This window comes from Pezoporus wallicus, unplaced genomic scaffold, assembly GCF_028554395.1.
Source record: "Pezoporus wallicus isolate ANWC-B61680 ecotype Strahan unplaced genomic scaffold, APGP_CSIRO_Pwel_v1 scaffold_6446, whole genome shotgun sequence".
Taxonomy (NCBI): domain Eukaryota; kingdom Metazoa; phylum Chordata; class Aves; order Psittaciformes; family Psittacidae; genus Pezoporus; species Pezoporus wallicus.
In genome coordinates, this window is record NW_026636264.1 from 9,469,220 (window position 1) to 9,612,664 (window position 143,445).

Consider the following 143,445-nt stretch of genomic DNA (forward strand, 5'->3'; position numbering starts at 1 on the left):
TGAGTACAGGAGAGGGGTCTCAGCAGAGCCTCTAGCAACCCAACGGGGATCCTTCAGCGAGACCTTGCTCTTACTAATTACCACCGTGCCCCACGGAGGGAACCCGGGGGCTGCCGCCTTCCCTTGGTTTCTAAGAGGCCAGAAAAGGAGATGCCGTCCCATTCTGTACCCGCATGAGCAAACACCTCCACCCGCTCGCTGGCTCCCTCTTACTTCACGCTCAACTCGCCCCTTAGGCTGGAGGAAATGAGGACCCCGCGGGCGACGCCTCGGCTCACACTGAAGGAGGCCGGACACAATCCCAACCCCTTCCCCTCAGCCAGGAGAGGAGACACGGCTGCGCAGCGACGGGAGCACCCTCACCGCCCGCCGAGCTCAGGAGAAGAGCCCCTGGGCCCAATGCCGCCCCGCAGCTCGGCCCCCTCCGCCGCCCCGCCCTCCCCGCGCGGCACGCCGGGCCAACATGGCCGCTTCCCGCCCCGCCGGGCGCCCTCCGCTCGGCTGACAGCGCGCTGCCCGCCCCGGGGCCGCCCCGCCGCCCGGCATGGAGGAGAGCTCCAGCTGCGAGAGCCTGGGCGCCGGGCGGGCGGCGGCGCGGCTGCCCAGCGGTGACTCCCTCTCCAGGTAACGGCCGGGGCCGGGTCGCTGCTGCCGCAGCACCGCTGCGGGGCTCGGCGGCTGTGGCGGCCCCTCCTCAGTCAAGAGCCATCGCGGGGTGTGGGGGGAGAGGAAGAGGGCGAGGTGGGGCCGGCAGAGGAAAGGAAGCCGGGGGGAGGGAGCTGGTGCCATTTTCTCCCTTCGTGGGCAGGAGGCTCTGGCGTGTCCTCACCGCCGGGGTATCCCGGTGGGGTGTCCCCGAAGGGTGTCCCTGTGATCGGGTATCCCGGTGGGGTGTCCCCGCAGGGTGTCACTGTGCTCGGTTCGACGTTCCTGTGTCATCGGGGCGATGGTGCACACAGGCAGGCGTGGGCACTGCTCCACTGCGGCCAAGCCGGTTCCTTCTGCAGGCGTTTAATCGGAGCAGGAGGTACCACCCCGCCAGCCTGTCTGTCGATGACCGCTCCCTCAGTGACCGGAGCTGTGCGGTGTGTGCAGGGGCAGGATTTAGTAGATCAGCCGTCCAAGTGAGCTCTTGGTGGAGGGGCAGGGTAGGATGCCAGGCTCTGCAGCTGCCTTTCTGCTGTTCTCAAGCCAGGCCTTACCCTGTGCTTTCACAGTAATGAACTGAGGTACATTGAGCATCTGTGGATTTGTCCTCATGGCTTTTTTTGAGAGCTTGATTTCATGATCTGAATGGCTTTTAATGCCATGCATGTAATTACCAAGGTCTGTAATCCACAGAAGATGAAGCACTTTCCTATTGCACCCTCCACGAGCTGTCGGTGAAGTTGGAACTTTATGAAAGCACATCTTGCTTGGGCTGTGTGTTTGATGCAGGAGAGCGCAGTAGAGTAGCAAGGGAGGATGTTGTCTGATGGACAAGGAAGGATGTTGGCTGGTGGACAAGGAAGCCCTGGGTTTCACTGCAGGGCCTGGAAGCAGGACAGCCTCGTGGCTGAAGATCATCCTGTCCCGTTCTGGCTGCCTCACCATGCCCAGTCTGTAGGGTCACAGCAGCCCTCAGTCCAACCTCCTGCTCACGCCAGGGACAGCTCTGAGGTCAGATCTAGCTACTCATGGCTTTTACCCAGTCTGGGCTTGAAAACTTACAGAGGTGGTTGACTCCAATGATGGAGAGATTGCCCAGCCTCCCTAGGCAGCCCACTGTCATCTGCTGGAGTCTTTCCACATAGACACTGGTGCTGTTTTTCAGGCCCCTGAAGCAGTCTGTGCTCCAGGCTCCTCCAGCGTCTCTTACATGTAGATGTTCCAGCCCCACCATCCTGGTAGCTCTTCCCTGAATTCCTTCCAGCTCATCAGCATCTTTCTTGCACTGGAGGGACATCTAAAACCTGGATGCAGTATTCCAGAAGCACTCTAATGAGTGCCAAGCAGATGGGGGTTCTTCTGTGGATTTCCTGATTCTGCCTCTGTCCTTACAGCCCAGGGTGCTGATGGTCACTTTTCAGCCAGCATCTCTGCACTACCAAGCTGGGGTTTGCTTCAGCAGGACCCCTTTCCCACAGAGCTGCTGCCCAGATAGGCACTGCCCAGTTTGCTCTTGGGTTTCTTCATTCCTGAGTCCTTCATGACTCATCCTAATTTCACCCTCCATTAAATTGTTGCCTGCTCTCAGTTTCCTAGTGCAATTTTACCTGTGCCATGTCAGGTGCTTATAGGCCTCTTTTGCCCTTACCTAATTGACTCCATATATTCTTCTTTTCCCCTCTGCGTCAGTTCAGGCTACTTGGACCCATCTGGAGGTCGGACACTGTAGGAGACAGGCCTGTGGACACAAAAGAGAGCTTAACTCGGAAGAGCCAGTGGCTACAAGGAAACTCCGGTTCAGCCTCTCAGCAGCACGCTCTGCACAGATGGAGCTGTTGGGAAATTGAGATGATAAATGTGTTGCTATTGAGCATGCACAAGGCTATGTCGCCCAAGCCCTCGGAAGGCCCAGACTTGAACAGATTTCTTGGGGTATAAAAAAGCTGATGTAAAAGCTTTCAGAATCTCAAGTCTCTGTTCCAGCACCTAGAACTCATAGAGAATTTTTCAGGTCAATTTTTTATGCATTCCAGTTAGATACCTTTTTCTCTAACTAGGTGTTGGAAATAACTGCAGATATAAAACATTTATCTATTAATACCCCCCCCCCCCATCTTGAGTTGGTGTATGCTGTGAAACATTTTAGTTGAAATGGTCACGATTAGGGCAAAATTATAAGAAGGGAAATTAAGGTTCTTTAAATGAGAGATGCCTGGTGACCATCTGAATGTTTATTATCAACTTCCCCTGCAAATCTGGTGGTATTTATGCACAAATAATTTTCTTATGACTTGGGCTGTGTTTTTTTAAGATTTTTTGGTTGATTTTTTCCCATTAGAGGGCCTTGCAATCTGATTTTATGCATCAGAACGACCTCTGAAGCTAATGGAACTATTTGTATGCATCGAAACATACTTATTTTCATCTCTGTGATTGTAGTCTAATAGCTAGACCAACTTTGAATTGTTAACCTATGCCTACAGAGATGTGACACATTTTCAGTGAGTTTGTTTCAAAAGAAGAAGTTAGCTTTGGGGATGATGTGAGGAGAGCAACAGATCACGAGTGTGCTATCATTAGTCTTTATAATCTGTTTTATTTAAAAGAAACATCAACAAAAAGATGAGTAGGTCACTCATCCCAGATTCACAGTTAGTGAGCAATGTGAAGCCTTACTGAGCTGTAGTTGTCTGTATTGTTTTATGTGAATTTAGAAGACTTGGAAAGCTGCTGGTGTTAGATGTCTACAGGAATGCATTATTTGGATTCAGCTCCAGCTTGAAAGTTAAGTAGTTGTGTTTCTAGACATACTTAAGATCTACCTCTTCAGTAAGACATTCTCACTTATATGTAAGGTTGCTCACATGAATAAGTGCCTTAAAGAACATGCATACATTTGTCTGCCTTTTAATGACATATGAAATCTGGCAGTAATGGCATTTGACAGTGAAAGGTGCTTTGATATTTTAATAGACACTAGTGATGTGCAGTCTCGGTGGTGCCCAAGTAAGATAGGGGAGTAACTAAACAAATGTTACCTACTTTCTGTCCCAACTAGAAAAATGTTAGAAAAATTCCTCATCAGACTCATAGCATAACTGTTGTCCACTATAAAACCCCCAGCTCTGTGGAAATTCTGAGTTAGTTTCAGATGAGCAGCTCACAGCTGATTGACTCAGCTGTCCTCCTAGTTGTGCTGAAGCAGCTGTTCTGCTTTTCCAAGCGTAAGCTGTCTCACCCAGTGCTGGGTTTGGGTGGCATAGCATTGAGTTCTGCAGCTCTCTGTGGTTTCTAAAGGTCAAGATTTAGGATGGACTTTCCCATTGCATCATGCACTCATGGAAGACAGGTGACCATGAGACAACTACTCATAAACAGCTGTGGTGGTATTTAACTAGCAGCTTGCAAGGAGTGTTTTGTGTGCCTGCAGTGTCAGGCCAGGAACAACCTGTGAGGTAGTACGAGGAGTGGGATGAGACAGTGATTCCAATGCTTGATGAGCTACAGTGTGGTTATGTCCAGAAGAGCAAGCTTTACTCAGAGTTATGGACTACTTTTATATCTATAAAATGACCTGGGGATCCTGGGTGAGCAAGTGATATACATCTCAGCTGTGCTAGTTAATCAGATTTCTTCAAAGAGCACTCTTAAAATTAATTTGTAGGTAGAGTTGTGGGTGGGGTTTTTGCTTGGTTTTGTAAATCTGAAGTTGCATATGGACCCTCTGACCTTTGGAATTCAAAGGAATGGCCAACAGAAGTCTGCATAATCTTTCCTTTTGCGAAAGGGAAGCCAGATAGAGCCATGTGTCACTTTTCCTAAAGTCATATGTTCTGCTAAAAGGTGATGTCAAACTTCAGATATTTACTTATCATTAAAAGTGATGAGGCATTTTGTTGATGCAGTGATTTGTTGATTATGTGCCATAGTTTGTGAAGGTATATCTGACATGTGAAGGTATTCCTCTGAAATGTTATGTGAAAAAGCATATTACAGTCCAGTCTGAGTGACAGTCTAATAAGATATTGAAGTGGCTTCCTGTTAGATCTGCAGAAGGTAAATTTGTATTGCCTGTGCAGAAGTGTGGAGGTGATTGTACTGCAGAGAAGTTGCCATAGAAGACGTCAGTGATATTTCACCCTCAGTATAAAATGAGAGAAAGAGATAAGGCAGGGGGCAGATGTTTCCTGCCAGCATGACTGTAGCAGTGTTTGATGTTACCACTTTCTGGTTGCTTGTTACCACCTCTGCATGGGTGGTTATCATCCACAGAGGTCTGCAGGCACAGTGGATTCTGTGCATTGCACTTTTGCTGAAGCATATGAGAATAATCATGCTCCTTGTCTTTGTTTGCAGGCATAACTCTGAAAACATAAACTCTGTGTAAATCAGTGCAGCAAGGTCTGTTGAAGCGATAGCTCCATGAGGTATGAACTCCCCCCTTTGTCTCAAATAAGGTCCTGTCAATACCTGGTCTGATTTAAGGCTACATTGAAGGAATTCTTTCCCCACGAGTGAGAGTGACGCTGGAAGGAGCTGGGTCTGTAAGCTGTTGGCTGGGAAGGGCTTGCTAACACCACATTGCTACCAGATGTATGAGCTTTGCTGATTGAGTTGTTTTGTGATGAGTCATTGGAGTTTGAGTTTGAAAGGGAAGATTTTTGCCAGTTCTGGTGAAATGTGAGTAGCTGTCATTTTCCCCATGGGCTTTGAGAGAACTTCGTGCATTTGATTTCTTATATGTGTGAAGCAGGAGTTCTCAAAAGTTGTTACCATTAAAGACAAGTATGTTGCTGGCTGAGTGTTGATAATGAACAGAGTTTTGCATCTGAAAAACTTAACACTGTGCCTAGAACCAATTAGCAACTCCAGATGGGCTCATTATCATTAATTTTAATATGTGAGTGATAATTTATAACACTTATTTGCAACTGAAGTCCATTCTGAGATTGTTTTTTCTTGTACTGTATATTGTGCAGATAAAGAGCAGGTTTACCTGCTGTATTTGGCTCTGCATATACATTTGCAAAGTGAAGAGAATCTTAGGGTCGAAGATTTGGGGCAGAAAATAACAGTCAGTCAAAAAGAATTCAGAGCTTTTAATTTACATACCAAACTTGTGAAGAGACCTTTGAAGAACTCAGGAATTGTTTTTAGTAGCAATCCTTGGCATGCATGTTTCTCCTCTGGCATTCATCAGAAACCATTCCTACTTCTCTCGGAGGAAAAGTACTTCAGTCTTGGAAGTTTTCCTCTGTCAGGCACGCACGCAGGCTCTGACCATTCAATAGAAGTGTGTGTGTGTTTTAAGTATATTTTCCATTTAAGAATATGAAATACAATTGACAGTCACCTGTTCTTGTATTGTAATTAATGTTATATTGCTGTTTAAAGGCCTCACAGGAATTTGAGGTGCTATGGTCCTAGCTGCTCTACAGACACAGAAGGCAGTAATTTCTGTTGAAGAACCAGTGACACCAGCTATTTAAATGGGCCTAAGCCAGGACTACTCTATTTTCACTAATGCCTTGCGGGTAATTTTACTAAGTTTTTGGATGTGCAGTTGTGCTGAGACTCCTTGCTGAGAGATTGGGCAAAGAGTGAGAAAGCCTATGGATGAGATTAAAAACTGCTGTGGAGAGATGAGGCAAGATCAGACAGCTGGTGAGGAGTAAAGCTAGGCTCAGAACACGACTCTCTTGGGTCCCATCAAGTATGCCTTTTCAGAAGAGAGATGATAATGTTATGTTGACTAAGTCTATTTGCTAGACAGTTTGGGGTTGTATGCATAGTTCCTTAACTACAGGCTATTTACAATAGAGACACAATTAGGGAACCTGAATTTTAAGGTTGAGGATGACCTCACAATGTCAAATTACACAATTCCTCTCTGTTAGCTGATTATACTCCTGCTGTGGCTTCACTTATAGGTTAACACCTGTCTCAAACATATTTTCATATCTATTTCTGATGTTTTATCATCTCCCTTCCCCTTCTAATTGTCTTGTAGCTCACGTACAAAGGCAAGAACTGCATTTGGAAATGTCCTAACACCTCCTGAATGGCTCAGCAGAATCAATTGTCCACAGTTGCTTTTTCATGAATCTTTTCCTGATGACCTGCTTCACTGTTAGTGGTTTTTCAGTGCTGAGGGTATTGACTAGTGTAAAAAGAGACCTAATCCATAGACTGAAAGGCTTATGTTACCAGAAAGCTTAGTTGAGGAAAGAAACGGCAAGTATACAACAGAAATGCATTGAAAACCTTCCAGAGGTCGCTCTGATAAGGTGTAGCATATATAACTGCATAGCGTGTATATAAGATGTAGTTGTAAAACAGGACATGAAAAAAAGTGATCTTGTTATTTGTCTGTGGGAAGCCCATTGCACCGTGAAGAAGAAGATGACAGGAAGGTAAGGTAATGTAGTACTTGGCTTGCAGAGGTGTTTGAGATAACCCGAGGAAGTGAGAATACAGAAGAGACACTGTCACGGTAATTACCCCTGTCTTAATTTTTAACTAAAACACATCTGGCTCTTTTATAGCCCTAGCAACTGGGAATTAATTGAAGAAACAATTGGTGAAAGACAGCAACAAAAAAATCAGTGGAACTTTTCAAGTATTTGTTTTTCCTTTTCCTACCATCTGCAGTTTCTTTTGCCAGGCAATGTTCACACTCGGTAATTTTCCAGTGATTTCAAGGTAGCTCTTTTCCTTGCTTCTCTCTTCTTGCCTCTCTGCTCCGTGAATTCTTTTCCATTGCTTTCTAAACCCTGATAATATTTCATGAAGAGAAGGTGTTCAGAGTTTTCCAGTCCATAACCCTTTCAAGGTGATGTTCTAGTTATTTTGTGGGAGCAGTTGCACAGAGCTAACTTTACAGTTCTGGACCTTTTGTAGTCTTTTGGCCATGGCTCCAGAGTCATTAGTGTTAGGTCACCCAATGGTATGAATTTGATCTGGGGCAGGTGTGGGTATATGATCATATTTCTGCTGAACTAGTTAGCAAAACATGACTTTATGGTTTGGGCTTTTTTTCCTCTTTGTTCTGGGGATACAGGCAACACCTGTTAGGAATAAACCAACATTTTTATCTGGATTTATTTACTGTGATGTTAAGAGGCTACATGCCTGTACAAAATGTTACAATTGAAATCTTGTTCACAGGCAAAAAGGCAGCAACATCTTTATATAGCAAAGAATTTGTTAGTGTAACTGGAATTTTGAATGTCTAGTCCTATTAGTTGAGATGCAGTTGTTACAGTGAAAGAATAATGCTGCAGTTAAGGCTGTCACACATGCAGTTCTTTGTTTCTACCCTCTTCCTAGTGTTATGCTCGCCCCTCCCCTATTCCTCTGGGTCCCAGGGTTGCTGGTTTTATTCTGGTGGTGGTGATGGTAGGTGTTACAGTGAGTTGTCAGCATCTGGAGTCCCGTGCTGGGAGAAGTATGAGGTTCGTGTTGATGGTTTCTCCTTTCCTTACTGTTGGATCCACCTGGGATCATTTTAGTATGTTTGGTAAAACAACTTTACACCTGTCTCTTTCTTCATTGGTCTGCAATTCCGCATTATATTTGTTTTTTGCTATTTATAGTTGCTTTTATGAGTGTTAGATACTATTTCTTTGTTCTCTTTGTTAGCCCTTTGTTGTCCAGCTCCAGATCTGCATTTCTTATAATTGGTGAGTTGTTTATAGCCATTATCTCCAGTGCCAAGCCTATGCCCTATCTCTTCTCATTCTGTGCCTGTACGCCTCTGTGCCACATCCTGTGTCTCCACTTCTTCAGGCCTCTGCTATCATACCAGGCTGTTGTATTTCTCTGTGCAGTTATTATGTTCATGGTAAGTAGCTCATTCTATATAGAATAGTTTCTTGTTACTGCTACCTGTGCAAAACTGGTTGTACTGCACGAACAAAACATACACATGAACAAAACAGGTACAGACACCTGGCCAATTACAGAAGTGCAGTCACAACTAAACCAAATAAGGATGACTGCCAAAATCAGTCATCAGAAGTTGGCTTAACCAGCAAACTGGATACCTTTAACAAATCAAAACTGGTCGGTATCTCATTTGTAAGTGTAACACCTCTGATAAAGAAACGAAAACTGTGGGATCTTCTGCTCCCATTTTACCCAAGTTACTTTTGGAGTAGGATGTTCTTGAAAATTCAGGCTGTGTCCTCCAGTCTAAATGGGCATCATACTTCTACACTGAAAGTGAGCCCCCACACTTTGTGAGAGAGTGTTTCCCAAGATTTTTTTTCTTCAAAGGTGAGGAAGCATGCTACCAGAATGGTCATTAAATGCTGGAGTGTGAGAAGAAGAATATGGAGGGACTGTTTGTGGGTGTGCTTAGGACAGAGCAGTCTTGGCCGTTGGCTTGTTACCTTCAAATTCTGCTGATCAGTGTTGCCTCCAGCACCACGGAGGGACATCTTTATCTTTTTTTGCTAAAGCATATTCTGTTTCTAGATTCCACCTTCTGCTTCTGCTTCCTGCTTCCACTATGCATAAAGAAAAATAGAGGTACCCCAGATGAGATTAGTCTCATCTCACTGGGCTGATACACATCTCTGCTAGTCTATTGGGATTTCTTTTTGTAGACAGTGGGGAAGAGTGAGTCATCTCAGTTTCTCCAGGTGACTGTAAGGAGACCTTACAGTGAGTAATTCAGGTGTGACCTACACAGAACTCCCCATCTTTGTGCCAGGGACAAAAACTGCATTGATGTTGGGTTGTCCTCTACTCTAAAAAAGGAAAGAGCTGTTTCTGAACTCATGTCATTCCTCTTTTTTACATATTAACTAAATCTGTATGCAGCCAAGGAGAGAGCAGAGATTAGTAGTCTGGTTTCCTAAGCCCTGTTTCTTCATGTGTATGTGTAATCTGTCTGGTTTGTCCACTAACAGTTTTTGTAACATTTAGACAACTTTAACCATGTTTGACAGAGTGAAAGTAGTAACTTAAGTTTTGCATTTAAACAAAGATGGAGATGGGAGGGAGGCCATGTCAGCTTTTTCATTACAGAAAAAACTTGTTCCTTTTTCAACGTAGGGGAATACCTAAATGAGAAAGATGTCCAAAAGACTCTGCACATGTTAACAAGGCTTCTCTCACTTCTTCTGTTGGAAAAATACATTATATTCTCTCATTTTTGCATTTCCTTCTTTCCTTGTGCTTTCTCTGGTGTCTGTTCAAATGAAAACAAAAGCAAATACAAACTTCTCTGCCACAAGACACTCATCATTTGGAAACCAGGGTAGGATCTAGTTCAGATTGATGTATCTCCACATGCAGCAGGTATCTAAAACTTCCCTACCCTCAGAGGAGTCAATATATTCCAGAAGTAATTCAGCTGAATTACTGTGGGAGAGCTAAATTGACATTTAGACTACATTGCCTGGGTTCCCACTGACTAGGTGGGAGCATAGACGTCTGTAGTATTTATCATCAGGAGTTAAACCATTCAGACCATGTTGATCCTACTCCTCTTTGAGTTACTTTTTCTTTCTCATATACTGATTTCTGCTTGGGGAGGTTGCAATGTCAGGAGGAAGCATCTGTGGGTGACCTAAGAAGGGTAGATTTCGGTTCTTGCAGGCAGATTCAATTTCATGCAGGGGCTGGGCTGCCAACAGAATGTAGCTGTTCCCAGTCCTTTCTTGATCTGAGTGTGGTAGAGCATGCAGCTGCACAGTGTCTGTGAATGCTTATCAAGGTTTAACACCACGTCAGTTTTGCTAGGTGATAAAAGACTCTCCAGATTGGCTGTATTTAGATATTCTTCCCTCCTCCTTTTGATTTTTCCGCAGGATGGAACAAGTAATGTCACTGATGAGTAAATTGCTGGTATTTTTAAGTCCTGTGGGTGTTTGGTTTATTGGGTTGTGTGGTGTATGTTTGAAAGAAGACCAGAACATTTAACAGTGTGTGTTACGTTCTAACTGAGGTGTTTTTTTAAATAGGGGAATAGGTAGGAATCTTACAAAAGATTGAGACAACACATGCACTGTGGGAAGTAAGCATATATTTGGTAAAACTGTGTAGAACTGGTTCGTAGCATGTAACTAGAAATTACGGCACTAACAGAATACAGATAATAATAGAGGAGTTTTATCTGTCTTTTTATGCAGTTCTTTCTGTCCTAAGGTGATTACTTACTAATGTAGGTATTATTTCTGTTTCTTTCCTTGATCAAGTTAATAGTTATTTTCTAAAACAACAACAAATAAATTAACAAGCAAACAAAAGAATTGATATACTGTGTTAGTTTCCGTTTTTCCTGCTTCTCCTTGCTGTCAGACTCTGGAGTTGTTATTGCAATTTATCATGGGACTGTCTGACTTTTCATTGAAATCCTGAAATAGATTTTTGATTCTGTGTTTTTTTCCTGGCTTAATATGTTTGAAAGAAAGGGGGTGTAAATTTATATGGTAAATATAAACATTGGTAAACTGCAAGAGTGGTTCTGAATTGTATGTAGGGTTTCCATCATCACTTTTGAATGCATTAAGAATAGCCATGGAGACGGGTAGATGTTGCCAGCCCTCTTTCTCCTCTGGGGTGCAGTGATAAATCCAAGGTTGCTCCTGGTGTAGGAGATAGCAGCAGCATCACCCAGGTCTCTTACTTCTCTTTCACAAAATATCCTGAGACCTGGAATCGGCTTCTTCCACAGAAAAGGCTAAGAGAAATGAGTAGTCTTCAAGCATCAGGGAACACTTGGATTTGTCTTCTTGAGTTGCCTTTTTGCTAGAGGCAGTCATGCTGCATGGTGAGCCCCTTGGCTGTGGTCTGTCCAGGCTGCTGCCTGGGCTGTCTTGGGGAGAAGGCTGCAGGTCAGGGCATGTGCCGATTTGACACGGCCCAAGTGGTCGTTTGCCAGGCTTCCTGTCCATCAGTGATCTCCCTAATGGCTTTCTGTGACTTTGCAGCACTTCGGCAAACATCTGAAGCCTGAGGTGATGGAACTTCTCTCCCTCAGCTGTTTTTTTAACCTGTTGTTCTTGGGAGTGTGTGTGTGGAATCTTCTTCATTTCTCATTCAGTCCTGCCCTCTGCAGCATCCTCTATTTGAAAACAGAGTCTCTAGCTCCTTCTGAACAACACCAAATGTTCCCCAAAAGCATCCATAACGTGTAGAGAGGCACAGAGGCGAGCGGGGGGAGCACTGTTCTAGCAACATTGTGTCGACAGTAAGCAGGGTTGCGTTTGGAACACCTCTTTACCTTAGAACCCATGCTAAGGGTCTGTCCTATTGTCCTCCTTGTAGCTGAGCACCATCTCATACCAGCCTGGACCTTGTCAGAAACCAACCTCCCCTTTTGTTCTTGTGAATACAGATTAATTTCATAGTTCTCTCCCATGTGCTGATGGGAGGGTATTGGTTCAGGCCTCTGATAGGTGCTGTTCTTCCTGTTATTTACCTTCTGGATTGTTTGACTCATGAAAGCATGATAATGTGGGCTGCTCGCTGTTATTAATTACGTGCTGCATATTGGTTTGTCTTTGGGTGTTGGCCTTCTATTCTCGGAATCTTGCAAATATTTGAAACAATCAGGCTATTGTTTAGCAAGTGCTTTACACACACTGTAGGCCTTTTGTGGATTTCTGTTGGAAAAAAAAGAATAGAAGAATGACTAATGGAGCACGAACAGTGCTTGTGACACTGCAGTCCATTGTGCAACTATTGAGAGCAAAATTTGCATTCCTAGAAAAGCTTGTTCACGGTCAAAATATAGGACATTCTCTTTATGGCTCATGGGAAAACGTGTACTATATATTCAGCTCAGGATGCTGCTTAGAAGGATCAACTTTTAAAAAATGACATTTTCCTCTCTTGGAACATTGAAGTCGGATTGAGACCCAGCTTTGCTTGGCAACAGAAGTGAATCTTTCTCATTCAGGCAAGTAGCATGGGGGCTATTTTAGGTCTGTCACACACAGGCACAGTGATTTGTTTGCTGAAATGGCTTCTTTTTAAGATACTGTTAAGCTCTGACATTTCTGGCCCTTTTGAATGGAGAGGGTGCATTATTATATTACTGTCTGCCTCCACTGAATGCCAGAGGAAGCCCTGGCAGATGGTGCTTTTCTGTCCTTCAGAAACATCGTGGTTTATGGCTTTGGTTTTCTCCCCCTATGAGACTGTTACAGGTTGCTCAAGTGATGAAGTGGGATATTCAAATGTTTAGAAAAGTTGTGAGTTCCATGCACTTCTGGAGTACAACAACTGTCTGTCCTATGTGTCCTATGTTCCCTGTGTCCCATGGCACAGGGGTTGGAACTAGATGATCTTAAGGTCCTTTCCAACCCTAACTATTCTATGTGTGCCTAAAAAGAGGGTAGTGGGTGTTCGGAAGGGGGAGAAAGCATCTCGTCTATGCTAGGAGTAGTTTGCTTTGGTACTTGTCTAAGTAGCGTAGTCTGTTTCAATTTTCTATTTCACTGTGAGGAACTAAGATTGAGTCACTGCTTGCTGGAGATACTACTGCTTTGTCTGCTCACTTAAGCTCTTTTGGGAGAGGGGTTGCCTGATTACAGACATGCGCAGTGCTGAGCACTGTGGGATTCCTGTCCTGGGACAGATGGTGTTAAGATGCCAGAACTTAATTTACAGCAACAGAGCCTGTTCTGGCCCCATCCATGTGGAGTGGAAGCCAGCACTTAGTGCCCAGCTCCTGCTGCAAGGCTCTGATTTGGTCAGATGCCAGCATGCTTTCAAGTGCTTGCCTGAAGAGGGGAAAACGAGGGACTTCTGAGGACCCTTGGGTGTATGTATACCCAGATAAGGACCATGGGGACCGCTTACCCTTAGCAGTTATCCGCAGAGAACTGCTGTAAATGGGAGAGCCTTATGTGGGCAGCAGCTGGATTTCCCAGGCCAGTTTAGCCAGTACTAGCTAGGACAAAGTCATATTCATGGGGAACAAGCACTGGTTTGTCTCCCTCTGCTTTGATGTGATCCAGAAGATTTTGTAGTATTTCTTTTTCCTTCTCTGGAAGCAACAGGAGCGTTGAAAGTGTTGGGTTGGGAGAACTGTCAGCTTGAGTTTGGGAAGCGAGCAGGCAATGCTTAGTACCTCTGTGTCATTATACTTTTAAGAGACATGCCCAAGTGCTGCAGGTGCTCCTTTCTATCCATGGCCCTGCTGTAAGTCTGAACCAATTGGATCCTGGTCTCTTGGCATCTGAAGCTTCCAAATTAAATTGTATTTGCCACAAGTCATTGTTAATTTGCAGTTTTCACCTTGATTAAGTTTTAGGAATGTGCATAATGAGAAACTTTTCAGAAAAACAGGAAGAGAGGAAATGGAAATTTGCTCTCTGCAGTGTTTTTCTCATTTATGACCTCTGTGTCTGAAACTGTATCGCTCAGTGGTGCATTTTATCACCTGTTTTCCGTGTCAGTTCAGTGCCTATTGAAACAAAACATTCAGTTTGATACAGAGGAGATGGTGTGAACAGCTCATGCCAATTAGCATCTGGGTAATTGGCTCACCTTTGCAAGCAATGAAGCAGCTACTTGTTCTGGCAGGGAAGGAATACTCATAAAGAAGGTGCTGGAGAGGTGACTTTATCATCAGTGACTGCATTTTAGTTGTGTTATTTATAGGAGAGAGCCAGGTTAGTATTTTAAGACATTATTACCAAAAAAGAGGTGTCCTCAAGCCCTATGGATATGCTGTAAATGAAAATGGCATATTTTCCAGAGGAGTATGTCTCTCTTGTCCCATCAGTTTTTCAGATTTCTGGTTGTTGAAGTCGTATGCAGGTTCCTACTTACAGCTTTAGGAGGGAAAGTCATTTTTGTTTGTTTTGTTGGGTATTTTTTTCAGCCAGTATCTTCTTCTGAAGCAAGCAGAGATTTCTTCCTTAGTTTTCACAGTCTGAACAAGTGTCTTCATAGATTGCTACATATAGAATCACAGAATATTTTAGGTTGGAAGGGACCTCAAAGTTCATCCAGTTCCAACCCCTGCCATGGGCAGGGACACCTCACACTAGAGCAGATTCCTCCAAGCCCTGTCCAACCTGGCCTTGAACACTGCCAGGGGTGGGGCAGCCACAGCTTCTCTGGGCCCCCTGTGCCAGCTCCTCACCACTGTCATCATACTCAACCCCTTTTTGCATAGGATTGTTTCGTTTCTTTGAGAACGTGTATATGTGTATATGTTCTCTCTTAACAGAAATGTAGTAGAAGGGATAATATGTGTGTTATATTTTTGATGTTCCTGCTGAACAGGAAGATGGAAATCTCTAAGAAAAATTGCTTGCTAGGAAATAACCAGAAGTCACAAGCTGGGATGAGCCAGATCAGCCCTCATACTAATGGCATGACCTTTGTCTCAGATTTTGCCAGAAGTTGTGAAATTTTATGTGATACATGAAATTGGTTGTCATCACTTTCTTCTAGGGTCACACGGCCTAAGGGAAAAGGTTGTATAGCATGGTCATCCTTAGACCTGATGTTACAGAAAGCTCTTCATAGAGATCTCCTAGGAGTTTTCTTTCTTATGGAGGGTGGACACAGGGAAGTAAAATATCCTGGGTTTGAAGTACAAAGAATGTTGTATTAAGTTCCCTACAATAGGGGTAAGGATACAGGGAGGAGAACTTAGTCCTGCATAATCAGTGCATTTATCTGCATCAGGTTAAAGCTGTGGGGTTTCACAGTTCGGCTCTGGCACTTCTCTTGCATCTTCCTGCTTATCTTCTACCTGACCTGAGTTGACTGTGTCGTGCTCAGACCCTCTTGAGATCAAATCACCCTCTTCAGAAGCTGTACTTGTGCTTTCTTCTTCCAGGGAAAACTGTTGCTTCTCTACACTGGGAAAGCAATAACTTCATTGTCAAACTTTTTCTGTAACAGTTGGCAAAACAAATGGCAACTACAAGTTTTTACTTCTTTTTCTTTGCTTTCTTACACATCGTACTTTTTATATTGCAGGGGTCTGATGGTAGAGATGACAGGCGCATGCCATTTAATGATACTTTTTTAAATGTCTTAAGGCTTTATGACTGCTTTCTCCCAAAATATTTGCCCTGTACCTTCATAATTTAACAGGATAAGTTTGCATGTCTCAGACTTTTGTTTGCAGCTTCTTTACACCTTTGCTGACAGTTTAAGCCAAGCATACTGGCATACTTTCAATGCTGCTACCGACACAGTAATACCTTTCAATTGCCTGAACAAGAATCACCGGAGGGCATCTGTCTGAGTCTACCTTATGTTGGAAAACCATCTGGCATGTTGTGGGATAGTCCTAATAATAACAATGATCTCTTTATCAGGAGTTGAGTCATGGTGCTTGGTTTCCAGTCTAATTCTCTTCTTAGATACGTATATGTATTCCGTATAGCCAAGGGGTTAATACTGCGTGCAGGTACTGTACAAGACCATTGTGCTGACAGCTCTCATTTGGACTCATTTATCATTCAAAATATGGCCATAAGAAATGCATTTAAATAAAAAAAATAATTACTAAGATGAAAGACATAGATCAGTGTTAATTGCATCCTAAACCTGTTTCCTGCTTCTGCCTGGGGAGGGAAAGTGGGAAGAGAGGAGTAAACGGGGATGGCAGTCACAGGAGTAAGGTACGTTCCCGGAAGGTGCTTTCGAACTGTTAGAGGGTCTCTTTTTGCACTTGACACAGACATCCATCAGCAGTGATGATGTGGAGCTGCCTGGACCTGAAACATGGAAAGAGAAATGCTCCAGGAGTTACTTGGTCTTCACTGGTTCCTCACAGGAACATCTGCACTCGGTTTCTTTCCTGTAGGGAGAGCCCAGAGTATTTTGTGAACCTGAGTGTATGTTATTTCCTAGAATCTCAATGAGGTTCAGAGATCACGTCGTTAATTTGTATGTTTATTAAGTTGTATTGAACCAGACCTTCAGCTAGCAGTGATTGGTGCAGCTCTAGTAATTTCCAACCTTTGCTGAAATCTGGCTGAACTTCCCTCAGATGTTCACCAAGTGCCTGAACCCAGCAGTTACATCTGACCATCGTGCCGTTGCCATGCCTCAGAATTGCTCTGTGTTGCCTTATGGTGAACCACAGCTGTTGGGAGTGTGTCCCTGTGAGAACAGAGCGGCCTTGGTGGGATCCTCAGCATTTTAGACCAATACTAGAAGTACCCCAGTCATGCTGCCAAAAGTATAAGACAGCTTTAACTTTACATTGGGAAGAGCTGGGATAATGTGCAGAAGCTGCGACAGAAGCAGGAATAAATGATTTGATGAAGATGATGCAGGAGTGCCGGTGGTGAAGTGTGAAGGCAGCTCTGGTCTCGTCATTCGGAGTTGTGCGTCAGGCCCAGGATGCTCTTCTGCACATGAAGCTGCATGGTTTGGGGATCTTTTGCATTGATAGCAGAGGAGAGAGGTTGACTAAACCACTGAAGCTAATGAACTTCTCATGTGCAAGCAGGGATGTCAGGTTAATTAGTTTGCTAAGCAGCAGAGCTGGAGCTGTGCAACTGCCTGACAACGATAAGAGAAGGGAGCCGCAAGCCAGCGCCCTTTCGGTTGTCTGCTCCTTCATTCCATCTCAGCTCCCTATAAATGATGGATGAGGAGAACAGAGGCAGCAAGCCAAACATGTGCAACCTATGCACACTATGCAGAGCTGCATAATCCAAGCAGTATTGTTCCATGTATATGCAGGCGGCACTTCCCAGAAGCTTGCGCTGCTGTTGCTGGAGGGAGCCTCACCAGTGCTTTCTGCTGGAGCTGGTGTGGGGAGCTTTTGAAAATCCACTTCTCAAATGCAAATGCTTTCCTTCATTAAAACCCACTTGAAGCCAAGTGTGATCAACAAACACAAAACACTGTCACAGCTCGGACATGCTTTGGATTATGGTTCTCTTTTTTTTTTATTTCCCTTGCATAAAGCAGTTTGCCCCTTTGCCTGCCAAAGTGAAATTAATTACCAATTTCATAAAAAATCTTTGGTCAGCAGTGATTAGATAATCACTGCTTGTGTGTTAGGTAGGCACTGGCAATGTACAGGGGCAGAGGAGTTGTGTAAGCAGAAAAACTGGTGAGATTTTTGATCCTTTTGTTAGCATTCTTCCTCCCTAGGAGCCGTTAAGAGCAGGTTCGACAGGCAGGTCTCAGGAGTTGTTTGTTTGGGTGTAGTGTGTCCTAACCTGGGGGCTAGAGAGACTAGCATTCTCCATTAAAACTTTCCCACCTTTCCAGCTCCCTTTTCCGTGACTACAGGATGTGAAATACTTGATGCAAATGCTTCTACTAATAGGTTGCTGTGCTCAGTGATGTAGGGATGGTCGCTGGGTGAGTAAGCTGTCCTGCATGATGCACAGGGGCCAGGTTAGCTGCTGGTGTGCCCCTTGTGTATTTACACCTGTGGTAAATGGCTTGTAAACTCTGTGGAATTACTGACCTGTAAAATGCATTTAAATACACAAAACTCTGGGCTCTGTAAAGGAAGGGAGCTGGAAGGCATCGTGGCTTCTGGAGGCTTAGTCTGAGCCTCTGGCTCCCCCGACTGGAGCTGGCGCTGGAGAAGGCTCGGTGGGGACCTGGGGATAGGAGTCAGAGTTGTCACCCAGTGACAAAGGCATCCACACTACCTGCTTGCTCTTCATTGAAAGCTTTAAGTACCATCTCCTTCTGGGTTGCTGTACTGTAAACTGGTGCTGCTTGATGGAATGATTTAATTAAGTGTGATTCTTCTTTTTTTACATGCTTTTAAAAACCAAATTCAGTAAACACTTGCAAACATGAGGGTGGAGTCTTGGAAGATGAAGGCTGGCCGTACAGAAACCAGGCTGAAAGGAGTTTCAGAGGAGCACATCCAGGGATCTGAGCTCGTTTAAGTAATGTAAAAATGTGGTTTAGTGCTAAGCCCAATTTAGCGTGCCTGCAGACTGCTGTGTGCTGAAGTGCTCTCAGCCTTCCTCATCATCTCCAGATTCTCTCCCTCTCCCTGTGCTGCATCTGATGATTTATGCAGCCATGTAATGAATCCAAACAGCCCTGTTAGCCAACAGAAGCCTCTCTTCATGTTTATTAATAGTTTACTGCCCTAGCAGATCAGTGAATTGAACCCCGCATCCTGTGATGCTCGTCCAGTGCAGTGGAGATGGCAGTGGGTGCACAGCCTGGTTAGGAGGAGGAGGAGAGGAAAACATGAGCAGACTGTTCAGCAGCAGTGTGAACTTTATAGCAATTTTGTTATAAAGTGAAACTGTACACAGATTCAGTGTATGTGTGAGGCCCTTTGATCCATAAGGATGGGAGGCTTTGCAGATTCAGTTCTTATTTTAGTGTAGGATTATTTTCTGCCTGGGATGAAGACCCTGGGACTGCTGCACGGTGAGCAGTGTTGTGTGCACCAGTGCCACAGTCCATCCAAAGTTCTGTGAGATTACCTGGCAGCATCACAAGAGCTGAGCAAGCTGGAAAGCTGAGTGATTAGCTGTTGAACCTCATACAGCAAATCCGTTCAGTGGAATGGTGCTGTTCAATTGGCACATCAGTATTATTTATTTAAAATGATGGTGTACTGTTCCCAGAGGTTCTAAGTTTTTACTTTGTAGGATGAAAGAGTTGCCAATACTCCTTAATCCTTGGAGAGAAAAGACTATTCCCAGCAAGAGTCCTCTTTTGCTGTAGTCCTTCATGTTTTTAGAGCTGCCTGTGCAATACTTTGCCAAACTCCAAAGAATAGAAGTAAAAATGGAACATTTTGGCCTTTTAGTGGCTGTTTATGAGCAGCAAAACAACTTTCAGACAATTAACAGATCTCCTTTGGAGATCAGGCCTTTAGGAAGCTGTTTCTAGGTTGTCACATGTCTAATTAAAACAAATAGTAATGGTAATACTCCTGCTGGTGTTCAGCTTTGTCCAAGGCGAGGCTTGCAAGCCTGCTGGTTGATCCTTAAGAGTATCTTTACACCTAAGTGAAAACCTTTCTGGGGCCTAAGAGTGTGGGAATAACTTGGTACAGGTAGCGTTTGTGCTGTGCTGTGGCTTCAGGCAGTAACATTGTACCATGGAGGATCTTTCCTTACCAGACATCTGGGATTTTAAGAGCGTTATTATTGAATGCTAATTTTAAGCAATTATGGTTCTAGGAGAGGTCACAGCATAAAAATGCTGTAAAATAAGCTTATTTTAATTGCTTACAGCTACACTAGGAAAACTGTATAGAAAAAGAAAATCACTGTTTTGCTTTGCTATTTAGCAAATTGCTAAAGCAATCACCAGAGAGGTGTGCTTGGAGAGCCTTTTTAATTCTCCTAAGGACTGCACTTATACCTGAAGGAGGAAAGTTGTGTGTGATGGAAAGAGTTTTTATCCTGAATTTCTTCCACCGCTGTGAAGCTGTGGTTGGAGTTGTGCTGGCGTGCGTTCAGGAGCCTGTCTGCTTGCATCCCCCAGCAGCGCGCTAATATCTCCCATCTGAAAGCCTGAAATGGAGGCTCTTAGTTTCTGTGATTTAGGATTTGATCAAGCTTGTGATCGTGATAATGTTGGCTCAGTCTGAGCTGAGATTTGTTAGTGAATTGTGTATGCTTTGGTAATCCATAGCAGTGGTGAATAAAACAGGTTCTCCTTAACCACTGCTGAGGGCTGAATGACTGAGACTAGAAGGGGTGGATATAGTGAAAAATGGCTGATGTGACTGAGTGGCAGTTCTTGATGGCTTTTGAGCATTCTTTGATACACTGTGGTGTTTCTCTTTATAGCGCTTCCACTTCTCAGTCGGACCATTCTACTCACACCAAATCTGCTTCTGCGCTATCATCCGACTCGATCTCCACCTCAGCAGACAACTTCTCTCCAGATTTAAGGGTATGTATGTCTTGTCTCAAAAAATCAAAATACATATGTGTTGTGGCCTGCTTGAGAGGACATTTCTTGCTTCTTGCATTTTGGATATGGTGAAATGATGTCAGCTTTCAGGTTAATGCCAAATTTTATGTAGCTGAAACATGAAAGGACCCAAAGTCAAACAGGTGAAATTGAAGTTTAATTTTACCGTATTATTTGCATCTTTATAAAGTTGTTTAATCTTCAAAAAGCTGACTCTGCAACCCACACTTGGAGATGAGTTTTCAAAGGAACTCTATTTTCTTTTAAGTGCTTTAAGTAAGTGAAACCCTCCACCTGCCAGTTATATATCCTTTTCTGTTGTGTGTATAGAAGAGATGTTCCCTCTTGAGAGCTCCCGCTTGTTTGTAAACACTGAGTCCTTGGAAGTAGCTTCTTTCAGAGAAAGATTGCTATCTCCAAGCAGATAAAAATAATCTTCTGTCACAATAAAGTGCTCTGACATAAAAAGGTCCAAACAAGGCTCTTTTAAGACTGTTATTTGATTAGTTAATTATAAATTCAAAGTTCTATTTCAGTGTCACAGGAGTTTTGGAGCTATCTGTGTGTTCCTCTTATGAAACCAAGGGGGGTACTGGTGCAACTTTGCTTGTAAAAAACATCCCTGAGTATAAACCTGTTGGTGTTGGTACATTCTAGTAACAACTTTCAGCATTTTTCAGCTGTGGTTGAGCATCTTTGTGAAATCTAAAGACAGTAAAATTACATGCAATCCTCTGAAAACCTCTCTGCAAAACTAATCCCTTTGACAGCCATGATAATTATTTTGTCCTGTGAGTGTTGTGTCTATAGTCCATAATTAATACCAGGATGTCCACCTGTTTGTAAGTGGCAAGAATATAAATGTTTCTTTCTACAGGAGGTTATTAGCAAAATATTAAACTAAGATTTGTAAATTAGTCAGTAGTTTGTGTTATCTAATGATAATTTACACCTTTTTCTATGGATACAAAAAGTAATCTTCAGAACATGGCTGCATAAAGAAGTTTGTAGTATGTCTGAAGCTGGGGTGTTCAGTTACTCCAGCATACAGAAAACATGATTTTTAGATTAAGGTTAAGCGATTCATTGATATGAATATACATGAGACTGCAAATACTGCAACAGCTGTAACTGTATAATAATATTTTTAAAAAAATTACACAAGCATTTTCCTATTTACTTTTAATTTTTTAACTGAGGTTTGCATAAGTGATTTCTTTTTCCATTTTTTATGCACAGTTCATAGAATAATAAAATCATGGAATGGTTTGGGTTGGAAGGAACCTTAAAGCTCATCCAGTTCCAACCCCTGCCATGGACAGGGACACCTTCCACTAGACCAGGTTGCTCCAAGCCCCTGTGATCAACCTGGCCCTGAACACTGCCAGGGATGGGTCAGCCACAGCTTCTCTGGGCACCCTGTGCCAGCACCTTACCACACTCACAGTAGAGAATTTCTTCCTAATGTCTAATTTTAATCTCCCCTCTTTCAGTTTAAAGCCATTCCCCCTTGTCCTGTCACTACATGCTTTTGTAAAAACTCAGCTGCCTTTTCACAGTTTTTATGACACATGGGGATTACCTTTAGAAGTAGAGAATGAAACAACATTTATTTTCTAGAATCAAGGCTGTCTTTCCTCCCTGGTGGTTAAATTGGTTCAACTTGTTTTCCTTATAACCCTCATTGTGTCTTGTGAGTCTTTCCCTGCTTTTGTCACCTTATCTGTATGAATTGTAAGCTGTCTCGTGGGGATTTCAGCTCTCCTGGACTCGTCTGGTTCCCTGTCCAACAGGGCCTCTTTACCCACAAGCAGTCAAAAGTAATGTCTACAGAGGAATGTTCTCTTAGCTGCTTGATAGATTATTCAGGCAGGAGATGCATATGCATTGTTTACTGGAGGCCATTAGAAGCCCATACTTCCTTGCTGTGCTGCAGTTCCTGTAATTTGCAAAGTGATTTCTTCACAGCCTGCCTTCTTATTTATTTGTTATTTATCTATTTCTAAGCAAACTAAAGTTCTGCCATGGTTGGAACACGTGCTGCTCCCCTTTAGTGTTTAAGAAGGGATGGTGAAGCAGAGATTTACTTATTTAGTATAAAGGCACTTCAGGCCAAGTGTGAGCGTGTGCCTCTGCTGGCAAAATGCTGCTTGCTGTTAACCTGCATCAGCTTTGTGGGGCCTGAATTCATCTTAAGCCTGCCAGGCTTCACCTAAAGCGTGCTCTTGCAGAGGTGCTGCAAGTGGCTGCGATGCAGTTGTGTGTAGGCATAGTGCTGGTTCTCGCCTTTACACTTGAGTAATTGCTTGGCAATGGTAAGCAGACCTAGAGAACAAGCATTCCCGTAGTACTACTTGTAGGATGTAGCAAGGACGGGGCAGTTTATACTAGCACTACTAATAGTCAACTACTAGGTTGACTATCTCTCCTAGAGGAATTGGTGCATTAATTATTTCTCTTTCTGTTCCTAAGAGTGTTTGATTCTGGACATCATGCCTGGGAGGTGGGATGAAGATCTGTCCTCTGCCTGTGGACAGCCTCAGGTGTTGGTATTGCCAGTGCAACTACAGTCCCACAACCTGTCCTCAAACCAGTCACTCTCAGTGCTAGTGCATTACTGTTTTTTCCCTGGGCTAGCTGTTGGAGCCTCGTGCTAGCTCCTAAATGATCTATTGCATGTGGTGATCAAGTAACTGATTTCTTTCAGGTCTGGAGTCAAGGAGAACAGGCATCCTCTCTCTGTGGCAGTTCTGCAAGTTGTTTTTTAATAAAGTCAGTTCTGTAAGGGATTTTTCAGGGTCCTGATTGTTCTTCCTATTTTCTCTGATCTTTCTGAGATGTGGCCCTGCCTTTGATACTGCAGATGAGGCCATACCATTAATGCATACAGTGGCATGCGCATGGTCTCTGATTTAGCCTTCTCTTTATTTGCTTGAGCATCTTGTGCAGCTTTGACTGGCACAAGAAAGCATTAACTCCCAAGTCGTCACAAGTACTGAGATTTGAGCTTAGCACATTATTACTTCTGAGGATAAAAGGAAGTCTCACATCATTCCTGGAAAAGTGTAAGCCCTGAAGTGGGAACTAATGCATTTTGTGGTAATTTGGTGGTATGGGATACAAGAGCCTGGGCTACATGGTGTTCTCATGGGAAGGTGTTGCATCAGTTAGCTTAAAGAGGCTGAAAATAAGCTTTTCAGCATTTTGACGTGGATCTGCCAATTATGGGATTATGCTCTTGATGTGTATTTAATTTTTCCCTGCTAGAATGAATTGCTACACGGATCCATCACCACTCCTACCTCTGCTTGGTCTATGTTTCTATGTGTGCGTTGCCTGAAATTTAGGCATTAAATGTCGGTGATGATGGAAAACCACTCTGTGATAGCTACAATTAGCACTCTCTTTTCTGTGGGGAATTTTTAGAAGAATGGGCATCCATTGGGAGGAAACAACCAGGGGAAGGACCCACATCATTTCTTGCAGTCTGTGCCTGCAGTTTTCTTTCGGAGTGCAATTAACACTCTGTGTGTGTGCGCACATGAGTGTAATGAGGTAAATGAGACAACTGCTGGGGATTCCTACCAAATGCATGTGCAGTATTTTTCCTAAATCTTTCTCCAAAGTGTTTAATAATAACCCTTATGAAGGTTTTTTTTTAAATGTATATTGAGCATTTCGATATCGGGAACTAAGGTTCAATTCCCTTTCCACTACAAAACGTATAGAGTTTTCACTTCATAAACTAACTCTAAATAACTTTTGGCTGCTTCAGTTAGCTTCGGGGGGGGGGGGGGGGGAAGAAGAAAAAAGCCTCAAACCCCAACAGAAAAACAACAAAGCGCTATTAGGTTCTCCCTTCAACCCCCTTCCTGATCTCAAATCTGAAACTGTTTAGAATTGATTTAGGGAATGCACTTTTTGAGGCAATTTTTAGCAAATACACTGCCATATGTTTTAGCATAAGTTATAGATCAGGCAAGAACAGAATTCAGTAGAAATAATTGGAAGTGAAAATGGGCTGGAAATTCATAGATACTTTGTAATTTGGGATGAGATTTTGAAACTGCCTTAGAGGCAACATTGCCAAAGGGGTTGAGGTGGATAAATATCTCTTACAGATCTGGGAACTTGGTGGGTTTTAAAGTACAATTAGGTTCTTACTCCTAAGTCCTATAGATGCTGTTTTCTCCTGTGCCTACGGGCAGATATGTCTGTGCATTTTATAGTACTTTTCTTAAGGCTACTTGCTAGTGCTGTAGCTTTTATCAGTTGGGACTTTTCATTTTGAGTCACCTGTTGATTTATAGGATAATGCTGGAAGTTTGCTGTGTTGAAAGCTTTGGAGTGGCTTTATTGAAAGGGATGGATCCTTCCCCATTGGAAGCAGTGGATGTGGCCAGCAGAGCCTGCTGCCACTTCCCTTAAAAACACTACATTTGTCTGAAAGCTTGTGAAGTTCCATTGGGTTTGGTTTTGGACTGTGTACAGTGAAAGCCTGAACCAGAGGATGGAAATTCATATCCTGGTTTTCTTATGTTGCTTCTTGCTTCTAGTCCATCCCGTGGATGGAGGAAACCAGTACAGCAAACCCATATGTCACTTGCTTAGTTGTGCAGCCTTCAGAAAAGTGGTTCAAATCTTTGTTCTTGGCATTGCTGCTCATGACCATGAAACCATTCTCTCCTTTGAGGGCAACAGCAAGATCCGCAATTTCTCATATTCCTCTGATGTCCAGCAAAAAAATTGTACAAGCATACGTCCCATCCTCCGTGGTTGTTTGCTCCCTCCATAATAATTTTCTCTTTTAATATATGGGGAATCAGTGGATTTGCAATGGGTTTATATGAAATCCAAGAACATTATTGTAGCATGCCCAGGACCTGAAGGTTAGAAAGGGGAAGAAACAGTTGCTTGCGTAACCTTAATTTGTTATCCATTGTGTGTATGGTTGGAAACTGCAGACAAGCCTATGTGGTTTATTTTGTAAGAGACATAACTGATGCATGACAAAAGGTATTGAAGGAGTCTTCTCTTTCCAAGACAAGTTAGTGGATGCCGTAGCTGTCTCCTTAGGTTTCCTGGCTGAAATCTGTTTGAGCAAGTCTGCGTTCAAGCTAGCCAGCCACAGTTCCTTTGTAGTAGATGGAAAGAAATAGGATGTTTATGATCTGATTTATCTCAGCTTCACGGAAATGCCCACGGTAGGTGAGAATGTCATACAGCTGAGCTAGGGAAGTCCTTGCTGCAGGGTGTTACGAGCATCCTTTGAGGAGCAGCGACTTATTTCTTAGTGGGATCCCAGCTTTAGCTGTGTACCAGTAGAGGTGCAGTTTTGTCTCACTAAAAACCTACCATGTTTCTCCTCTATGAAAATTGTTCAGGCTAATTTCTCCAGATGTAGACCTCTAAAATTGAGGTAAATCCTGTCCCTCAGGTGATGTTGGGCGGGATTAACCTAAATGCCAGTCACTGACTTTGCCACCTTTGTGTTACGCTATTCTAGCTTTAGTGCAAAGTGGCTTAGACTAGTTTTATGTAGAACATGTATATTGTTAGTAGAAAAACATATTGAAGAAAGATGTGATCCCTCCTCCCCCAGTCCATTGCAGTAAATTACTAAAACTAGCCTCACTGAGCTTTTCCATTGCTATCTCCGTGCCAAAGCAGGAAGTGTGTCAGGCTTTGGTTATGTGTAACACATGTTCGACAAGAGCTGGGTTCAGAGAACGGCATAACTTTTTAAACTTTAAGCACTCATTTAAGCAATGGTTTTTAGTTTTGCTTTTAAGGGATGTTGCAGTTGGTGAATGATGCTAACTTGGAAGCATTAAATCATGGAAAAACCTCTGCCTAAGCACCTTCAAGGTAGTTGAAGACTGCCTTGCCAGTCGGCTCCATCTCTTGCTTAATGATATATGGGGTAAGTATTCCTGGTTTGGATTGGCCCTTGACTCTTTGCGTGGGACTGCCTGTAAGAAAACCTGTTCATAGCAAATGCAAAGATGTCTTCTGTGGTGTGAGCTTTCCTTCTAGTGCACTGGAGTGTGACTGCTGTTATCAAGGTATCAAGTCGAAGGGCTTAAAGAGCGGCTGATGAGAAGCAGGAAAATACTGTGAAGAAAAAGTATTTTAATATCTCAAAACTCTGATTTTGGCCATACAAGTTGCGCGTGTGTGTCTGTGGGAAACAGGCTTCCTTTGGAGCATGAAGCTGTTGGTTGAACAAAGGCACAAAGGACTGGTTCTGCAGAATGAATGGTGCTCTTGTCCACAGGCATGGTCATTCCAGGGCAGCCCTATGAGTGACGGGAATTTACCCCTGCTGTTGCCATGTTTTCTAGGACTCCAGTTTCCGTGACTCAAAATGCATTATATTTCATGAGAATTCCAATCTTTTTCTTTTTAAACTGTCCTAGGGGATGGAAAATCTTGGTCCCCTCCCTGCACCTCTCCCCAGTAAGTCCTTTTCTGCACCTCACCCTTGCAAGGAAACAAAAACACAGAGTAGCCAACCTCTGGGTTGCAAAATATTGATTTCATGCAAATTAGATGGGGGAGAAGCCAGATGCAGTCAGTTTTCTGTCTCCTTTACATGGCAGTAATACTCCCTAAGTGCTCATCTCGTTAGAAGAGAGCAAAGACAGCAAGCGTTGCTAATTTTTCATATATAGAGGTACCTGAATGTTTGAATTTGAAGTAATGCACAGTGAAAGAAATCTCTGGAAGCATTTATGATCACCATCTATTAGGAATGGAAAACTAAGGATAATAAGCAAATGGCCTTCATATGTTCAAATATTTTCAACTCTTCCTAATCGACTGCCGTATTTCTCCTAGTTACAAAGTGCAAGAATTCTCATTTTGCTGACTAAAACTGGGTAAGAGGTGGATTTTTTTTTTCTCCCCCTTTTTTCCCTCCCTATATTTGTAGTTTTGTAGATTGAAGCACAAATCAGGCAGGAATGAACAAGCATGGTATTTAAAAGGAGCATGCAGATTTGTGACTGCACACAGTACCTGCCAAGATTTGGTTTTCTGTAGATGTTTTTGCACGTAATGGAACATCTTCATTCCCCTCTGTATGATTGTTTACCCATTGTAAATAGCTATTTACTTGTATCTTGAATCCTTATATGTATATCACTTAAGTCCAAAGTGAAAATCTTGGTAACAGATTCTGTGACTTATTTTAGTTGGTAGAATTTATAATGCACTTTTTGGAAGGAGTGTTTTCTGTTACTTAAGACTGAGAATATGATATTTACTGAACCAGTTTAATGCTTTCCTTGAAAATATTATTTTGTTTTTCTGTGTAAGTTGTTTGCTAGGCAAAATTCAGTAAAACTAAAGCAAGGATAGAGTCAGGCTAATGTGCTAATGAGCAGCCAGTGGAGGAGAGAGCTGTTGTCATTCCAGACATATGTGGGACCCTTGGCACTGAAGAAGGTTCTGTATTAAAAAATGTTGGATTTGCCTGAATAGATACTATCTGCAACCTTCTGTGCCAGGAAGTGTTGCTGTGTTGAGTCAATGATGACTTTCTGTCAGAGCCTAATGAGAGGATTGTCTTGAGGCACCAAGCCATGCAAACTTGAAGAGACAAGCCAGCTGTGGTTGAACGAGTGGCTCTCAACAATGTGTTCCTTTGAGCTTCTAAGCCTTGCCTTGCACTTTTGTAGCAAGGGCCCAAGAGATTCAACAGCCCAGAGAGGTTTTTCTTCATCGTTGGACACTCGGGTCTGAGGGGAGAAGTACATAGCAGAAAAAACAAAGCAGAAAACCCCAGGGAAGCACTGCATGGTGTCTACTTCCTCCTGCACAGGAGTCCCTTTATATTACCCTGGTGACTATTATTTCTTTTAGATATACTAATCTTCAGCTTCTTCCTGAAGATTTTTCAAGACAGTGGTAAGTAAGCAAGTGATTTCTCCAGCCTTTCTGTACTTACTCAAAATATCTATGATAGGTACAGATCATACTTGTGATTTTTGGTTTTAGTTGTATCAGGGCAGGATAGACAAAAGACAATTGCAGTGGCCATTGTATGTGATTATCGTCTTCAGAGTAGTATAATAAGTGATCTATTGTCAGAACATTTTACTGATAACTTAAATGCCTTTTGTGTTGTTTTTCAACCAAGGTAGGTTAGCCTTGTTTGCTGAAGGCTCTCTCAGGAGCTGCATGGGCTTGATGTGGTCTTTGGACAGTATATATGATCCTCTGTGTACTATTCTGAAATGATCCATGTGTCCACAGTGTTTTGCCTTTTCCTCTTTGAATTTCTAATATCCCAAAAGAATAAGACACAAAGCATTTCCCTGCAATTAATATCTTGCTGGTCTGAATGTCTAACATAGTTATCCACCCATCTGGTCATAATCCTCAGAAGAGTCCCTATGCCTCAGTCATGCAGAGATACTGCTGTTCTTTCCTATAGCCATTCTGCTGTGATATTCTTATTGATTCAGAAATAATGACCAGAGTCCATTTACTTACTCAATTTAGGTTTTATTGCATTTCCAGTAGGATACATAGCACATAAATCTTCTCCAAGTAAGCTTGAAATAGCGGTAAATGGTGGCTGAAAATCTCTCTGAAGTAGCACAGTGTTTGCAGGCTACAGGAGGCTTTGTCAGGTACATGTGGCTATTGTTTTATGGTCCTTCTAATTGAGTATTGAGAAGACAGAGCCATCTTAGCATCAAAATGCTAGAAAAAATGTGTCCTAAATGTTTCATTGAGAGAAGAAACCTATGAAAAATTACCCTAACAAAGCATAGGGGTCTTTGATTCTGCACATATTCATGTCAGTTCTGCAGCTTCTGTCAACTTTGGCTGGAGAGAAAACCTCATGGGTTTGTTTGTTTTTTTCCTGAGGTGGATGGAAAGAGCTTCTCTATCAATTTTGTTTCAGAGGTTTTTGCATTGTTGTAGGGGTAATGATAAGTCCTGATACACCTGCCATAGTGGCACTGTCCTTTGTTGATTGACTTTTATGCCAACAGCAGTGAAAGAGGAAAGGGATGGAATGGGAGGGCAGTTCAGGGGAAGAAATAGGTGAACATGGGTCTGAGACCACAAAAAGGCATTTGAAAGGAGAAAAACATTGGTTGCATAAGTGTCTGTGGGGTTTTTTGCTCTTAATTTACAAAGGAAAGAAATAAAAAAGCGTAAGTATGTAAAAATAATCCTATGGCTAAGCCTTTGCAGAAAGGCTGACTTCCCTCATATGGTTCTCTGAGACAGCAGAGAGGAGCCAGCTCTGACCCAAAAGCTGTCTCTGGTAACTCAGCTAAGACGACCTATCCTACAAGCTTTGGAGTCATGCCTGTTTTAATGCAGTTCATGCAACTTTTGGATGCGGTCTAGCTCATCTCCTGCTGCCTCTCAGCACAGAGAAGGTTTGGAAAGTGCAGGTTGTGACTACTTGGTTGTATTGAGATGTCCAGGAGACTGGGCATTGCTACACTGGCCACAGTGGAGCACCAGAGATGGGATTCACCCTACCAGATCTGCACTGGAGTTACTTACCCTTGTTCTCAGCCTTGGGTGGGAAGAAAGGCACTTATCCTAAGGGTGAATCTCCTGGTCTCCTGCTTTCCACTGACTGTACAGCGTACCAGGAGTGACTAGATCAGATGTAGATCTAGAGTTTTAAATGAAATGGATATTCCTGCAGTTTACTGACTACCCTGCCTGCAGAGTGGCACGAGTGCTGATTCAGGAGGGCATTTAATGAAGTGACAGTCCTTGAGAGAAAGACATTAACAAAGGAAAAAAAAAAAGGAGAGTTTAGCTATATTAACTACAAGCAGAATCTTCCCAGGTAGTTCATTAAAATTACAAGTATCAGACAAATGTTTTCCTGTAGGAGATAAAGGCTTTCACTTGGCTGGTGAGTTCAAACCCATATTTCACCCATAATTTGAAAAGCTACATATTTTTACAATCTACTAGTTCTATATGTACATTCCTGCACAAGTACAACACACACATTCTTGTCCCCACAGCCTATATCCTGCCTGTTGCTGCTGACCAGTGTGTGCTCACAAGGTAGACGTGCCAAACCTGTGAGTTCAGGGGCTGTGGATGCAAAGGGATTTTGTGTTTGTCTGTACAGACAGGTTATATGTGTTTACATCAAGGGACCAGTTAAGAGTCTGGCTTCCTGCTGTAGGAAACACAGAACAGGACTGTGTGTAGCTGGAACAAAAACAGCTCCAAGCTTGGAGAGCTTGTTTTTTCAATAGATGGGGCAGACGTGTTTTTGGTGAAAGGAATAATGCTGAGCAAGTGGTCATGGTGTTGGGTTGGACATGTTGCACCAGTGCTATGGCTTTATGTATAACAAATCCGTTCAAAATGTGCAGAATGATTTGGAGTGTGTAGGGTGTTACCAGGGAGAGGGGGAAAACATCACAAAAGAGCTACGTTTTATTTTTTTTCTAACCCAATGATTCTTTTTGATCATTCTGATTGTGATTCAGGCCAGAAGAATCTGTGCAGACTTGGGAAAACTGTAACACAGCAATTCGGTAACACAAAGCCAAAAAGCCTGACCTTTGTGGGTTTCTGGACTCAAGTATTCAGGAGAAAGTAGGAAAGAATGAAGAGAAAATTTCTGGGAGGGACCTCGGGTGTTCTGTTCATCCATCTGTGTTATCTGGAGGTTTGTGCTGCAGACATCAGTGTGCAAGGGCAAAGCTGCTGTCCCTAGTCAGTCCCTGCTGCCCTCCCTCTGTTGCCCTGGGTTTACATCTCTGCTCATGTAGTCATACCCTGAGCCAGTCCGGGCAAACTGATCCAATTTATGGAAAATCATCCATTAAAAAAGCCATTAAGCAAACTGAGGCATCCTGACTGAACTAGATAGGGGAGCTATTACAGCCCTGGCAGGCTGGGGAGGAGGAGGCAGTCCTGGCTCAGCCTCAGCCAGCATTGATGTGTGTTGTCATCCTGGCTGTGCAGCTCTGCTGGTAGGCAAACACCTCACAAGCAGCACAAGAAGAAAATAGATCAGTTGGTTTCTACCCAGGCAAAAGCAAACCCTGAATTCAGAGTTCCATGCACCCTCCCAGGTCCTTCTGGAACAGTGTTCAGCGTTGTACAGACCTCTGAGACCCTGTGCTTAGAGTTAGAGTGCAGTATTACTTTGTACCACTCTGAGTTGGCTGTCACTGCTTGAGATGAGCTATGTGTATGAGTTGTGCGGGGACGTCAATCAGGAGAAGGGTTTTTGAGCAGCATGCTGGCTGCTGCTTTAGGAGGCAGTGTGAACACGCCTTGGAACTGGAGGGGCTTGGAACTGCAGTACCCTTTCAGGCTTACCTTTTCAGCAGGATCGAAACCTCTTCCTCTGACCCCATACATGCAAGCAAAGGAGATTGTTTTGTTGCTGAGATCTGCATGTTGTGCCAACAATGCAGCATAAGGGTTTCCCTGCCTTGGGTGCTGTGGGTGGGAGGGCATAAGAGCTCTGCACCTTCAGCATGGGTAAGTGGGCTGAGCTAACACAGGTGGGATCCTGGAGTAAGAGAAGCGATTGTTAAATGTGGCAAGTGTGGGTTTGTTCTGCCAAGTCACTGCTTGAGGGGAGAACAAAGGTAGGTGTTTGGCATGAAGTCCTCACACCCTCTCTGAGCTGAGGCAGGACTTGTGTTAGGTGCTAAGGTACTTCCATGCTCAGCATCCCAGAGGGCTGTTTTATGTAGAGGGAGAGCTGCTGATGGGTGGAATGGGTAGGTGATGTCATTTGGTAAAAGAAGACAGAAATAAAGGTTATTCTGGTGTGTAAATAAACTCTCTGTTCCCCCAGAGATTCAGTTACCAAGCATAACGTTTCTGTGGGGGAAATAAAACAAAGATCTTTAGCTTAGAAGCAGTGTAGTCTGCTGATTTTTTGGTGGTTGTATTTGTTTTTTTACAGAAACCATCTTAGTGATGGTTGTGACAGATACGGCCAGTGCGTGGCTCTATGTCAGCGTGGTCCTATTCCGAAGTAATGCTGTTTCTGCCCAGCTGTGGCTGTAACCTTCATTACAGTGTAAGCACTCTTTAGTTTTGTTCCCAGGAAACAGCTGAGACGCCTGAGGCACACAGAGGTGGAGCATTCAGTTGCAGAGGTGTATGGCACCTGCCTCAATAGCGATAGTACATAAATAGCCAGCTGTCACTCTCCTGCAGCAGAGCTGCTGCAGTCGTGTCTCTGGCTCCCCTACTTGCTTCCTTGCGTCACTGGAGCTCTTAATTCCACTTTGCAGGACTTGCAGAGTGCTAAATCTGGGCCCAAGAGTGTTATTTTTAGAGTCTTCAAAATAGGCTAATGTACCAAAATAGATTCTTCTCGCAGTTTAATAAACCATTTATTGATCTGCAGAGAAAGGGGAGGATGGCAGTAAGATGGAAGGGCTTTTTATGTCATCTCCTTGGTCATATAAGGAGCAGACGGTCCATCTATGGTGTTAGCATCCTCCCAGAGCTCCATGTACATTGTCTCATCCCATTCTTTCCTTTTGATCTATTTCCAAAACTTATCTTTCCTTACCCACCCACTTTTCCTCCATCCTACCACCTGCTGCCCTTTAGCACTGCCCCAGATGTCTTCTCCTTTGCCTGTTGCCTGCACTGTCAGCTGCACGCAGATTGTGTTTCCCCAAATCAATTTGAAGGAGCCGGATTTCAGGAAAATGCCTACTGTTCATGTCTCGGATTCTGCCAAGGTTGGTTTCAAGAGTTCACATTCCAGCTAGGAGGCTTGTTCAAGGTCTAGAGCTGGGCAGATGCTGCAGACTGGCACTCCAGGAAAGTGTTTATCCTGCGCTTTCTGACCATGCCTGTCTCGTCCTGTTGGGAAGGATGACTTATCCAGGGCTGAAGTACTTGCACTGACTTTGAAATCATCATGGAGGCAGTCAGTGCTGTGTTACCTGAGGTAGGTCGTGGGGCTGAGGTCAGCTGAGAGGTGATGAAAATGAGTTTAGTCCTCAACTCTGTACCAGAAAGGGAAAGAGAAGGAAAAGGAAAGAAAAGAGAAAGGAAAGGAAAGAGAGAAAGGAAAGGAAAAGAAAAAGGGAAAGAGAAGGGAAAAGAAAGGAAAAAGAAGTGGGTTTTGAGGCAAGGGGACAGAAGCTGTCTACCTTGAAGTGCTGTGCTTGCAGGATGCCCTGTGTTGAAGTGAGTGGAGGTTTGGGTTGCTAACCCTTTCCTCTGACCCTGGGGACTCCACGTTTCAGAGAGTGTGAGTGAGCAGATGGATTTTGTTAGACTTGGAAGAGCCAGTTTTTAAACTGAGAAAGCTTTCAACCTTGTCTTTACAGAGTGGTGTTGACATGGAGCTCTTTGTCTTTTATACTGCTTGTCTCTTCCCTCCTTCTCTCCTCCACATGCAGTACAGTGTTTAAAGCCCATCTGAGCACTGACCACCTAGTTTGTCATACTGAATGCTTTCTATGTATCTTACCTCATATTTGTTTTGGCTTAAGATGTAACCCAGCCCCCCAAATGTTTACCGCTGGCTGAGCTCCCGCTGACATCTGCAAGAGAGCAGTGGGTCCAGCTGCTGACCGCAGTGATCCTAGCAGCAGCTGCTGCCCACTTGGCGTATGGACCTTCTCAAAGACATCCTGATCCTGTCCTGAGTGTGGAGTGCGTTGTTACTAATGTCCTTCCAAGATAAAAGACCACAAAGATGACCACCACTTACAGACTAATTAGCCAGTGAGACCCCATCTCATTTGGCATAATCCAGATGTTATCCTGTTAATTTCAAGGCTGTTACTCAAGCGCAGAGTTGACACACAGGAGTTGAGAGCAGGTCTGCGTCCCAGGCTTTTGTCAGGGAGGCTGTCAGTCAGGGCTTTGATGGGGTCTGTGATCTTCGGCCAATACAGCTGTGCTAAGAAGACCTCAGCATAGACTTTTGCTCGTTGCACCAGCAAAACCTTGTTTTTATTGGTATTGCTGATGGGGGCAGAAGCTTTCCTGCAAGTTGCTGCTAGTGTGAGCTCTGTCAACAGTGACCCCCCTTTACCCATGCTGCAGACCCCAAGCGTCCCTGGTAAGAGCTGGCCTAAGTGGGTGCAGTGGTGAAGTTCCTGTTGAGAAGCCAGGGCTGTATTTGCTTTTATTATCTTTTTTAAGAGTCTTTTGAATGTGTTTTCTAAAATGCACATCTTGTTCCCAAGAAGACTTTGATCTTGTTAATCTTTTCATCTATATGTCAGTCTGTTGTGTGAAAATGCTGGAACATGCTCTGCTGTGGCGTGGTGTTTCTTTGGGGTTTGTTTTCATTCTTTTACATAGTTTAGAGAATTTTTTTCCCTGAGGCTCTCCTTCTTGCTTGAGTCTACATGAAAGCTGACCACAGACGTGGCAGGTTTTGGAGTGCCACTTTAGGCCATGTCTTTGAATTTTCTTTGCAGGGGTTTCCTGTTAGAAAATTAAAACAATTCTTTCTCTTTCCTCACATTAAGATAGAGAAAGCATCTTGGGTGAGTCTGCACATCAAGTTCTGAGCAGACATGAGCTCTCTCTGCCTATCTCCACCAGGTGGGATGCATGCCAGCTTTCAACCCAAAGTCTTGTGGTTGCTGCATGATGAGGCAGAGTCTGGACTAACTAACCTGTTCTCTTTGTTACTAGGTTGTGCAACTGGTGTGCTGCTGTGGTTGTGGTCATTTGGCAACTTCAGGGCATGGGCAATATGATTAAATCTGTCTGCATTTGGCCACACAGACTTAGCCTTAATCATGGTCACTTACATACGCTCTTCTCCCCTAGTTCTTACCATAGGTTTAGACCTCAGGCTGTGCTTTCATAGTTATAACTGTGCTTTCCTAAAATGTCTATAAGATTGTGATAACCCTTGTGTAAATGCAGCCATATCTGTGAAATGTAATGTTCTGTGGTATAATCTCAATCCAAGAGAAAGAGGAGGAGTCAGTTGGGCACTCAAAACGGTACCTCCTATTCATGCCTGTCAAAAGCCAGCCTTTGTAACAAGTCACTCCTACAGAGCCAAATCAGGATTTTTGCAGTAGTTGGACCCTCATTGAAGACAGTGATGTGATCTTTCCTCAGTGTAAACTAGAAATTATGTAACAGTTGATAGCACAACGGTAATAGTTGATCACTGGGGAAAGGAACTGATCCCTTTGGTTCCGTATGTAACTGTGAGAGAGTTTGACTTGTTGTGACGGACTGGTGAGGAAAAGGTTAGGGCATGGAAAGCAGCCATGTGGGGAAGTGTGCCACCAAAGCACTGAGCCTGCTTTGAGCAGCATCTCCGACACAGACATCCTTGCTTTAAACGCTTGTGCATGGCCCAGTGCTGTGCTTGAGGACTGCATTGAGGTCTCTCACAAAGCAGGCTTTGTGTTGGCCTTTCAGAGGCTGAGACACCAGGTAGTACCTCAAGATCTTTGAATATTTGTTTTCCTTGGTATTGTTGACCCATTGCAGGTAAGTGCAAACTTCTTGGTTTATGAAAATGTAATTAATTTCTTTTTCTACTTCTATGCTTTGTCTAGGTCCTGAGGGAGACAAATAAATTGGCTGAAATGGAAGAGCCACCTTTGCTACCAGGGGAGACCATTAAAGATATGGGTACGTGAAGAGGAAATTTCTTGTTTGCTAACCAAATAGAATATCCATAGAACAAAATATATTGGCAGTCATTGACATCAGTGTCAGCGAATTGCTGATGTTCTGAGAACGACAATCAGGTTGCTTCATTCATAAGTTAATGCACATGGCATGAGCCAAGGTAACTGTCTTCCCTTACCATGTAGCAATTACAAGGCAATTCAATGTATCTTAGCATGAGGAATGAGGTGGGTTGTACAGCTTTGCATTTGCTGCCTCCTGAGAAGACATGGATTGACTGTTTCAAGTTGTTTTGCCACAGGGTAACTTCTTATGTTGACACAACACAATTGTGTACCCAGTCTCTGTCACAGACTGAAGGAGAGGATACAGTGCTGTGGCAGGGAACTTCCTGTGATACAGGGATGGGTTTTTGTTGTTGCTATTTTTCATCCAGCCACTCTGACATGTGCCATGTTTGCTGAAGCATTCCATTCCGAAAGTTTGAGTAAGGCCTCTAGATTAATTTTCTGTGGAGGATTTTGCATTCACTAGTTTACTGTATTACCTTGCTCTTAAAATGATACGGAAGAGTGCAATATCAGTCCTAAAAATAAAAAAATATAAAAATACCTCACCAAAAAAATGCACCCAACAACAACAACGGGGAAAAAAGGCAAAAGCCTGTCAACTCAATGCTCAGTCCCGTTCTCCACTCCTTTCCTAGGGACACTGAACTCGTACTTCAACCATGCACTCCAGACCAACACCTAACTCTGTCCATGGGCGCAACTAGCTCTGACAGCAACACTAGATTTTGGTTCCTGGGGAATAGTGTAAGAGATCAGAGTTACCAGTGCTTTATCTGTTGACAAATGATGTGACGAGCCATGCAAGTCTGAGACTGAGTGGCTTTTGGAGTTTCCCAGACAGCAGCTGCCCGGTCCAGCAAAAAGTCAAAGGCAGCAAAAGAGAACGATTTGTTATTCATCAGCAGTAATTATTTCCTGTTAAAAGTGTCAAGAAAGGCAAATGAAATTGTCTTTGTATTTTACAGGGAAAGGAAAAAATATTGTTTCAGCCAACCCAGTAACCTAGAGAAAGATTGGCTCTGAAAAGACAGGAATTTCATAAGCAGGGGAATTAGTAAATCCCAGTTTCTAGTATCTTTCTCCCACATGAATTCTCTTGTATCTACCAAAGACTGAGCTTATTAGGCTTTCCCTTGGTGGTAGCACTAATACAACCTCTCTATTATACCTTGCATCCATTCTCACAAACAGTGAAGCGCTTCAGTGCCTTGGAGATCCCTGTTTATCAGAGAATGCTGAAATCATACAGTATGGCCGGGTTAAGGTCAGACAAGCCATGTAGGTACATATGTACATGTGCAGTGTAATTAAGTAAAATTGTTTCCTTAGGAAACCAAGCTAATAAAATGCAAATGTGAAAGGTGCACTGGCTTACAGGCTGGCAAGGCTGGTGTTTGGGATCGTGCCTGGGATTTCCTACCTGGAAAACATTTTTTCTAGCACCTTTTCTCAGAAATCCTGCTCTCTTTTGGATATAAATGCACACTTTTATCAGTAGATTTTGTTGTGGGGTTTTTAAAAACATTTTGAACTTTTATTTTGAGCAATGGGAACTCCAGGGGAAAAACCAGGCAGGCTGCCCTCACCCTTGTTATGCTTTGTGAGTCTGCTTTCAAACCTCTGCAAACCAGTCTTTGAAAAGAAGTGATTAATAATCAGCCAATAACGAAACCCTTGGTTTAATTAGAACTGGCTAGAAGCATTTTGTGTTTCATTGTCCTTTGAACAAATGCATGTGAATTGAAATAAATGATGAATTGCTCACATATGTATAGTGATTTATTTTTAATAAAAATATCTGTGCTCTGTATTTTGCTCTGAATTAGTCACTCCTGATGTTTTAAAGATCTTTCTCCATATCCAAATCTCGAGGCTCAGAAAAGACTATGCAAAAGCAGAGCTGATATTAGGATGATTTAGTTATATGAGTTGCCAGTGCCCTGGAACAGGGCAGTCTCTCTTCCTCCCTCCCTTCCAGCTAAATCTCATGGGAGAATGGTAGAAGAAATACAGGTCCCCATCCTGACACCCCAGTGTGCTTCCTGTGCGTGGTGGCTGCCACCTGGATGGGAGGCAAGTTGTCTTCCTGACTGTACACAGCTCTTGCAAATTGGATCCTGTAGGGTTTGGAGGCTTGAGGGTAAGATGGTCCAGGGAGTTCTTTCATGGGTCTGGCATCTCTGGACAATGGGTCTTCTCCTGAAAGGAATTTTGTGTGTTTGAGAGGATGTTGTTACTTGTTGGTCATAGCATAAACCATTGCCACAGCACAGCCAGGCAACAGCTTCAGTGGCAGAAAACATGATGGGCAGTGAGGAGGGGGAGGAGAACAACTTAAATGTTGGTGTTTTTAATTGATATAAACCAGAAGGGCAGTTAGGGGAGGTGTTTGCTGTGGAAAACCAGCAGCACCTCTTGCCTTTTGCTGGAACAAGTGAGAAACGTTTGAGGCCTTTTAAGAAGGGGACTGCTTTGAGTCACCATCACTCAGGCTCAGAAATAATTGGATCGTTGCAGAGTAACTTGATCGCTGACTTCAGACATAAAATCACCAGCAGTTGGGTGTTACACAGATTCGTGGCTGCTGTAGCTCTTCTGGCTTTTAGCACAAAGGCCTTCATCCCAGGGCTGACTGTGTGCAGGGGTCTGCAGAAGGACCTAAACATCCTGAAAGCCAGTGTAGGAGAACCTCCTTCTCCTGTCCTTGGTGGCACAAACTAGCTTGTGGATGATCCTCAGCTTTTATGCACATGATTGTCAGCTTCAAATGCCTGCATCTAGGCAAGGAATCATCTCCTCTTCTTGTGTATGATATTCTCAGGTACTGGCAAAGCATTGCTCAGTAAGAGCAAACAGTTTGGAGCCAAATACCGGCTTTTTCCAGGGGTAGAGGTAGGATTCTAGGTGATGATACTTGCCTGAAGCTCAGTTCATACCCAAACTCTTACCTTCTCCACAGAACTGAAACTTGAATGTTAGCTCTAGCCTAGAAGCCCAGGTTAAGCTTTGTTTCATTTAATGCTTTGAAAAGTAGAGCCTCCAAATATTGTTGCTATCATAATTATGTTCTCATAAATTAACCATGAAATTAACTTCTTTTTTCCCCTTTTCTTAAAGCGAAGGATGTTACTTACATCTGCCCCTTCACTGGAGCAATCAGAGGAACCCTTACTGTTACCAATTATAGACTGTATTTTAAAAGCATGGAACGGGTAAGCTTTTGAAACCATCTCCTTTTGTTGGCTATTCAATATTTAGACCTAGGTGTTCTTTGAGAGTAATTCTGTGGAAATCATAGCTATAAATTTGGGAATATAGGCATAAGGGAGCAGGAGCTGGGGACTTTCCCCCCTCCCCTTTTTAAACTCACAAATTTCAACTGTCTACAGGACCCTCCTTTTGTCCTAGATGCATCTTTAGGTGTAATCAACAGAGTGGAGAAAATTGGAGGTGCTTCCAGTCGTGGTGAGAATTCCTACGGGCTGGAGATTGTATGCAAGGTAAACTTCTATCTGTGTTTTACAAGAGGGGAAGGGGAACATATATTTTAAGAGGTTTTCTCTGTAGGAAGTTCTGCAAAGCATTTCAGTCAGTAAAATTTCACACACTTCAAAACCCATCTGATTTTGAAAGTAGTTTTCAAGGTTCTTCAGCTGCACTCATTGTAGACAATATATGCCAGCCTGCTTGGCCTAGGATATGCAAAGCAGTTCAGTGCAATAGCCAAATGGTACAGATGCAGCTTATGCAGCCTGAAATGTTCTCTGTCTGAGCCCAATTACCTAATCTCAGTTTTGTGAGAAAGCTAAGTCTTTAGCTGTTTATCTTACTCTCTGACTTGCTGTACCATCATCGTGTGCTTGAACTTGAGAGCTCCTTTCCTGATGGTGGCTTTTAAGCTGTTTACTACAAGAGTTTGAGGTGTAGGCTTGGCTGGAAAATCTTGGCATCTCAGAGATGCTTTATTTAGCTTCCGAATTAGATTTTGTAGATGATTGTGAAAGGAGGTCCTGGGTTACCGCTCTTGGTAGAAATTGCTGCTGTGCAAAGTGGAGGAGTTCTCAGTTTCTGAACATTCTCTTGAGTGCTCAGAAATGGAAGCTTTAAAGGAAGATGGTATTGGTTGTTTTTCACCAAACTGGCTCCCTACATGCAGTAGGTGTGGAGTACTTCGTGACACAGTCCCTTCCAGCTGCCTACTGGCACAGCTCAGCATGAGAGCCCAGTAAGAGTTAGGTCTGTCTCACAGAGTCCTGTCAATCAGAGATAGCTTGTCCCTGGGCTCTCTCCTAGGCTTTCAGCAGGTAGAGAACGCCATGTGAAGGCAAGATACTGTGATCAGGTGCCTGTGCACTCCCTCTGCTCCTCTGCAGTTGTGTCAGGCTTTGTTGGAGTCTGCAGACAACCACTGAACCAAGCCCAGAGTTGCAGTACAGCAGCGTTCAAAGTGCCATATTAAATCAGTACCAGAAGGAGCATTGTGGTGTGACCCTATTTTGAATGCTGGCTTTTGGATTTTCCTTTAAGTGGTTCAGAAACCTGCAATTTGATTTCCCTCTTTTTTCCCTAGGATATTCGAAACTTGCGATTTGCTCACAAGCCTGAAGGGAGAACAAGGCGGTCCATATTTGAGAACCTCATGAAATATGCTTTCCCAGTTTCAAATAATCTGGTAAGTATTTTCGTCTCAGTTTTTACCAAAAGACACAGATGTTCAGTGCCATCTATTTGGTACAGTGTTCACGTGGGTGCATTTTGTTGAAGGAGGAGAAATGCTGGGTTTAAAATCTGGTTTAGAATTGATTCTGTAGGAGTTTAGAACGTATATAAAACAGGAAAAAAAGCTACTGTGGGGCTGGATTCCTTCATGCGCAGTGAATGACTTACTGGTACACCCTCGTAACACAGGGAAAATACTTAAAGCTCAGTGATATCCATCAAAGGTTTACAGCTAATAGTGTTTTCACTGCCCCGAATCTGGAATGCAGTTAGTCTGCTCTGTCACATTATAACATTGCAATTGCTGCTTTAAGTACTGGTTGAAAGGATCTAGTTTATAATATGTAAAAGTGTTCTTGCCCAAGTAGTCTTTTCTTTCTCTAATAATAAAGTCCTTTTGTCCATGAAGTTCTAGGTAATAGAAAAGCAAGATCAGGTGTATAGAGGAAAGTATATTGTTTTACTAATTGCCTGCTACAGGAAGTGTGTCAGTCTTTTTCACAGAGCCCTAAAAGCGGTGAGTTACTACTTGAGATACCAGACATCCTGAAAATGGGCTCTGAGTGGGCTCTTAACAGTAAATTTTCTTTCTTTCAGCCACTTTTTGCATTTGAGTACAAGGAAGTTTTCCCAGAAAATGGGTGGAAGGTGTATGACCCCACGTGGGAGTACAGACGACAGGTGGGTATTGTGCCTTGTCCTTCCTCATCTCTGCTCTTCAGAAATGAGAGTCTGTGCAGTAATACAATTACAGGTCGCATGGAGCAGCCAATGGTCCTGCTGACAAATGTCACGCAGGCTGGGTTAGGACACTGTTCCCCACACTGCAGTGATTGATGGCAGCAGAACAGCTTTAGAGACGGTCACATCCACTGATGGAGATTACTCAGGCTGCAGAGAGCTGACTTTAGGCTTTGGTAGAAAAAACTATTGCTCTGGCTTAGTCATGAGCCGCTGCTCATGACACACCGAAGATGTGTTTTGTAGGTACAGGCATCCCATTGGTAGAATTTCACACCTCAGCTCTTGCTTTATGAGTTTTATTTCTCTCCAGTTTTTCCTGTCTCAAACAGGAAACTGGAAGGAAAAAAAACCTATATACAGAATGTCTTCATTTTCTTGGGGAATCAGCATAGAGATCAACCTAGAGAGTGTTCTCATGTACAGTAGCTTAGAAGAGACAGTTGCAGTGCGTCCAGGGTAGATTGGTCAAAGGTATTAATGAAGTGGCAGGCTGTCAATTAGGAGTCCTGCCTCCCTGGTGGAAAAGATGGGAGAATTATTTTATTTATAGTGAGATCACTCTTGTAAAATTCTCAAGTGGCAGAAACAGCACGATTTGCCCAGGACACAAACTTTTATCTCATCCAGACCTACCAGGATAAAATCAATTTTCCCTTGTAAAAGGAAGATATTTTAAGCCTTGTAATTTAAAGATTTATTTGGGCCTTTCCCACAAACAGAACAAAACCAGATCTTTGTCCTAGCCTAGTTGTTCATCTGTTTCCTGGCATCCAAAACCAAAGGAAAGGATTTATTTTAATAGCTCTTGTCTTCTAAAAGCTGGGCATGCCTTCTAAATTGGTTATCTAGGCCTGTCATTAGCAGATGGGGAGAGAGTGCTTCACTGTTGGGGGTGATTTGTTCCCTCCTGAAATAGCTGCCTAAGATAAGTCCCTGGTTCTAGACTTCTAATTGCAAGTGAGATGTATTCATTGCAAAGTGTATGTTTTGCAGTGAGATACCACAACCTAAAATCCTCGTAGAGACAAACTCTGATCATTTGTAATCAGTGACACACCTTGTATCTAAGGTCGACTTTGACTAATAAGACCAGATAATGCAGCAATTGCTGCTCTGTTTATAATTCACCTCTTTCTTGGTAGTTTTTTTTAAAGAAAGATCTGTTTATAGAGAAGGATCTGCAGCCCAAGCTGTATGGGTGAGATTCTTCTGTATAGGTCTGATAACTTTGGAGTAAAGACTAAAGAATACCCGTGCTATCAAAATAATCTTCATTGTAAAGCCCAGCATTCACTCAGTCAAGCCTCAGTTAAAACAGATCATGTACAAAAGACGTTCTTACAATACCTGGAACGAAGGAAAGATGACCCTTGAGAATTTGGAGGTAAATTAGTCCAATTTCTTAATCTTGGTGTGTCTGTTTTTAGAATACAAGCTTTTCTGTCCATATTAGTTTTTATATTGGGATTTGCTGCACCTTAAATTTGGCAGGAGTTTGAAAAGATATATAAATTTACATGCATGTGATTTACAGCTCTTCGTGGCCTTTCTGTAAAGAAAAATGAGACTCAAGGTAGCACTGTTGTGTGTGAAGCGTGTTTCAGTTGAGACACTGCTGCAGTGTGTGCTTTTGTTATGACCTGCTTCTGTATCGTTTTTGTGTGGACAGAAAAAACTGCCTGACTGCCTTTATGTCAAGAAACCAAACTAACGTTCATCTGCTGAAGCCCCACCCTCATTTGCTTGCATTGGTAACTGCAAAAATGAATCCAAACCAGGATTTTTTTCAGCCATGGCCTATCTGAATTATACCCGTGATGGGCCACAGCCATTACCATTCCAGATCACACAATCCATCTGTTCCAGTAGCTTATCTCCAAAAGTGACCAACACCAGCTGCTGAGGAAGAGGCAGACGATACTGCAGTAGATGTTTATGTTGTGATCTGGCCAGGAGGAGAATTTCATCCCTTTTGTTAGATTGATTTAGGTCCTGCAGCATGAGGCTTTATGTCATCTCCTAAACTTTTAGGTATTTCAGGCTGTTTGTTTAATTTCAGCATTTATAACTACGGATGTTCAACTTATCTCTGTGAATGTCTTAGCCTTTTTTCTTAATCCAGCCAGGTTCTGTTAAAGCAATAACAAATACTAAAGTAAATCAGGATTATGTCCTGAAATGGCAGCAGAGATTCGTTAAGAGTAAAGCACCACTGGCATCATCAGATCAGATAAAGGGATTACCTGCCTCTGACTGTATGAATTGTGACCAGAAACAGAGAAGCAAGACGTATGTACTATCTGCAGGACCTTTTGGAATTGGTTTAAAAGCCATTAGAGAAGAGCTGGCCTAGGGCATAAACAGCCCAGCAGTATGGCCAGGCATTAGCTTGGTGTATCTTAGACTGGGTTGGTTGTTTCCCTGTGGGAGCAGGAGCAGAGAGGGGAGCAGAGCAAAAGTAGAAGCCAAGCATGCTACCAGGCATCCAGAAAGGACTTTCAGGGCAGGATCCGTGGTAGGCTCTATGTCTGCAGTTATAGACATGGCAAGTTTGTGCGTGGCATGATTTATTTGTTATAATTTCTATTTTCAGATTAACATAAGTGTGTTGAGATGGCAGAGATTATGGCAATTAGGAAGGATACTCAGTAAACCCCTGACTTCTCTGTTGGCATTCTTGGGAAGGTGGAAATATGTAACTTATTAAAACTCTGTGATTGTATAAAACCACGGGGAGTAATAAACAACCTGTGGAGAACAAAAGGAACTCAGAGAGGTTTGGGATTTGTTCGGTAACTGGAATCGCATGTGGCAAATGAAATTTAAAACTGAAATTGCTCCCTGATTTTTATTACACGTGGGCTGGCAGAGTATAAAACAGAACTGCAAAGTGAATAAGACTCAGTTGAAACCAAAAGGCCGTGAGATGCCTTTGGAGTAACTTAAAGCTTTCATTTTCCTTAACAAGGTGGGGAGCATTTGGAAAATATTACAAGGGGTTGTGAAGCGGGAAATGTGTGATGTTTCCTTACAGAAGTCATGCTCGTCTAATCATGTGCTCTGGTTATATGTACCAGGGAGCCAAGTATAGGGCTGCTTTTAGAGGAAATATATAGAAATTCAGAAAAGAAGCTGACCTGTTTTGAAGTTAAAAGAAGTGCCCAGCATTAGTATACAAGCATACAAAGGTAGAGCATGAGAACAGTATCCTACAGAGGATTGTTTGGTGTAACCTGGGGGAGTAAAATGACACCTACCTGTTAAATGTCCCATGGTTTAGCTGAGGTCCTGCTTGTGCTCATTATGTCTCTACTGCAAAACAAATCACGGCTCTCTTGTGCTAGGTAGACACAACCTGGGCTGAGTACATGGCAGAGGGACCAGCTTGGCTCTGGCAGCCGTATCCTGTGTCGGTGCAGGGATGTGCCTGAGCTAATGTGCTCGGCCTCTTGGCATCTCATGGCTCAAACCAGCTTTGAGAGGCACTGCTGGTGTGTAACTCAGGACCCTGCCTGCCTTGCATACTGCAGCTCAGGATGTGGCTAAGCTCAGAGGTGATCTGCTGGATCCCAGAGATTTGATTGTGTGTAATTCCAGCAAGGATATTGGCTTTTTTCCTGTCGGTGAAAGATCCTCATGTGCTTAAGCTTAAACATGTGCTTTACAAGGTGGTGGTTTCAGTGCCATGCTGGTGTGCCTTCAACAGTTTTTCCCTGCAAGTGAAGAAAGTCCATCTTCTACAGCATGTCAAGTGATAACTGAGCACAAGACACTAAAGTAGGGCATGAATGACCTTCCAGAGGGAAACAAAGTCTGGTTTGCATGTGGAGGTGCCACAAAGGCTGCATATCTGTGGTTAGATGATAGTCGTAAGGAGTGTTCCCAAGCACTGGGGTACCTTCATCACAAGTTCCAGGCATAGCTTCATCCAGGTTATTACCATCCCTCACTTGAGTGAATGTGTGTGAGCATTTTTAGTAATGCACAAAGATACTTTTCCACCAAAACGTGTGCAGATTGAGAGTATGAAGCAGTTACTTACTGGCTAACACAAACATTTCATGATGTTTTCCTTCTTGTAACCTTGAGCTCAGCGATCCCCATCTCAGCAATCCTCTTCCTCTATCTGCAGTTACACATTTCTTGTCTTCCTATGGATTTCCACACAGCTCTTTCTTGTGGCTTTGCAGTGTCCTTGGCAGACTCAGTTTGTGGTTGTGCAGCTGGACCATAGCAGAGCTGGAACTCGAAGAGGTCCTGGTGGAGCAGAGAAGAGGGAGCACTGCAAGCCCAGCTCACCTGTTCCCAAACATGGGCACAGTTCAGAGGCCATCACCAGTAGGCAGTTTGGACAAACTGCCCTTTTTGGAGAATAAATGAGTTTAATAGTGTGGATGTGAGATGCAGTCTCAAGTGAGAATGGTCATGGGCGTATTTGATTTATAGACATGGCCATGTTGCCTTCCTCACTTTGCCCCCTGGCAGCAACCGAACACATGAATTCTCTTGACATCAGAGTCTAGTAGCAGCGTTAGTTCACCTGGAGAACCAGACCTTGTGCACCAGGCTCTGGTCACTGATGTGGACATCCAGCAGCCACATTCCCTAGAAGCTTCCGGACAATTGGGACCTGCAGCTAGTGAGGCAATCCTGGATTCCTGCTTCAGGTGCTGGGCAGGCAGCTCCCAGAGCCAGTTGTGAGCCTGCAGAGCCTTCTTGACTTAGAATAGAATTCTAACTGGGCCTTAGCTTTCCTAACCTGGTCCCTAGCTTCCCCGGCAACATCCAACATGACAGCATGACTTACATCAACAACAGTTTGGGTTGGGTTGCTGGTAGACTTTCAGGTGCTTACAGCTTATCAGGAAGCAGTGAAATGTATCTTGAGGAAATACCGGTGTGCTTTATGTCATGTTTAGCTTTTTCTATTGAATCCAGCTGGAGAAAGCACAAATCTGAAGGGGCATGAATAAATGCAGAACCTACACTGCATCATGGCAAATGTTCTGGGAAGATGCAAATTTGTCTTCTCTTCCAGCCCACTTAGCTTATTTCTGTTTGCTTTGAGTCCTTAGAGAGAGTCATGATCTGAATCCAAAGCCCTCTTTGAGTGGTGCTGTGATTTGAGGCTCCAGTGCCAACAGAAAGCAGATACTCAGAAGAAACGTGAATGCTGACACAGTATATTTTTTTTCTTTGAGGGTGTCTTGGTTTAAACCAGGACAGGGGACTTGTCATGGATGTTCTTATTGCAGAGGAAAGATTTCATCCAAGTTGTCAGAGTGCACCTGAAAGACTTATTGCTGGTTCTGGACCAAGCACTGTATGCTGAAGCCATTCTGCCCAGCACAGCGAGGACGCTTTGCAGTGCCAGTGACTGCTTGATCTCTGTAAGCACTGGTAGAGTTGCAAGGTAGAATGAAAAGGAGCTTTACTTCCATGTAACTGCTTGTCAGCTCCCATTTTCCTTGGCACGAATGTGCTGACAGCAGTTTGAATTCAGATTTGGGGGAGGTGAAATCTCCCAAGTGCTGCCGATGGATCTATTGCAGTATAGCCGTGTACTTACTAGGACAGGACTGATTACAATTTAGTCATTTGCCATTAGGTCACTTCTGGATAGTAACCAGTTTGATCACAGTTGATGGACAGCTAAGACCAAGAGTCTTGCTATTCTGTGGTGGACAGCAAAGCTGGTGGGCCAGGAGATACCATGCTGGCTGTGCACCTCTGAGCATGTTTTATTCGTCAGTAAGCTTGGACTATGTATACACAATATTTGATGCCTGTTTCTGCCAGTTCTTTGGCTTCAGGCATAAATAGGGTTTTGGAGTACTCATGATTCTGGCAGCTGTTGATTTCCTTGTAGTAACATTTCCTTCCCAGGGAGGGCCCCAGGATCAGGGGTGGCTCACAAGCAGGATGTGTGCTCGGTATCAGACAGTCGTCTCCTCCCATTTCTAACCATGACCTGTTTTGACAGCGTGACTCGCTGCTCTGACAGGAACCCAGCTGCAGCCCGTGTGGGTTCAACCATAATTACCACAGCTCATCTGACCTGTGCTGCATTTGTCATTTATTTCCTTGTTGGAGCTGCGACAGTGGCAGTCAGTGCCCCACCACCCTCCTGAAAATAAAGTACTGTTAATCAGAACAGAAGCATGTATTGTTTTAAGAGCTGATGTTCCTCTAAAACAGACTCTGTGCTTAGCAGTTTCGCCTGGTTCGCTGTAGTAGATCTGTCTTTGCTGCAGAGATGCTTTGTGTCGGTGCTCACCCCTGCTGCAGCAAGTGTCTGTTTGAATCTCCCCTTCCGGGCACACAGTAGCAGCCGCACTGATTTGATCTGTTAACCCCCAGCATCAGCCAAACTAAATCTGCAGGTTGTCAGGATCATCCCCATTGTGCTGCAGGTGTTATCTGGAGCTTACCAGTTGGGAAGCTGTTGAGCTGCTTCCTCATCAGGGCACGCTGAGCTTGATGTGTGTGCAGATTCCCTGCTCTCCCAGCCAAACTAGTACAACAGGAGCTTGGTCTGAGAGGAACATAGAGTCTCACATCACTTTCCAGATCACATACAGTCACACAACCAGGGACACACCAGTGCTAGATTGATGGTGTTTTTAGTGGATTGCACAGCTGTACCAGAAACACTGAACAATGCCAAAACAGACTGATTCAGCTGGGTGTTTTACTGCCTGTTCTCCTTTCTGTCTTTGCCTCCGTCCTGTCTCATAACTCCACTTTGCATCCCCAGTTTCCATTTACCACGTTTGAACTGAGGAGTGTTGGTCACCCGTTCTGTCTTGCTCCTGGATCTCCTGTAAGCACCATGATGAGACCAGGAGGTATGTTAAGGATGCCCTCAGGAGGATGATGTGTGTTGCCACATCTGTAGTCTTCACAGTTCTTTGCCATAGGTGAGCCTATCTGCAGTCTTCTAGTTTTCCTGTTCTTCAGTGAGCCAAGTAAAACATGTACCTCTCGGAGAAGAGGCATGAAATGCAAATCACCAAGATAATGCAGACCCAGGCTCCAGTCCTAAATGTCCTTCATTAACAAAAGTTGCCCTGAATTTCAGGTCTGGGGATTTGACTGTTCTGAGTGAGGTCTTAGAGCAACTCATTGGCTAACCTGCTGTTGTTTCCTCTTTAGGGAATTCCCAATGAAAGCTGGAGGTTGACCAAGATTAATGAGCGCTATGAGCTGTGTGATACATACCCTGCCATTCTAGCTGTGCCTGTAAACATTCCTGATGAAGAATTAAAGAGAGTAGCATCCTTCAGATCAAGAGGACGCATACCAGTGAGTGTGACAAAAGAAGCAACTTTTATGTGGCTTTGTTACATACCTTTGGGCCATAAATAATACCAGGATCGGGCTGAGTGGATTCCAGGAAACAAATAAATGGTCAATGGATAATAAAAGTGACAGCAACGTGTTTGAGGAGTTAGCAACATAATCTGCTGGAACTACTGTTGTGAAAGAGATGTAGACTAAACCAAAATGAGAAGATAAGATAACTTAGCACAACCCAGACTGAATCTCACTTCAGTTCCTGGGAAACACAAAGCAGCCCTATTTAGCTGTTTACAATTGTCTGGCTGACTCTTGACTTTCAGGATAGAGGAATACTTAGTGATGCTTTTGACAAAAATGCTTATTAAATGAAATTAAGACAAAACACGTTATGATGATCATTTCAGTGGTAACTGAAAATACACTGGTTTACTTCTCAAGTCTATAGAAAATTAAATCTGTTCCGAAAGTGCCTAACTTTACATGGTGTAACATAAAGTAAGGCATAGCCCAGTGACTGCACAGTAAAGAAGTGTGTTTGTGACTCAAGCAAGACAACAGTCTGCATCATATTTAAAAGTGAGGCTTAAACTTATTCAGTCACCTCTTGTTCGTTTAAACTTTGTGAATGCCACTACAAAGAATGAGTAAGGACACAAGTGTTCTTTACTAGAATTCTGCCTTCTGGACACAGCTAATACATGGCAGGATCCAAGAGCAAGCAATTACAGGTAAAACACTTCACTGGTTTAATGAATCCCATTTTCCCTTCATTTCTTTCTCATTTGTTTTCAAAGGTATTGTCATGGATTCACCCAGAAAGTCAAGCAACGATCACTCGCTGTAGCCAGCCAATGGTGGGAGTGAGTGGCAAGCGAAGCAAGGAAGATGAAAAGTACCTTCAAGCCATCATGGATTCTAATGCTCAGTCCCATAAAATCTTCATATTTGATGCAAGGCCCAGTGTGAATGCTGTAGCCAATAAGGTCAGGTGCTTTTTCCTGTCAAAAGAGGGAATGTAATAATTTAGAGCACATTTTCCACCACCATTTCAAATGATTGCTGAGGATCACAAAGGGTTTTCCATTGTAAAAAGAATCTTATGCAGTGATCTCACTTTTACACCTGCACTGGTATCTGTAAGATATCTGTGTGGCCACTAAAGGCCCACTTGGGATTAATCTACAACAGGAAATGAGATTAGATTGGAAGGGGAAAAGTCAAAGTAGTTCTGAGGTCAAACTGTAGAGCCCTGTCTATCACTATTTTTCACTTAATGTGGTTGAAAGACTGCTTCCTCTAACAAGCACCAGAAGTCTGTCCCTGTTAACCTTGATGGGAGCAGGGGCTACTCAGCACTTCTGAGAATCAGGTGTCATGATCTTTGATTTGAAATATAATTTCAAAATCTTATATTTTGAATCTGGGGATCTTTAAAGTCTAGGGATGTTGCTGAGTTCTTCCTGCTGTTACAGAATCATAGAACAGTTTGGGTTGGACTGGATCTTCAAAGGCCATCTAGTATAACCCCCTTCAATGAACAGGGACATCTTCAACTAGATTAGGTTGCCCAGAACCACATCCAGCCTGGCCTGGAATGTTTCCTGGGATGATTCTTCTACCACCTCTCTGGGAAACCTGGTCCAGGGATTCACTGCCCTCACTGTAAAAAATGTTTTCTCTCTTTTAGTTTAAAACCATTACCTGTTATCCTGTCCCTATAGGCCCTGCTAAAACGTGTACCCCCATCTTTCTTATAAGCCCTCTTTAAGTACTGGAAGGCCACAATAAGGTGTCCCTGAAGCCTTCTCTTCTCCAGGCTCAATAACCGTAACTCTTTTGGCCTGTTTCCAGAGGTGCTCTGGACCTGCTCCAGCAGGTCCATGTCTTTCCTGTGCAGAGGATACCTGAGCTGGACACAGTATTCCACGTGGGGTCTCATGAGAGTGGAGTAGAGGGGGAGAATCACTTCCCTCGACCTGCTGGTCACGCTCCTTTTGATGCAGCCCTGGATACAGTTGGCTTTCTGGGCTGCAAGCGCACACTGCTGGGTTACATCCAGCTTTTCATCCACCAATAGCCCCAAGTCCTTCTTGACAGGGCTGCTCTCAATCCCTTCGTCACCCAGCCTGTATTGGTACCGGGGTACTACCCCAGCCCAGGTGCAGGATCTTGCGCTTGGCCTTTTTGAGCCTCATGGGTCCATTTCTCAAGCTTGTCCATGTCCCTCTGGATGGCATCCCTTCCCTCAGGCCTGTCAGCTGCACCTCTCAGCTTGGTTCATCTCCAAACTTGTTTGAGGGTGCACTTGATCCCACTGTCTGTCATTGATGATGCTATTAAACAGTGCTGGTCATTGCATCTCCTGAGGGACACCACTTGTCACCGATCTCCATCTAGACACTGAGCTTGTGGCCACTACCCTCTGGGTGCGACCATCCAACCACTTCCTCATCCACCAAATAGTCCATCCATCAAATCTGTATCTTTCCAATACAGAGAGAAGAATGTTATGGGGGACCATGTTAAAGACCTTACAGAAGTCCAACATCCGTAGCTCTTCCACTGTCCACTGATGCAGTCACTTCACCATAGAAGTCCTCTAAGTTGGTCAGGCAGGATGTGCCCATGGTGAATTCATGCTGGCTGTCCCAAATCACCTCCCTGTCCTCCATGTGCATTAGCATAGCTCTTAGGAGGATCAGTTCCATGATCTTCCCAAGCACAGAGGTGAGGCTGACAGGTTGCTAGTCTCCAGGATCCTTTCTACCTTTTAAAATGCATGTCTCATGCCATCACTCTAAGCCCTGTTTTAATGGCAGAACTGCTTTGTTGCACTAAAGCTGATGTTTTTCCTTATTTTTAAACTGTCTTTCCCTCTGCTTAGGAAAGGCAATTAGTGTGGGGGACATACTCTTCTGGAGCAGTATGGTAAATCTGTAAATGACAGAACAGTGACTCTAGTGAGCTAACAGCTTGAATGGGGATAAATGATAATTACAGAGAAGAAGAAAGCTTGTAATGTGATATTCTTTGGTAAAAATTACAGCATTCATTAGGAGAGAGACACAAAGTGTGTGCCTGTACATGTTTGTTCTCATTTGTAAGATAAATCCAGTGTTTTCTGCCTGCTTTAGATAGCACAATCACTGGTATTTTGTGAGCTGTTGTTTGCTCAAGGCAAACGATGGGGATAAGGTATAAAATACGGATTTGCTTACTGATTTGTATGTGGATTTTGTTCTGCAGGCTAAAGGAGGTGGCTATGAGAGCGAGGATGCCTATCAGAATGCAGAGTTAGTGTTCCTGGACATTCACAATATCCATGTTATGAGAGAGTCACTGAGAAAACTGAAGGAAATTGTGTATCCCAATATTGAGGAGACTCACTGGCTGTCTAATTTAGAGTCAACTCACTGGCTAGAGCATATCAAGGTACGCATCTCTGCATCCCCTGATGTGGCGCAGTATCCACAAATACCAGTCTGTTCACTGGGAAAGGTTATCCAGAGCCAGCTCCAGGGCTGGATTTTTCAATTCATGAGCAATTTGAAGACTTAAAATCTATAAACAACTAAAACCATGATTTCATGGAATGCGGAATCTTGGAAGAGATGGGAAGAGGGACGAGCCTGGGGGTTGAAATACTGAGAGATGGTGTTTTGGAAGTGAAGTGTGTTCCTGGCAATGCATAGTAGTGAAAGCCCAGGAGTCCCAGAGTTTCCAAGTTCTTGACTGGAGGATCCTTGACATCCTGGTGCTACTGATGCTCCAGACCAGTAAGTGCTGGGAGTTTGTGCCCCATCAGCCTTTCAGGAGTCCAGGCAGAGTCAGAATGAGTGGGGCAAAATGCTTCAGCTTCTCTGGATGTTTCAAATCAAGCTCTTTCTCTCTTATCAATGTCCAGCTTACATTGTCAACCTGCTAATGCAGACAAGGGGCAGACCTGCTTCTGGGGCAGTTTCAAGGCGATGGCCTTTTGTGTTTGTGTCAGACACATACTGCTGCTGCTTTTAAATCCTGACCTCTTCAAGGACTGAGCTTAATGCAATAGCTCTTCTAGAGGTGTGCCTACACCACAGCTTAGATGTGTTGTCATCTGGCTGGAACAGCAGATGTGTTCACCAATTTGCTGTCCTAGTTATAAAATAGTTGGAACTGATTTACCATTCTCCTTGAGGCAGGCAGAGCCCTTGGTTTGCCCTGTGTTGTCACTGGCCATTTTTCATTGACAGTCTCTGTTCCAAAGAGGTTTTGTAACTTCATTTTTCCCCTTGCCCTAGCTCATTCTCGCTGGAGCCCTTCGCATCGCTGACAAGGTGGAGTCAGGGAAGACATCTGTGGTTGTGCACTGCAGTGATGGCTGGGACCGGACCGCCCAGCTCACCTCCCTGTCTCTGCTCATGTTAGATGGCTACTACCGGACTATCAGGGGCTTTGAAGTGCTGGTGGAGAAGGAGTGGCTGAGCTTCGGGCACAGATTTCAGCTGGTGAGTCTCTAGCCTGGGGAAGGCACTGGACAGAAGGTTATTGTCCACCTTGAAGGCTTTCAGAGGAGTTAGGCCTTTCCTGTGGGAAGGCCCCCAGCTGAACTCCCATTAAAAAGATGAATAATGCTGTTGCTGTTGTTTTCTGCCTATAATTCCATTGATCTCTCAACCTCCCTGGACACAGTATTGGTTAGATACAGGGACAGGTAGTATTAAATCTCTCAGGTGCCTCACTGACATGTGTTCCCATGCTTAACCTTAAACTAACAGTGTGCTTTGGGTTCAGGATAGGTGTTTCTGCTGGGAGTTGGCAGAGACCACTGGGGTAATTCTTACCTCTCTTTCCAGTTCAGTCTATTTTCTGAGACTGCATGGACACTGTCACCTAACAAATGCCTTGGTACTGAACAGAGTGGTGAATTTGGTTGTGGCCTTGACCTCATATTCTCTTCAGGGACATTTTATTTTTGGGGAGGCTTTTAATTGTTTAAGTAAAAGATCAGCAGCTTGAAACTGGATCAAGAGTAGCTCATGGTTGTGTCTCTAGAGCTGGCAGAGAGCAGCTTTGTGGGTATGTATGACGCAGCAGTTTGTTATGGTTTGCATTGATGGGAATTGAGAGACTCCTTTCAGTAGAATCCTTTCAGTCTTTGTTCCTGTTGTGTTTTGCTGGTAGCTGTTCTCTTGTGGCTGTTAATTTTGGCAATGGATAGAGCAAGGTCTGTTTACAGCACATGCGATAGTGGGTTGCATAGTCAGATAGTCAGGTGCTCTGAGGAAGGTGGGGAAACTGAGGCACTAAGTTTTGCTGCAGCAAAGCTGTTACCTGGTGTTTGAATGATGAGTATTTTAGCTTCCCTGTCTATATGAGGAAGATAACGACAGTGATTTCCCTTGGTGAAGGGACAGCGGTATTACAGAAGTAGGGATCTCTGTTACTTACGTGCTCTTTGTACGGTACTCAGGGCTCCCGGGTAATACACAGCCCCTCACGCACTGTGCTAGTTGTGAGGAATCCTGTGTTGGCCACACAGCACGGTGAGGGCTGGAGGCCTCCTTCTGGGGATACTTTCATCACTGCCTCTGCTGAGGTGGCGGGAGATGGGCTGGGTCAGTGTTTGTACAGCACTTGGAAGCTGCGAGGTGTTATGTGATGGTTCCCGCCACATGCCGTGCCTGTAGGTACTGCTCACATCTAGCACACTGTACTACTGCAGTAGCCAGGGCGACAGCTGCAGCTGAAGCAAGAAGCATTCCCATTTTTTCCCCTTCTGAACTGTAGCTATTGACTGGAACCGGTGCCAGCTCAGCATCTGGAGCCGCTAGTCAAACAACTCCTGTTTTCATTTAGCATGGAAATATCCCCATAAAGAAATTTCACTTCAAAGACGAAGGGAGTAGCTGTCCTTCACTCCATTACACACTGAGAGAGACAAAGCAAAACCAAGATTCATTTGAACCTTGTTAAAGCTGTTGGTGAAGGTGTGGGTGGGTGACTGAGAGGAGACCGCAGCAGTTTCCCTGTGCCGCTCAGTTCTCTGTCCTGCTCTGTTTCAGAGAGTTGGCCACGGAGACAAGAATCACGCGGATGCAGATCGCTCTCCTGTCTTCCTCCAGTTCATCGACTGTGTCTGGCAGATGACGAGACAGGTGGGTTCTGGGTAGCACACATGTCCGCAGAGCTGGTGTCTGGCCGCAGGAACAGTTAACAAGCTGACCTGCACAGAGTCTGTTCAGGGGAGAGCCTGAATGCACAAGGTCACAGGCAGGCCACGATGTCAGCTTGCATCGGGTTTGTTACTTAGTGGGTGCTGCTTAACTACATGCTGCTATAATAAATGTGAGCTTGTGAAGAGAAGGTTGCCCAGAGAAGCTGTGGCTGCCCCATCCCTGGCAGTGTTCAAGGCCAGGTTGGACACAGGGGCTTGGAGCAACCTGCTCTAGTGGAAGGTGTCCCTGCCCATGGCAGGGGGTTGGAACTGGATGAGCTTTAAGGTCTCTTCCAACCCAAACCATTCCGTGATTTTAAGACCCATTGTGCTCTCCTTGGGTTGCTTCTGCAAGCAGGCATCCTGTCGTGCAGCTGTGAGGCCAGGATGTTGGCTGGGGCAGCCTGGGCAGAGCAGGGTGTTTTGTGAGGCCTCCTGCTCTCCTCCCCATTGCCCCAGCATGTCTTTATGGTTCACCACACGTGTTCTTATGGACACTTTGTGAGTTTCAGTTCTGCCTGTCTTTGGTCTGGTTGTGTCTGTATGGAACACCATCAGCAAACGCAGCTCCCAGCCATACACCTGCTCCTCCCACTGACCCCTGCTGCAGGATGCCTCCTTGCTGTTCCCTCTGGGAAGGGCTGTGTTACACAGACAGGTGATTTCCATTTGGCTCTGGGCAATATCCAGGTTTTTTTATGCATTATTTCACATGTGCTTCAGCCTTTTGCTCACAGTGTCACTGCATGGGCTGTCATGAAGGGCAGGCATAGCAGAGCAGGCTTCGACTTGAAGCAGCCGTGAGTGTGTGTAAACACAGTGGTCAAACCCTTCAGACCTCTGGCTTCTGCTCAAAATTCCTCGCTGCACGTGTAGAGCAGCTTTCCAAGAGAGAAACTCTTGCTTCTGGGAGGAGCAAATATGATCCCAACTGTCCAGCCAGGCAGGGAACAGGGACAAATCCTGTTTTAGGAATCAAAGAGGACAGCTCCTTACCACGAAGTGGCAGAAAGTTGATTTGCAATTCCCTCTCTAAAATTCCAACCTAACTTTCTTGTTCTGTCTGTAGTTTCCTACAGCATTTGAGTTCAATGAGTACTTCCTGATAACCATCCTGGACCACCTGTACAGCTGCTTGTTTGGGACCTTCCTGTGCAGCAGTGAGCAGCAGAGAGTGAAGGAGGTAAGACAGCTTCTCACTAAGGTGAAGGCCTGGTACTGTGATTGCTTCAGCAGGCCAGATGTTGCTAGAGAAGTTGTTTCAGTGCTCAAAGACAGGAGTAGCTGCAGGTCTGGGTAATGCCAAGCTCTCTTCTTAACAGCTGGGACATGGGGTATTTTCCTCTGCACAAACTGCTGTTGGAGACTTCACATTTCAGAGCATTACCACTTTCCTCTGGACAAGTCCTGCTGCTTTCAGCATGGCTTTCAGCTACTCACTGATGGCTGAGTAGCTCCTGGTGTCTCCTAGGCAGTTGGAAATGCAGTTTTTCTTTGAAGTTCAGTTTAATGTAACCTCCTCTGTGCAGACTGGTACCTTTCTGTTCTCCCTTTTCCTTCAAGTAGCGCCTTTAGGTTGCTTTTAACTACCACGTGTGCGTTGTCATTCTGCACACACAGGTTACAGCAAGTAACTGGTTCTTGCTGTGCTTGTGTTTTTCCAAGAGGAAGGGGACAGAGCTGCCAGTATTGGGAAGGACGTGTCTCTAGGTCCTGCCACAGTTTTGCCCTGCAGTCTGATCCATGTTTGTTTATCAAGGGAGCACCGTATTAGATGGGTGCATTCAGACCCAGTCTGGAATCAGGAGGAAAAGTAGTGACCTGAAGATGAAGCATTTTGTCACCAGAAGGTTGGAGCCTAAGGTACACTGAGGACAGTGCTGCCTGGACCTGATGTGGTTGTATCTGATAGCACATCAGTTAAAAAGGAAAAACAGCTTAAAAAATGCCCTGTTGTACTGTAATAGCATTGTACTGTAGTGAAATCAGGGTCCCCGTTTCCTCTGGAGCTCACAGTGCTGGAATAATTGTCATTTTCAGAGAAGAACACCCCCATGCTGTGTAGGTTTAGGTTTTTTTAAGGCCTCAGCCTAGTGAAGTACTTAATCTAGAAAGCACTTCCACACTGGTTTCACCGGGACTATTCACAGGCCTAATTATTCCACTAGATCAGGGCCTAAGTCAAATGTTTTCTTTATTTCTTTGCAATTAAACACTCGAGCAAGTCCCCCAGGAGCACTTTAAAGAGTGAAGTTTAACTAAAGCAGTGAGAGCTCAACGCCAGTGTCCTGTTGCTGTGCCGATGGCAATTCCCACTGCGTGTTCCCGTGCCAGGGTGCGTGTGTGCCTCCGCCTGCCTCTGCGCCTACAGTGACCACATCAAAAGAGCAGGGTTATTATTGAAGCTACAGAAAGGCAAGGGGCTGTGTATTAATGACAGGCAGATGTATACACGCTGTTGAACCCTGCAGATAAACACTGGGATTTGTAGGGGAAATAAAGCCTCCTCCACCCCCTTCCCTTACAGAGCCTTCCAAAAAAGACCGTATCGCTTTGGTCTTACATCAACAGCCAACTGGAAGACTTTACTAACCCCTTGTACGTGAGCTACTCCAACCATGTCCTGTATCCCGTGGCGAGCATGCGCCACCTCGAGCTGTGGGTCGGCTACTACATCCGCTGGAACCCCAGGATGAAACCCCAGGTACGTGTGCCTCCTCCCAGGATCGGTCTTTTATTTCCCTCTCTACTGGTACTAATGCTGTCGGTTTGGAGTTCAACACCTTTGAAGCACACGAATTAATGTGGAAACTTACAATGATGCTGCTTAAACCTAAACCCAAAAGCCTAAATGAATAGCCAGCAAATGAAACAGCAGCACCGACTACTGCCTGGTGTGGGTGCTGAGCTGGAGGCTGCTGCCTCACGAAATCTGCAGGAGCTGAAGATACTCAGCAGGTTGGAAATGAATATGGGAAAATTATAGAAATCACAGCATGGTTTGGGTTGGAAGAGACCTTAAAGCTCATCCAGTTCCAACCCCCTGCCATGGGCAGGGACACCTTCCACTAGAGGAGGTTGCTCCAAGCTCCGTCCAACCTGGCCTTGAACACTGCCAGGGATGGGGCAGCCACAGCTTCTCTGAGCACCCTGTGCCAGTGCCTCAGCACTTCCCTCACAGGGAAGAATTTCTTCTTCATATCTAATCTCAAATCTCCCCTCTTTCAGTTTAAAGCCATTCCCATTGTTCTGTCCCTACATGCCCTTATAAAAAGCCCCTCTCCAGATTTCTTGTTGGCCCCTTCAGGCACTGGGAGCTGCTCTAAGGTCCCCCCAGAGCCTTCTCTTCTCCAGGCTTGAACAAGCCCAACTTTCTCACCCTCTCTCTGTAGCAGATGTGCTCCAGCCTCTGCTCGTCCTCACTCAGCTGCATGTTTTGTTGCAGGAACCTGTCCACAATCGCTACAAGGAGCTTCTTGCCAAGAGGGCCGAGCTGCAGAAGAAAGTGGAGGAGCTGCAGAGAGAGATCACCAACCGTTCCACCTCATCCTCGGAGAGAGCCGGCTCTCCCGCGCAGTGCGTCGCTCCAGTACAGACAGTTGTATGATAGGGACTATTTGTGCCAAGTACCTTCCCAGGACCACGGGGGCAGCATTTCTGAGCCCCTCTGGTTTCCAGCGCGGTGTCTGGGAGATGCCAACCTATTTATTTATTTCTCCCCAGGGTAATTTATTAGTACTGTAGCACTAGAGGAAGCTTAAGCAAAAAGAAACAAACAAGGCCCCCTATGCAATTAACCTTCTCAGTGGCTAGATGATAATACAAGGTCATTGCACTTGCCACCTAAAAGAAACCTAGAGCTCGGTCTTTGTTCACTTGCGTGGAAATCACTTGGCTTTGAAGAGAGACTGTGCGCTAGGATAGAGTACAGTGGAGGAAAAACATCCACTCACAAGTATGGAAACTCCCCTTTGCTAAAAGGAAATATCAGCTCCGACTCTATTGAAGCCTAGAAAACAGCCATGGAGTGAGGAACCCTCCAGTGTTAGTGCCTGCACAGCAGTGTTCATGAGAGCATTTGCCAACAGGGACAAGCAGTGACAGCCGCTGGAACATATCACCTTCTTGCTTTTCCCTTCACTTTGACCTGGACCATAGCAAGCCATGTAAATGATGCCTTATCTGAAGAAATGGCAGCTTCTACCAATAGGGGATGGTGGTAGAGGAGCAATCGACAGGACAAAGTTTACTTCCATCTCTGCAACTTTATGGTTTACACTGGATGTGCAGGATGCAACTTCAGCCCCTCTCTGTCAGAGGGGGAGCAGAGCACCACTCCCCCAGGGTCTCTGCAGCACCTCTGTCCTCCAGTGCCTCAGCCTCACAGGGTTGTGGAGCACCGAGGGGCACGTGTGAGCTGCTGGGATCAGTCATTGCATTCCTCTTAGGTAAGCCTAATTAGTGCTTTTAATGCTTCTGTGGAGGATCATAGTGGCATACTTAAGGTGTTTCAGTGTTTTGTTAACTAAACTAATGGAAGCAACTGCGCATCAACCAAAGAAGCCTTTCTGCCTGCATTGCAACTGCTATTTATTCAGAAAAACAGCCAGTTTCTGAGCCCTAGGTTGAGGTCTCTTTCCTCATAATGTACTTCAAGAGTTAGTGGCACCTGACTACACTTAAGTCCAAATTCATTTTTAATACACAAGTTTACTGTAGAGGTGGAGATGAAAACCAAGTAGGTGAAACCATTCCTGCCCCATTGATCTTTCAAACAGGTGAGTACAAGGTTGTAAAAGATATATCTGACAGCAAAGGGAGTTTTGTATGTGTGAGGATCTTTACTCCAGCCTGATTCTCATCTCCAGGCTGAGGGGCACTACTTGGTCTGGGCTCCTGCATGGCTCTTTCATGACAGGATCCCATGGTGTGCTCACCAGTTCAATACACCCATCACCATGTTGCTTCACTCAGCTTCTCTTCCACAACAGGAAGTATTTTCTGAGGGAGTACAAGAGCAGATCAACTTACATGTAAGAAATAGCCTTTCAAAAGCCACATTCCTTCAAAAGCAGTAATTCCCCTTCAGTCTCCATTGCCGTCTGCTCTACTGCAACCAGTGTCTCTGCTTACAGAGAAATCCACAGCCACCTTCTGACAGGAGGAATCACAGGCTGTATGGATCACTGCACTTGTTACAGGGTGGCCTTGGATGTACGTTATTGTTCAATAGTGCAAAGAATCCACACAAGAGACCTTCTGGGGGACTCAGAATTGTTGTAAGGGTATAGGGCAGGACCTGCTTGTATGTACAATCACTACGTAAGATGGTTCAGAACATTATTCTGTATTAGCAAACTGACTCTGTGTGTATATTTTGTTTCTTAATGAAGGCTGTTTGGATTCCTTAACACTAATAAAAATGGGTAAGTGGGTAAAGTTCCTGTGCTCTTGTTTTCAACTGTGTGGTTCTCCAAATGACATGGATGAATAAAACAGCACTGAAAATAGAGTCTGTCAAATCCAGATCTCTCTCACTCTTCGGTAGATACTCTTGCACAATGCTCATGAACAAACTCAAATTCAGAACAACAGGAAAACAAAACTCGGCTTTGGACAAGTTTCTCTTCCGTGCAGACCAGAAGTAATAGAGACACAGTGCTCAGTATGACAAAAATACTTTCACAGTAAGTAATAAACCATTTCTGCACTTCACAAGTGCATTAGCACAGTGACTGCTCTGTAAAAGGATCCACATTTCTCTACATAAGCAACTCACATTAAGTCCAAATTCACTGGGATGATTTCGGATCAGTTCAATGCTTTGATGCTCTCAGCCCTGGTAGGTTTAATTGCAACTTGGGCATATGGAGTCCAAAATACCTCCAAAGCCCTCCATAAGTAAGGAGCTGCATGAAGACAGCCTGAGGTCATGCTGAAGTTAACCCATGTCTGAGCACGCTGATCCTGAAAGGTCCTTCCCAAGCAAAACAGTGTAGTTTCAAGCCCTGGCTTTTTCAGCCCCTCCAGGATGAACTGCTCTTCTCCAAAGGGTTACTCCAGCGCCATGGAGCCCAGGTCTCCGACATAAATGATGTTAAGGGGGATGGCTCCAGGCCTGGCTAACAGCCGCCTTCTCCCTTCATAGCAAAAAACCTTGTGTCATTAAAACACCAATCCCTTGTGCCTGCACTGACCCCGCACAGGTCCCAGTCTGTTCAGCTATAAGCAAAGATGGACAGCTCTGACCCTCACCTTACCTGCAGCTTCACCACCCTGACCACACATCACAGAGCCCACTGAATGGGGCACAGAGCTGCAGCAAACACTAAGACAGAGGGAAGTGCAGCTTTCCCACAACTCATTCAACAGGCAAGCTGGCTTTATTATCTGTCAAATGTATAAATGGGTAACCTGGGTCTTGTTACATTCCGTGAATAGGAAATTCTTTAAATTATTACCATAATAAATAACATTCACTCAGCTGTGCAAGTCAGTGCAAAACTACTTGCACCACTACCAGAGCAGACAGCTCAAAGCACATAGTTTAGGTTAAAAGCAAGATGCCAGGACTGAATGGCATGATTGAGGCACTTGCAGTTTAAAACACCTACATGGTTTATCTTGCTCCTTTACCACCCAAAGCTGTGAATAAGGAGACAGAATATTATCCCCTATCCTATAGCTTTAAAGAAGCATTCATGTAGAAAAACTTCTCTCTTCAGACTTGAACTCAATCATTAAGTAAAATACTTTGCTCATCTTCTGATTACTCAGACATCCATTGCCATTAATGCTGACTAATGCAACACAGCAGAACATTAACTAGGAAAGCTTTTAGAGCAGAGCTCCACAGAACACCTTCAGAAGGGTTTGCCTGTTCTCCCTTACACAGTCAGTTTCAGTAACTCAGAGTCTGAGGTGCCTGCAAAACAGAGTTGGCAAAAGCCCTTAGGGCTCAAGGTCACCGCACCGTTTCCCAACAAGATGCATCTTGAGAAGACTCTCACTGCACAGCTGGATCATAGCATGAAGTCACACTGGCATTTCTCACACACCAACCCACATAAATGTGCAGTGCTTGGTGTGCTGAAAGGGTAGGGACTGCTGGAACCACAGCATGAAGGGAACTAGTGCAGACCTACGGTTAGATTCAGTGGCTTGGTACCTTAAAAATGGACTGTGATTTAAGCTAGACCATGATACATACATCAAACCCAGGGATGGAGAGTTAAGGGTTTCAAAAGTGCACTTAGCATACAGTAGTCTCTTTCACACAGCAAGAAAGGCAGCTGCTTTATATCCAGAATGTGAGAAGGTTTGACAGAGAAGGTTCAAGAACCTCTCCTGCAGAACAGTCAGTAGTCCCAGCTGATATCATCTTTCTGTAGTGAAGTCTGTATGGTCTGCATGTCTCTCAGCAACTGAAGGTTCTTCCGACTCTTCTCTCCAGGTTTCACTTTGATAGGACCAGCGTTCTTGCCTTTTGTGGTTACTGTAGTTGTCACTTTAACCTCACTAACAGGGAACCTGTCTTTTCCTTGTTTAGCAGAAGTCTTTCTGGACTTGCATTCTCTCTTAAGTCTCTCAAGCTAGAAAGAGAATCCCAAAGAAAAACATTAAGTGGTGACCTTGTTTCAGTTTATGTTGAGCAATTCTTCCAGACAGCTGCAATATCCCACTGCTCATCTCACCCAGCTCAGCAGATGGATGCTTCCAGTCACCCTGACTCATAAGTACTTTATTTTCCTTACACAGCATTCTGTGTTCAGCTGTGTCTCTGAACTTTTAAGTTCTCTTTAAAAACAAGTTCATTATGAAGAAACATCTTTATTATGGATAATAGAAGAAGTAATTTACAACAAAAAGTTGGCTTCTCACTGGTGCCATTCAGTGATTTTAAAAACAAACAGAAAACAAGTTTTTCTACATACATACAAGCGATTTCTATAGCTAGTTACCATCAGAGATGTAGCTTTAAAAGAATATCCTAACTCTGCTGAGGCGGAGAGCTGGTATCCACACAGCACCAGAGATCACAGCTTGTGACACTCATTACTCAGCAACAAAGACTGAACTGGCTGAAGCCTGAACAGGAAACTGGACAGTTTAAGGTACACATATTCATGCTCTCAAACTGCAAAGTGGTGGCTCCCTGGGCTCCTCTCCTCAAGTAGTGGCACTCCCTCCTCCTAGGTTAAAGCATGCAGCAACTTTCTTAAATCCCAGCTCCTAGACCTTTTACCAGTAGTGAGCGAGAAGCCTCAGTCTACGCAGACCCATTATTGTCAGGAACTACTGCACATCTGTTTCTGTGCAACAGTTCCTCTGAAGATCCTGAGATCAAAGGTGAGTAATGCTTCTAACTGAAAACACATATCCATTCTGGAAGTTAGCAGCCGTGCTTCCAGTACATATTTTGTGTGCAAGTTACATCAGGTGAGGGTGAATCTTGGTTCATATGAGCTTAACCAGATTAAACACGAGGTTAAGCTCCTCGGAAGAAATTCACCAAAATGAATGAAAATTAGGGAAAATAAGTAGCCAACAGGTTCTATGGCTTTGAATGAACAGGCCACGCCATTCAAAACATCTTGAAAGGAGCTTTGAGCAACCTGGTCTAGTGGAAGGTGTCTCTGCCCATGGCAGGGGGCTGGAACTGGATGAGCTTTAAGGTCCCTTCCAACCCAAACCATTCAATGATTCTATGAAACAGTACTTCAGGTTTTATACAGTGCAAATCAATACGTAAAAAGGTCATTTACTCCAAGCAAAGGAGAACAGTTAAAACATTCAAGGGATGAGGGGAGTGTAAAATACAGTAAATGAACAGATGGGAAAGGGGAAAGCTCTGCCCAGGACAGGATAAAGAGAGGGCACAAGGGTGACACAGTAAGAAAGATTACTTCTGCAGAAATACTGGGATGCAAAGGTGGAAGTACACAGACTAACTTTGAGACATCAAAGCCAGAGCCAGGCATTACTGCTCTAAAGTAGTTATTTCTGCTTTATTCAACTGCTGCTAGATTAGGATACAACATAAAAAAAAGAAAACCTCGAGACAGCAGCTCTGCAGAAGCACAAACACAGTCAAGAGCAACTCACCTGTAATCGGTGCCTCCGGACTTTGCTGATTTGGTCTGCCTTTGCTTCCATCTTCCCCACCAGTGCCTCAAGTTCCCTCTCCAGTTCTTCCCTCATTGCAGTGGTTGGGGCTTCCTGGACAAGCTTTGACAGCTGCTGGTGATCACTAGCATGGCATTCACACAGAACAAAGCTTGTATCAGATCCCCTTGGCTTCTAGTGCTTGTATCCCCAGTTCAGAAATAACATGTTAAGGACACTACAGCATCAGCAGCCAGCCACATTCAACGTGCCATGGCCAACCAGTGACAACAGTTGTGCTGGTCAGCAGCATTATTACAGTAGCACATCCGGGTGGCAGGCTTCTGCAACAGAAAGTCTCAGCAACGTAAGTAGCTTCAAGCTTCAAACCACACATTCAAAATGACCAAATAACTGCCTGAGGGCATGATCTCAGCACTCATTCAGTTACTCTTCTGTGTAGCTGTATCCACTGCAGTTATGCAGTAGGCTAACAATTCATTTTCTGTTAACTAGGACAAGAAAAACCACAAGTATTGCATCAAGGGCACACACACTTCTCCCCTACCACTTATGAATTCAGTACATATAAACACAAGTACAGACTTCAGGCCTCTCTTTAAGTGCAAGGAGAAACAACAGGCTCCACAGCCAGTAGAACAAAGGGATGATATGCCACAGACTTCCTAAAACTAACACCTTTCTCAGGCAAAACATTCCAACTTTAAAAGCAAAAGGCAAAAAACAAAGCATCTACATTCACCATCTGCAATTGAGAATACACCCAACTCACAAACTCATCTGTCCAAATTCATCTTGTAAAGTCAGCAACACTTCTGAGAGCTCTTCCTGGGATGAAGAGGAGTCCTTTGGCAGAGACGACTTTCTGCTTTTGCTGGCAGGATGACCAGTACCAATGGGTTTTGCTAGTGGAGCATCATTTACCACCCGACTGTTACACAAAGCTTTCGTGTGCTGTTTCATCAGGTGTAGGACATGCTGCACGTTGGCACCAACTGAATGACTGGGACTGGTAGACTGGAAGGAAAAGTAAAAGAGACTCTTTTATACAGCACATCAACAACCTACTTGATAAACCAGAGAACATTTAAAAACTGACTTTTTCTGCAGCCAATAATGCATTTTTTGTTTGACTGAATATGCACTAACAAGAACAGCCTGACAAGCAGCAGAGAAAACCCATTTTTGGAAGTGCCAGTTCAGCAAGTTTTGGATATTCAACAAGCCTTTTGAAGACAAACTGGAAGAGTCACAGAACATTAAGCGATTTGGCCACTGGGTGTCAGGAGTGCTCCAAACCAAAGCTACTGAAGGAGCTGCAGCTCCTGAGCGTTCCAACTTCGGGATTAGAGCCACTCACCTTCCCAGCTACAAAGGGCACATCACCCAGATGCAGTCTGTAATGGGGCTGTGCAGTGAGGTGGCTTGCAAGAGAGCACTTCTGCAAAGAAAGGAGAAGTGTTTTACAGATGACACCACAGCAAACTCATGTTCCCTTTGTTTTGTAACAAAAAGGGCAACCTACATCCTGACTGCATGCATATCCCCTTATGTAACTCCCTCAGTAACTGCCCTTCTACCACCCCATATTACCTTCTCTGGCTGCTTTGTTTTCTTTGTGGGCTTTCTTGCTTTTGGAGAAAGTAATGGTGATGCTGCTTGAATCAGTCGCCTGTTGGTTTCCAGGCCTGTCTGAAGCTTAAGTGAGGGAGTAAGGGGAGTTACTGGAATGACATTACCGGATAATCAGAGACAGAATAAGCTGAGAATTGCAAAACAATATTATCTAAAACATAGGCTCTCCGAAAGCTGCAAGTTTCTAGGATGCTTTTGCAGTTCAAGGTCAATTAAAACAGAGTGCTTCTTCTGGGCACTGCTCATCACTAATCCTAGTAAGTTAGAGAGTTCATCTTACTGCATTACTCCCATGCAGGCAAGTGCCAAAACATCAGCTCTGCTTTACACTTGACAAAGTATTAGGAAGCTCAAGCCACCCAATCCTGCTCAGTTTCTCCTGTAGCATATAGTTAACAGACTTATTCCTTCTATTAAATGTAAAAGTTAAAAAAAAACCCAAACCAGAAAACAAAGAACCTTCCCCCAAAAAAAACAAAACCAAAAAAAACCCCACCAAAACCACAAGACCAACCAACCAACCAGAAAAAAAAAAAACACACCAAAAAACAAAAAACCAAAACCAAGCCACCAAAACATCCAAAACCAAAAAAACATCTATTGGAAAAGTCAAGGTCAGGATTTTCACTGTCAGCAGTGAGCTCTATACACTTCACTCGCTGTTCCTTCCAAGGGGAAGCTATAGCATGGCTTTAGAAATCATCCCCTACCTTCCAGTATCCTAAGGGGGGCTACAAGAAATTTGGAGAGGGACTTTTTACAGGGCCTGTAGGGACAGGACAAGGGGGAATGGATTTACACTGAAAGAGGGGAGATATAGACCAGACATTAGGAAGAAATTCTTCCCTGTGAGGGTGCTGAGGTGTTGGCACAGGGTGCCCAGAGAAGCTGTGGCTGCCCCATCCCTGGCAGTGTTCAAGGCCAGGTTGGATGAGGCTTGGAACAACCTGGTCTAGTGGAAGGTGTCCCTGCCCATGGCAGGGGTTGGAACTGGATGAGCTTTAAGGTCCCTTCAACCTAAACTGTTCTATGATTCTAAGAATTTGAGACACCCTTCCCAGCCCCCTAAAACTCATGGCAAATATTAATGCTAGACCCTAACATAGTTACTACCTATTCTTCAGCGTTCAATGAATATGCAATAAACAGAACTCTTCAAAGGTTAGAAGACCAGCAACCTTACGGGCTCATAACCAATAGTATATTGATTCTTTTTTTGCCTCCTTCTACAATATTTCTAGTTACAACTACGAACAAGGGAGCACACTTGTTGACCTCGATCTATTTAAAGCAGAGATACTCATACATCCTCAACTATGAATTATTCTGCATTTCTACTCCTCTTCCAATTAGCTTCTTCCAACTGAAGAACTCAAGCTTTAGTGCAGGGGTGCTGTTAGAAAAAGGTTTCCAAAAGGCTTAAAGGACTTCAGAACATCCAGCACCTCAGACAGGATGGAAAACACAAGCAAACAGATAAACCCTAAACCAAGAAAGCTAACCCAAGGCTTTCAACACTCTGTCTATGGGAGGCCCTTTCAGCAAGTTAGTTGAAAAGCTGCTGGAAAGGAAGAGCTAATTACAGCAGATCAGTACAAAAGAGACTTCCTGCTGCTTACCTCAGCTGCTTTTTCCTGAACAAGCTTCCTCGCGTGTTCTTCCTCCTGAAGCTTCTGTTCCAGCTCTTTCATTTTTTTCTGGACAAAGGTGAATAGAAATAATAGCATTACAAATGAAACAATTCCTTTTCTCCCTTGAAGCCTACAGTACCAAGAGCTTGAGCAAAGTATATGAGTTGAACTTAATGAGTTAAAGCTAAGTGAAGACTTCAGTATCAGAATGCTGGCTGACATTTCATCTATATAGGTATAAATACAGCGGTCAAGTGCTTAGACTTAAAGCTCATTGATTTTTCTATTTTTACTTCCACAACTGGTATCTGAACGCAAGTTGTGGCCTACAAGGGAGAGTAATACACACAAGGCTGGCCTGCTCTTCAGTTGTAAAGAAAAACCTAGAAAATAGGTTTTATTGTGTACATTATACTGGAAGATTTCATACTACAAAAGGGCTAGCAAAGGTCTATTGGGTATCATTATAAGAAGAGGAAAAGCTTTATTTAGACCACTAATGGTATTTTTGCTGATATCTATAACTTACGTTCTTAGAAGAAGAGAATTTTGGAACATCTAGCCATCTTCTAATGAAGAAGAAGGAGGAAACTTTCTATGATGCCCCGAGATATATTTAAGTAAGACTGAAGTGATTCCATCTTTTTATACTAAAAAGATGCAAGAACTCTTTTGAAAGCCTCTTTCAAAGAGCTAAGGGAAAGGCACACATTTCTTTATAAACCCTGCAGCAAGATGAAAACCTTGTTTAAACAGGATACACTTAAGCTCCCAATGTGAAAGTTATTTGATAACTTTCTGACTTTATACAACGGCATGAGAAAAAGATCCAAAGCTCCAGGACATAAAACAACTTCCCTCCTCCTCCCCCAAAGACTGATCATTCCCAGAGCCAATAATCAAAGTCAAGGCAGAGGCGCACACAACTCAAAGCAACAGCTGTATTTGTACACTTGTTTGTTAATAAACTCACTACACTGGGCTTGCTAAATATTTCAGTTCTGCTTAACCTAAGCAGTAATGTCAAGATTCATGTAACCAGCTGTTACACAGAGGTGTCAAAAGGAAAAACCCTAGATAAAACATTGAGGACTCAGGAGCTATATAAAACAACCAACTTATTCTATCGCACAGAAGAAAAACTTCCGGCTTCCCCCACCCTCCCCCCCCCAAATCAGATATATTCCATGTAACTTAAAATCATCTTCTGTCCTTTACAGTACGTGGGACAATGCTTGATTTTGATGTGGTCAATCTAATTAAGACCTTTAACCTGTTAAGCATGACAGGTTTTCTAAGACTGTCATACCGAAACAAATCTGTTTTAACTGAAGACTGATGACAGGGACCTTTTACAAGGGCCTGTAGGGACAGGACAAGGGGCAATGTCTTTAAACTGACAGAGGGGAGATTTAAATTAGGTATTAGGAGGAAATTCTTCCCTGTGAGGGTGGTGAGGCTCTGGCACAGGGTGCCCAGAGAAGCTGTGGCTGCCCCATCCCTGGCAGTGTTCAGTGTCAGGCTGGACAGGGCTTGGAGCAACCTGCTCTAGTGGAAGGTGTCCCTGCCCGTGGCAGGGGCTTGGAACTGGATGAGCTTTAAGGTCCCTTCCAACACAAACCATTCTGTGATTCTATGAAGATAGCACAATGTAGGTAGTGTACAGCCACAGCATGATATGAGGGTTCATCACTTCTGCTGTTCACAGAAGAGTGAGGGGTTTTGGAATTAAGATATATTACTATCAACTATGGTTCTTCAAGAAGTGTCATCTACACATATATTCAAATTCTGGTTATCTGGCCACATATGAGAGCAGAGCCCAGACTGTGCTTTTAGGGAAAAACCTTGTTCCCTTATTCCAACTTCAGACAGACATGTTTAGATCCTCTCATTCAGCTATCCAGAGGCTGCACTGCAGAACTACACCTGCAATATACACTAGAAACTGCTTTTGAGGCAAGTGCTCCAACTGATACTTCATACACTTCCTTTTCACTTCCTTGTCACAGGCAAACTGTTTGAAGGTAATACTTACAGGACCAGCGAGTGGCTCTGCAGAGATTAAATACTCTCCCCAAGACCCACATACAACCTGTGCTCTGGCAAAGTGTCTGAAATCAGAGGCAGTTAAATCCTTGCTTGCTCATGTGCAGCCACCTCACCATTTCCCATCCATTTCAGCACACCTGACTATAGAAATAGTCTCTCTTATCTATTTCTTCCTTCAAATTCAATTTGGAAATGTTTCTGTAGTCTTGCCACCATTACAGTAGAGATCAAAGAGGCAACAGATGCAACTGTTTTGAGTAGAGAGTACAGTCACTCTTTTGGGATTACAACATAACACTAAGCACACCGATGCTCATATAGGAATGTAGCCTGCAAGCACAAACCTGTCAATCAGAGAGTGCTCAAGTCAGCATAATGATCAAAGAAAATGACTTTTAGTCACAGCTAAACCCGTATCTCAGTTCCTAGAATTGCTTCAAAATTGCATGAATTTAATACCAAATTCCACTAAAACAGATTTAACTGTAACAGCCACTAATTCCTAAAGTTATAAAAGGATCAAAGACATCTAGTTTGATCCAGAAAAAAAGTTGTTAGGCCGAAATGATTTTCACCAGCCGGGCACAAGATGACAAACCATCCAGCCCCACCAAACCCCAGCTGCTACCAGCGAAAACACTTGGCAAAAGCCCTTCAGAAAGGGATTCTGGTTTCTGAACCAGTTATTTCAACACTGACCCTGGAGGAACCCACTGCTACTTCCAGTGAACAAAACCCCTGAGACACTCAATTCTGGAAGAGTTTAGCCCAACTAAACAATGCAGGCAGTTGTACTCCACAACTGCAGCTCACCACAATGGGGCGTCAAGATCTTAAACAGCTTGTTACAGCTGCCTTGGGTCAGGGACTTGCAAGAAATAGCTGTAGCATCTAAACGTCCTGCAGCAAACCAACTAGCTAAAGATTCACTGTCAAACATCTGGAAAAACACCATCTACTTCAGCATCTGACTTGTGTGCAGGGTAGCAAGCCTACATTTTTCATACACCACTATCTGATCATGTACTATTTGCTCCTTTTGGGAGGCAGGGAAGAAACGTGTAGGTAGAAGCCTCTCCCTGGTTAAGCCCTCTGTAGTTCCCAGGCCTGTGAGTCTTGCAGTCTCTCTACAGCAGCAGAAAGAGGTGTGTGGGCCAGACTTCCGAAGCCAACACCACAGATGGTACACAGAGAGGTGTACTGGGTTTGCCTGGCAACGCTGGAGGTGGTGGAGGTGGGAAGGCCACAGGAGCGGCTTCTATGAGAAACTGCCAGTAGCTTTCCTCATGTCCCATAGAGCCAATGCAGCTGGCTCCAAGACTTACCCGCCGCTGGCCAAGGCTGAGCCCACCAGTGATGGTAGTAGCACCTCTAGGACAGCATAGTTAAGAAGAGGAAAAAGTTCCTGTGCAAGAGCAACAGCAGCCAGAGAGAGGAATGAGAACATGAGAGCAACAGCCCTACAGATGAGGTCAGTGCAGAAGGAGGGAAAAAGGTGCTTCAGGCACCAGAGCAGAGATTCCTCTGCAGCCCGTGGTGTAGACAACAGTGAGCCAGCCTGTGCCTCTGCAGCCCATAGAGGTCCATGGTGGAGCAGATCTCCACCTGCAGCCCAGGGAAAACATCACTCTAGAGCCTGGGAAGAGTGTGAAGAGTCTTCCCCTGAGGAAGAAGGAGTAGCAGAGACAATGTGTGATTAACTGACCACAGCCCCCATTCCTCATCCCCCTGTGCTGCTGGGAGAAGAGGCAGAGAAAATTGGGTGTGAAGTTGAGCACAGAAAGAAGGTGTTCTAAGATTTGGTTTTATTTCTCATTATCCTGGTCTGACTTGATTGGCAATAAATTAAATTAGTTTACCTGAATTTAATCTGTTTTGTCATGTCAGCAATTGCTGAGTGATCTCTCCCTGTCCTTATCTCAACCCACAAGCCTGTTGCATTTTCTCTCCCCAGTCCAGCTGAGGGCAGTGACAGAGCAGTTTGGTGGGCATCTGATGTCCAGCCAAGGTCAACCCACTACAGAACAATATGGCCATGCTGAACTTGTAAAAGCTACTGATTCACAGGGAATCCTTGGAAGGCAGACTGGTTCAAACCCACTGCCAGCCACTGCTAGAGACCTGGAAATGCCCAGCTCTGGAATTCTGGATACAAAATAACTAGTAATAATAAAATAACTAGTAATAACTGTGTTTAAGAAGGAGGGCAAGTGGCTAAAACGCAAACATGCCAAACCCCACAAGTCAAATCTGGGTCAGAGCAGACTATAACCACTACCATTCACCAGCATGCCAGGCAACTGAGAAGTGGAGTTGGAATGACTATAGCCCTACATGCCTAGACACCAACTAACCACAAAAGAGGAACACCAACAGATACCTTTAAGGCTCAAGAAAACCCCAACTCTTGTAAGGTGCAGTGACCTAAAGCCTACCTGACGATGCAGGTTTTCCTTAATAACTTTAAGTTTTCACAACAATTCAGCTTTAAAGAGATGTTGCCATCTTTCTGTACAGCACAAAGGTTTGCTCAGCTCCGTCACTGACATATAGCAATGAAGTGCTGGCTACAACAAACAAGCTAAATCTGATGTGGTATCCAATACAAATGACAGACCTCTGCTATGGACTGCATCTTAGTAAGCCTGCTGTACTCTTTTTCCAGCATATCCAGCTTTTCCAATTTAGACTGAACATGTGATTGATCAAGAAGCCGATCTCTCTCCAATGAACCCTTGAAGGGAGAAAAGGAAAACAATTATAAGCACAATAAACCAAAACCATCTGCAGTAAGCCTTGTGTCTGCAGCACAAAGAAAGCCCATAAACAGTCCACAGGAACTGCTGCTTCCTCTGTGCAGTTTCAATGGTGCTACGATCAGGGAGCAAACTGCATCACTGGTCCACCCATGCTGGGAAGCTAACACTCAACCAGATTCAGATGAGAGAACTCTGCAGAGCCTTTCCTCCCTCTGAACCCAATGTGATAACCCCCCCTCATTGTTCAGCCATTAGAGATAGCTTGCTTATGTTTTTTTCCCCTTCAGTAAATATTTAATACTAAAATAGGACAGCCATAAAGGCCAATGAACAGACGACCCATGCTCCTATAAAACAAAATTCAAGCTCATTTTAGGTATAGGCCAACTCCCATAGTCACTGATGGTGGGAAATAGAAATTTTGCTATTATTTCTACAGAATCAATATTTCAGCCCCAGTTTAACAAAAGTGGTACAAGTAAAGAAAAGCCCCATAGATCTGAAGAATGTAAACACAAAAGGGAGCTTTTTTTCCCCAGTGGCACACGTGTTTAACACCGAGAGATGAGGATGAGCTACTGTAGTAAGCCAATCATGCAGAAGCAAACAGTTCTTCCTAGTATCAGAGCTAGATTCTGCCTTAGAGATAGGTGCATGGAAAATACCAGCGTCCTGGTAAGACTGGAAAATTTCAAGTAGGGAGATTATCCAAACCTAAGTAGATAAAGGCCAGCTGAAATAGACATGCACACTGATACTAAAAATCACAGTAACTATGAAAAATCATGACACTACTTCATAATTTTTATAACTTAACCTTGAGCTATCTTGAAAACACACCTGCTTCTCCAGGAGATGCGACTTCTCATTTTCTGCATGCTGGATCATCTTCCTCATGTAGACTAGCTGTTTCTCTAGAAGGCTGCACCGAGACTCAGCAGCTGCCAGCTGAGAAGCCAGTTCTGAAGTAACAGAAGGCAGAAAAGTGAATCATGCACTGCCTGTTCCTGGGATTTTTTTTTTTCCCCTATTTTCAGAACAATTCCAAAACAAACAAAAGCACAACCTAAAGAAACTCACAGATGAAGCCTAATGAACTGCTGTATGCATGCAAATCCCTAAAACAAAGTGTGCTTATTTCTTCATAACTCCATGTGTCACTGCCAAATAAAAGATGCTGAACAAAGCAAGTTAAAATAGTTTTTCTGCATTGACAAACACCAAGTTCCATCCACATCTATGTAAAGTTTGCAACTTTACCTTGATTTTGTTTTGTCACTTCAGTCCTGTTGTGCTCTTTGTGTTGCATCTGTTCACTCAGGACTTTTTTGTAGTCTGCCGTTTCCCTGCTGAGGTGCTTCACATTCTCCTCTGCCTGAAGCCGTTCCAACTCCAGCCGATGGATTTTTTCCTGGAGATTCTTCAGGGCAGAAAATATTGCTGTAATTGAACAAGCACCTTTTGTTAGAGCCCATTAAATCACTTCTTCAAGAGAAGATTGAACTTGGAACCCTTTCATAAAAGCATGTTATGTAAGAAAGTCAAACCGTTCCTTGCTATCATCCAAGACTCCTTCCAGGAATTGCTTCCCTTTAAACCAGAACTGATTTTAAAACTAGTCTCAAACTAAAAGATGCCCTTGGTGCTCACCTTCATCTGTTACATTCGGGACTTACCCATTTCCCAGAACAAGGCATGTAAATATTCTGTAGATTCAGTGCAGCTTCCGACTTTATCAAAAGGAAATGAAAGGTTACAACTAGATAGCTAAAAAAGTGGCAGTTTTCTATATTCTCATTCCTCTACAATGCAAACTAGCACAACAAATACCTAAACACAACAATCCCATGACCAAGCACAGGGCAGACTAAAGGTTAGCTATCAGAAAGAGAATAAACATTTTTATAGCCTAAGTGGTACCTCTTTTTTGACTGTTTCTGCACTTGTGTTCCCCTCCTCAAGACATGCGTCTCCTTTGTGCTGAACAGCTTCTCCTCTTTCTGTTCCATTCCCTGCTTTATCAATTACCCAACAAAACCTTCACGTATTCATCACCACAAAAAGAAAAGCAGTTGTAATAAAGCTGCCATCACCCAGCAATTAGACCATCTGCTGGTAATCTGATGTATTACGTCTCTTAGCTGTATTGTTTAATTCTGCAAAGGAACCATAACCATAAGCCCTTTCCCCTACACAGTTCTGGCAAAGTGAAACACAGGAACATCTGTAAGGACAGCTCATATAGCAGAATAATCTGCAAGGTCACATTAGCTCACTCCTTTGTGCTTAAATGCACTTATGAAATGATATCACCTTTATTGCAGAACACATGATCACAAGAAAAGTTGCAAGTGTGTGTTTGAGCATCAGATTGAAAAAATAAAGGAAAAATAATTATCAGAATGAGTTCTCCAGAGTAACAACTCATCAAATCTTGAAATGGAGAATAGCATCTTAGAGTATCGTATCAACAGACTATACGCTTTAAGGTACCTGCTAAGTAATAAATGGGTGACAGCAGTCAGGTAAGGGGAAAGATATAGGTAACTTGGCCCTGTTGGCAAAATCAGTCACCAGCTTTACCCTATTCTTTATCTATACTACCGTTATCAGGATTCAGCTGAAATAAGCATAGCTGAAACTATGAAAAGCTTTGTTACTATTATACTTAGAGCTAAACTGAAATATCTGTGTATTTACAATAGAATCATAGAAGAGTTACAGTTGGAAAGAACCTTAAGGTCATCAAGTTCCAACCCCCTGCCATGCACAGGGACACCTCGTGCGAAACCATATCACCCAAGGCCTCATCCAACCTGGTCTTGAACACTGCCAGGGATGAAGCATTCACAACCTCAACCTCCCTGGGCAACCTATTCCAGTGTCTCACAATCCTAGCAGGAAAGAATTTCCTCCATATATCTAATCTAAACTTCCCCTGTTTAAGTTTTAACCCATTACCCCTTGTCCTACCACTACAGTCCCTAATGAAGAGTCCCTCCCCAGCATCCCTATAGGCCCCCTACAGATACTGGAAGGCTGCTATGAGGTCTCCACGCAGCCTTCTCCAGGCTGAACAGCCCCAACTTTCTCAGCCTATCTTCATATGGGAGGTGCTCCAGTCCCCTGATCATCCTCATGGCCCTCCTCTGGACTTGTTCCAACTCTTACGTGTCCTTTTTATGTTGAGGACACCAGAACTGCACACAATTCTTCAGGTGAGGTCTCACAAGAGCAAAGGGGCAGGATCACCTCCTTCAACCTGCTGGTCACGCTCCTTTTGATGCAGCCCAGGATACGGTTGGCTTTCTGGGCTGTGAGCACACGCTGAAGCCGGCTCATGTTCATTTTCTCATCAACCAACACCCCCAAGTCCTTCTCCACGGGGCTGCTCTGAATATCTTCTCTGCCCAACCTGTAGCTGTGCCTGGGAATGCTCTGACCCAGGCGCAGGACCTTGCACTTGGCTTGGTTAAACTTCATGAGGTTGGCATCAGCCCACCTCACAAGCGTGTCAAGGTCCCTCTGGATGGCATTCCTTCCCTACAGGGTATCAACCGAACCACACAGCTTGGTGTCATCAGCAAACTTGCTGAGGGCGCACTCAATCCCACTGTCCATGTCAGCGATGAAGATGTTGAACAAGACCGGTCCCAACACCGATCCCTGAGGGACACCACTCGTTACTGGTCTCCAGCCGGACATTGAGCCATTGACCGCAACTCTTTGTGTGCTGCCATCCAGCCAGTTCTTTATCCACTGAGTGGTCCATCCATCAAATTGATGTCTCTCCAATTCAGAGACAAGGATGTCGTGTGGGACAGTGTCGAATGCTTTGCCCAAGTCCAGGTAGATGACATCAACTGCTCTACCCCTGTCCATCAGTTCTGTAGCCCCATCATAGAAGGCCACCAAATTGGTCAGGCAGGATTTCCCCTTAGTGAAGCCATGCTGGCTGTCACCAAGCACCTTGCTGATTTTCATGTGCCTTAGCATGCCTTCCAGGAGAATCTGCTCCAAGATTTTGCTAGGCACAGAGGTGAGACTGACTGGTCTGTAATTCCCCAGGTCATCCATTTTCCCCTTCTTGAAAATGGGGGTTATATTTCCCTTTTTCCAGTCGTCAGGAACTTCACCTGACTGCCATGATTTCTCAAATACGATGACCAGGGGCTTAGCAACTTCATTCGCCAGCTCCTTCAGGAGCCGCAGATGGATTTCATCAGGACCCATGCACTTCTGCACGTTCAGATTTTTAAGATCCTCTCCTACAGTGGGCTCAAGGTCTTCATTCTCACAGTCCCTGCATCTGCCTTCCAAGACTTGGGTGGTTTGGTCAGAGCCTTTGCAAGTGAAGACCGAGGCAAAGAAGTCATTCAGAACCTCAGCCTTCTCCAGATCCTGTGTAGCCAGTTCTCCCGAGAGCTTCCTGAGGGGACCTACGTTCTCCCTAGTCTGTTTTTTATTTGCTATGTACCTGTAGAATCCCTTCCTGTTATCCTTAACGTCCCTAGCCAAGTTTAATTCTAACTGGGCCTTAGCTTTCCTAACCTGCCCCCTAGCTTGCCTAACAAAACACAGCAAAAAAGCAATTCAAGCAGTGGATAAAAGTAAAACCCAACAGCATGAAAGCAACATTCAGTCATCCTTATTAGAGTATTAAAACCAAGTAATGCATGCTGACACACACACACACCACAAAGAACCAAAATAAGCAGAAATTAGTATACTGAATATCAGTATTTTTCAATATGATATTTTATTAGTGGGCACCTCATAGCAGCCTTCCAATATGTGAAGGGAGCCTATAAGGATGCTGGAGAGGGACTCTTCATCAGGGCCTGTAGTGACAGGACAAGGGGTAATGGGTTTAAACTGAAGCAGAAAGTTCAGGTTAGACCTTAGGAAGTTCTTTACTGTGCGAGTGGTGAGGCACTGGAATGGGTTGCCCAAGGGAAGTTGTGAATGCTCCATCCCTGGCGGTGTCAAGGCCAGGCTGGACAGAGCCTTGGGTGAGATGGTTTAGTGTGAGGCTTCCCTGTCCATGGCAGAAGGGCTGGAACTAGATGATCTTAAGGTCCTTTCCAACCCAAACCATTCTGTGATTCTTTCTCACATTTTTCCTTATAAGGAAAATATATAAAGTTCAGCCTCCATGCAACTTCAGACCCAAAAGCCCTATTTTTGCAATGATCCTGAGCCGAACAGCTCACACCAAAGGATAGGTCCTGCTACTATCCTCCCAACTTCCCATGCTGCCCCCTCTCCTTACCCCAGGCAGCTTTGGAGGATGCCTCACTGCATGACAAGCCAGTTCACTCAAACTGCAGAAAACTAACCTAGAATGGTTTTTGTTCATGTCAGGTCAGGCAAGACGAACAGATTAATACCACGAGCAGAGTGGGAAAGAAGGGTAAAGGAGAAGCCTAGAAACAAGGAAACAAGGAAGAAACAAGGAATATCAAGGGGGAATAAAATCACTTGCTTTTTTGGTGTTGCGAGAGCCCTCAGTTCTATACCAGATTCCTTTCCATATCTCTTAAGTCTTCACTGACATCATATTCTTGCTAAACCCTTTGTCCATCACAGCTTTCCCATTTCAACAGGGCCAAGCCTCTTCCATTGCTCCAAACCATTACGGTGACTAACTCTTTCTTATTTCGAACTCAGCTGTGATCTTGGGAGAGGGTAGATGGAAGGAGAGAAGGGCTGAAGAAGGGACAAAGAAACATGTCAGGACAGTTTCACAAACTACTTGGCCAACTTTACAGCTTTCTACTGAAGAGGAACACTTTTCTCCAGCTCAATGACCTTTTTCATTAGGTATTCTTCAAATAAGAAGCGTAAAGGACCTACAGAACAGGTGACCTGCACACCAATGGGAAGTGACAAAAGGATAAAAGACTGTAACCTTTGTAGGTATGGGCAAACAGTATTTCACCACCTCATTTGGAAACAGCTAAGAAAACAACTTTGCTGAACTATTACCTTTGCTGTTGCTTTCAGGATATGGAATTACTGGTTTCCGTGGGGAACGCAGCAGATCTGAATTAATAAATGGCTTGTGCTTTGGGTATTCTATAAATGAAGTTGCAGAGAACCCATCTGTGGCTGACACAGAGTTACAGGTTTCATGCAGATCATCCTGTAAAAGAAAACAAAGCTGTTACTCAGCACATTTGTTTCTGTCACAACAACGAAAGAGTAGAATCCGATTAGACGATGTGTAGAAGTATTGCTGCAGGGGACTAATACCTCAAAAGCTGTATTTCCTTCCCCACAGCCTTAGGCTGTGTCATTTTTACATCCAACTCCCCTCCACTAAAAATAGTATCAGAAAGAAAATGGAGTTTCCATCCTATTTTCCTATTTCCACTTCTGTTTTCTACTTACTTATACTGTCTCTTGCATATTGTGAAAAGCTAATACACAGTCAGTTGGAAAACAGCTACCTCCTTAACTACATGTTACACTTAACTGCACACAAGACACTGTACTAAGGTGGCCAAAGCCGATAAAGCACCCCCAGGACCACACCACATTTCTACATCCACCCATCCAGCTTAATAGCTCACTGCCTGTAGCTGGGGCAGAGGACATACTCTCTCCTCACCTCACCTTCCCAGCTGTATAGTTCCAACCCCTCTTTTCCACTGCCTTCAATTCACCTTTCCTATCCTTCCATGAATAGATTGAGGCTCACCAGCAGGCACATCTGGATGATTTTATGCTACACCTGATTAGTGGTATCAGCATAAGAAAAGCAGCAGCAGACCAAGCCAGGAAGGTCTCTGAGCAGCAACGTGCCCTTAGATGAGCTTGAGGCTGTGCTCAAAAACACAGCCATAAAGACCACGCATTACCCAGTGCTACACTGAATGTCCAAATATTTACCGTGCTTTGGATGTTTCTAACAAGGCTCTTTTAAACAAAAGGACCACAGCACTTCACGTACTGCCTTTATGGTTCAATCCAAACCTGGCCACCTGGCCAAAGCTTTCCAATTTGTGTATACCAATTGAATAAAATACAAATGCTTATTTTTACCATGCAAGTAATTTCTCCAATGTACCTATGTCCAATGACAGGATTTGAAGGCAACCTGAGAGAGAAGTAAGCTGGAAGCAGATGAAATACTCCTACAGCTTTCCACAATGCCTTTACTTCACTACGTCAACTGAGCACTTGCTGATCTTGGTGGGGTTTCCTTAAGCTTTTGCAAACACAAACTGTTGGGAGCGTATTGTGACCCAAGTTAAAATACATAAATATTTATGGAAATATCTCATAAGAAATTAAACAACAGCCCCAAATGCATTATGAGGAAGAAAACTAATACAGGGGGAAAAATTAAGAACATTTCTAAGTTATTTAAAGCCTACACAAAGCTGATTTCCTATTATAAATTAAGTGATTCATTGTGGCCAAGAAAACTAGGACATTGAATACTGTGAATGGATCAATCACTGTTTCTAAGCACAGTTCTACAAATGCTTTTCGTTTGTGTTTATAAGATTTTCCTACACAACGTATTTTTGCTTTTCTTGGAATAACTGCATTTGAACAAGAACTTTTGCTACCACAGAAAGCCAGTTAAAACGCTAATCCCTAATTAAAGATATATTAATAACAATATTTTGAACAGGTTTTTGAACACACTGGTTTACACTCGGCAGCTGCACCGCTCTCATTAGAATATGTAGATTTAAAACCAAATGGAAGCCTGTGATGTGTTAACATGAAGACCTAAACCTCACCCCTGCAAAAATATCATCAGTGTTACAAGGATGCTGGAGAAGGACTCTTCATCAGGGACTGTAGCAATAGGACAAGGTTTAAACTTTAGAAAGAATAAGTTCAGGTTGGATATAAGGAAGAAGTTCTTTACTGTGAGGGTGGTGAGGCACTGGACCAGGCTGCTCAAATAAGGGGTAAATTGGTCCATTCCTGGCATTGTTCAGGGCCAGGTTGGACAAAGTCTTGGGTGACATGGTCTAGTCTGAGGCATACCTGCCTATGGCAGGGGGTTGGAACTGGATGATCTTAAGGTCCTTTCCAACCCAAACCATTCTGTGATTCACTGTTGAATTGATGAACACAGAATAAAAGACCAAATAACAAAGTAAAAATGAACTGAGCAAAACAGAGTCCTTTGTGCAGCAGGCAACAGAGTTAACAGAAGCAACATAAGTCTCAGCAATCCAAATGCTAGCACCTACCGATTCAAATATCAATATACTATCTGCCATTGATTCACATCAAAGGTATCCCATGAAACACAGAAAAGGGGAATCAGTTTGAAATGCAAGCAGGGCTGACAGCATCACAGCTTTCCTCAATGTCTTTATGTTTCACCTGTAAAACCCTGTCAATTAAAAATAACTACATAGGAAATCCAAACGACAGGAGTTGTTTGTTTTTACCTTAGCATCAAGTTCCACAAAGCAAAACAAACACAGGCTTTCCACTAGTTGTATGACTTCTAAATTTCACCTGGATGCAGTGAACAGCCACTGATTTGAATAGTGTAATAGCTGTTACAGATACCCGCTTGATATAAACACTGCAAAAATTATGTGAAATATTGTCTGTTTCATAGGCAATCATTCCTCACTTCAGTCTAAACAACCACTTGCTACCAGGTATATTTCCCATTTAAGTAAAAGAGAGATTTATATTCTGTTTCACAAATAGTGACTTCTAAATAACCCCAGTGAAAAATCTGAGGAAGTTTATAGAACAGATCAAGCAATTTCCCAGCACAGATCCCAGACTCAAACATCACACCAATTCCCTGCTCTTCTTGATTTCTCTCCAATCATAAAGAATTATTTTAGTCTGTTTCTGCTTTTGAAAATTCTCACAGAGAGCATCATGCTATGATGCTCAGGAAAACCCTGAAATGTAGTAAAACCAAACACCACCACATGAAAAGCAGAGATCTCTCTATATTTGTTCTGAAACAGCTAGGCCATATTTGCTAAGTAATCACTCTTCCTGGGTACTCCCTATAGTCTTTCCTTCCTTAAGCCACACTAAAGCCTCAGAATAGTAACCAAAGGAGCTCAGCAGTCCCACAGGAGTTAAGTGCACCACTGCGAGGTTAACATTAGTTAGCTGAACACATTTAATCCTTACAGGTCTGAAGACATGACCTTCCAAAATTCATTGCCACTACCACTGCGTATCCCCTGCCTACTCAAGCATGCAGAAGGAAGCATTAAAACCACAGAGCAGTAATAGATTAACACATCAGTAGCACATGGTGGCCTCAGAGAGCTCCCAAAGACTAAACCAAACACACTGGAGGGGGAAAAACAAAGCCTCTTATCACTGAAGTAAGAATCAGCAGCTTGGAGCAGAGGGACACTTTTCAAACCAAACAACTTCTGCAGGTGGTAAAAATAACCCATCAGGACACTATTACCTTCTCTGATGCAGTAAAGAAATACAGCATGGCATATATATGCAGTAAAGAATACAGCATGGAAAAGCTATTCAGAAGACTTGATGTTTCAGTAAGGAGAAGGAAAATCATGAATCTGTTTTTCTAGCTATCATATACAATGATCCATGGACAGTAAAAGTAACAATTATTTATAAACAAACTGTAGAGCCAAAGAGGCATAAAAGTGCAGGAAGCCTCTTGAGCAGTAAATGGAGCAAGAAAGCACGAGGGCACCAAGTTGACACCTTTGGCACTGGGAAAAAGGACTAAATTAGAGTGGGTGCCACTGCATGTTCTTATATGGGGGCTCATAAAAGAAACAGAACACCAACAGGGAAAAAAGTGCTTGGTAATGCCCTAAGTGACAGTAGTGCCCACACTTGGTCAAGAGAAATTAAAGAAGAGGGCAGAAACAGGACAAAATTATGTAGGGTCTGGGCAAAACACCCCAGAATAGCCAGGTATTCAGTTCAATGAGCATAAATATCAAAGTACTTAGTTATTAAAACTTTCAAATAGCCATTTTGGAGGCACAACCCCAGCAGCCTGCCCTCGTGGCACAGTACTGTGTTACTGCAGGGAGAGTGGTGAAGAAAGAACAACTCCTGTCACCCGGAGACCAGCTTCGGCGCTGCCTGTGCCTCCCTGATACAGGTTAAGTCAGGAGTGGTCTAAATTTAAGTAATAACCCTAGTTAAAAGCAAACATTTAAAAGTAAACTTAGTCATTACACCTAATGGGGAAAAACGTTGTCACAATACAGTATTTTTTGTCAAGTTTCTTCTACAGCACATCAGATGTACTGAAGACAACTATTTTCAAAGTTCAGAAAGTGTAAAGTTTGCTTTTTTCCCCATTTCCCCATCACTTACAATAAGTCTTCAGCAGGGCAATTTTGCTTTGTTTTGGTATCCCCCCCCCCCCCGGCTTAAACGTTTTATTTAGTAAATTAAACAGCCTATATTCAACTTCTTAAGACCAAACCTAGCTTTCTGACATACTTCTCTATGCATGCCAGAAGAAATACCTGTTAGGAAGGATACAGAAGTCCTCAAATTAATCTGTCCCCACTCGTTGGTACAGGTGCAAATATGGGACCATGCTGCAAAGGAGACAGTTTTCCACAGGGAAAACACCAAGCTGGGTGCTTGCCACGCAGCTGGTGAGATCCCCAGTCACAAGACCTTATGAGACCATCATGCTGCACCCTGGTCACCATCTCTATTCCTCCAAATCATGGTGAAGACACAGCTATTTACAAAATAAACTGCATCAAACCCAGCCAAGCCTCTGGCTCTTCATAACATCACCACAGCCATGGGTCCTGCTCCTTCTCTATGCTCAGCACCTTGAGAGAAACGTGAATGAAGGAACTGGACCCATGTTACCTCCAAAGCTGCCAGGTGCCCACACCGCACCTCTGGACCAGGTACACACCAGTTACACCTCAGTTTAAGGTAAAGTTTTTATCTCACACATAGAAACAACCAGAGACTACATCCCTACCAGCAATCCAGAAGGAAGCAAGGGCTGCTCTCCTGGCCCGACTGACCTGCAATGACACAATCAGCTGTTGGAGCCTCACCTGGCTACGGAACAGGCGTTTTCCGGGTCATGACCCCAATTTCCGAAAATAAACCGAATTGCAACGTTTTATTCCCATTCGCTTACGAATATATTCTCCAAACACTGGCACGGGGGCAATACGAGGGAAAGTTTAAATAACAGAGAAGCTTTAGCCTTTTAGATCGCTTCTACAAAATACACGTGCATATACGATGAGCTTATGTGTGTAGACATATATATATACATATATATACACACACACCCCCACACCCCCGTCGGCAGGGCAGTAACGCGCTGTTCTATCCGCAGGAGTGCCGGATCGCCCACCCCATCGTGAAATGCACTTACTGCCGGTCCGAGTTCCAGCAGGAGAGGTACGGGAAGGGGCCCTATGCGCGCCCGGCTCGGGTCCTGCCGCGGGCAGCGCCCGCAGGAGCGGCGGTTCCGCCTGGTGTGACCGGTAGTAACGGCGGAGATCACACCGGTGGCACCGCGGTGAGACAGCCCGCCCGCTCGAGCAGCGCGGCCGTAGAGGTGTTCGCTGGTGTCTCACTGCTCCCCGCAGCCCGTGTGTGAGCTGTGCGGTTACTGCATGGGGAAGAGTTTGGAGGAGCGTGTTTGTCGCTGGCTTCAACATTGTGCAATTTTATCTCTAGCAAAACTAACACGATATGCAAGAAGTGTGCCCAGAACGTGAAGCAGTTTGGGACGGTGAGTAGGCTCTTGGTTCCAAATGGCGGAATTAACTTCACTTTATTTTCTTTAATTTAAATAAAACGTTTTTGCAGTTAATTGTATTTTGTGTTGGAAATACCGAAAAAGAAGGATTACCTTTCAACAATGTGATTAAAATCACTGGCAGCTCTTGATTGCTTCCATGGCTTGTGATCTTAAGGTCCTTTCCGATCCTAACCATTCTGTGATTCTGTTAGAAGTTCTTTACTGTAAGGGTGGTGAGACAGTGGAATGGGTTGCCCAAGGAAGTCGTGAATGCTCCGTCCCTGGCGGTGTTCAAGGCCAGGTTGGACAGAGCCTTGGATGGCATGGTTTAGTGGGAGGTGTCCCTGCCCATGGCAGGAGGGTTGGAACTAGATGATCTTAAGGTCCTTTCCAACCTGAACTATTCCATGATGCTGTGATTCTATGGTTATGTGCAGCTTTATAGTTAATAATGACTGCAGTGTACCTGTACATAGCAAAACCAGTGCTACTTTACTCTGTGCGTGTAAGTTTATTCTTTATTCTCACCAACGCACACTTGATGAAAAAAAGGCCGTTAGCTGCCTCTATTTTTAATGAGTTGTCAATATGAAAATCTTAATAATACCACATACTTTGTATTATGGAAGTCTTGAACATTTTAAATGCACATTAATCACGTTAAGCTATTTAGTAGAAAGGATTTTATGGGTATTAGCTATATTCACGTTACTCTGCATTTCCTCATGTTGAATTTCAGCTGCAGTTATTATAAAACCACTAATTTTTCAATATACGAGCACACACATTGTATCAGAGAGCCCTGCAGGTACCACTTCAGAGAAGGCACCAAGATAATCTTGTTGTGAAACAAATGCACACAACTTCTGTAGGCTTGACGTGAACCACATCAGATGAAATTCAGCTTATTTGGGAAATGTAACAGCTGTTGGGATGCCGTCAGGCACTTTGTGAATGTAAATGTAAACTGAACAAAGAACATAATTCAAAAGATGAAAATGTGGCAAAATGCAGCACAAGACTTGATCCAGCAGTGGGTTTTAGCAGTTCATCAAAAACCAGAACGGCATTGAGCATAATTAACCATTTCTAACTTGTGAAGACTGGCAGCAGTTTTATTTTCCTGCAGCGTATTAATCTAAGTGTATGATATGAAAGTTGATAACCTGAGCTGGTGGTATCTGAAGTTGTTTAAGTGTGCTGCAGAACTGCCGGGATCATGGGACCAATCTTGGAGCAGTAGGGTTATCAAATCTGTGCATAGCGCAAGGAAGAGGGATATTATCAGAAACATTCAGTCTGAAAAAAAGGTTACTCTTCTTTTAAAGGTTTTTAAGTAGTTTCTTTAGATACTGCCCTGGGTTCAGCAGTAGCAGTCATTTTTTCTCCTTCTTAGTAACTGGTGCAGCACTGTGTTTTTGACTTTAGGCTTGGGAGCAGCGCTGATAACACCGATGTTTTTAGTTACTGCTCAAATGTTTAGTCTGACCAAGGACTTTCTGAATCTCATGCTCTGCCAGGGTGGAGGGGAAGCTGGGAGGAAGCAGAGACAGGACACCTGACCCAAACTAGCCAAAGAGGTATTCCATACCACGTCATGCCCACTATGTAAACTGGGTGCAGTTACCCAGAAGGGCTGGGTATCGGCAGGTGGTGAGCGGTTATATTCTTTCCCTTGTTATTTCCCTTATCATTATCATTATTGGTGGTAACAGCAGTGGTTTGTTATACCTTAGTTACTGGACTGTTCTTATCTCAACCTGTGGGAGTTACATTCGTTCTATTCTCCTCCCTGTCCCTCCACGACAGTAACTTAGCGAAACTGAGAAAATATCATCATATTAAAATAAAGAAGCAGGTGTAGAGGTGAGCAATCCCATTGTATGTGTGTTTCATTGGATACGTACCTGGGTTTTCATGGAAAGCTCAGACTGATTTTGATCACTGAAGGAGTATCACATTAGAGGAAAAGTTTAGTACTGAAGATAGAAATGGTAGTAAAAGGTTCTTTAAGATAGGATATATGAAGCCGTGGTAGTTCAGAAGCATCATTGTGTGATTTGACACATTGTGTTCATTGCAAAACTGTAAATGTGTATTAATTTCAGTTCCACTTTCCTGCTTTCCAGCCCAAGCCTTGTCAGTATTGCAATATTATTGCAGCATTTATCGGCACAAAATGTCAGCGTTGCACCAACTCGGAGAAGAAGTACGGCCCACCTCAGACATGTGAACAGTGCAAACAGCAGTGTGCTTTTGATCGAAAAGAGGAGGGAAGAAGGAAGGTAGGCTTTGTTCCATGGCTGTCAATGCTCAGGCTGACAACAGGCAACACTCCTCCTGCAGAAGAGAAAGATTAACTGGAATATATCATAAGTTCACTAATATTAAAGTTGCTATGCTTTGCAATATTTGAGTTAGGTTTCATAGCTTACTGAGCTAGCTAACTTTAAATTAAATCACTCAGCTTTAGAAATAAGGTTAAGCATATGCTGGCAGTTGTAGCTGGGCAAGGTCAAGCAGCTGAACAGTTGATAGTGCCTTTGGTACTGTTTTTTCATTTTCCCATTCGTTGGATCTTGTGTATGTCCATCACTTGAATCTGTCATTTTACCTCTTGTGATGTGCCTGCCTCGCTGTGAAGTACAGCACCAGAGAGGTAGACTGCTCTGAGCAGCCCTTTGTGTTCCCTCTTCTCAAATTGCTTTGGTGGGTGCCTCTTTTGCGTTCCAGAAGGTGCTGCCTCTTGCCTGAACCCAAGAATAATGCTGTTTTCACACAAGAGTTTACTTACTACAAGTAACACATTGGCTGGACATCCTGATTCTGCCTGGAATATGATGGGGTTGAGAGAGAGTACCTGGTGTCTAAATTAAAACTGATTTGCCCATATTGTCACTTCTGTGATACAGAGCAAGTCCAGCATTTGCTAAGACTGCTTTCTCCTGTAACTTTAAATGACAAAAAGAAATGGAATAAGATTCATTTTACTCAAAGGCAATGTGCTTATGTTAGAGATGTGGTAGTGCCAAAGTTTCATACCAAAGAGGTGTCTGGATTTTTCACAGAGAAAACAGATGAAGTGAAGCAAATTTTTCTTGCATTTTTCTAGTGCAAGTATACTTAGAAAATAAAACCAAACAACCTGCTGTGAATTATTTCCCAAAAGGTTGATGGAAAGTTATTGTGCTGGCTCTGCACGCTGTCCTACAAGAGAGTGCTACAGAAGACAAAAGAACAGAGGAAGAGTCTAGGATCTTCACATTCCAACTCCTCATCCTCATCTCTTACTGAGAAAGACCAGCATCATTCAAAACACCATCACCATCACCACCACCATCATCGTCACAGCAGCAGTCATCACAAGTAAGTATTTCAGAAATTAAAGTAGCTCTTGCTAACCCTTTGTTAGTACCGAAATCAAACCAAAGGCAATAAGAAGGGTTGTTAAAACATGGTATCAAAACATGGTATCAAAAGCAGTAGACTGTTTCATGGTCTGTTAAAATCCTCATGTAGTTTGGGTGAAGGGAGGTCAGCAAAATGCAGAAATTCTTGGTGATCATCAAACTACTCAATGTTAAAATTGATAGCAAGTCTAGAAAAGTGACCCACAAAATGGCTACAGAAACAAGTTATTTGGGGATAAACTTGAATTTGAATTTAAGCAGTAACTGCTGTGTGGTAACTCCTACTTTACATGCCTTTACCATGGGTTAAAGGTGTGTATCAGCAGTGGGCACAGAACAGCTTCTTAGCTCAGAATCCCCACCCTAACTTGCTTCAGGCTGATTTGTTTATTTAGTGATAAATCCCAGAATAGATTTTGTTTTTATGCTAGTGCAACAGTAATCATGATTCTTATTTTCATGGGTGGGCTTATGGCAGTTTAGAACTCCTTGATTATTTTGTGTTGGATAGTAGATGCTATGGGTGCAGTGGCAATGACCCTGATCCCAGACACACAAATACGAAACTTCACTTTTCTAGTGCTTATAATTTTCCATCTTGACTGAAGCTTGCCTGACTAAGTGTAACTTAGATAGAAGCAAAATAAGATGTAATGATACTGGGATTGAGGAGAAGAGAAATGCACATGATTTCACTAAAGGAGAAAAGTAAGATTTGGTTTTTTTAAGAGTTTGAGGAAGAAAATTATTCTTGTGATGCAGAGAGTTACTGTACTGTTCCTGTTCTTTCAAATCTCTGCTGCAAATTGAGTTACAACAAGCTAAATCTAATTTACTGTAGTGATAGGACAAGGGGTAATGGGTTAAAACTTAAACAGGGGAAGTTAAGATTGGATATAAGGAGGAAATTCTTTCCTGTTAGGGTGGTGAGGCATTGGAATGGGTTGCCCAGGGAGGTTGTGAATGCAGTGTTCAAGACCAGGTTGGACGAGGCCTTGGGTGACATGATTTAGTGTGAGGTGTCCCTGCCCATGGCAGAGGGGTTGGATCTTAAGGTCCTTTCCAACCCTAACTATTCTATGATTCTATAATTTAGTGCATGTGGCAGAGATATAGTAAGGATTTAATAAACAAGTTAGCTCTTTACTACAGAATAGAGCTTCTTGTGTACTCAAAAGTTATAAAAGTAAACATCTTTCTCTACACAGTGTCCTTGGTTTGGCACCTTTCTTCTGTAGGCTGTGATGGGTCCATCCTTCTGGTCCAATAAATAGGACTCTTTTTTCCCATGTCCATTTTGGTTATTGTTAAGACAATAGAGACAACAAGGTAGAAATACAGATTCACTATTTAATTGAGTGCAATCTTCTATATTCTACCATTCCTCAAGAATGGTGTCTGTTAGTTGCTTTTGAAATTATTGAAAGCAAAAACCTGAGAAGCAGTTATTTTCAGGGATCCAAAACTTCACTTTGCTCTTAAGGTACCACAGAAGCATCACTTCAGAAAATATTCATATGGCAGTATGAGAATCCCAGGAATGCTGCTTTACACCAGCTTGATGAGTGCAAGAGTAGCAATATAAAGCTCACAAAAATTGGGGAGTACCAGCAGAAAGGTTTTCCCATCAGTCTTGAAGTCTGCCCCTTGTGTTTTACAACAGGGTAAACATTTAGCCAAGAAGTATTTTTATAGCATTGTGACAGAGTGATCAGGAATGTGACTGATAGTACAGCTGTCCAGCTGAAAATTCATAATGGGAGGATTTTACAGTGGACAGATAACCATTCACATAAACTTAGAAATAATGGCATGTTTGGTCAGTTACCAAGTATATTTCACGTGTTTCAGAATCAGCAGTCTGAGTCCAGAACAAGATCAGGGACTATGGAAACAGAGGTAAATATGATATTTATTCATTTCCTTTGAATTTATCTTGTGGCTTTAATATAAAATACTTTTTTCTTTTTTGCCTTGCATTTCTGGCTAATCTCTAGTACTCCAGCTAGGAGCATGAGTTAGTTATTTTACATGTACCAAATGGTGATATTAGAGAGTTATATAGTATGAGGCTTTAGGTTTACATTTTGTTTGATTTCAGCCATAAATCCTCTGCAGCTATTCAGAATGAAACTCCAAAGAAAAAACCCAAACTGGAATCCAAGCCATCAAATGGAGATAGGTAAAGTTATATTTTTGTAAAGCTGAGCCATTTCAACTGAATAGAGCACTGATTTGTGGCCAGTTGCTTCCTTTTTTTTACTTTGGTCTGAAGAATGAGGGAGGTGAAACTATTGTCCAGACAGATTGCTGGGTGGCATCTGACTGCTGTCAGTCAAGTAAATGACTTTAATAGCAGAGAACTGGCAGTTTTTCTGCTTTCAGGCTGTTGGGGCAGAATTAAATAAAGCTTGTATATGAGACAACAGTTATCAACAGAACAGTATTCCCTGACATCGGTGTTTTGTCAACTAGATGCAGGGTTGAGCTGCTCCTTTAAGCTGACCTAGTATATAGAGACGTTTTGAACCTTTATTTATGAGACTGAATCTCTTTATTCTGTCTCTGGCCAAACAGTTGTAATAAAAGTGACTGCTTCGGTCAAAAGGTATTTGTCCCCCTCAAAGCTAATACTTAATTATATTTCTGCAGGTGTATGTAATGTGTGCCATTAGTAAGGTAATTTGCCAGTTGCATCCATTTCTGTCAGGTACATACTTTTTTTGCATTGGTCCTTAAGGATGTTTGTGGAATTATTAATTATCCAATTTGAAATTAAAAAAAATAGTGTTTTTTTTTCTCTTGATGTTGTAAGTAACTATTGCTTTTTATTTTTAGTAGCTCTATAAATCAGTCAGCAGACAGTGGAGGAACTGACAACTTTGTCCTCATAAGTCAGCTGAAAGAAGAAGTAATGTCACTTAAACGTCTTCTGCAGCAAAGAGATCAGACTATTTTAGAAAAAGATAAAAAGGTAAAAGTTGCACCTGCTTAGGAAGAACTTTATCTTTTTGTGTTCTCTTTTGTAGACTCCTAACAATGTCAAAATGATGAGGTAAACCAGAAAGCAGATATGTTTTCCTATTTTAACTCATCAGATCTTACCATTTAAAGGATGAGTTTGGGACTTCTATATCATTAATGTATTTTAGCTCTAAGTCAAAATCTTTAGCTCTAAGTCAAATCTTGCCTCTCTTCAGCCATTTAGAAGCTAGCCATCTGTTTCACTGTTACATTGTGTACCACAATGGATAAAATGCCAGACAGTGGTTTGTATGTTTTTGCATGTTCTAAACTGAGTCGCAACAAAGATCCCAGATGCCTACAGAGGCTGATGGGCGCACAAGATGAGGAGGATTAAGAGTATTAGCCCTTCTGAGTTTAGTATAATTTTTGTTTAAATTATAGCAGCCATAGCCATAACTAGTGAGTTGGTTTCCAAATTTACATGTACAGTATATGAAAATTAAGTGGTTTGATTTGAAAAGATTGGTAGCGTATGTGTAGTGTAGGTTACCAAGTCTTTGTGGGTGGTCAGAGACTAGAAGAAAAGCTTGGATTAGGTGCCTGGCAGTCAGCAAGTTAAGCAAAGTTGTCAAGCCCAAAGGGCTGCAGTGAAACTCATACAAGAATTCACCCTTCGGACAGCTTAATGGCTAACAAGAAAAGAGAAATAGCCACAAGACACGTTACTTTGCTTTGCCTTTATTAGAGCTTATTTCTCTGCCAGCTTGTTAACTAGAAGCTTTTAAGATACTCTGTAACGGTGGCTCTAGAATGTCTGTTCAGGATTGAGTAGATTAAGTAGTTTACTGTATTTTCAAGTAACATTTTGATTATAGATACATGATGGCCTGTCAGAACAGTAGTGGTTAAAAAGGGCTCATTGATCCTGAAAAGAAAATGCTTCCACTTTTAAACCATAGTTCAGTATCTTTATTCTTTCACTTCAGTGTGTTGCATAAAGGACATTGAACCCTTTTTCATGTGTATCAGTGTTCTAATATACCAGGCGTTAGAAGTACTCACTATTCCAAGCCTTTAAGCAGTTAATGTGAAAGAGGTGAACAGTCTGTCATGGATTCTCTTCAGAGGACAGACATTAAGGCCCTACCCTCTCTCTTATAAAGACAGTAGAAGATCACGAGTCAGTAGGAAATTCTCTTATCTCTTTTTACATTTGATCTACTGGGCAAAGCTAACAAAAGGGTTAGGTAAGGAAATGTCACCTACTTCTGTGTAACCACTGCAGTAACTTGTTTTGTGCTGTTTGCATAGGGAGAGCATCTAATAATTTTAATATCCTCATTGCTAAAACTATTTATTCGACCTCAGAGTTCTTTGAACTTAAGAGACTCCTTCAGGCATGAATTACTGGCTTCCAAAGTGTCACTCACTTTCTTCAGCTGCTGCAGGGAGAGAAAAGCTGTGCACATCATACAATGTTTGCGTAGCTGAAAAATTTACAACAAATGAATGCAGATTATTTTTTGACTCTGAGATAGTAGAAGGAATAAATGCCTGAGCCACGTCTGTGGGTGGTTCCTGCTAAAATCTTGTCCCAGGATTTCTATAGGGACAGCATTTGAACTGTTTGGAGTGCTCCGAAAGAGGGACCTCTGAAATACGTAACATATGGCAACAAAATTGGCTCTGTACTCCAGCTTTACAGACAATCCTCATTCATCATGCTTTGTTATGGGTCGAGATCTAAGCCATGTCATAGCAGTGCTTGTTATTTGCAGTCCTAGCCTTGTTTTCCTTTTGGGACAAGACGTTATTGAGACACCAAGTCATTACCCTGGGGCCCTGAGACTTGATCATTAGGAAGGGACCACAGTTTGCTGCATGTTCACAGGTAGTGTGTTGCTTGTCCAGCTGCATATTTTGCTATGGCACAATGCTACTACTAGTTTTTATTATATTTAGTTTGTGGTATGTGGTTTTGTACTGGATCCACTGGAATTTGCTACAGCTGCAAGTACATGCATTGAATAGCAGTCTATGTACAGCTAGGTATATATCCTTGTATTAGGATTCCTGCGCTTTATTTATGACCATTTGACTGACAGTTCATTTGAATACCTTGTTTCACTGCATGTGACTTGACACATACTAAGGTTGGTAATAACAGTCTTGGTAGTCATTTTAGGAATGTATGCTCTCATTTGTTATAGTGGGCTTCTTTGCTGGCAAAGAGGCTTCAATATCAATAAAGCCAAATGGACCAGAGAGGTTCAAAATGAACCTGGGATGCTTTGAGGAACCAAGCTTTTTAAAGAAGTGGTTCTTAAAACTTCTGGGTCCTTACACAGCAAACTGTTAGTAGCTGCCTCAGCTGCACGTGTGTCCAGAAGAAACATTCACCTGCCTGGACGGAAGCATATATCACAATTTAGAAATGCCTGCCTTAATGTGTGTCATCTGGATCTCTGCCTGCCTCAGGAGAGACCCAGTAACTGCGGTACTACACCATAGGCTCAGAATTAAATCGTAAGTGAAGTCATTTTAATTACACATTTCTAATAACACAGTTTAATTCACTGTTATGGATTGAGAGGCAGTGAAACTCTGTAATGTATACCTTGGTTTAGGACAAATCGTAGCGTAAGAGGACACAAAGGAATCCTTCTGTTTTCTTTGTATGGCAGAATTTTCGTCTGTTACCTTATCATATAACTGAAGATTGTGATGAGTATCTCACAGCTGAAAGAACTGCTAAGATTATAAATCATGTGTTTTGTATTTGATCTTTTTGTTGAGGATTAACCTTCATTAATCCTGACCAAAACAAGTTACAGAAGTGCAGTTGTTTTCTTCATATAAAATAGACATACTTTTCAAGCTACTTCTCAAGTGCTGAGCTGTCAGTACTACAGTAGTAAATAAATATTGTCTTTCATAAGACTCCTGAGGTTTCTGTAAAGATTACAGAGTAATTGTGTATGGTAACAGTCCAAGGAATCTTCACAGAATTTGTGTTCTCAGTTGACAGAACTGAAGGCAGACTTCCAGTACCAGGAGTCTAACTTGAGGACAAAGATGAACAGCATGGAGAAAGCTCACAAGGAAACTGTGGAACAGTTGCAGGTGAGTGATTGCTTGTCAGTACTTGAGAAAACTCAGGTGGAATTATGCATTGAGGATACTCACTCACAGCAGTGAAACAATACCAAGTTCTCAAATGGTCATTGCCACATTTACCTTCGCATGCATTATACAGCAGTTCTGCAGTCAACAGGCAATCTCCATGCAGATTAAACTCACTGTAAGAATTGCTTTCTAACTTTAAAGTAGAGGCTTACCTCACATGCTGTCTCAAAGGTTATGTTATTTTTTGTGTCTGTTCTCTGATATTTAATCAGTTCTCAGTGTGCTATTGATCTAATTGAAAGGCTCAGTATTAACATGACTGACAGTTAAATGTCTCTTGTTAAAGCAAAATTTATTGGGAAGAAAGCCTGAATTAGTTGTCTTATAAATCACAGACTAAGTGTTCAGTGCAATACCTCAGATGCTAAATTTTGCAGTACAGGAAATGAGGTTACCTTTTGTGCTGAAGGTGAAATACACATATCAAAAAGCATATATAAGTCTTTCAGAAGTGATTGTTACCTTCTCTGAATATTCTCACATGCACATTTTGGGTATTTGTTTCATAAATGCAATTGGAAATTAGTGCATGAAACAATCTGAGCTGTTTCAGTAATTCATAACACTTCTTCTATCTGCATTGCAGGCCAAAAACAGAGAACTGCTCAAACAGGTCGCAGCATTGTCAAAGGGTAAAAAGTTTGATAAAAGCGGGAGTATACTGACGTCTCCGTGAGGAACCGGGCATTCGTGGGGTTTGCTACTCAATGTACATTTGAGTAATTCTGTGAAGCCCTTAAAATCCTGTGTAGTGGAAAGAACTATTTTTGCACACCTGATGAGTTGGCATGTTTCCTACCTGTTTTTATAATTAATATGCAGCTTTTTTTAGTTACTGTTCAGATGAAATCCTTCAACTGGCTTGAAGAATGTTTTTATTTTTTTGATATTGGAAACTTTTTGCCAGCAATAGTATGAAACGATTGCGTAGAGAGCACAGCTGTGCTCTCTCTAAAAGGACAACATGCAATAACAAGCTAGGTGTACTTTTTACAAAGCAGCAACTTTGAAACTCCACCGATGTCAGCCAAAAGTTTCTGAATCTGTGGTGAGGCTGAACACTGGTTTCTGGCAACTGTTCTTTGACTTTGTATCAAAACACAGATTTAGGATGGAAATCATGGTGCTCTCAAGTGAAACTAAAAGAAAAAGGCATATATGTAAGTGTAAATACAACTGTAACGGTTATATTCTTAGTTATAACAAGTAATTAGTGTTTTACATTCTCGTGATTGGGATTTACTGAAAGATTATCTATTGTACAGTAACAGAGGCAGTGTGGTTTTTGTAAGATTTACTGTAGATTTTTCTTGCAAGTGCCTTTCTCCAACTGTTTATTTATAGGAATGTTGGTATTTTGTACATAAGGTTTTTAAGTTTTAAAATCATGTTTAATAAATGTTTTATGTAAATATAAATGTGTGTACAGAGAAATCCAAAACAAAGATCAAAGTGGCTAGTGCAGTGCTTGAAGCAGTGATAAGAGCTAGCTAATTGATGGACAGTGAGTACTGGCTTTAGATGACCTTTGTAGCTTGTGTCTGTGAGGTGTAGAATTTTGTTAGTGCTGCTCATGCCAAACACTTCCTGAACAAAATCAGACTGGTTTTTGCCACACTGGAGTTTAGTGAATTGTTGATATTATTTTCCCATTTGGCACGGCACTCATTTTAATTCCATAGCAGACATTGTACTCTCAGTGTTACATCCTTAATCAGTGATACACTCCCAGAATTTTAATTGATTCCCATTGTTCGATTCAATGTACTTAGTTGTAACTCATGGTGATTCTTCATAATGAATTGCAAGATTATCATCCCCCCAGTAAAGATACACAATGAGAAAAGAGTAGCCAAAACTAATGGCCTTGAAGCTAAGGGAGTGAATGTGGTGTCAAAGGGTGGGTTGTTTTAATGTTGTGGGTAGATTTTGATTCTAAATTACATCAGTTTAAGTTTAGCTCTGCTCCTAAGGGACATTAGTCATATTCAGAAATTTCTATTAAACATACTTTAATATACCCCAAGGTCTCTGTTCAGGAAGGCGATTTACGGATCAGCATTAAGTGAAGTAGACATCCGTAATTAAAGGTTTAGTTCAGCTCTGGGTACTGACTGGTAACAGGGTAACTGCTGACATTTCAGTAAGCTGAATTGTGTAGAGTAAGCTTTTAATTAAAGAACTAAAATCTAGTGTTCCTTGACTGTCCACCCATGTACAGAACTATGAACACTTTTCAGTAGTTCAGACAAGTACCAGCAGTGACAGACTCCTGAATGATTGAGAAGACTCTTGTTTTATATGGTATACATGTACTTTTATACCCTAAAATCGACTTTGTATGTTTATAAATGCTCTTCTTTAAACTTGCTGAAATCCTCTTTGCAGATGACATTTGTTTTTTTTTTAATATACAAACTTATGACTTTAATTCAGAATTGGTATTTGATAATTTTTTCCCGGTTGAATGGCAACCCATCTTTGGTGAAACTGGTTTTGAAAACCAGAAATGCTTAGCAAATGGAAATGTTTGAATTATGATCACTTGCTATCTGCTCAAGCTGCACAAAGGGTATTTTAAAGGAACAAACCGAAGTTCTATATTGGAAGCAATTGAATTTATAAATCCCAGTCAGAAAAAAATTTAGGGGCTTTTCTTCCATAATCTCATTTTTAACATGAATTTTTAAAAGCTGTAAACTTGCCAACTGAATCCCACTCCTGAAAATAGTGTCCTGGAGCTGTAGGTTATTGACATGATAAACTGATGTTCTTTAAACGTGGATCTGCGAGGAGATTGTTGTACTGTATTGTGCTTTTTTGCCTGTTTCCAGATGTTGATTAGCATTGACCAATAATGGCCATTTTGGCTCAAGTTATTTATGTATTTTAAGCCTGTGAATATTGCAGCCCCCTTTTAGATAGGATGTCTAAATACACGTTCTGCAGTGAAGCTTTTCAGCTGTCCACATGTATAGACTATTGAAATACTGTACTGGCACACATCTGACCATTGACATTTTGTACCTTTTCTAAATCCAATGTTTCACAATAAAATCTTGTCAAAACATTACTCTGTCTTTTTAAAATTATTCAGAAATTCATATTTCATGTTAATCCTTCATGCTGTGTCACACACCGAACACCTATGGGCAAAAAAGGGTCAGGATTTAATACTTGCATTTAGTATTTAGATTTCTGGGAGGATTAAACACCATGGGCTGTTTACAAATTGTAACAAATTAGAGCTTCAGATTAATTTCTCTCAAGAAAATAGGTTGGTTTTCTACAGTTGTAATACATAGAAATATTTTCTTGTAGAGAAGAAAAAACCCTTAAGGTTAATGAATTCTAATGACATTAAATAAAGCCTTCATAGGCTTTTTATATTCTGATTAACTTCAGCACTTGTGTTTAAAAGTAGTACCTGAATTTCAGTCTTTGTTCGCCATAAGGTTGTTCTTCCTCTACATCCAGTGTGCACAAGTTGGGTGATTCTGGGATTCAAAGTACTGTTGACAACTTCTGCGTCCATTCACTTTCTTGTGTTGGGAAGAGTTAGGTGCCTGCACCAACATGCTGATGGCTGTTGGTCACAGCATACCTCTGTGTGTTCTGAAATGACAACCCTTCAAGGTAAAATGTACCATTGCTTAAGGGAGGGCGACTTTTTGTTTTAATGATCCTGGAGTCCAAACCTGAGAAAGGAACAGAATAAACAGACTGATTAAATCAAAATATAAAGATGTACAATGTAAAATCCATCTTAGAGGCAGTTGTGCTGTTTAGGCCTAGAAAAATAGGTAAAACTATAACAAGAGTACTGTATACGATTGCCACAGCTGGGTAATGGTGCAAGTTCCAACATATAACTTGAACTTTCTGTCTGTCCTGACACATTAAATTGTCCTTGAAGATGTGTCACTCACCAGCACATGAATGTTTTTCCTTGCTTTGACCCAAACAGAAAACAAGTTTGGATTGGCGTGTTTACCTTGAAGAACGTTCATTACTGTACACTGGCACTGTGCTCACTGACCTGTGTGCTCCTGGCAATTCCTCTTCAGTATTTCTCCTCTTGGGTAAAAGCAGTTTGCATTTGGACTGAAGGGGGTTTAAGTACCATGGACACGTGCTAAAAGAGGCAGGTGCAAGAAGAGATTTGTTTGTAGAACGCAGATTTTCCTTCTGCTGAGGCTTCCTGGGTCTTGGCGTACTTGGGTAAGTCCATTTATTTTTAACTGTCAGCTGGAAAACAGGCATTCCAGCTTGTGAGGAAGGTTAAGGCTGAAGAGAAACCTGCATCATCTTTGCATACAAAGGGCAGTCTTACAGGCAAAAGCAGCAGGCTGCTTTTATAGTGGCTGGTTTTAATTGCGGAAGGCTTGCGGACAAACAAAAATAAATTGGACCAACAAATAGGTCAGAGTTGCTTTGAACCACACCTTACTGCAGGTTGCATCAAAGGAATGTGCTATTAGGTATGAGAATTTGCATCCAAAGTCAACTATTTAACTCTAGTTGTACCCCGCTCCCTTTTTTGGGTAACTTACAGCAATTTACTTTGAACTGGATGCTGAAAACCTGAAGAGTTTTCCTTTTTTGAGTCAACAGATAAATGTAGTTTGCTTTATTTCAATAAGAGATGTAGTACGTTCACAATTTGTCCTTCAGATACATCAACTCATGTCTTTTCGTTTTATGGAGAACTTAAAGGTCAATTGTATTTATAAATGTTTCTTGGGAAACTTTGAATCTTAGGCAACTGTTTGCATAGTGGTTTGCTTTTTGCAGATTCACATGCGTTAATTCCCCCTTACATTTGTATGCTCCAGATCCCACTGCACCAGAAATGATAGAACTATATTCTGGAACGTTTTTGTCCAGCCGTGTTCTGATCTTGGAAGTACTTTGTGAATATATTGATTAGAATTCAACTTATAAAAAATTCTTACCTATAAAACTGTATCGAACCAATTCGCTAACAGAAAAGCATCTTTTTCACGTAGAGATTATTCCTTTTGTTGGCTATGAATGTAAAGTGAGGCATTTTCCTTTTCAGGAGGAGAACCATAGTGCTTAAATTAGTGTGTTTACATTAAAAAACTTACAAAAAGGGGAAGAGCTCTAAGGGTTATTTCCTAGAATAACTTAAATCACTGCTGAAAGTCTAATACATTAATCTAGCTGAGTGCGCTGAAGCAGTTTAGTAGTGCTCATACAACCTGTTGCAGTGCTACAGTTGCACACTGTTACCAAATGACACCTGGAATGGTAATGTCAATCATTCCTTCAGGACCTACAAGAATTTTCTTGCTGGTTACTTACCTGACTCCAGTGCAGCATTCATACCGTAGTGCAAGTTACCTTTATCATAGAATTGTAGAATCATTAGGTTGGACAGGACCTTTAAGACCAAGTCCAACCATTAACCCAGCACTGCCAGAGAGTCCACCACTGAACCAGAGAATCAGAATGGTTTGGGTTGAAAGGACCTTAAGATCATCCGGTTCCACGCCCCTGCCATGGGCAGGGACACCTCACACTAGACCATGCTGCCCAAGGCTCGGTCCAACTCTCCTTGCCCACTGCCAGGGGTGGAGCATTCACAACTTCCTTGCAGTCCTACTGAGCTGCCTGCCCCTTTTTCCAAAGGTCATAAACTCTCCTCTGTTTCCCGAGTTCCAGCCAGAGCTCTGTTCAGCCAGGCCCATCTTACTCCCTGCTGGCTCATCTTTCAGCACGTGGGGATAGGCTGCTTCTCTGCCTTTAGATTTCCTTCTTGAAGAATGCCCATCCTTCATTGCCTCCTCTGCCCTTCAGGACTGCCTCTCAAGGGACTCTGTCAGACAGGTTCTCTAACAGGCCAAAGTCTGCCCTTCAGTATTCCAAGGTGACAGTTCTGCTGACCACTCTTTTTATGTCTCCAAAAATCAGAATCTCTTTCATGATCACTGTGCCCAAGACAGCCTCCAACCATGTTATGAAAATACCGTCCACACAAGTGGAGTGAGCACTCAATTCTTCCCCTTACTGGAAAAGCATGAGATTATCTTGGTAAAATAACACAAATTGCCTTGCAAGATGCAGTTGAAACTTAATTCCTGCCTTCCTCAGTTGAAGATACTTAGTTCAGGAGAAATAATAATAATAATAATAATAATAATAATAATAAAAAATCTGCTCCAGTTTTCAGGGTGTGATCAGTACTCCATAGTGCTTTTTCTTCTTGTGTTGCACTAAAGGTAATGAAACGTCAAGATTTTCTTTATCACAAACACACTTTTCTATTTTATCTTCTATCCAATAAAAATAATGGAACAAACCTCTTCCCTTACTTCCTATATGCTAAATTTAGTAAGAGACTATAGGAATGGCTGCCTACATAAGTTTAACCACTAGATGCTGCTTAAACCACACGGTTTCTCAGCAGTGCACGTTTTAAGTGCTTCCTGCGCCCCATCCAGAATCCACAGTAGATAGTTGTTCCTGTTCAAATGCAACACTGGTGCTAAAGTGAGAATATTCTGAATCCTGAAAGAGTTGACCTTTGGAATGTGTTTTAGGAAATCTGAAATCTGTTTTGGAAAATTAAGCTTAGTGATACTAATCATGTTTAATATAGTTAAATATTAAAAATTATATATATTTGGAACTATATTTTTTTCTCTGATTGCTTTACCTTAAGAAAAAAGAATCCCGATTTTATATGTCAGGAGGCTGATCCAAGGAATAACGCAGCTTCAGTGCAGTCACACAAAAGGCATTGTTAGAGTTGAAAATGGACTCCATGAATCCCCAAGTTATGTGGAGTCTGAATATTTTTGTCCTTTGAAGGAGCTGCCACAGATTAATTAGTCTTACTTAGTCACCATAGATATGTGATACATCTGTATGTAGCATTAGTTAGCTGACTTAGCATCTGAACCTTTGAAACCATTAAATGCAACTGATTGATTCCTAGTATGGATAACAATACAAAGGTGAGAAGAATATACTTCTTACTTGGAACAATAAGGTTTAAAACTTCCTGTTTTCCTCATGCTTTGAGCCTGATGCACTTTTGATACAGATTATTCCCAGTCTGATTCTGTCAGAAGTGTTGAACTCTTGTGACTGTGCAGTGAAAGGGAGAGTTCTCATCAATATTTAAAAATTCAGGCTCATTTGAACAAGTCTTGGATCCACAAAGATGTGATTGTGGTGAAAGGGAAAAGTTATTTCATTTGCACGCTCCATAGTAATTTTGTGTATTGCGTTTATATATCCTACAAGCAAACTTAAGGAGGAAGATCCAGGCAACAACAGGCCAGATGCTCAGTACAAGAAAGACATGGACATACAGGACAGGATCCAACAGAGTGCCACAAGGCTGATGAAGGGACTGGAGCATGTCTCCTGTGAGGAGAGGCTGAGAGAGCTGAGACTGTTCAGCCTGGAGAAGAGAAGTCTCAGGAGGGATTTCATCAATGCCTTTAAATAGCTGAAGGGAGGGTGTAAAGATGACAGATCCAGGCTCTTTTCAGTGGTGCTCAGTGCTAGGACCAGAGGTAATGGGCACAACCTGAAACACATGAGGCTGCCTCAGAACATCAGGAAGGACATCACCCATCATGTGAGGGTGACCAAGCACTGACAGTTTGCCTTAGGAGGTGGTGGAGCCTCCATGCTTGGAGGTACTCATAATGCCATCTGGACATTGCCCTAGGTAACCAGCTCTAGGTGGCCCTGCTTCCTGCACAGGCCTCTTCCAACCCCACCTACCCTGTGATCCTGAAACTTAAACAGGGCAAATATATTCTTCACCTATTAAAATACAGCTTTTTGTTATGGAAAAACAGGTAAGCGATGTTTTGAAGTTTTCAGTTTCCCTCTCACTGTGTTCAATTCACTTGAACGGAATAGAAAAAGAACCCCAGTAGTTCCTGTAATAGCACAGTTCACCTGTTAGGCAGCGTGCTCTGCTAGTGACGCATCTTAAATGATGTGGGTGATTGTTACATAATCCTCCAGATAGTTTGCTGAGCTTGTAAAGTAAATGCTTTTGCATGAAGAAGCATTTCTACCAGCTATTTTGGGTATCAACTTTCAAACAAGCAGAGCAGGGAGCAGTGACTTCCCATCTATTTCTTTACCGTTATTCTGTTGCCAGCATGATTTAATTCTTATACTATGCACAATCAGAAAAAGTCTGTTTGAAAATAGTGAAGTTCCCAAGCGTGCTTATCTTGCTGCCCAAATCTTTCAAGGCCTTTTGCATTGTTTTCTATGTCTATGGTAACAGCATTCTAAATAAGTTTGGTATGAAGAGTGTGAGACATGAAGCATGTGTATAGTTATGTGGTGTTTTCCCTTTATCTATAGCCTTTGTATGTAAAAGGTATGTCTTACCTTTTACTAAACATGTATAGTTGAAGTAGAGTTGTGTATCACACTCAGCGTATACCCCTTGCTTTCAGTAAAGCTCTGTACTATTAAAAAACTTTTGTTATCTTAGAAGAGATTTTGGATCCAGCCTTGCATATTAATTTAAACTTATTTTCCTTATGCATCAACATCACAAGTCATTGAGTCAGAAAAGCAGTGATTTGGAACTGTCGGGGTTTATTATGTCTTTATACACAATATAGGATGTATTTTTAGCCTATTTATTCAGTTTAAAAAGCAAACTCAAAGTGTGCAGCAGTTCCTCACTTCTTTCCTTGTGTCAGGAGAATAGTCCTGCAGGTGAATGAGGAATGGAATTTCCCCTGTGTTTTGTTGCTGTGACAGGAGCAGATGCATTTTTTTGTCCCTGAGAAATATCTTTGCAACAACTCACAGAGCATTATTCCCGAGTTAAAATAGAGGCAAACAGAAATCAGAGCAAAAATCAGATAACATCTTAATCCATTTATAATGCTGTCATACTGCACATTTACAGTTGGGTAAACTAGGTGAGAGTGGAAATAAAAGAGAAGTAATGCAAGTCATTTTGAAAAGCAGTAAATAGAAATTTTATGGTGATTCAGAGTGCGCTCATAAACTCGGTTCTGTTGTCAAGATTGCTATCAGCTGATAAGCACATTTTATCTCCTAGAGACAAAAAATGAGTATGCCTTACAAAATGGCAAACCAAGATGGTTTAGATTATAAAAACATCATTTATTTAGTCTAAAAATATCTCTGCTGCTTCAATAGAATGTGAAAGATTCTTTTTGGTAGTTGATACAAACCAACCTCTTGACAGATAAGTTTTCCTTTTTAACCCCACTGGAAGGTTTTCTGTAGCTTAATTTCTGTTAAAGCTCACTAACACTGTAATCTCAGTTGCATTTTGTGGCAAAAAGTTCCATAAATTACTAAATTTTATCACAATTTCTGTGATGGTTCTTTCTTAGTTAATCCATTTATTGGCTTAGAATTTAAAGACTGTAACTCTTCCCTCAGGGGTCAGCATCTTCAGAGATTCTCCTAGCATTTTTGTTCAATTAAATTACTTTGTTGCTAATTAGCACCCTTGATTTTTAGTCTTTGCAGTAAGTTTTGTTCTTCCAGGGTCAAAATGTTACTCATTGTGCATATGAACATAAAAAGGACCATCAGCTCCTTAATGTGAAATAAAATTCCATATTCTTGACTCTTGTGTCAGTGCTACCTTTTCACCGATGGCAAAAATCCCTGGATTTGGACACTGGAGCTAGGGAAAGAGGTGTTCTGGCCCTTCATGGAGTGATTGTACTCTCCATCCCACCCACTGGGCTGGCTGAGGTGCAGTCCGTGCCCACCTATGGTCATTCTCCAGGAGGCCAGCAGAGGCTGTCCAGGTAAAGCCATCTGTACATGGTACAGCCGCTACATGGTAGAGCGTAGAGAGGGAGGATGAATGGGGATTCTGGACAGCAGTGATTCCTAACATAAAGTCTAGATCCTCAAGGCTATAATTAAGAAGTTTGGAGGTAACCTGTGAAATTATAGTGCCTTTGCCATGTTTCCAGCTATGCATTTGTTAGTGAGTGTAATGCAGGGAGCGTAAAAAGTCTTAACGCACTGCCACATCCAGAAAATTTGGAAGTACTTCTTCAGGAAAAGCTCTGTTTTCTTAAACATGGGATAGGGAGTTAGAATTGGTGGGCACTCATCCTGGTGAGAATTTTTTTCTCTTGGTCCTTTTGTCCCTTGAAAGGGTGTTTAAAGTATGCTGTCAACCTAACAACAACCACTTACTGATGATGAACAGTCAGAAGGTGTAAGCTTTGAGGGAGCAAATATATGAGGCTCATTGGAGAAGGAAGAGGGAATGCAGATGGTAGATGCCTGAAGGGGAGAGCAGACTTTGTTCAAATTATGTTAGCTAGCTTAAGATCCAGTTGAGATGTTTTCAAAGACCAGTTTAACCAAAACAGACTAAACAACTCTAGCACATCCTTCAGGCCATTCATACTGCCCAGATTAGGAGGACAGTCAGTCGAGGCTTCCTTCAAGTTACCAGCTTCTTCTAGTGAGCATTTGAGAGTAAAAAAGGTGAATTATCACATTTTCCTCTGGATGAGTCTATTTTGCATCACTGTATATGGAGCTTAATTTCCTAACAGAGGAAGTCCGAATGCTCTCCAAGTAACTTCTCCAAAAGAGGCCTCAGTTTGACTCACTTCTTAGAGCTTTGCTGCACATGTAAATTCTGGCTGGATTATGCTAATGTATATCACCCGCTGTGCTCCTGCAGGAAATCCTTGTTTATTTTCATTTTCCCAGTCTTTCAAGATGCGATTGCACTCATTGATGCAATTTCCAGGCTTAAAGGCGGAACTCCATGCCTCGTATCGACCCTGCAATAAGGCTGCTGAGCAGACCTTAGAGAGGGAAGAAAGAAAAAAATATAAGAAAGTAATGAGTAGCTCCAATTTGCATAAATTATATATATAAAGAATATAAAACCATAATTAGATAATACACATGTATGTATACATATATAAAATGTCTTATTACCTGTCTTTTCTCTCAATGCAAAGCTGGTGGGACTGGTAGCATGGGACCTAGTCATGCATTCTACCCTTTGTAGACTTGTTTTCTCTTAAAATCAGGGTGGCTCTTTCCACTCAGCTCACCTCTGACCAGTCAGTACACATCAGTAAGATTGTTCTTTGGTTTGAAACCTAAATGGGTGGAATAGGGAATGGAGACTGGTTTGATTTTGAAGTTCTGGGTTGTTTTTTTGTAAATACCTCTTTTCTAAATAAAATCCTGTCATCCAATGCAAGGTCTCTGTTCCTCTCCGTAGGTGGGAGGGACTGGGACCTGTTTCTTTCCCTGTCCTCTCCAACAAACCTCATGTTAATGACAGTTCCCACTCACCACTTCTACATCAATCCCTTGATAAGCCTCCTTCAGGACACCTCCTCAGTTAAGATGCAAAATGGTGAGTGCTGGGAGGGCTGATCTCCCAGCGTGCAAGCAACTGCTTAGATAACAGTGAAAAATACACGTGAAGTGCATCAAAGAGAGTTAATACACCTCAAATTAAGAATTTACGATCAGCAGCAGTATTTGTTGAGCCCAACCCAATCTCAGAACTGTAGTATAGCAAGAAATAGATAAGGCAACCCCAAACAGAGCAGAGAAGGCAGGCTGACCACTCCAGCAAATGTAGTTAAGAGTTTCATTTCCTATATGCTTCAAGTATGCTGTCTCATAGTTAACTCATAGCTTTGTTTTTAATGCAACTTTCACTGGATGTAACTTACTGTTTTCCATTTGGTACCTTCCTCTTATCTCTGTAAACTCTTCATGATCATATTAAGTTCTTTCAATTCAAAACCAGAAGTGAGCAACCTTTTCCTGCTGATCTGCAGTTCCTGAATGTGAGGCTGTGGTCCTAAATAACACAAATTCAGCATCACTCTATCAGCTAGTAGCTGAGCTTGGTACTTTAGAGCTTTTCTGCTTTCTGCTCTGGAATACAAAACATCATATGTGTTTTGCAGTAGTAGCATATTTCCAGCCATCTGTAATTGCCTCCTACTTGCATATGCTTAGTCACTGCATACAAACATACACCTTCTGCTGAACTTCAGAATTATGCTCCCCTCTAGTAAAACTCACTGTTTTTATGTCCTTATGGTATTCTACAAAGTGTCTTTTGACAGCATTAGAGCCCAGTAATCCTGGTTTACCTCCCAGGAGGCCAGAGGAGATAGTTTAACCAAGCCATTATTATAACTACTTACTGTCTCATGTGATCCAGTGACATTTTGGTAGAAGTTTTGCTGTCATCAGTTTTGCCAAGTAAATGAAAACCTGCTAATATGAAAAGGAATTAATGAACATTACAGGACAGCACACTCTAATAACTCTTTTACTTTCCACAATCAGTTATGTCAAATAGTGCAAAAAAGTTTAGGTGCTTCATTAAGGATTTCATGATAAAGAGGAAGTCTATTGCTGCTTGCTGCTCCTGTTTGAGCTCCATCCTGGCTTTGTGAGAAAGGTCCAGCTTGTCGCCAGTATCCCAAAAGAGTTGGCAGGCTTCCTCAGGAGCACCCTGCATACTTTTAGAGGATGAGTCATGGAATGGTTTGGGTTGGAAGGGACTTTCAAGCCGATTCAGTTCCACCCCTGCTATGGGCAGGGATGTCTTCCACTAGACCAGGTTGCTCTAAGCCCTGTCCAGCCTGATCTTGAACATTGCCATGGATGGGGCAGCCACAGCTTCTCTGGGCACCCTGTGCCAACGCCTCAGCACCCCCACAGGGAAGAACTTCTGCCTAAGATCTAACCTAAACTTCCCCTGTTTAAGTTTTAACCCGTTACCCCTTGTCCTGTCACTACAGTCCCTAATGAAGAGTCCCTCCCCAGCATCCCTATAAGCCCCCTTCAGATACTGGAAGGCTGCTATGAGGTCTCCACGCAGCCTTCTCTTCTCCAGGATGAACAGCCCCAACTTTCTCAGCCTGTCTTCACACAGGAGGTGCTCCAGTCCCCTGATCATCCTCGTGGCCCTCCTCTGGACTTGTTCCAACAGTTCCATGTCCTTTTTATGTTGAGGACACCAGAACTGCACACAATACTCCAGGTGAGGTCTCACAATAGCAGAGTAGAGGGGCAGAATCACCTCCTTCGACCTGCTGGTCACACTTCCATTGCAGTGTGCTACATCCTACAGGTTGGATTAAATTTTATGGGGAAAATATTGCTCCCTGTCAAATTACAACCACTTCACTACAGAGTATTTTAGAAACTGTTTTATGCAACAGAAGGTTTTATTGAGCAGAGTACGTGGTCCTGGTGCTCAGAGACAAAGCATTTGTGTAATACTGTGGCTGCTGAGGCAGGCTGACTGCACCCCTGTATCAGAGCTGGTGCCTGCATGAGGGAACCTCAGAGCATGCATAGCTGGGTGTGTTGGGATAGCTCAGCCTCTCCATCAATAGTGCAAGTCTGGATCTGTTTATTCTTTTGACGAATCCATATTCCAAACTCTCTGTCCTTGCTCCAGTTCCCTATCCAGGCAAATAGCTCTGCCCTATGAAAATACACTAAGTAATGTGAGCTGGTCAAACACAAAAGTAATGGGGAACACAGAAGTACTTAGATGGCTCAATAGAGAATGTTGTAATTAAGATCCAATTTTTATGTTGATATTCATGTAAAATACTGTAATTACGCTGTGATTTGATTAAAATACGAGCCTTTTAGAGAGAACAAGAGCAAAACGTCTTGTTGCCACACTGAGGCTGTGGAAATAATTCTTAAGATGATGGAGAATAAAGGCTTTTTATAAAGCAACAATAAAATCAGCTGGCTAAAATAATGAGCTGTTTTGAGAAATTGTCAATAGACAAAGCAATCCTAAGGGAATAAGAGGCATGAAGGGAGGGATGAATGCCATGCAGGACAACACCAGAGGGAGATTCTGGTTACCCTTCACTAAGTTTGTATTCATGAACTGCACCACAGTTTGTCTGCAGACACTAATGTCGTTTTTACTTTCAGATAGCGGGACTAGGAAAGCACATGGATAAGGCAGAGAGAACAGAAGATATCGTGAAAGAAATCAGCAAATACACCTATTTTAGTAAAATACAGGCCCTTGAACTTGATGGATACATGGTATAAGAAGCATAGGAAGGAAAACAAATAGATCTCAGTCTGTATATGGCATTGCTCGCTTTTATTACAATGGGGGAAAACCATTCAACAAAGCAGGAGGAAAGCCTACAGCTTTGACATTTAATACCTGCGATGTATTTGGAGAAAAGAAAAGGATTTTCAAGGCTCAAGGTTAGATCAGATGACTGTATTGATGAGCCTTAATTGCTGCTGATAACAGTAGGAAATTGGAGGGACTTTTAGGTATTTTCATTACCTTAAAACTTAGCTGAAAAACCTGCTGAATGCCAGATATCGGACACATACTTATTTTCTGTTGTATTAAATCTAAAAAAGGAAGATTTGAGCTTGATACTGCAATAGTTTTAGGAGACCTGGATTGCTTTTCCATTTCCTCTGTCAACCTTCTCTGGACTTTACCTCTCCTTCTCTTAGTTTCCCTTCTGTGGATGGGGTTCAGATTACTTTCTCTCATGCTCCCTTTGTCCTCCTTGCCTGTTCAGACTAGAGATGCTTCCACTTTTTTTCATGTTCTCCTTTTCCTTCTGGTTCTCTCCTATTTACTGTGGAGAATAAAAGGATGTGCATGTGGCATGTGTCACCAACTTCATAGGAGTTAGGGGTATGGAAGGGTCCCCACTGTCTTTTCTACACACAGATTCCTCAGTACTCTTCTGTCCTACAGCCTCACTCCTGACCTTCCCACTGCCTCTCACCTTGGCTCTGGTTGACCTGAATGGTTGAGAGAATGAGTCCATGGTTCTCTTTCCCAGTCTGATTTTCTTAAAAGGCATAGTTGGTCCATCTTTGCTTGTTTATTAGAGCCCTAAGTGATTACAGTTACTATAGAATCATAGAATAGTTAGGGTTGGAAAGGACCTTAAGATCATCCAGTTCCAACCCCCCTGCCATGGGTAGGGACACCTCACACTAAACCATCTCACCCAAGGCTTCGTCCAACCTGGCCTTGAACACCGCCAGGGATGGAGCATTCACAACTTCCCTTGGCAACCCATTCCAGTGCCTCAGCACCCTCACAGTAAAGAACTTCTTCCTTATATCCAATCTAAACTTCCCCTGTTTAAGTTTTAGCCCATTACCCCTTGTCCTATCTCCTACAGGGATGGCTAACATCATACCGTGGAGCCTGTTGTACACAGGTAAGATTTGCTTATGCAGAAGATCCTTCCTGTTCTTATCACCTGTGTTTCTGTAAATGTTGGTATTACTGAAATTTGTCACCCTCTGGTGGTGATGTAAGAGTAGTTCAGGAATCTCATTCACGTGCCTTCCCATGACAAGGGAATGCTAACTTCCGTTTAAACCAGATACGCTTCTTTTGTGCCAATCCTCTGTGATCTTCTTGAATTAGCTGGTATATAACCTTCGTTTGCCTGTCATCATTGCATAACTGATCTGCAGCACTGATATTATTTAACCTGTGTATTGCAAGGGATAAGCTGTGCTTTTGGGTCTTACAATGGTATGTTGCTAGCAGCTCGTCGACAAGGTCAGAAGAAGAAGGCGGCACCAACAAGTTCATCTCACAACTTTATAGAATCATACAATCACAGAATGGTTTGGGTTGGAAGGGACTTTAAAACTCATCCAGTTCCAAGCCCCTGCCATGGGCAGGGACACCTTCCACTAGACCAGGTTGCTCCAAGCCCTGTCCAGCCTGGCCTTGAACACTGCCAGGGCTGGGGCAGCCACAGCTTCTCTGGGCACCCTGTGCCAGCTCCTCAGCACCCTCAAAGGGAAGAATTTCTCCCTAATACCTGATCTAAATCTGCCCTCTTTCAGTTTAAAGCCATTCCCCTTGTCCTGTCAATACTTCTTCTTATAAAAAGCCCCTCTCCAGATTTCTTTTCAGCTCCTTTAGGTACTGGAAGCAGCTCTAAGGTCTCCCTGGAGCCTTCTCTTCTCCAGGCTGAACAAGCCCAACTCTCTCAGCCTGTATTCATCTGAGAGGTGTTCCAGCCCTCCTGTAAAGGGTTTGTAATTTGCTTTTCTCCCTTGCACCATTTTACCATCCTTTGCAAAACAGTTACCTCCTTGCACATACAAGTGTGCAGAGTTCATTTTTCTTGGGTATTAATGTTTTGAGTCTGTGCTATCAGTTTACATTATCTGTATCTACTCCAACACCACTAATGGCTCATAGTTTCCTGCATTTCAGTGACTACACTCAGGACTCTCTTTTTTTCCCAGATAAGCCAAAGATTTGTGTGTTTCTATGCCTCCTGGGCATTTGAAGCTGTTATGTGCAGTCTGGAAAATTGGAGATTATTTTCATTTCAGAGACTGAGATAAAAGACAGGAAAATAATCCAAACCTACTAAAATGTACATGAAACCTCTGGCCCAGAAGCTCATTTGAAAAATCATAACAACCCTTGATTATCTCTGCCCTGTTTTTCTTGCCCCCAATACTCTCTTTGTCCTAGTCATTACGGTAAGCACAGTAGGCTAAATTCAGTCCATTGAAAGGAGCCATCATAAGGCTTTTTGCATTATTTATGTCCCACTTGAGTCTTCAAAACTAGCCTTTCTTATAGAGGTCAGTTTTACCCAGTGAGAGCTCATGTTTTGTCTCACTGTGTAACCCTCAGTCTCTCACAAAGCCAGGTCCCTGTAACAATATTTATAAGCCTTTTCACATCCAACATAATAGTTTCCTCTCCAAGCAGCCCTGGGTTGTTGTTCCCCTGCTCCATTAGCTGTATGCTGCTGAGTAAGTTGCCTTAGTGTGCTTCAGATGCTTCATGCAACTGGCAGTTCTAATGGTTGGCCTTTGAAGAAGGTTAGCCCCTAAGCCTTGTCCATATGTTGCTCTCTTGCCTGGTAAGCATTTCTGCTTTGGCCTCTCACTCATTTGCTGTTCAAGTTTGGCAAATTAAGGTTTATGCTTCTTTGTAACCTTTCCTTTTCCTTTCCAATGGTTCTCTGAAGGTTTCTAATTTGCATTTGATACAGAGCTCAACTTCGCCCTCATATCTTGTAATTGGTTTTAATCATATTAACGTGTATGAAAGCTTGCAGCAGTTTCTATTGCAGGACTTTGAGTCATGCATGTGTTTTCCAGTATTTAGTTTATTGTTCTTTTTTGTTTCCTGCTTTTCTTGAGCTGAAATCTGATCTTGAATCTTCCAAGATCTTTTCATCTCCAAGATAATAGATTTTGCAATTAGTCATTAATTTACTAACATAATGCACTTACTGGAACTGTCTGGAAATGATGGTTTGGGATTTGAGTATTTTCCTCATAGGTATCTGAAAGGTTATAATATGCTGATCTCATTTGTACCTGTTTAAATCCAGAAAGACTATGCTGAAGGCAGAGGAGACACCCTCCTGTTAAGTTCATATGTTTAGGATAAGAATCTGGGCCCACCTTGTCTTAATTTCTTGGAGTAGAAGAGGTCACTTCCCTGTACAGTGATGATTAACAGCTCATGCATCCCCAAACAAAAACCACATTTGAACAAAAGCACTCCTTGCTCTTGCTTTTATGTTTTTTAGAGGTGATAATTTGTCTCAAATTCATTTCTTTCTCATAACACATATCTAACAGGGGAGACATAATAGCACGAACTTTGTTACCATAAAACAGCATGATTAGAGGCTGATATTTACTGAGCACTTTACTTGCATGTTAATGAATAGCTGACTTCCACTTCAAACCCACGCACCTTGAACTTTGTGGGGAAGACATTGTTTGTTTCCCTGGAAAAGTACCTTGACATTAAAAGCTAATTTACAGCTAATTTCTTTCTTTCTGAAGCTCACTGTGAGAAGGCACAGGAGAATCTTCCAGTCATTCCTCCTTGTTCTGTTATCTGAACACTCCAGGTTTCATGGAACTGCAGTCCTTAGAGTGGTTTTAAGTGTCTGTGCCTATCTTTTATTTGGAAAACACTTCAAACACTGTTGTGACAATAACATTTCAGGCAAGGCTGGTAGGCTAAAGAGTCAGTTTTGAATGATGGATAGAAAAACAGACTTTGAAAATATATGTGTGTATGGAAATGGAGCAAAATGTCTATCCCCAGATGTTCACAAACTATGTAGGGATTATTATGTTGAGGTGATAAGGTGTGGAATGGTCCGGAGACAGATTTCTCTCAGTCACTGCTAGTATGACAGTATATTTATATCAAGCCATGCTTATAGAAGGACAAATCAGATGTGTTGCATGTGGTAAAATGGGTTTTTAGGTCTGTATTATTTCATTCTATGCCACAGAAAGCTCCTTTTTCCAGTATTGTACCTTTACTTCAGCCATGCCTGTCATCTTCTTATTGCTGCCATTCTTGCCAGTTTGCCAGCGGTATCAGCTCTGACATGTCATTTGTCCTCATCCCCCCAAAATCACCTTTGCCTTTCCCTATTCTCTTTCTATCCACGTGGCCTCTGCTTATTTTTCATGGATGTCTTTCCATACTTATGGGCTGATGATGACAAGGCTGTGGGTAAGCCATGACTGGTAAAATAGTTCTATTTTCTATTTAAATTCACACCTCATTATGTTACTAAGACTGTGTATTATCTGGAGCAGAGGTAGTCCTTATGTGATTTGAAGTTTGCCTTTCCTTTGTCAACCCTACGCTTCCTTGTATGTCTGTCTGTACATTTTAGTGGGTCAGATCTCTGGAAGCAGCCACTGTGTAACACACAGGTCCCAGTTTAGCAAAGTACTTGACCATATGACTAACTTAAAGCATTTATTTAAAACATATGCTTATGTACTTTGATGAATCCTTTGCCAAGCAATTTCTGTGTCTTGCTGGGAAAAAATACAATGATAATATGCCAAGAATTTGACTGTGAGGCAGCCATTAATGAATACACCGACATGGAATATTTGCTTTTCCAAATAAGCTTTTGCTATGCCTTTTCTTTTGTGCATGGAATTTCATAGCGGGGACATTTAAGTGATGAATAGCTATGCAACTTAGTTATGCTAGCTAGTAATCATGTGAAAGACCTCTTTATTATTGCAAAGGGATAAACTGGAGAGAAAAAGAATCAAGAATGGAGCAATAATATAGTAAGTGCCTCTTTGATGGACCTCGCTCCAGTACAGCCAGTGCCAAGCCAGTGTAACCAAGTATAATCTGACTAACATTTAGAAGTCTGCAGTCCAAGATGAATTAAGGTGTAGATTTTTTTCCAGCACAGATTTTTGGAATTCCAGTATTTTGATCAGAAGAGATCCTGTGAGACTGCAAGGAAAGAGAGAAATGGAATTTCATCAGCTCACTTATAGAGGGGAAGAAAGGGAGATAAGATTTCCCTTTATTCCTTTGCATGGATTGCCTATGAGGCTAAGCTGATGGGAGTATTGTGCTCTTGATGGGAAGCTGGATCACATCTTGGGCCCTGCTCCTGCTAAATGTGCTTCTCATGAGTGGCCTTGGTGATGCTTCCTCCCTTGCTACTGTGAATCAGCCCACAGAACAAAGCTATGATGATGAGTGGGTCTCTAATTGCTCTCGGCCTGGACTGGCTGCTACTTGCTACCGTCCTGGGACAAGAGAGAAGCAAGAATTAGTTGTGGCCTGTGAAGACCCTCATGCCACAGATGTTCCAGGACCATTCCCATAGCTCAGACTGCGTGTTTCAGTGCTCTGCAGAAGAACACGGTTATTTTTGACCATCACTGATCTTTACCCCAACAACCAACACTGTAAATGAATGGCACATGCAAAATGCTTATCCTAAGATTATAGTCTCCCCAGTCCATGAGCAAGAAGTCAATAGAAGGAAAGTAGTGCAGTGTCACTGAGAATATTAATATCCCCCAGAATAATAGGTTGAAACAGGAATCCCCTTGGCATACAAACTAAGGCAAGCACAAGCAAACCTTAGATGCAGGAGAAGGAAAAAAAGAAGAAACTATGTCATCATAACACAGTCTCCAAGTCCCAGAAGATACTTTTTCAGGGAGAGTTTTTGATGGTGCTGGTTACCCAAAGCAACATGTAGTGGTGTGGTAAGATTGGTGGCAGCACTTAGTAACCAGTTTATGAAAGGCAATGCAATGAGTCTCTTGGTGCCTTCAAACCTTAAGGGGAATCTGTGGGCAAAAAGTAAATCATAGAATCATAGAATAGTTAGGGTTGGAAAGGACCTTAAGATCATCTAGTTCCAACCCTCCTGCCATGGGCAGGGACACCTCACACTAAACCATCTCACCCAAGGCCTCATCCAACCTGGTCTTGAACACTGCCAGGGATGGAGCATTCACAACCTCCCTGGGCAACCTATTCCAGTGCCTCACCACCCTAACAGGAAAGAATTACCTGGAAAGCATCACTTTCCCCGAAGTTCTTTAAATTCCTTTTTTGTTTGTTTTTTTTTTTAAATGTGAGCAAATTAGGTGCAAAAGCTCTTGCAACACAGAAATCTGTGTGGCAGGGTGAATGCTGGCAGAAGCAAGACTGGGCTGCATGGAAAGAAGGGTGGCCAGCAAGTGGAAGGACATGATTCTGAGACTCCAAATGTAGTACTGTGTCCAGCTCTGGATTCCTCAATACAAGAAAGACATGGACCTGCTGGAGTATATCCAGAGGAGGGTCACAAGGGTGATCAGGGAGCTGGAACACCTCTCCTGTGAAGACAGGAAAAATGCCCCATCCCTGGAAACATTCAAGGCCAGGCTAGACAGAGCTTTGAGCAACCTGATCTAGTTCAAGATGTCCCTTCTCATTGCAGGGGGTTTGACTAGGTGGCTTAAAAAGTCCCTTCCAACCCAAACCATTCTATGATTCTACTGTGATTCCCCAAGATGGAACCATTATTATGAGGAACATGAGCTTTCTCCCAAAGAAAAAGTGTCTTGGAGGAACACCTGTGCTCATGCATGTGATGGCAGGAAGGCTAAGGTCAAGAGATAAAAAAAAGCCCATTGGAGATGATAGAAATGTGACTTTCATGGCCCAATTACTCAACTTTGAGAAAAACTTTATTGACATTGTGTCCATTAGCATTGAGTGAAGAACATTCTCAAAGTGTTGTCTTGATGGGCATGTCTACTCTTTGCCCATCCTTTGATTTGACCAGTGCTGTGTTCTCAAGTTCTAAGAATTCATGTTCACCCTCTGCTTTCTCATTTGTAGGATCAAGGAGTATATTTTTACTCTCCTATTATAAAATTTTATTGCAGGAAGAGTAGGGAGCAGGGTTTTCCTTGTGTGGAGATTGGTGATGGTTTGGTGCAGTTTCAGCTCAGGTATTTTGCTGTATCCCAGATACCTGGATTTGCTCATTTAGCTAATTGCCCAATATTATGATTTGGGATCAGGAGTTTTCTCTCACCTCAGATTGGCAATGTCTGGGTGGAGAAGTGTTGCCTTCCCCCGTAGTATGGGTAATGGTTGACTTTGTAGGGCTGATCTGATTCTTATGTAACACACCCTTGCCTTTGGAGGGATATAGCATATTGATCATGCTCTCATTGCTCCTGCTGCCTCCCTATGGCCACTGTAGTGGCAGCTTTTGATCTTCCACTAGGATTGAAGTTTGTTGGAAGCTTGCAGAGTGGGAGCACACAGTGTACATGATCAATGGGTCTGTTGGGTCCAAGCGAGATTACACTGATGCTTGAGCCATCACCCAGCACTGAGCTCAGTAACTGCCTACGAGAGAAACTCAGGTTGATGCCATGTATTCCTGAACTCCTCCATAGCTTCTGCTTGGCCGGAAAGACAGCAGCCCTGCATGCCTTGCACAATCTCTGCTGTACAATGCTCACATGGAAAACATGAGTGAACAAAAGAAGATTTCCTAGGGAAGAGATTTCTCTGGAAGATTTCTGAAGGAGAAAGGTGAAGGTAAAGCCCTGGAGTCATGCCTTTACTGAAAAACAATCTTGAATGCTGATAGTAACTGTGTAAATCTACTTGAATGAGAGAACAGTGAAGCATCTTTATTTCTCTCTCTTTCGAAACAGAACACTTAGGCATGAAAACCCATAATTTCCAAGTGAGTCACTGGAAAAGAGGAGATTTCAAAGGAACCACCATGAAGTTTGCAGCAGGTGAAAGCTGCTAAAAAATGAGATAAGAGTGAGGCATTTCATGCTCATGACCCAGTCAGCAACTGCAGTCCAGTCAGCTCATGCACATATTGCGTTCATGTGGGAGACCATAAGATATGGTGGGGTTTTATGGAATGAAAAAAAGACAGGAGCCTTTAGAACTACACATGGACTCTAAGTCTCTCAGCTCATCATTTAATCTTTCCTTCAAAGATTTTTCTTCTTAAGAGCATGCTGTTATTAACTGGCTTTGTCAAAACATAACGTTACTAGTCTGCACAAATTGAAGCAAAAAATATATTGCATTTTTTGCAGTTTGGATCACTAATTAAATAAAGAAAAGCAAGGCAGATTCTTCATCCTTGTGTTTTTGCATCAGAATTGTCAATCTCATTAAAATAAATCATCTAATTACTCCAGTGAAGATTGATATGATGATCTATACAGGTAAAACCCTTTGCCATGTGTTAGCCTGCAGCTCAGACTTGGGAGCTTCACCTTCCTTTTAAATCCTGTATTCTCTAAAGCAGGACAAGATTCCTCAGCATGCTTTGAATTGTCAAGCTGTGTGAGACTAGATCCAAATTTCACTGAAATCAGTGTGAGCAATATCAATAACTACAGCATTCTAGGAAAGAGGTCCTTAAAGCATACATTGTTCAGGCTATTTCATCTTCTGTGTCTTTATAGAGATAAGGGCATAATCAGTAACAAGTAATCTTATTCAGCTTTGTGTTGGCACCAGCTACATAAGTGCCTTGAGAGAGTCACAGTCTCAGTGCCTACCTGTCAACAAGAGCAAGGGCTCTGGGAAATGCTGCAAAACCCTTTAATGAAAGCCCGTGTTAACAGCATCCTCAGCCTCTTGATTGCTATTGAAAGCTCAAGTGTACCCTTGTGATGGTTAGGCTGATTGCTGGGTTTTGGAGCATTTCATGTGAGCAGAATTAAAGAAGCCCTTTGAAAACTCCAAACCAGAGCCAAATCACCATGAGATGAGACAACTGCACCAGGAATACGTCTCCTGGTCACCAAAAAGGGCAGCCTGGCTCTTATTTCCTTCTCCCTTGCTCCCGTCATCTGTTGCAGTGACCCTGCAAGGGGCCAAATCAGTTTGTTGATCCCCTCCCTAAGAAATCCACTGTTTTTTGCTGGATTTTGCTTGGTTTACCAAGCTGGATTATCTCAGAGGGCTGGTACAAATGCCCACAGGAAAAAGACGGGACTGTGTGGTTGCATGCATGAGCTTGTGGAGCGTATCAGTTATGCGAGAAAGAACTCATGCTTGAAGGCTTCTCTTTTTGCACCTATATTGATTAGTTTGATGCAAGCTGACACCTCTCCCCACAAACTTGCCTGCTTTATCCTTAGTCCATCACAGCTCTGGTATTACCACTCAATAACGCATACAGTGATCCCTTTAGTCATTAAAGGAAAGCCCCAGGAGCCATCCTGGACTGAATAACCTCTGCAAAGACCTTTGCAAAGGCTGGTTATTACGTGGAGTGGACAATAAAGGGAAATGAGGTTTGCGTTTGCTTATCCAAAAGGCCAGAGAGAGTTCATAGATTACTCTTTGCAAGATAAGCTAGACCTAATGTAAACACTCCTCCCTGGAAAGTATCTGCTGTTTGTTTTCCTAACTTTAACCATGTGGCTAGCAAAAGCTGAATAAATGAAATAAAAGACAGGCATTTTAATAATAAAACCCCAGTGTCTTTGAAAACTCGTATTCCTGGCCCCTGGAAGAAAGTTGGAATTGTCTTTTCCCCTCACTACATGAAACAAGTGCTGATGAGGCTGCAAAGCTTTCTGCTGAGTGAAAACTGGTAAAATTTCAAGCCCATCCTATCAGATATTCAACAGTCCATTAAAGCAGAGCAGACTGCTCATTTTAGTTAACCACTGCTCTTATGTCCTTTACTTGAGCGATACTGATGTTATATCAGGTTTTCAATGAAATTAATGTTTGTCCAAGAGAGAGCTGGAGGATTGGAGGGGGAGGCTGTAATGCCTTCCAATTCTGCTATAGAAAATTCCAAACAAAATCCTTAGTGAATATAAATTAGCAAAGCATGGCTCTTAAAAATCTCACCCACCACCCATCTGTATCCTTAGGCTCATAAATATTGAGGAAAAAAAAACAAAACAACCCTATCCTCTCTGCCAAAACTGTTTACAGATTATTTCAAACCAACCTGTGATTAATTGTTTGTTCTTTACTGTCCTTTTCAAACGTGACTAGTAATTTATATCACCAAAGTCTCGACTCTCCATGGTAAATTTCCCAACTGTGCCTAGGTATTTTGGAGCTAAGAAAAGTGTGGTTTTTTGCAGTTAACCCTCTTTGATAAAACTTTCCATCCCCAAGAATAAAACTTCAATTTCTATTTTTTCATCAAAAAATTGCAGCATGTTGTAGAAGAGTTGGAAGTATGGGGCTGGGTGAAGGAAAGAAGGCCTGTCCCCAGAATGAAAACAGAAGACCTGGCTGTTGGAGCTGGTCCAATGCCATGATGCAGTGATGTTTGTGATAGCTGCCGTTTCTATAGCAATGGGGCAGCGAGATTTACTGCAATAAAAGCAAAAGCAAATGCAAAGCTTTTTTTTAACTTCAATGCCATGAGCTATTTGTTGATACTGGGGAGGAGAGAGGGAGAAGTTCTTTGGCTTCTAGTTAAGCACGTTACTAACATGTCTTAGGGTTAAAGTGAAGTCAATAAAGCGGATCATGGTGTTCAACTCTCCTTCCTGTGCTCATGGAGCTTGCACATACATACAGACACAGCACTCGACTTTCCTGTGGTGCAGAGCATAGGAGATTTCTCTGTGCAGAATGCAATCCCTGTCCATAGCCAGTGGCAGTCAGGCTCAGGCTTCCTGCTGTGCTCAGGCTTTGGCTGATGGCTGCAGCTTGAAGGTTAGATGAGAAAGTAAGGTGAGTAAGGTAATCCTGAGCCCTTCTTGCCATGGCTGTGTCTGGTTTGAGCGCTGGAGTGGGGAGGTCTTGGCCAAGGCAGTGGCCACCTCTGCTCCTTCAGTATCTTACATTCATCCCTTGCACTTTGCTGCTGAGTGCTTTCAAGGGCAGGAGGCTCAACTAGATAAGCCTCTCATCTACTCCACTAGGACTTATTAGGAATATGTCTTTATCAGTATATTAAGCCCAGTCTGATTCCAACTAGTGCTGAGCAGCTTGGGTTCCTACCATCAGGCTACCTGATCTTCTGTAACAGGGTGGCTCTATGTCATCATCCAGATCCTTACTCATCCTAGGGACAGCTCCTGAGCCCTGCCATGCAGGTCCACACATTTAAATGAAGTTACTGCTGCTCTGAATCAGTGTTATCCAAGTCAGCATTTATTGCCCCTTGTAAAGTATATCTTATGTCTTAAGATGTTTGGTTTTTTTCTGTGTAAATAACATACTTTGCATCAAGAATAAATAGCATTGTTGAAATGACAGAAAGCTTTGGGGATAATTACAGGGAAGAACTTACCTGTTTACTTTCCTTATACCTTGCAATTATGGAAGGGTGTTTGTTCTTCACTTAATCTGCACCAGTTCTTATTCCACAAGACCCTTCTGTGGTGTGTGCTGCTGGAGTGCATTTGTAAAACAAAATTAGCAAAGAGGACACAGATGTTGCTCTGCATTCTCTCTTTAGCCATACAAATTATAAACAATGTCCCTTTATATTAAGATACACTTTTCCATCTCATATTGGTTTTAGAGTTGATTCTTTCAGTATGTTTTCTGTTTGGAGCAGTCTGTTCTTGTTTAAATATCCCTACTACTGCACTTGTGAAAATAATGCTGCTTTCACATTCCGTGCACACATCTCAAATGCATATGTATATTGCTGAACTGATGCAAGGATGGAAGAAGTAATAACGTCATAGAAAGCCACAGAAATTAACAGCATATTTCTCACTAAAGTCTGCACAGACATAGTCAACAAGTGTACTTTGGCTTGTGTATCATAGGTATCGTATCATACCATATCATAGGTATCATAGGTAGCAGCCCCCAAAGCAAAAGTGCCTTCATTGCTGCTACCTTATCTGAGCACATTAATAGAGAGTCCAAGAGCTGATGGTTGCTGATGGAGACTGAGTTGTCTTTTATTAAGACTCTATGGCAAAGAATTCTTTCTGATTGGAATACACAGTATTCAGAAAGCTCTAATGCAGGTTTCATAGCACAGAAACTTTATACTTTTTTTTTTCTGTCCAAGATCAAAAGAAGTTATCCATATTTCTGGTATTGTTTTCTTATACAAGATCGATGTGAAAACCTTCTGACATCTTTCAAATTCAATTCAATTTCAAATTCCAACTTCTTTCTGACTTCTTTCATTTGACTTCTGTCAAGTTTTGATTTGGTTAACTGTGGTTGATCTGCTGATAAGAAGCTGTATTTAAGCTGGATGATTCCACCCCCACCCCTCCCAATCAATAACTGTGTCACATTGGGTTTAATTTGATACATGCTCCCAACAAATATGTATTTTAAAGACAAACTGTTAAGATCAATACTCTCAGCTTCTGAGTAGACAGCGACAGACAACAACACAAGAACAGCATGTGTGTGGGGGGAAAGAGTGCTATAACTGCCCCGAACTGGAAGAAGTTTATCGTGAAACTGTGAGCAGCTGTTGTTAAGACTCATTCTGAGCAGAAGAATGCACCTCCTGATGTTTCTGTTCATTCGAGACATTTCTGTGCCACATGGTGTCCATCACGCTGAATGCTTTCCCTATGGGCTGGGTAGCTAATAAGACAGAGGGAGCTTTATGTTGAACAGTGAGATGCCTTGAGTCAGCATGTCATATGCAATAAAAAACTACGGACTTGAGCGGTGGAAAAGAATTTAGGATACTACAGATTTGCTGATAAAAATTTTCTCCAGCAGTGAGCGTCATACAAAGAAATGAAATCGTCCTGCTTGATCATTTTCTTGTTGTTTTCATTTTGGGAACAGGATATTATTTGGGGCTTTGACGCATTCTGCAGTAGGACTTGAACTGGATTTTTAAGATTTTTTGGGAATTAAATTGCAGTTTGGTGTTTTGTGGGGCTTTGGGTTTTTTCTTGAAGTTCGATTTGAGAATGTTGCTGTGACTGCTGGAGTCATCTGGAGCTTTGTTAAACTAGAAACTTGTAAGAGGTATCAGTCTGTAACAGATCTTAAAACTGGGAATCCAGTCTTGTGTATGGGAAACCGAAGAGACTGATTTAGGATAGCGCTATCTGAGTAAACAATAATCCTGATGGATTGTTGTGGATTTAACTGTATCATCAGTGTAGGAGCTGATGCAACCAAAAGATCAGCAACCATGAATCATGTTGGAAAAAGCTCTGATTTTACCTTTCCACTTCTAAGTAGCATTGCTGGGTTGTAAAGTTTTAGAAAACACTCTAAAGATCATAATCTGAGAGTTTTCTACTTTATTATTGGAAATATGAGACTATTTTCCCTGCACGCCCTTCGATTTCTCCCTAAGTTTGGCAAGATGAAGCATTTCCAGACCCAAAGCAACCATTTTGCAACCAACAGCTGCCTCTCCCTGGTCCAGCTGGCAAGCACCTTCACCTCTGCTGTTCTCTTTTTTCACTGCTGACATGTTTTGTCTCATATCTTTCGAAAACAATTAGCCATCAAATGGCAGTCCTTTCAGGCTGCGTTGGGGCTGAACTGTGGTGGAAGGTCAAACCATTTCCAATCATCCTCCTTGCCATACAGCCTTCCTTTAAAACAGCCCTCCAAAAATAATCCAAACTCAAAGGCAAGAGATTTGCAGCTGGCTTGTATGAGGGAGTATTCATTAAGTGTGTGTGAGATAGTTTATGTAGCATTCTCCGAGAGTAGAGCAGGAGCTGGAAGAGGTCCAGTTGGTGCCTTGTGCATCTTGTCATGGCTTAGTCAATTCCTTCCCCTTCATCCTCATCCTGCCCCTGCTTTACTTCTATTTCATTTCAAACTGTCAGCCCTATGTTCTCCTTCCTGCTTGCTGTTGTGCACACTTTACTTCAGCTGTCAACCTCAGGATGAGCTGTACTGTGCCTCAGAAGTGCCCATCATTCTGCATCAGCTCTCAAGGAAGCTGAAATGGCTGACTCCTGTGCAAACATCTATCCTGCAGCCGTCTGGAGACAGGGGAGAGATGGTGCCAGCATCAGCACTCTGGGAGCTATGGATTCATAGAAAAGGGGACTGAAAGCAGTGGAATGGCACAGGCCTTGCAACCATTTCATCACAGCACAGCACAGCACAGCACAGCACAGCACAGCACAGCACAGCACTCCTTCATAAAGACCAGGCATTTGTCACTTGTTTAGAACTGTTTATAAAGAAACAGCAACTGAGCTCATTTCACTGCTCAGCTCAATACCACAGCCAGTCTTTTTCATACCCACTTATATTTTTCAGTATTGGGAGTTAACCACAAGTTACCCCAGGGTTTAAGATACAAATGTGGGACCTGAGAAACATGTTCAGTGTCTGCCTCTGAAGACTCCCTTCAAGCTTTTTGCAGGAGATAAGCTTAAAGGTCCTTAAGATTCTGTAGTGTTTTGTTTAAGCAAGGATAACTGGGATAAACCTGCAGTCCTACTGAGGCTTTGTCACTGACTTCAGCACAGATAGGATTTCACTTTCTATCTCTCTAAACCACAGCTGATCATCTGGAAAATAGGGGACTTTTCATTCCTATTTTGTCTCTTTAGATCATCAGCTGTTCAAGGCATTTTCTTACAGAGTAAAACAAAAGCCTACACTCAGCTCGGACCACAAGGCATCACATTATTATTAGTGCTACTCCTGACAGCCTGGCAAAGAGAACCCTTAACACCTAATGTAATGAAGAGGAGAGAACAGGGAGGCATTTTGACTTGCTGGTTGCTTTGTATAACCAGGCTAAAACTTTAACGTAAGGAAGAATTGTTCCCTACATGCTCATTTTGCTTATCAAGCGTATTGGAAGGACAAAAGCAAAATTCACTCTGTGTGTGAGGGCATACAGGCAGGCACACACTGACACATGTACCTTGGAAGTTGCAATACCATAAATGAAGCAATCTCCTGGACCTGAGCTCGGGGTCCTCAGGGGAAATACTGACTCTGCCCTTTTCAATTTGCTGAGAAGAAACATTTCATTTTTGAGCCTGATTCAGTGAAAAGACTGATAGCAGCCCTACCAAAAAGCCTGCCTTTTGAATAAACACTGACTTGCTTATCCAAAAGGCAGCGAAATCACCTTTGGTTTGACGGATTCAGCTGCAGTGTTGAGTAATGAGTTGAAAAATAACATTGCACAGACCTGTCAAGGCACCTCTGCATGATCAGACTCAGCGTTACACGAGCTGACAGCTGGGAAGTTACCTGCTCACAAACTTTTTCAAACCAAGTCAGCTCCTGGTTTGTATAATACAAGTGACAATTGTCACCCTGACTCCTCTCTGAGAATGGCTGATCTATAAACCACTGAGAATGCTTCTGGAGCCTTTGAAGCTTTGATCTCCACACAATGACAACCATGACCTGGGCTATGTGGAAACTGTAACAGGGGTCAAGACGTACCAAGCACAGCCTCTCCATCCAGGGTGGAAGATGCTGGTTGGGGCTGCTGTGAGTGGTGCTCAGCTCCCCACTGCAGTAACACCCGCTTTGGGCTGAGGCCACTCTAACCACATTACGGCACAGTGGAGGTGATTCAAGCAACACTTGACACTTACTTTTGGCTTGTCCATTCTCTCCAGGGAGTTAAATGACCACCTCCCTCTGCTGCCCAAAATGGCAAGGCCAGAAATGGAACAGCATCTGCAGGGTCCCCTGCAGACCACATCTTTCATACACCCGAGTGAAGCACTGCTGTTAACGTAAATCACATACATAGATGAGCCACTTGCTACTGCTCAGCAGAATAATGTTAACACAAGGCTTGGGCTCTAGGCAGGGCTGAACCTGCAGAGCTGGGGCAGGTCCAGTCCATTAATGGACTTAAGACAACTCCTAGGGCTGCCAGGACACCATGAACAGGAGTCATGGTCTTATTTCCACCATCAGCACACTGCTGGGCTGTGCTGGACCCTGGTCACCGTCCCCATCGCTGCTCTGCTCTTCTGGCTGGGTGCTGCAGGATGGCACCATGCTGGGGAGGGCACTACCTGTCCCTCACCACTGTCATCACATGTCTAGGTGCGGTTTGGTGGGCACAGTCTGACACATCCTTTTCTAAAGCACAAGCACACATCCTTGCAAGCTTGTGAGCCAGTATGGATGCAAAGCACTGCACCACGCTCAGACATGACTGCAGCCCATCCTGGCACATGGCAGCCCATCCTGGCATGCACCCTGCCCCAGAGCAGCAAAGCAAACAGGGACCTGGAGAACGGCTCATGTGTCTGCAGACTAATTCACTTTTCCAACCACAGAGAAAGTTGTAAAGACCAGGAAGTCGACCCAATAAAAAAATACTGCTTCTGTCTATAAAACATGTCTTCTCTAAGTTCTTAAACTATCAAGGTTACAACAACATTATCAATAAATACACCTGTATTTCACTGCATAACCATTTTATAAAAGTCTATTTTTCACCGTGTGCGATCCTCCCTACAGTTCAAGAAAGGCAATACAAAGCAGATGCAGGAATAATGGGATACAGTCTCTGCAGAGAAGCCAAGGTGACTCTTTATATAACCTTTAAAACCTAAAGAAAAATTAGACACTTCTTTTGCCTCACAAGAACTGAAGCCCTGAAGGTCTGGTTCTGAATATGGATGAAACACATGAGAAGTGTGAATGTGTCATAAATTGATCCTGGCACTCCAAGATAGGCTGCGCCTAAACAGCTTGCTGTCATGCTTCATATTAAGGCTTTGTGCACAGGTAGTTTATGGAGCCTTATCTGATGATTAATGTCTGTTATAAACATGTATGGATATGTGTTACATGTATTACAGATAGTATTATAGATAGGTGCAAGCCATTACTGCAGGTAACCTATTGATCTGCTGGTCTTTGTAAGAAAAGCCCTGTAACAGCTCATTAAAAGTGAACATAGCATGAATGGTGACCCAGCTTGCCCTAGCATGGGGATGCTCTCATCACAGATGTTTCAGATAAATTCTCTGTATCTGTCAGCATGTTTCATCACTTGCTCAACAGTTGTCCCATTAGCGCTCACATAAACCCTTTCTGCTTACCTACTGGGTTTTGATGGGTAGGATAAGCTTCACTTGGCTTTATTTACTGTTATGTTCTGAAAATACTCCCATTATTTATATACAGTCTGTCATGTTCCAGGGCCAGAAACCCACAACCACCTCTGGGCATGGTGAAGCGGGTGTCTGGAGGGTGCCTGTCTGTGTCCTCGCAGTGGCTGTAGGAAACTAAGAGGCTCAGCCTCACCAATAAATCTGAATCCAAGAGAAAGATGAGATTTCAGAGATTTCCCACCTCCTGACAGTGCTGCTTGCCTGGATCGCTGCTCAGTGTCAGCTCTCGTTTGGAGATGCTCAGCTTTAACATTTCCCTGCCACATGCAGGCAAGAGATACAAATATACATCCATATGTTGGGGTGCCTCTATCAGCTCTGGGCATCACTTGGATGCTTAAAGCTTTAGTGGTTCCATAGGCATTTACCTTGAATGACTTACACATGAAGTATGAACAGAGACCTACTTGCAGCACCAGCTGCCTCCCTGTCAGCCTGCTCCTCACTGGCCAGAGGACTCAATACAATATTTTGTCTGCCCATGGGTTCCTCTTAAACACCGGTGGACTTTTCCTTGGAGTCCATCTATAGCATCTTAGTGGTTATCATGTAAACACAGTACAGTTCAAACTCTGAAGCTAGCCCTGCTTCAGACAGGAGGTGAGTCCAGAAGGTCTCCAGGAGTCCCTTCAAACCTACTTTTTTCCTGTGATCAATGAAGAAACACCTATAGGCTGATTTAGTTGCAGAAATGATGCTGGTGCTAGACTGTGACCTGCACTGTAATGTCAAAGCAGAGCCTAGAGAAAAGCTAATCTGTGCTTCTGAGATTAGAATCCAGCTTCTGTTTTTTCAAGTCCCACATAATACCTTATTGTTACAAAACCCCCAAGAGTACTGTCAGCCAAATCCTGATGTGTAGGAGAATATCAGTATTATCACTGATAATAAAATCACAAAGACATGATGGGTAAGGAAATGCCCAACTTCCACTCAAGCACAGATTGTCATGGACTTATTCTGGATATGCAAATATATTTGGAATGTCTCAGCTGGGTTTTCTGGCTGTCTATCTGACATACAATAAACCCCCACCATTTTATTTTTTTATTTTTTAGCTATTTTTAATCAAAACTTGAAGAAAAAGGAATAGCTACCACAGCGGTTGGGGAACCTATGGCACATGCAAAAGCTTAAAAAAGAAATGTGTTTTTCAAAGTGCCCTATACATCCCAGATGTGGACTGTGTAAGAGAAGGGATAAAGTCAAAACCAAACTTAACTTACCCTGGCTCCTCCCTGGGAAACATCTGCCAGGGACTCACACGTGTCTGTAGTAAGGTAGCGCTGGCTCACCTACCCTTGTTTGTCAAAGCTGCAGCAGGCCAGCATGGGGAGATGCCATTTTCAAGATTTATAGATTAACAACCACACCTTGAAATACCATCCTCTCATGAGCCAGGCAGCAAGTCAAGAGCCTGGAACATGTTTTCATGCGTGGTCAGTATGCAGCTCTGATTTATGAGCGAGTGCTGTGTTTTGCACTGATTACAGATGCCTGTCTGGTTCAGACAGTGTGAGCTCATTGCTGTTTAAGTGAAAGATGTTATGTTACACTGCTAGTACGCAGGAAGACTATGGTAGAATACAAAGAGATCAAAAGCGAGAAGTTGTTCTCAATTGCAAAATCCAATCTGGCAGGCTTGTGGGATGTTAACTTTCTACCAGAGGTGCACTTCCAACATTGTGCTAAGCAAGGAGCCAGTGCTGCAGTCCCTATGGGCAGCAGTGGGCAAAGCAAACAGGCAGCTTGGCAGTGTTCCTTGAATGAGCACAAAGAGGCAGGTTGTAGAGTTGGTTTTGAACAAAGAGATAGTGAGAGATCTTAAACAGGAAAGCCAAGTCATGCAAACCAGTACAGTGTGTCCTGAAAATGAGTAAACATCATTAAAATGATTTAATGAGTTTTATATATGCACATTCTACCTTCCTTTTGGCCACACGGTAACTGTATGGCTCCCATGTTCCTACAGGCAACTGGGCACTACTTTGTCTTTTGCATCCATCCTTCTCATGCTTCTTCCTCTTCAGTTTCTAGACAGTGTGTGTCTTACTCCCTCTCCCTGCAAAGAAGTCTCCATGAGAGCTTTCTGGCTCTACAGCAACTAGCACAGAAGTAAGACATGGTCTCAGAGTAGAGAAATGAGCTTTCATAGACTACTCTAGCTGGTGACTGTAGCAAAATAATGAACAGTTAGCCTACTAAAGATGTTCCCTAAAACGTGCTCAGCATGATAACACAAGGCTGGGAGCCAAAGGTGAGGTAATACAGTAACTGCTTTACCAACAGAACAGGTCAGCTAAAAGCAGGATGCAAAGTGAAACACTTAAAATTAAGAGTAATTTCAATGAACTTTGGACTGATCCGGCCATGAAGATGTGTCTGCCCATCGTTTCACTATACCTCCATCATGGTAGGTATAGTCTCATCAGTTCTCATCAGGGAGGCAGGTTTACTAAAAGCTCAGGAGAGCCACTTCAGCATCAGGAAGGGGAAGGAGAAGCTGGTTCAGCTCCTGCCCCCATGTTAGTGTAAGTCTTTGTGTGCCATGCACTGAAAGCCTCGGAAGTACAGGAAAACGGTACCTGGACTTTGTCTTAGGGCTAATATTGCTGTAGCTCTACAAGGTATGTTTTGGTTTTCCTTGTCCTCATATTTCTACAGGTGTGATGGAGGGAGTCACCACTTTGTAGTGAGTTTGGCTGGGCTCCTCCAGGAGCAGGAGCATCACTCCATGCTCTCATGTACAGAGTTCATGTCCTCATGAGGTAAAGACTGTCATCAGGGGAAGTTTAGATTGGATATAAGGAAGAAATTCTTTCCTGTTGGGGTGGTGAGGCACTGGAATGGGTTGCCCAGGGAGGTTGTGAATGCTCCATCCCTGGCAGTGTTCAAGGCCAGGTTGGACGAGTCCTTGGGTGATATGATTTAGCGTGAGGTGTCCCTGCCCATGGCAGGGGAGTTGGAACTAGATGATCTAAAGGTCCTTTCCAACCCTAACGATTCTATGATTCTATGATCCTCTGCTGACATGATATGAAGTAAATAGAATTGTGCCAACTGATGGCTACTGCAGATCTTACCCACAGCTTACACCTAATCTTTGTGTTTGGAAAAATGGGGGCTAGGTGGACTCTGAGCCCTGCTTTGGATTTCTAATCCTTCTCCAGAAGATAATGTTCAACCTGGTGTGTAGTCTGTACCTTTAAATGTTATAGATGAAAGGCCAGATGGAAAGAAAACAACTCATGCACCCGCACAAGGCTTTTGTTCAAATGTAGGATACGCCTCAGTTAGACATCACATATGCTTCCATATTATTCTTTGCCTCCTTCAGAAGAGCATAGTTACATCCTCCTGCTGCTCCTCTGCTCTTGTACCAAGCAGCTCATCTTTCAAGGCTCTGTAGAACCGGACTGGCTTTGCTTAGGGCATCATCACTCAAAATCCTCATTGCCAGTGTGACATTTGCAGGTATAATGTTACGATGTCGCTGTTCAAGTGTCCTCGCTCAAATCCTCAGCAATGTGGGAAGGGGAAAAGAATAAACGATCGAACACATTTCTGTGTTTGCTTTAGAGATGTTTTTGTCTTGGGGTGTGGGAGTTATTTTGTTCAGAACAAGTGGGCGCTGGAAAATGGTGCCAACAGTTGGATTTTGAAAGGCATCTGAGAAAGGCCAAAGGGCTCTTTGGGCAAGATGGCAAGGAAGAGCTTAGTTGGTCATGGAAACTGGAGAGAACCTGGCCGGGTTTTGGCTGTGCTGGCTGAAGGCAATGCAGAAGTTTGGATGGTCCATGGAGGAAAACAGGATCTGGATGAGGGTCTTAGAATAACAGGGGGAAAGGGGAGCAGGAGGTGTCTGCATAGGGGAGGTTCTGCTTGTCTTTTCTCAGTGGGTAACAGCAGTGTCAAATCTTCCTTATGCTTTACAGGTCAGTTACGGGTTGGGTATTTGAAGGTGTCCATGGCCATCTGGTGCCCGATTCCCACCTACGTGGGTGCTCACTTGTCACAAAGTGACCTTGAAAAATCCCATCCAACATGTGGAGACAAAAGCAGACAGAAGCTTCAATGCATGTGCAATGCCTGCTGGCACTAAGCTGGGACACGGCATGAAGGTTGACTCAGGAGATTACCACCTACTGCATGACTTCACTGCTTCCAGGAGCAGCCAGGTGTTTCTTGAGGGACTCCCATCCACCTGGGCACTGAAGTGTGCAGTTACCCTATAGTTTATAACCTACAAGGAAGACATTCAAGGAGATGAAGAGTAGGATTTGCAAATCAGTTGAAAGTTACAGGGTAGAGCTTCCCTTTTTCAATGGGACATGTGTCCTTGGGTAGCACAAGTGTTATTTGAGAATCCTGACCCTAGGGATTTCTGCAGAGATGCATAAGTTATGTGGGGGGATGGGTTTAGCCTTCTCCATCTCTCCTCATTCTCATTCAGAGCCTTATTCATTATATCTAGACAAGTCTTGCCCATGAAGTGCCATTCACAACCTTCTTGAAGGTCACCAAAAGTCTGTAGAGGTTTGCAAAGAGTGTCCTGCTTACAAAATTCCCATCAGTCTCAGGCCATCCAGGGGCTCACACCAAGACACTTGTAACTCTAATTAGACCTTGCTGGGAGCTGTGTTACTTCACTGCTGGTATCTCTTAAGGTTTGATGTAGAAGCAGTGCTTCTTCACCATGGTCCTTTCCCCTCACCTAGTAAACAGCCCTTCCCCATGTGCTGCTGAGCCCATGAAATGGGGCTGCAATGAAAGCATGATGTGTTCACAGGGTTTGGCACCCGCCTCTTGGTTGGGTGACTGGTACATGGGAAAGTGTCATATGCTCAGGCTGGGAAGACAATGAGACAGGAAAGCAGCAGGGACCCTGTTAGGATGGGATGGGCTGAGGCAAACAGCCTGAACCCCAAGGGCTGCAGAGGCAGGGATGAGACCCTTCCTATGGAGTGGTCCTGGTGTGCATCCTGAGCTCAGTGCTAACGCACACCCCCTCCATGCACAGACGCATAGGCAGTTTCAGGACGTCATCCTTCTTCTCACCATTCCCAATAAGCAGTTGCCTTGTTTTGAAGGCTGATAGCCTTCTCTGGTAGCAGAGATCACACTGTCCCCAGGCTTTCATGGGCCACTTAATGAATATAGTGGTATATGGAGGTACATCTTGGCTCCAGAAAGGAGAGCCTTGCTCCTTTCTGTCAGTTAAGGTACTTCTTCTTACGGAATAAGAGGAGCTGCGTATAGGGATAATCAGGACCAGCTCTCCATAGGGACAAGCCTTCCCTATCAAGAGGGGAAATTCACTCTTTAACATGGAAGTGGCCCCCATGAACTGCAATGCGTATGACCAGAACCCAGACTGTTTTCATTTGCTGATGCTTACAGTTTGAAAGGAAAAGCAGCCTCACACAGATGAACCTTCTGCCCTCAAGTTGTCTTGAGGAATTTCATCAGACCTGCAGGAACAAACAGGCTGGTTTTCAGCACCGAGCACTGACCCCTCTCAAGAAACATGAGTTTGTGAGAGGGGATTTCAGAGGGAGCACCGGCACAGAGGGAAGCTCATAACATCCTTTCCTCAAAATGTCAGTACTTCTTTTATCTGTGCTGGTGCCTCATTCCTCCAGGGAGGGTTACACAAAGGGCACAGCCAGGCTTTCACTTCAGGACCATCTAAAGGTGGGAGCCCTGAGCCAACACCAAACATTTGCTGCAAATCTGGGGTTTGCAATTAGGACAAGTTGCCATGCATTCAGCATCTTGCAGAGGAGACTTTGCAGGCACATACAAGGAAATTAAAGGGGATGGATGAAAGTTTTTAGTGTAAATAAAAGATTCAGAGTCTGAGGGATTTAAGCACTTAGAAGCTGCAAGAGGAGATCTTCCTTACCCTGTTCTGCTTCTCACTGCCTGCTGATTGCGTTCATTTGGGGCTTGTTCAGTAAATGAAAGCCATGAAGCATCAGTCCAGTGTCACCTGAGGTGTCTACAACTCCCTGTCACACTGACACTTAACACCCATCTCAAGCTATCTCAAATCAGCACAGATTTCAGAAAGCCACCATTAACCTGCCTTTGCTGCCTCCCTTTCCTGGTCCCACACACTCTTCTCCACCAGGCCATCAGGAGCAAGCAAAATATAGGGATGGGAGGTGGGGAAGCAGCAACTAAATAAAGGAATGGAAATGCTGTTGTGTAGCATGTAGTCTTTCTTATTTTCTCTTCAACTGGAAGCCTAAATGAAGCTGGGGTTTGCTTAGGGAAGTAGTTGAAACATCCATAGCTTTTAACAAACATGACGCTCAGCTGAAAGGGCTCAGGTTTTCTAAGAAAGGAAGGTTTGGTCTTGGTATTTGTTGAATCATCATTAGGAACTAAAGACGTCTTCTTTACAATACATTAAGCAAGCCAGTGTCTGTTCTACACTGATTAGAAAGCATTAGAAAGCAGAAATGCGAAAGTGTCATTAAATTATACGGTCTGGTAGAGGAGAGTTGGCTGAGCTTTGGGCTCTGGGATGTTTAGCATTCAATGTCTCTGGCAGTGCAAGGTCTCACTCTGGTCACACATCCCTGTGTTGGATGGCAAGCCGCTATCTAATGCAGCCTGAGGAGTTTACTTTAAAGATGCATGTTGTGTGTCTTGAGCTGCTTCCTTGACATTAAAGCTCTAGGAGTGCAGGCCGCAAAGGACTTGATAGGTTAGTGAGCCTGATTCCTTTCTACAGGCAAAACATCAAACACTGCCTACCATACCCCAATGAGCATCTGGTTTTAAGCAGCTACAGTCTCCTGCTCTTGCTGAATGACTCCTCCTGTGTTGGTGAACAGGCTGAACTCTGCTGGTTTATATCCACTTGTTGTTGTGCTAATACTATCTTCAGCTTAAACAGTTTTTCTCCATCCAAGTTTTTTGTCCTGATGATCTCATAGACAGCAATCCTACCCATCAGGCTTCATTTACCGGGTCAAACACCTCCAGCTCTCTTCATGCATCAGGAGCACCTTGGTATAAGCAACTCCTGGCAGCGACTAAGTTGCATTTCCCTGGGGCTGAGCTGGAAACATGGCTGTGGACTTGCACAGGGGACCTGTCAGCACAGCTCCCTGCTCCATGCTCATGGTGGGAAATGAAGCCCTGTATCCCCTTTGCTCCCCGCTGAGCGCTTGGGGGCCAGGACCTTGGCACCCTGGGCTTCACCAAGGCCTTGCAGCTACCTGATGAGCGCAAGCAGGCAGAGAGATGCTACCTTTGAGCAGCTCATCCCATGGGGTGGCATGGGGAGGCAGGGGAACACACCAGCAAGGGTGGCAAGAGAAGGGCTGTGTCCCTGCTCCTCCTTCCCTCCTGGCTGCAGCATGCCCTGAGCCTCCCTGCAGTCATTTACTGGGGTGAGTCGTTTGTCTCTGGCTTTGTGCTCTTCATCTGTGACCTCCCAAGGAGCCGGCAGTCCGGCGTCTGTAAGGCACTCCAGATGGAAAAGTGTTTCAGGAAGGCTCTTGGTACACAGTTAATCACTATGGATCTCCCTTGTGAAGACTTAACATTTCTGCTTCCTGGCTTTGCTGTCAAAGCTGCAAAGAAGAAGTACCATTTCCATTTATTATCCCACTCTCATCTTTGTATATAATGCCCAGCTATGTTGAATCTGTTGCCAAAGTGCATTTGATGGCTAAGCAGGCATAGAAAGAGCTGTGCAGTGTGAAAACAGCATGCTCATGAGGGATGTGCTCTGACAGGATCTGTAAGGAAAACAAACAGAAAATGAGCCTGAATGAAGGTACAAGATCACAAGTAGGTCCATCCAGCACACCCCCATGAAGATGGCAATTGTAGCACAGGAGCTAAGGACATCCATGCTCTTTAGAGCAGCAGCTAGATGTGAGATGGCGATGCCTTAGGGCATCCCAGACAGGTTTAGAAGCCTATGTTCAGGCAAAGGAGTCCCTGACTTTCAGCAACTGGAATGGGAAGCTTGTTATCAAGATTACAAATAAACAGCCATACAGCAGAGGTGCCTGAAGGTGACGCTGAATCCCACCCTCAATATCATAAACACATTTAGGACCTTATCCATAATCTGCCTCTAATATTTGCACAAGTATCCAGTGCTTCATGCTGGAAGCGCCTCCTGCCAAGCAGGAATATTCTCTGGTGTAATAGAAATTGTGTAATTGGTGTAAAAGAAATCCCAAGTGCTTGAATTTGGCATAGTTCTGGTATATTGATGTAACTACATATATTTGGCACGCAGTTGCATCACAAGGAAGCGAAACAAATACGTGCTCGTCTACCGCAGCCTCTGTGTTTACCCAGCACTGAATCCAGCAGCGCAGCCAGACACTCACTCCTCTGCAGTGCTTCCCCTCCAAGCGGACAGCAGAGGAAGGCCGTGTTTGAGCTGCTCTACGATGTGAGCTGTGACACGTCCTGGAGCCCCGGTCTGCAGGGTCTGGGACTGATTGCAGCGTGCTTCTCTACTGGAGCCTCAAAATTCAGTTTCCTTTGGTGAAAATAAGCAGGGGGAGAGGGCAATTCTCACCTTGATATGATTTCAGAATACACAAACGTCTTGAGACTGGCACCTGCACTGCTCCTATATCCACGGGACCCACGGGACCCACTGTATTTCCACTTGCATGCTAAAGGTGTTGCCTGGTTGCAGGATGAGCCTATCTTTCCCTTCTTCTCACCCACAGGAGGAGCTGTGCCGTCTAATGGCTTGGGAAATCTGATTTTTCCCTGCCTGATGTAACTCCTGGCCCACTGTATGGCCTTTGGTGAGCTAAATAGGTGCTCCAGCACTCATTGTCTCACTCCAAAAGATAGGAAACAGTAGCTAACTTGTACATGGGGAGAGGGCTGTTACGATGGAGCTTCTGCTGAAATGCAGACACATGTACAGTATATTGCTTGATTCATTCATAAATGGGATTTTGGGACACATTTCTATGAGGGAGAAACTCAAATCACCACATCCAGTTCTGTAGTCCCCAATCCTGACTGTGAATCTGTATCTTGTGAAAGGAGTGTTTGATTAAGCAGCCCTTGTCACAAACACCGAATATATCACATGTGCAAACAAATCCCAAGTCCAGACCTCGGAAACCAGTTGCCCAGATGCCTTTGGTGATCTGGGCCTAAGGGCTCATTCCAACCAGCTGAAGTCAATGGGACTATCCCTATATTTAAGTTTTTGCTGGATGACAGCCAAAGGCTCAGCATCTTGCAGAACTGGCTCTCATGATGCTGCATTCCTTAATAGCTGGGAAAGAGCATAAAGCAATGTATAGCAGAAAGTGTCCATCCACATTAGCGGGTATTAATAACCACTTTTAAAGGCCTAATCTATGTAGAAACGTTTTCACTCCACCATCAGCAACTTCCCAGCAGAGGCTGGAATTTCCCACGGTTGACATGCCCTGAGCAAACAGAGGAGCTGAAACAAAGGGATGGATAATTAGCTTGGAGGACAGGCGTTCCCATGCGGCGCAGGGCCACTGCCTTGTGCAGTGCAATGGGGCTCCATGGAGTGACCTGGAAAACAGAACCCAGCTTTACAAGTGCAGAGGGTGAGGGTTTGAGCTCTGCTGGTTTAATTTTAAGCAGCTCCGCCTGTGGCTTTACGGCTTCATGCAAAGGCGGGCAGACACACTGAAGTATGAAAGGAGCCTTATTAAAACACGCCATACATTATGTATGAACTCGAACTCTTCCTGACCTCCGGAGTGCTGGATCCGCCCCAATCCATAAGTGGCTTGGGCCAAATTTTGTGCTGCTGCAGTAAGTAATTTGAATAGAATCACAAGCTGTTATTTTCAAGGCAGTATCCTCAGTTAAGAAAACTGCCACTTATTACAAAGATGCCTATCTCAGAAAAGTACCTGAATAATGTAGTTAGATGTGAACGGTTGTCTGCAGCTACAACTCCACTGCAAACCAAAGCACAGCCCCCTCCCAAGTAAGCCGTTAGCAAGTTTTCCCTAGGAAAAGTATATTTAGAATGGCAAATGTATAATTGCAGTTAAAGCTGGATGAAATATTCAGCATGAATACACGATTTGGTACATCAAGCTGTTTCTTGGACCGCAGGTTCTTGAACCTGATCCTGATTATTGCAAAAGGCTCGTATTCGGCATTGGATATTCCATGCATGAACAGACTGAGCCACAAGGTTGCTTGCAGGCCCTTCAGCTCAGTTGTTTGCTTCTCCCAGCATGTGACAGGTCACCCAGCTCACACGTTGTTGCTTCTCTTCCCTGATTCTCAGCCTCACACATTTCATACGTCTGAAATGTTATATTAAATATTCTGGTTTCTATGCAAAGTATCTTCACTAATATGCAAATCACAATCTGGTGGGAAGAAGGTGCTCAGAACCCTCCAAAGCTGGCGGTCCCAAATTCCTGTCTTGATGGTGTCTGTGGTCCCAATTCTATGGGCCAGGAATGAGCTAAGTCAGTGTTTCCTGCCCGCTTTGCTTGGGGGAGGGAAAGGAATCAAACCTGAACCCCTCTTACCACCTCAAACCCTTGGCATAGGATCACTCTGCGGAGGAGGAACCAGCTCTGAACAAGGTTGTAGAGGCAGCTCCATCCAAAGAGGTGTCAGTGTGGCTGGACTGGACATCCCTTCTGCAGGCAAGCGGGCAGCTGTGAGAATGCTAAAGCCAAGATTTGCCTTTTCCCCACCAGCACTGTGTTGTGGACTCTTTGATGAGTCTCTTCAGCTTTAAATACTTCTTTGAAGGGCAGATGTTTGTTGGATAGGGCCCTCGGAGTGTTAAAGAGGAGGCTAGGTGGGCTGGGATGGGTTTCATAGGTGGCTTTGGTCAAAAACCTTCCCAGTGAGTCTGGAGCCCACCAGCGAAGTCATCAGTCAGTTCTGCCCCAGACCTTGTCCCCTGAAGGAGAGGCAGTGGCTACAGAAGCGAAAGAGAGAAATGATGACTTGTGTTATCTGGAGACAATGAGAGCAATCCTCTAAGAGACTTCCAAAAATCCAATTAAATTGGAGGCATCTCTAGCGTTGAAATATTCTTAATGTAAATTAAGGCTATTTGGCAAGTTCTGAGCTTTTATGATACTGACTGATTCTTTAATTTTTTGGAGTGAACTAATAACAATTCAGTGCTGAAGTGTAAAAGGTAATTTTTGGGTTTGTGTGTTATGAAATGCAGCCTGCAAAAGCAAACTATAAAGTGTCTCTGGAAATAACCCTTGCAACTGCAATAATTGCTGGCAGTGGCTGCAATTCCCAGTAGCTGCCTGTACTCAGCTTTACATGAAATTGATTTGACTTTGCATTTACTTTTCGATCGGGGCTCAGGTGATTTGAATCCGGGCTCAAATTAAGAATGGGTTCCCATGTTAGGATGAAGCAATGTATCAGATGCCTAAGGGAGAAGAGCAGAAGGGAGTTGGGAAGTGTTTTGTTCAAACTCCTAATTATTTCACCTCATTCTCAGTCTGAGCGGCACAGTGATGAGTTTTTATGTGATCACATCAAACTTTCAGTGCACTTCTTTTGCTCTAGCTTGCACGCTGCTTACACAGCACTGAGCTCTTAATCCCATGACACTCAGATGTGAGCTCTGCTCCCCACGCTTTGTAGCTAGAAGTAGAAACAAGTGAATAATACCTAAGTGCCCATCTCTTTGCCTGCAGACCCAGGGCCTGAAACACCACGGCAGTTCTCAGCTTCTACACCAACAGCACTCCATCCTTGCTTAAATGTGCTTGCAGAATAAAAAGCCCCTTTCCTTGAATCTCCTAAGCTTTTGCTGAGAAAAACCCTTAAGTCTTGCTTATGCATTTCCAATGAATAATCCAGCTCTGTGTGACACCCATGAGCGCATGAGCACGTCAGGTTTCTCTTTGGGGGGCTTTCCTCCAATGAGCCCCAGTGCTCATTGTCCTTGCAGCTTCATGGAACATAAAAGCTCTGGAAGACTCCAAAGGCTCAAGGTAAGGGCTGTCCTCACCCTGCCTGTGGCTTTGCTGGGGAGCTCAATGGCAGGACATGGCTTGTCCTTGTGTCTGTTGTTGAGAGAACCATGCTCCTTTGGCACAGTTTGGGAACTTGCTTTTAGGAGGTAAAACACAAGCGAGGGCACACAGGTCAGCTCTAAGCAGGTGAGATCCAGACACCAACCCAAACAGTGGGTATCTTGCATCCATCCCCACTGCATTGTGTGGGAAAGGAGACAGGCAAGCTGCTTCTCTGGCCTCTGCTCCCTGTGAGGAGAGCAATGCCAGAGGAGAGTGAGAAGGTCTTAAGAGAGGACAAAGGCTGCCACCCTACCACAGACACCCCTGTACCCTGCACTGGGCAGGAAAGACAGGCAACAGACCACACTGGACACTGCCTGTGTCAGAGGAACTTCTGAATGTGTCTCTTCCCTTGCTGCAGGTACAATTTCCCATTGACTTCACAGCAGCATCCATCTTCACCATAGGGAAGAGGGGTCTCTCACTCTAAGGCTAAGCTGGACCTCCTCACCAGCCTCTCTGAGCTCTGCCCATTCTTTTATGAAGCAAGAGTGAAGCAGAGCTAGTCAGAATATGATATACACAAGCCCTCAAAAGGCAGGAAGAGCCCTAATCATTAGAACTATTTTTGGAGGGATCTTTTAGCTTTCTCCCCCTTCACCCTTGTGAAGCTGAAGAACAGAGCCAAACACCCAGAGGGAGAAAAGAGGATAAAAAGATTTTTCTTTCTAAAGGGAGGAGGGACCATTATCAGAATCACAGAAAGAAGATCAAAAAGTGCTACACAAAGCAGAGGGGCAGGCTCTTTCAGTCCAGAGGAATGAGTTGCGAGCCAGCAGAGTACCTTAATAACACATTTCTAAGCCCCACACATCTGTTACATCCCACCAACATAATATTGCACCAACATGTCTTGTTAATGCATTAGAAATCAGAGCTGCACCTCCAGATTTTAGGGATCTGTGATAAACAGGGACAGGAAAAAAACAGGGGTACTCGGTATCTGTCCCAGATGTGGTGGCAAAATGATCTGAGCAAGAGACTGAGCCACCAGTGCCGCCTTCCCTCTCTTCCCACAGAACAGCACTGAGGAGAAACTCCATGCGAAATCTGCTCAGCTCTGATGCCCCTAACAGCTTATAGCTGCACGGTGCCTGTGTGCGTACGCGGTGCAAGGATGTCAGCCTTGCAATCAGTATGGTTTTCATCAGCAGAAACAAAGACATGTGAACAGCTACTGGCAAGCAGCCAGAACTTTCCCCCATCACATTTTTCACAGTCATTTTGCATATGACCTCAAGAAGACCTGTTTGTTTTGCCATAAAAGGCAAAGGGTCTAATTCTAGGCAGTTTTGTGCTGATGTGTCTAGTTTTGCAGGCATGAAAGCTTCTGCCTGAGGGCATTAGCAGAGAAAAGGGAGTCATTGGTTATGTTCTGGTTCTTCACAGGATAAAGAGGGAAAAAATTACACATAGACCCAATAAAGGAGCTGTGGTACTTAACACATCAGCACTTGTTAGTAAGTGCTATTCAGGCTTAGATATTAGAAATGTGCGTGTTTGTGAGCATGGCTGGTGACAAGAGAAACACAGTGTAATTTATTAGTGGTCACTGCGGCACAACTGACTGCTCTTTGCCACTGGAGAAAGCAAGGAATTACTCCAGACACAGCTCTTGCCACTTGACACGCTTGGGAGCAACCTCCCAGTCTAGAGGTATCCATTGTTCCTGAAACAATGATGCTTAATAGCTGACAGTTCAGGTCCAGTTAAATTCAGCAGACTAGGTCTACAGACCTCGTCCTGCAGACAAGAGGGGCTGGTCCTCAAAGGATCCCTGCTTCAGCTTGCAAGCAAGGATCCATGACATGTGCTTTTGGCAGCTCCATACTTGACCTATTGGGATAGATCTGCTTCATCGGGGTGTGTGCTTTTTTATCTTTCCCACTCTTTTCTGTTTACTTTGCACTACTCAGAATGTGAGCTCTTTGGAGCCTGCATCTAGCGCAAGATGCACCTGTGAACTTCCATCAGAGAAGTAAAGCTTACAGTTCAGTGCCAAGTGTGAAGTCCCCTACAGGGAAGTTGACCCTGGTATTGTAAGACCTATGTTTGTAAAGAAGCCATAGGCTACATCAGCAAAAAGTTTGTTTACCCATGATAATGGATCAAACATCACCTAACTCTACAGATTATCTACCCAATGGGAAAAGTGTATTCCACTTTGTATTCACTCAGTTGTCTTACACATGGGCTGGACAAGTCAAAGGTTTCCTGGGTTGGATTATTTGAAGAACTGTTCTTACACCATTGAGTTGTACTGGAAGATGAGCACCATAAAAGCAGAAGAAACCATGTAGAGAGTTGTAAACAAGTCTTGAAAAGGAAGAAAGTGCAAGCGGGGAAGGCCAGTGTGCAATGGCTGATGTTGGAAAGCAAGCATAGAGCAGTCCGACATGTTGGAGTCATTGTCCAGGAAAAGTTCATCCTTGTGAAGGTATTTCCTTCTTCTAGTGCTCAGATCTTGATGGAGATCTTTTTGGAGATCTATCTTATACATGGGGTCTTTGTTTTAACTGGCACACTCTCCGTTTGAAAAGATGTTCTCCTTGTTTGCTTTCATGGATTGCTATTAGCCTATGCTAGTCCTGCCTGTCCATCACAGGTACTTGTTCTTTGTCCTTTGTATGAAGAAGTTGATGCTTCTAAAATTTATTTAAGGATACTTAGTTTTCACCTGGACTGAATGACTTGATGACACACAAACTGTCATGAAAAGTATTAAAATAGGTGAAAATAATAATAGACAAAAATAAAATGGGTGAAAAGATAATACACTGACAAAACCGGAAACCGTGTCGCTAAGTCGAAAGCACATTCTTTTAGACCCCTTAAAGAAATGTGGGGTTTTTAGATAACTCATGCAGAATATTAACTCACCAAGAATTATGCTGGACAAATATAATTCTGCTGCTTTATTTTCTACTATAGCACATGCAATTTTAACTTTTTGATGTCTTTGAAATTATAAAGTTCCTGTAATACTCAATTTAATTTTATTTAACTCTGGAAAAGCTAAATGGAATAGCCTGGTTAAGACTGAATCAGTTGCTCTGACTTTAACTGAAGGGAACTAGGGGACTACTGCTATAGTACTTTAACATGAGGAATCAAAGAAGTTTAATAAAACTTATGTCAATCAATTACTTACAAAAACTAGGCCTGGGGGTACCCAGTGAGATATTTAGGGATTTCCAAAGGTGATTGATAATGGTAACTGCATAAATACAGTAGTTACTTCCACTTCCATCAAATACTTGATTCACCATACACTTCTAACAAAGAAGCTGCAGCAACAGAAACCCCATGTGATACACAGCGAAAGGATAAAAAGCAGTGAAGTGTTAAGTCACAAAATATAATGGAGGATAAGTGGAAACTCACTACTGAACAGGCAAATCTGGGAAAGATCCATTCCTCAGGGACATTTTGTCACTGGTTTGAAGAAGAAATCAGATTGCTGGTAACATTTGCAGGTGACGGAACAGCAGTGGGAGAGGTGAGAAATGGACAGGACAATCTGGACAAAGATGATCCAAAGCTGACCTAAACTGTATGTAAGCTGGGCATAAACAAATGTGACATCTAAGAGAGTTGAAGGTGGGCTCATGTCTGAAGGTGGCCAACAGTTCAGTCATACTTACAATATGTGGTTACCCTTCTGAGAAGCACAGACACGCACAAAGACACAGAGAAATCATGGCAGGGATGACCAGCTGATACCCTGCTTCCATGAGATGTCCATCCAGTCCTCATTAGTGCTTGGCTGAAGAAACAAAGGGGTCTCAGCTAAGATTAGGGAGGTTATGTTCCTTCTGTATCTGCAGACATCTGGTTATTCCTGGAACAGCATGCCAGGTCTGGGGTCCTCCTTTCATCTTGTAACATTAGAAGTTGGAGAGAACTCAAAGAACCACAGGCATGACTGAAGGTCTGGAAAACATGCCTCTCGGTAGGAGTCAAAGATGTTTGTCTATTTACCTGGAGTACAAGGAGGGACTTCTGTCACTGTTCATAAGACACTGCATAAGGAACAATAAGTTTTCAGCAAAGAGGTTTTATACCCTCATAGGCATATGTAACCCAAACACTTCAGTTCTCTGACCTTGGCAATGGTTGTCATGTTAGCAGGTAGTTGGAGCAGGAATTGCTAAGAGAGAAAAAATCTGTTACTGATATTTTTATTTAAGAGAAACCCACATTTTCAGGGTAAGAACCCCCTTATGTCAGACACAAGGGTGAGATGACTTACACACCAGAAGTGCTTGTTTACCTGTGTGGAGTCTCAGGGACCAGGGACCAGTCCTGCCAATGTACCCACCCACAGAGCATCATGCTCAGCCAGCTCGTGCACCCTTAGAATGGTTGTTGGTGTTGTTGGGTGTAAGGCAACCTAGAGAGCTTGTCTGACGGGTGAGCTGGAAGGAGGTTTGGGACTTTTCCCTGGTGCTGTTGCTAACACACTCAGAGCCCTTTGGAAGACTCTTTTAATCTCTCTGTGCTTCATTTTACCAAATATCATCAGTCATTTTCAGCCCCTGGTATGCAAAACACAAATCTGTCCACGGCTCTCCTTGCTCATTAGGGACTGCTGCCTTGCTGAAGCCAATTACAGCTCCATGGGCCTCTTAATGGGATTTCTTCTTTTTTTCCCATCTCTTATTCTACTAATCTCTCAGCTAATTTGCTTGCAGGTGCTATAATGTGAATTCTGCTGCGCAAGTCAGAGCCGGTGATAATGTGAGAGAGAATACCAAGGTTCCCACTGTGGGTTTCTTTATGTGGATGAAGTTTCCATCTCCATGCCATACACGCTCAGATGCGGATTGCCACACTCAAGGAACTGCACATGGTGACATAACTGACCCAGCACCCACCCTCTATTAGTCTTCTCTTGGAAAGAGAAAACCTTCTGTGATTTTTCTGTAGCTGTGCTCAGGGCAGAGGTCCATCAACTTAAAGGCTGCTTTTCTGTCTTTCCTCAACCTCTCCATTGCTTCACCTCACTCCGTGCCCTCTGTGATGGAATGAAACTGGTCCAGCCTCTCCTGGATCAGGAGTCTGGGGCTGGTCAGGCTGATTTGCTGTGACTGCTGAGGGAGGTGGCAGCTCGGCCAACTCAGAGAAACCCCATGGGGATGTCAGTTGTGCTCCTTCACTTGCACAAGCTGCAATTCACAAGACACAGTTTGGACAACTCAGCGAGTGTGCATTTCCACGCATGAAGCCAAGGGCACATCCTGATGTACAGGTCATTCTCACTGACATGTTTTAAGTCCCTGCTTCAAAACATGAGTACATTTGTGGGGTTTTCTCCTTAGAAAACAGAGAGCAGAAATGTCTTTTTCTTCTCAAAGTCATTCTGGCTGAAATTAACCCCTGCACACATGTGGAAATCAGCCCAGAACAGACATGCAGAACAGAAAGTCCAGGCAGTTACACTTGAACCATTATATAAATAACTGCAAACAGGGATATGCAAGGCAACATCATAATAACAATGCTCAGAACAGCCAGATAGACAGGAACCCAGTAACCTCTTAAATACCAGAACAACTCTGCAGCTTGCTACAGCTGCACTGATTTATAGACCGCAGTTATTCTAACCAATGAGGGCATTTTATTATATTACATTATATTTTATTATATTATATTAATTCTATTAGGGGTTGCTTGGCTGTTTAAAAGAAGAAGAAAGTCTCACAAGAGCCTCGGTCCCTTGCAGAGAGCGCCATATGAAAATCTCCTGATAAATAACAGTTGTTGGGAGCAATTGCTCAGCCCACGTGCTGCCTGGTATAGAAGTGATCATCCACAGCAAGGTTTTACGAAACCAGGAGAGTGCCTCAGAGAAAGCAGCAGGAGGGATGGAGGAGTGGGGGAAATGGCTTACGGAGGCTGGAAGCTTCTGCCAAGCATTGCTGTGCAACTGCTCGCCTGAGTCAAGTGGCTTTTCTCTTTGCAGCATCAGGGCCTGGGTTGGTAACTTGAATATTAATGTAGCACATCAGCACCTTCTAAATGGGTGCCTGAAATCTCACAGTGCTCTTCCTGCCTGTGATTCTCCTTCCCAGCCATACCCACTCCACACAGTTTTACCAGGTCATTTTAAGGGGGAGGCTCAGCTGGAAAGCTGCTGCATATTTATAAGAAGACCATCTATTACACCAGGGCAGGATGGGATTGATATGGTGCCCTGGGACCGGCTGCTTCTTTTTTTAGGCCTCTTACGCCCTTCAGAAGTCAAGATAGAGGAATGAAAATGTCAGGAGACTGCAGTGTGCTTACTCTAAAGGCCTCCTGTTGGTGATGTAGTTATGCAGCTGCTGGAAA

At 43.2% G+C, this 143,445-nt stretch overlaps 3 protein-coding genes across 7 annotated transcripts; 2 read left to right on the plus strand and 1 right to left on the minus strand.

The window, feature by feature from the left end:
* The first annotated feature begins 440 nt into the window (after positions 1-440).
* On the plus strand, positions 441-60,579 carry MTMR2 (myotubularin related protein 2). Of its 4 annotated transcripts, XM_057399813.1 has the most exons (16): positions 484-624; positions 5,005-5,075; positions 20,376-20,481; positions 36,033-36,108; positions 39,297-39,391; positions 39,569-39,679; positions 40,750-40,851; positions 41,496-41,579; positions 48,798-48,947; positions 49,739-49,927; positions 52,191-52,376; positions 53,225-53,431; positions 54,989-55,081; positions 56,210-56,323; positions 57,668-57,844; positions 58,586-60,579. In XM_057399813.1, the coding sequence occupies exons 2-16, from the start codon at positions 5,071-5,073 to the stop codon at positions 58,745-58,747; spliced, it is 1,857 nt and encodes a 618-aa protein (XP_057255796.1). In that variant the 5' UTR covers positions 484-624; positions 5,005-5,070; the 3' UTR covers positions 58,748-60,579. The 4 variants fall into 4 exon arrangements, with proteins under 4 accessions (XP_057255795.1, XP_057255798.1, XP_057255796.1 ...); XM_057399812.1 differs by lacking the exon at positions 5,005-5,075 and having other exon boundaries at positions 441-624; XM_057399815.1 differs by lacking the exons at positions 5,005-5,075; positions 58,586-60,579 and having other exon boundaries at positions 441-624; positions 57,712-57,844.
* Positions 60,580-61,504: 925 nt separating this feature from the next.
* On the minus strand, positions 61,505-83,108 carry CEP57 (centrosomal protein 57). Of its 2 annotated transcripts, XM_057399816.1 has the most exons (11): positions 83,070-83,108; positions 78,332-78,488; positions 73,604-73,783; positions 73,184-73,305; positions 72,202-72,318; positions 67,521-67,598; positions 65,860-65,964; positions 65,627-65,707; positions 65,039-65,283; positions 64,246-64,390; positions 61,505-62,732 (listed from the first exon to the last, which is right to left on the minus strand). In XM_057399816.1, the coding sequence occupies exons 1-11, from the start codon at positions 83,091-83,093 to the stop codon at positions 62,499-62,501; spliced, it is 1,488 nt and encodes a 495-aa protein (XP_057255799.1). In that variant the 5' UTR covers positions 83,094-83,108; the 3' UTR covers positions 61,505-62,498. The 2 variants fall into 2 exon arrangements, with proteins under 2 accessions (XP_057255799.1, XP_057255800.1); XM_057399817.1 differs by lacking the exon at positions 72,202-72,318.
* A 64-nt stretch (positions 83,109-83,172) lies between these two features.
* FAM76B (family with sequence similarity 76 member B) lies at positions 83,173-96,710 on the plus strand. The gene is made up of 10 exons (XM_057399858.1): positions 83,173-83,220; positions 83,667-83,731; positions 84,014-84,068; positions 86,207-86,362; positions 87,247-87,443; positions 89,339-89,386; positions 89,589-89,669; positions 90,326-90,461; positions 93,476-93,577; positions 94,227-96,710. Exons 1-10 carry the CDS (start codon positions 83,173-83,175, stop codon positions 94,314-94,316), a joined length of 978 nt encoding a protein of 325 aa, XP_057255841.1. The 3' UTR covers positions 94,317-96,710.
* The last annotated feature ends 46,735 nt before the right edge of the window (positions 96,711-143,445 follow it).

Excerpts from the sequence above, each read along its gene's own strand:
- CEP57 (XM_057399816.1), bottom strand. The coding sequence starts at position 83,093 with ATGAAGAGCCAGAGGCTTGGCTGG. Across the intron at positions 78,489-83,069 it reads AGAGCCAGAGGCTTGGCTGG|GATGATCTGCATGAAACCTG; the intron begins GTTTGATGCAGT and ends TTTCTTTTACAG. Across the intron at positions 65,284-65,626 it reads TGCCCTTTGTAGCTGGGAAG|TCTACCAGTCCCAGTCATTC; the intron begins GTGAGTGGCTCT and ends TTTTCCTTCCAG.
- MTMR2 (XM_057399812.1), top strand. The coding sequence starts at position 545 with ATGGAGGAGAGCTCCAGCTGCGAGAGCCTGGGCGCCGGGCGGGCGGCG. Across the intron at positions 53,432-54,988 it reads TCGGGCACAGATTTCAGCTG|AGAGTTGGCCACGGAGACAA; the intron begins GTGAGTCTCTAG and ends GCTCTGTTTCAG. Across the intron at positions 57,845-58,585 it reads ACCCCAGGATGAAACCCCAG|GAACCTGTCCACAATCGCTA; the intron begins GTACGTGTGCCT and ends GTTTTGTTGCAG.
- FAM76B (XM_057399858.1), top strand. The coding sequence starts at position 83,173 with ATGTTACCTCCAAAGCTGCCAGGTGCCCACACCGCACCTCTGGACCAG. Across the intron at positions 89,387-89,588 it reads CAGGGACTATGGAAACAGAG|CCATAAATCCTCTGCAGCTA; the intron begins GTAAATATGATA and ends GTTTGATTTCAG. Across the intron at positions 89,670-90,325 it reads AAGCCATCAAATGGAGATAG|TAGCTCTATAAATCAGTCAG; the intron begins GTAAAGTTATAT and ends TTTTATTTTTAG.